Genomic DNA, 144,179 nt, shown 5'->3' with positions numbered 1-144,179 from the left:
TATTGATTCTTCAGCATTATTAACATTGCTGATAAGCAAACATGCAATTCATCCTTAAGCCTGTGATGGATTTCCCTTAGATAATGGAGTGTCTCTGGGGATGTTAAAAGCAAAATGCTGGCTGTCAGTAAGGCATGGGTTCTGACAGTGGAACCTGACCACAAAGGTCTGCTTTCTTGAGTGGACGATAGGCAGCAGCAGCTGCTCTGCTGGCAAGTTGGGCTCTGTGAACCTGAGCCTCTGTCCCCGTTTGTTTGGCATAGGGTCAGAGGCTGTCTCTGCATATCTTCTCATGCCTGCAAGCAGGGATCTCCACAGCAGAGAGCGAGCACTAATGGAGTGCACAGCCATTTGTTAGCTAAGGGCTTGGGTTTGCAGGGCTGCATACATTCCTGCTGACGAGTGCATAGACAGAGGAGTAAACAACAGCCACCAGATTTACTGCTGCAACAAAAATAAACCATTTGTCAAAGAGAGGATAACACAGGGATGCCAACAGCTTGAGGCTATGCCACCCTGGGATGTGGTCTGGTTAGAGCTCACAAAGCAAGCAGGATGGGACAGAAGTTCCACAGGGGTCTGACTTGGAGTCTGCTCAGAAATGCTGCCTCTAGGGCTGCTGGGGAAAGTGCTGGGGTGTCAACAGGGGGTGTACAGGATATTTCTTAGTACTGTGTTAAGAGGTCCTGGCGAATACCAGACTAAGTAAAAACCAGTACTAGTCTTAAGCTCTGTGCTTTAAAGTCCCATAAATCAGCTGCTCCCAATTATAATGCCAAGAGAAGTCTCTCTTCAGTATACACAAAAGACGGTCTCAAGGCTTTGCTGGACATTCTACGCTATTTTAAGAGTACGGTACAGCAGCACTGATCAGAGCATTTGTGGTAATTAAAAACCCCATAGCAAGTTTCATCAGGGACAGGTGACAGGTCAGTTAATTATTTTTAGGAAGCAAAATTCCCTCTTCAGTTGTGAACACATTTGATATCTCTTCCTCTCTGCAGAAAGAGAAAAGTAGCAGCAAAATTGTCTTTTCCCAGGGGTGATATGGTATTGCCATTAATATTAATAGAATATATTTCCCTTTATATTTATCCAAGTATCAGTGAATGACAATATATGGAATACATTAATTACATCTTTGGCAAAAATTATCAAGAATTAGTGAAGAGTTTTTTAACCTGGAAAAACTAAAGGTGATTTACAACAAAGTGGGTGTGAATTTAACCTGAAGCTGGGTTTTTTAATTGCAGGAATATGTCTGGAAAGTAGAAGCATTGGTAGAGATTTGCATAGTGCCAGTGTGTACCAAGATGTATTCTGAGCTGAGGAAGACAATGTACCCATTGTCCTCCCTTTACACATTTGTAATATTTTATATATAGTTAAAGTGGCACAATACTGAAGAAGATAGATTTGTCCACTTAATTTTCATTGGAGTTACTGACTCCCACATTGACAAATTAAAGGCTTGGTGAAGGACCAGGCTGTGCCTAGAGAATCATCATGCCACAGAGCACTGACACAATGATCTCCCATTGTGTGGGTCTTTGGACACCCAGCTTCAAATACTTCACTTTTATGAAATCATGCCTAGGCTGTATTGCCCTGTAGCTGGGGGGGATGATTTCTGCTTGCACACTGAATTGTGACTGGATATAGGATAAGTTACTTTGGTACCAGAGGACTTGGACCAAGAGAAGCACACTTAGAGAAAAGCAGAAAATAGTCTCATGTGGGCTGCCACTTGAAAGAATAACAGAATAGAAAGATACACACTTAGATCTGAGAGAGCCTTCCAGCTCCTGACAGAGGGGAAGCAACAAAGAGCAAACATCCAAATCCTGAGTGTTAAGTAAAAGTCGATTAAGGGATGGAGTGTATGGCTCTAAAGATCCATGTCTGCCTGTTTTCCATTTCTAAAAATTAAAAGGAACTGAGTTTCTAATGTGAAGCTGCTGGGGTTTTGTTATATCAAAAATTTAACAAATTATTCCCAGAGCTAAAAATTGAAAGTACTGTAGCTGATGCTGTTACAAATGGTTTCAGCCTTGAATAGCCTTCATGGGCTGGGCACAGGGTAAACCTCAAAGCTAGTGACAAGAGCGTTACCCTGAGAGCTGCAGAGCAAACACCATGGCACGTTCTGCTCTATATAACAGAACTTACTTGTGTTTAGCCCTTCAAGAGACTCCCCAGTTGTCTGTCATGACCAAGGAAGCTATGTTTATCACTAGAGCATCCCCCTTCTTATACGGACAACCTACCACCTCTACCAAAAACAAGAAGGAAAGAAAGCCTAAAAGGATGAAGAAGGATTTTCATTATGAAGTTAATTAGCTTCTGAGCCAAGCTGCACCTTTTCAAGAGGAGGAATTAGAGGGATTTAATTGCTTTATCAGCCTTCTCTTTGATTTTCAGCAATCAGGCCGATTCCATTTAATTTAACTGCCACAGATGAGAAGAAAATTGATGCACTCACCTGCCTTGGAGCAGAAAGAGAGAGTGAGAAAGAAAAGTTGGAGAAATTGGCAAATATAGTGTCTGCAGATTAATGAAAACCAACAGCATTTGCTCACAATTGGAAATGATATGCCTGCCCTGAGGTGTTTGGAGCTGTGTGTGTGTCGCTGCGCATGGTGATGTGAGACCCATCTTAATGGCACAAAATAGGGAAAAGAGGGTGGACCTGCCCTGGGGAAAGAGGGAAATATATTCGTGAGATGATCAGGGATCAATTAATGAATGGATGTGCAGAGAGGGTAGAGAAGAAAGGGAGGGGAAGCGGTCAAAGGCTTGTGCTAACATATAAGCAGGCAGAGGTCAATGTGCTGAGTGAGCTTGGTGTGGAATCTGTTGTTATTCCCTGCACTTGCTAGGTGGATTGGTTCATGTTATTGGTAACTGATGGCAAGTGTGATTTGCTGAGGTACAGGGGACAGATCAGGAACTGCAGTGTAGGCTTTTGGTATATAGTGTGCTTTTGCCAAAATGCTTTTTTTTTTTTTTGTCAGAATGACATTGGCTGTTGCTCCCATCCATGTTCTTAGAGATATTTAATGCAGAGGTGAATGAGACACAAAAAACGTGTTGAAGAGGAGGGAGGGAATTAGAAGTGACAGGAATAGCAGAGGATGGTCCATAAGGATGTGACAAAGCAAAAGTGGTGGTGGAAGGGACCTGAGATCTGTAGACTTGGGATCCATAGGATGAGAACTGACTTCCTCCAGCTAAGGTGTGCCTTTGCAGCAGGCCTGCTGGGTTCCAGTCTGTTTAACACAACAGTCACCTGCAGCCATCTGTAGCCGCAATGGAAGTCTGGGAAAGCTGCATGATTCTCAGCTCCTCAGTTCTCAAAAAAAGTGTCTAGAGACAGTCTTTCAAAGTGGATCCAAGTCACTTTAGAAAATTGTGACCCAAAATTACAGTGTGACTATATTGGAAATCCTAATTCTCTAGAAGATGGTAATTGGATTCCATGTCACGTTGCTTTAGGAATATATGGCAAATTTCTTCACCCCTGCAGGCCTCTAGTTCTCCAGGCTGTTCCCTCACTTGAACAATGTTGGACAAATGCCTTGGCTGGGGACCTTTCTGTCCATTCAGTCTGTGCAGCAAAGATGAGTCTTCCTCCTGGGTCACCAGCCAAGTCTTCATTTGAGGGAAGATGGTATGAGTGGGTGAATAACAAGCATTCAGGAAGATGGCATTTTATTTTGGTCGTGTCTTCTCAAAATAGAGATAATCAGGGGAATAGTTTGGTTTTAAGAGAGTGTTTTCCACAAGAGAACACAATTTAACTGAAAACAGAAACGTTTCTGAAATGTTAGTTTCACTGAGATTGTGTTTTACACAAGACTAACATCTTCCATTTCACTCCTTTGGGAGCAAAAGGCTTTTTTCACCTCAAGATGACTTTTTAAAAAAAACATTTTAATTCATCCAGAGTTATTTCTTTCAGGAAGTTTATTTTATGACCGATTCCTTTTTGTGTGGACTATTTCCAGCCCTAAGTTAAACAAATTTCAAAACGGAAAGTTTTCAAAAATATGAGAATTTCCCCATAGATACCATAACTGGGGCTCTGTCCTGCCCCCCTTGGGGTTCCGAGCCTTATTCCTGTTTCAGGTCTACATACTGGAGTTAGCAAATCTCTTATCAAATGATACTTTCCCCACTGTTTAGATTTCAACCTGACTATGAAAATGATTTAAAATTATTTATAGAAGACTGCAGTGAGGTTTGGCCAGTATGGCTTCATTATTTTAGATACTACTGGAGTTGCATGTTAAGTAATGGATTTTCCACAGGGAAAAGGGAGAGGATGGGCAGAAGCAATGAGAGGGAAGAAAAGGCACAGAGGACTGAATGACCTGGCCAGGGATCAGGGATCAGACTCAGGGAACCTGTGTCTGTGGACCTGCAAGGAAGTGCTAAAACTGGTGGCCTGTGCTGCCATTCATAGACTCAAAGAATGCACTGGGTTGCAATGGACTTCTAGAGGTCACCTAGTCTAAGCCCCTTGCAGTAAGCAGGGGCATCCCCAACTAGACCAGGTTACTCATAACCCTGTCAAGTCTGACCTTTGTGTCAACTCATCTCTGAGCTCCATTCCAGTGGTCATTCTGGAGTTAGAAGCAGGAGCATTTAAGAGCTGTTTTCACCCTTCCAAGTCAGTCTATAGATCTTGTGAACTGGAGATGGTTCTTTGCTGGAACCTAACACCTTTAGTGATAGACCTAAAGGAGCAGCTTTGTGGGCTGTAATTAAGACTGGAAGAGACTTTTTCTGGTGATTTTCTGTGCTCACCCACAGCAGGTTAGATGAAGGGGTTAATAAGGTATTATTTCCCCGCAAAAGCCCTGACGGTGCATTTCCTCAGAGCTTGCCTGCCAGGTTTGGCCTAGCTCTGTGGATCAAAGGCTGGTTATCGCTAATATTGAGCTGTTGTAACCTCTGTCCCCTTTGATTAAAGTGGCGCTGCTGTGAATTTCTCAGTTAATCACACCTTGGCTCGCAGGGTCAGCTTGCAACTTGGCAAGTTCAGAAAACTACAGTGGAGCAGAGAAAGGTAAAATGTATTATGCAAATGCAATTATGATTGAGTCCAACTCTATCCGCCTCAGGCCTTGTGCTGCAGGAGAAGGTGGAGGGAGAGGAATCAATAGCCCATCCTTCGACAAGAGGTTCTTGGCTGCAAAAGGGGAATGTAAAAGGAGACTCTTCTTTCTTTTCCCCTGAACTTTCCATACCACTGAGAAAGGCTGGGGTTTGTGGGCTCTTAACCCTTTGGCAAGGTGTAATGCGTCCAGAGGAGAATGTCACCTCCTAGACATTTTCCTTCCCTGGGAGCTATGATTTACAGTTTTCCCTTGGACTGCTTTTAAATGGGAGCTGCACCAATGAGTTCAGGACCACTAACTCCGCTTTCCACTCCACATCACTTCCCTGAGCCTCAGGATGAGAGGAATCAGCAGGCATCATGGCAATGTGGATCCAATTTCAAAGCACACAGTAAGACAGATAGGTGTGTAAGTCACAATGTGTATGGTAAGGCCTAGAGATGAAGGTTTGAGCCCCAGGAAGGCTGTAGTATGAGATGTGAAAGTCAGCACAGTTGGCAGTGAATTAGGTTAGTGAACACAGCAACCTAATCCTGTTTTGAGAATATTGACGGATAGGACTGCTGAGTAGAAAGATGAGAGAATTGAGTTCCGTTCTGAAAATCACTCTTTCCTGTTCTGTGTTTTGTTTTCCCTGCCTGACTAGAGTGCGATGCCCTGCCTTATGGAGGTGGCTGTAAGAGTTCCTTAGCACTCAGGATATGGTATTACTTAGGAACGTCCCCTATTCTTAGTAGCATTTCAGTAGCCTGTAGAATGGGGTCTGCAAGCATATGGTAAAACCATATGTACATGCAGAGATTTTAATGGGGTAGAAATGCTAGTATAACATACCAGTGAAGCATTTCTACAGTGGTTGCAAGACTGAGCTGTGTACTTTTCCTTCTGAATCTAGTTAAGCTATAGCTATAACTCCATTTTGCCAGTATTACTGCATCTTCAGGTGTGGTTCTGTCAACCATCTATCGACCAAGGTTTAAATCCTAGCTGTTGGAATTACTCCACAAGAGGCACACAGCATGGGGAAGAGACTTAGACCAACAGTAGGTGTGGCAGACTGACAGAGCCATGCTTACAAACAGTTCCATAGTGCACCCAGGAGATGAGCCCTGTGTCAAAATTACTGCTTCTCCTAGCCCTGGTTGACTTAAGTAGTGATTCTCAGATATGGGAGGTTGCGTGCGGACAAAGTGAATTTGCTTTTTCCACAGGCCTGTCAGAATCTTTCCTTATGAGTTCATGTTCAGTTTGAATCACAAACTAATTTGCCAAGTCATCATGTTCCTTCCTTCCCACTTTTAAGGGAAAAGGCGGTTTTCCTGACACTGCTGAAACCTGTTGTGCTTCCTGGCTGTGATGGCAAGAGGATGGAGGGAAAAGGATGAGGTGTTTCTAGGGAGACTGGTATTCAGGAGTGTGGGTTAAGGTGGCACAGAGGGATGTTTTGGCTCCAGCTGTGCTGCAAAGCAGATCTGAACTGGTGAGCAGAGGTGAGGGGAGAAGGCAGCACGGGGGCCTGCCTCTGCTGCAGCAGTGCGGGTCTGAGCACAGAGGGGGAGTGGGGAATGCTGGGGGAAGAATGAGCACGGCAGGGCATTCTTGATCAGACCCACTAATTAACTGCTTCTCTTTTTTTATTTACTCCAGTCTTTCTATTTTTGCATCACTTGTTTCTCTGTTCAAGTGAAACAGCAAGGAACTTTTTAAAATTTAAATTCAGAAGTGCTGGAACTGAGCTCCTGCTGGGGAGAAAGTCCTGGAGCTCTGCTCGTGATGGCTTTTGGGAATGGATGGCAATGTTTCATTGTCTCTCATTCCCTTCCAAAGGCAGGTACCATTCTGCTCTGCTGGTGCACGTGGCTCTCATTATGTTATCAAACTCACAAGCATGAGAATAGAACCAACTGCTGCTGTTTGAAAGGACCCCTAAGCTTGAATTTTAGTAGGTAACACATCTTTAGTAGGCAACATCTTACCACTGTGGGCTTTTCCTCAGTTTACATCTGTTTTCCCCTTGTATGCTTCTTAAACCCTTTGCACCATTTTGTTGTTTCAAATTTCTAACATATAATTTTTCTTTATTTTTAGGAGATATTAAGGATATTATCTGGATGGCTCAAATGACATTTTCCTGAGTGGGCTTCAGTCAATGACAGTTACAAGGCTACAGTCTCCTCTTTATAAAAAACCAAACAAACAAGCTAATTACAGCTCCTTTTTCAAAGTGCTTTGGGAAGATAGTGCAGCACTGCTGTGCCCATTGTTTGGATAAGTCATGGCTGGGAAGAAATGGTACATTTGGTACATTTTCCTATAGAAACTGGATTTTCCTCCAGCTTCTATTTTCCCATGTTCTGAATCTTTCTCTGATTTCTTGGTCAGTCTTTCAAGAGAAGAAACTGGTATGGTGCTGTGACCTCAGGTTTAACAGGGCTTGCTCAGTCCAGAGTGAGTGCCTTCTGTGGTTTAGTTTAGGGACTAGTGGCTTCACTGTCGTAATCATGACACATCACAGTTGGTGAGACTTCTCTGTCAGGACTTAGCAGGGATCTGTAGAACAGGACCTGCATCTTCTTGAGCTAATGTAACTGTGAACTAATGTGAAAGAAAGGATGTGATGGGCCAGAACCAAAATTCTTAAGTTTCATTATCTTAGCACACCACACATTTTGTTTGCCCTGGCAAGAGTGAGGAACTCAAGCCCAGCTGAACCTTGCAGCTATCCTTTCTGTGATTTCCTTTGTAGATCTGGATCACTTGATCTGTAGAGGAGCTAAATGCAATTAGACTCTTAAGACTTTCTGAAATCCAGTGGAGACTGGGCATCTCTCACCCTTCACTTAGTTTTAAAATCTCTAGCAGTGACATACAATGGGTTCATCAGGGCAGGCTTCTTTAAAATTCTTAGTTCCATATTTCTTCAGATTTTAATATCTGATTTGTGCACTACTGGATTCCTCAGTAGTTTTAATGTAATTGATTCAGCTGCAGGTACAGTGGAATTTCCGTTCAGCACGCTGGATGACTTGGTAGGGTTTTTAGGCATGCCATATTTTTATGTGCTACAGAATGTATTGGAAGAGTTATGCCTGGGCAGACAGAAGTGATAGTGTGATGTGTGTGCAATTTGGGGGCACATACTCCTGTGGACAGTCCTCACCATAAAATATAGCACTCTTGATTTATATATTTTCCCCACAACTGCCAAAGTTAGAGGTAAATACTGATCCCCTTTAACTCAGAGATCCAACAAAAGCTTATTTCTCATTTATCACAGTTAATTCTTTCAGTGGTGTTCATCACTGTAATATTCTACTTTCTCTCCTGGCATCTTCTATTCTTCTTTTATTCCACTTTTCTTCCTTCTTCCTCTTGCCTTTCTTTTCCCTCCTTTCTTCTTCTCAGCTGTGTGCAAGTTTGCTGCCTCTTGATTAAAATGTTGACTTTAACTTGGAATTAACCTGATTAATGTAATTGAAAGTAAAAGTCCACTGCTCAGCACTTTGGGTGATGAGTGGAGATGGATTGAGAAAGAAAGCTTTCAGATTGAATACACTTCTCTCCTCTGGCTGTTAATTGCACCGTTTACTGGTACCTGACTCACTAACCGTCAGTGTTTAGTCCAGTTAATGATGATACACAGTCCATACTTTCCAGAGATAATTAAAAAACATTCCACCAGACGCTCTGCTGCAGAGAGCTTTCCTATCTGTCGCAGTCAGCAGGCCCCAGGGGTTAGAGGTTGTAGGAGCAGGGTTAGAAAAGGATATTCTCTGGGTGCAGAGTTGGGCTGGCCTTGGTTATGCAGATGTTGAAGAGAAGAGGCACAGTAACTACTTCATATGGCTGGCCTTAGTGTGTCTTCTCTCAGTTGTACAATATTGTGTGTGGATGAGCAAGAAAGTTCTCAGGGGTTGGGGACCTATTTTTCTGCTTCCAAAGTGCTTTGGCTAAGAGTAGAGCTTCCTCCCTGCAAAGTCATTTGAGCTCTTGTGGGTAAGGGTATCTCAGCACTGATATCAGTGAGACTTAGGCTTTGTGCATCTGGATATTGATCTCTTGTAGCATACTTTTACATCTGCAAAACAGGAATATTCAGACTTCCTTACGGTTGAGGAACTCTCAAATAACTTTGGACAGAGATTTAGAGAAAATGCCTGAACTGCCATATGCCATAGGCTCTGATACACTGAAGTGGTTGTAGAAACAGGCTGGATGTTAGAAAAAAGTTCTATACCGAAAGAGTGATTGCACATTGGAATGGGCTGCCTGGGGAGGTGGTGGAGTCGCCATCACTGGAGGTTTTTAGGAGAAGACTTGACAGGGTGCTTGGTGCCGTGGGTTAGTTGCTTGGGCGGTGTTGGATTGGTTGATGGGTTGGACGCGATGATCTTGAAGGTCTCTTCCAACCTGGTTTATTCTATGTATTCTATGTAAATATTCTCCAAATAAAAGAATTGGCAGGGGATGTGGTAGGAACTCATATTGCTGAATATTCAGGCAAAATAGGCAATCTGTACCAGTATTGGTTAATATATTTGCTAATGATCTGACAAAGGAGTAAACAGAGGGAAGAGGTGTGACAAAGGTAGGTATGCTGCTCAAGATCAGGACAGATGACAAAGAACTTGTAAGAGACCTGATAGCAGTGGGGGGAGTAGGTAAGAGAAATACTAGATGTACATGTATGAGGAATCCTGAAATAATTTACTTTGCCCTCCTGAATAAGGCCCATGTGCAGATAACATTAAGAAAATTATATCTCACCATTTCCACGGGCACTTTGTTCCAGCAGCTAATCACTGTAAGTTAAAACTGGGGGCTATATTTTTCATCTGAGTTTTGTTTTCTAAATTCCAAGCCACTGGTTCTCTGCTGGATTAAAAAAGCCCTTTTATATTTTCTTCCTGTTTAGATTCTTCTGTTTTACATTCTGTAAGATAATGCACACCGAAAGCTATGATTTACATGTCTTACATGCCCTATGCTGTCAAGTCAGGGAAAAAAAAGCTAGATGTCACTGTGACCAGCTCAACAAACATAAGTACTCAGCATGTTCTCATCCACCCTCTCTGTCCTGCTGCCATTTTCCTTTACACATGGGCTATGTGCAGTGACCTGACTATGAGCAGTGTTGGAACTCTGGGGAAGGGAATGAGATTTTAATGAGAGGAGTGGGGTTAGTGTTTATATTACAGTAGTGATGAAAAGCTCTCATGAGATCAGAGCCCTTGTCATGATAGTTCCTGGGTTTTTGTTTTGGTTTGGGGTTGGTTTCTTTGTTTTTTGGTGTCCTGTTGTTTGGGGGGTTTTTTTGGAGGGAGGTGTTTTTCTTTGTGTGTGTTTTGCTTGTTTGCCTAAAAAAAAAAAAGAGAGGAAAAAACATTGTATCCCGGAGGCTTTATAAACCAAGTGGGAATACTGTATCATCTCACACAGGGAGAATCAAGATCTGAATTTTGAGACCACAGAGGGGAGCAAAATGAGAACTGCAACCCTTACCTCTTGATCCATAGTCCAGCACTAGGAGTGTAAGAGCCCTCTGCATTTTGGGCAGAAAAGGAGTGAAAAAGTTATAGTTTTGTTTTGTTTTGTTTTTTAATAGCCTTTTCTTCCCAAGTCTGACTGGAGCAGTGGTGTATTTATATATATATCAAAATGCAATTTAGTGATAAGATCAAATGTTAGTTAGAAGCTACAAGGCCCCTTCCCTCTGAGAAGATAACTTCTGTAGGGGATTTTCAAGCACATAAACCTGGCCCATTACAGACACAGTATCTGGTCAGGCATTTGGTCAGAATGCCTAGCCAAAGCATCCTAAAATACAGAATTCAAGAGAGTGGTTTCATATCCTACTTTTCTGTCTAAACACATGGGCTTTTGGTTTTGTTTTGGTGGTTCTTTAGGCTAGTAGGAATTTTGAAGCTATCTGATAACTCTCAAAAAAAAAAAAAAAAAAAGTGGGGGTGTGGGGAACTGGAGTATGAATGAAGAGCTGTGTCCTGGTTCTGTTTCACAATGTTCCTTCCATGGCTATCCCACCTTCACTGAATTTTCGCTCTCTATCACATCTGCTTGTACCCCTCCACAATAGCCGTTAGGTCCTTTAGCTTTGTCCATAGCCCTAGTCTGTCATTATCTGATTTACCCTCATGGCTGTTCCATGGAGTATATGACCACTTTCATCTCTATTCATCAGCAAAAATAATCAAGCCTCAGAAGAGCAAAGGGTCGGGGCCAGATAGGAAGTCTTTGTTACAGCTTGGGTTGACCTGCCTCTAAAACCAGGAGTACTTAAGTCACGTAAGAGGTGGGTAACCTTCCTCTAGCTTTTCAGTTGATTTTTTTTTTTTTATTTTGAAAATTTTTCTCGTCATAATACAGGGTTAAGATGAGATGAGGGACTGTTTCTTTGTGGTCTCTGCCCTTGGCTGACTTGCAGCTCTGGAATTGGGACATCAGTACACCCTGGGGGCATAACTAGGATCTTTGAGACCTGGCCTGCAAGTTGCTGGGTGAGTTCCCAAGGGACACTGACCCACCACAATAGAGAATGGCCCTGCTATGGGTTGCCTTGGGCTCGACCTTGATGCTGCAGTGATTCCCTTGACAGTGCCTGAATGAATTGGTGGGTGAGGCTCACCGAAGGCAGATCACGGCAGGAGGATGCTGTCATGGGAGCAATTGTGCTAGCACCTGCAATGAGGCCAGGCTGGCTCTTGTTTGCTATTCCCTGCACACACAGAGGGAGCCTTGTGCACTAAGTGACATCAAGGCTCATTATTTTCATCAGATGCCACATTTGTAACCTGTTACTGAGTAAATTGTGATAAAATAGACTGGAGCAGCCCAGACACCGACTCTGTTCTGGGATGGCTGCTGTAAGAATAGCAGGCAGGTACAACACCTTAAAGGAGCAGGGAGCTATCATGGATAGTAGAGGGCCTGGGCCAGAAGATGCTTATGACACATCTGTTTGGCAAACGTTGTGCATGGGATGAGAGTGAGCTGCATCTTTCCAATGGCCCCAGGAGGTAGGTAATTGACCTCTTTCCCTCTCTGTTTTGCTTTTGGGGAAACTGAGATACAGGGAAAGAGAAGTGACTCATTCAGTGTCACATCTGTTTCTACAGCTTCATCTCCTAGTTCTGTACCCTGTGCTTGGAGCCATGAACAGGTCCCTCACAAGTTACAATCAAATGGCAGAGTGAACAGCATTGGACCTGCAGTTTCCACATTTTCTTTCTCCCATGTTACAGTGCAGATGACATGTGTGACTTGCAGTGGCAGTTGAGAGGAAAAACCAAGCATATTGCTGGGGATTAAGGTTTTGTTTTTAAAGGTTCTCACAGTCTGACTTGGTGCTATGGTTTAGTAGTCATGAGGTCTTGGGTGACAGGTTGGACTTGATGATCTTTGAGGTCTTTTCCAACCCTATTGATTCTATGATTCCAATATTTATATTTATAACTGCATATAACTGCATTTTATAACTGCATTTGGTTTTGCACTAGGAGGCATCAATTCTGTTTTAGTTGCTTTGTGCTTCTCTCCCAAGCCTCTCTCTGCCCCACAGATACAAATATGTTTGCCCTACAACATCCTGTGAAATGCAAATGACACCTTTAATGGAGATCAGATCTTCCAGTGCTGTGCATATACGTAACTGAACTGCACCCCATAGCACACTTTATTTGGCAGACAAGTAGGTTTTTACAGGATTTATAGATGTGAACAGCAAATACAAAGATATTTCACATGTGAACAGTGTATGTTACCTGTGGTTCTGTAGTGGAGGTGAGTATAATGATGGTTGTAGATACAAAGTTTATTAGAAATTTTAATACATAAAAAAACATGCTGTGATCCAGAATAAGAAGAGTGTTTTAGAAGTTCTAGAAGTTTGACCAAACGCAATTAAGCTGTTTTAGGAGCAGTGTAACTATTTCACATGGGGGGGAGGGTGAAGTGCAAGCACTTTTGTGATGTTTAAACCTTTGTTGTGTTCTGATAGTTTACAAATAGGAGAAAATGTTGAAGTGGAAACATTCATAATAAAAGTACAAACATTTACCAGAAAATAAGCTGGTAATAGTAACTTCAGATTTTTAGTTTAAAAATTCCTCTGACAGTGAAATTGCAAAATACTTTAGTGATATGAAAGGTCTATTGTGGGGAGGAGGGAGTGCATGAGCATTTTTAAGAACTTCTGCTACATGCATCTGAGCTCTGGTTACCAGGTGGCTAACTCTTCACTGCAGCCTTTCTGCAACATTTACTGCTCCTTTATAAATATAATAATAGGAGGTGTGCTCTACTCTCTGCCCCAAAGGTCTTGCAATTTAAATTGGCAGTTCAGAAGAAATATCTGCCTGTTTCAGGAACTGGAGCATAGCAAGATCAGTGATTTGCTCAAGGTGACATGGAAAACATATAAAAAAAGCACCAACTCTTTCCACTGTCTGGATAAAATCCATCCTCCAAGTTACCCCTCATTTTGGGAGCACTCCATGACTTCCAAGCTGGCCTACTTTACTGCCCCAATGACTTGAGGTGGGTAAGATGGCAAATGGCTGGGGACAGGAGTGGCTGGGCAGCTCTGCTTCAGCTGTCACTGTTCTTTGCTGACAGTTGCTGTAATCCATGGTGCCTGTTTTATGGTGCTAATTAATCTCTTTTAATTAGTTAAATCCTTCTACCTCATATTCCTCCCCTTCCTTTCCTCTTTGCCTTTCTTCACCTTCTACGGCTGAAACCTGCAGTCCTCCTTGAGCAGGGGCTGATAAAATCTCCAGCCTTTAAACATCTCTGCGTACTCGTCTGTGGCAGTGCTGGTGGCTCCATCTGCTTTTCTCCTTTGGTGCAGTGGCAGCTTAATCTTCATGGCCTGTTATCTTCAAAGCACACTTGATTTCTCAAAAGAAAAACAGCTAAGCATTTTAGCACCCGCTGCTTTCCTTCATAGGCTGCTACATGTCATTGCTGTTTAATCATGGCCTGAGTTTGCAAACACTGTGTATGTAATGGTACTCCTTAGAATAGACTTATGGGCTCGACTGGGACAACACATTCAGATAATATTGCTTGCCAGCATCTTTTTCACTCCAGGACTGTTTATCTTCTTTAATTCCATCCCTTAACTCCTACTCATAACCTTCTCCCTCTTCTCAGGGCACAGAGTCTAATTCTTGACCTTGTGCTATGAAACTTGTCATTCCATGATGGGTAAATTGAGGAGCAGAAAAGAGGCTTGGGAATTACAAGACCAAATGTATCCAATCTGTCCATCCCCACTCCAAGTTATCGCTTCTGGTATTCCTAAAAAAGCAAGAACCTGCTGCACAAGCAGTGTGCACACAACAAAAATACTGTCCTGGTCCCGAAGGGCATTCAGTTCTTGGGACAAAGAGCTCATTTCTGGATTTGCAGACACTTGTCACTGCTTGGCTGAAAGGTGACAGAAAATTATAGGGAGCAAAGCCTTCAGCATTACAAGGGGAATTTTCTGTGGCTTCAACTACTGATAACAGCACATTTTTTTCCATTTGAAAACTCTGCTAGATATGTTGTTCTCTTTGTTATGGTTTTTCTCTGCAGTTTCTTGCCTTCTCTACATATCTAAGTTTACAGTGCCTTTCCTCCAGCTCTAGTGGCTGATTTACATACAAAAGGTTGATGAGCTGTGGGAAGAACAGTCTAGTGGATCAAATACTAAGTGACATTAAGTGGCATCTAAATGACATTACTTCGATTCTGTGCTGAGCTATGTGTTTCAGTGTGACCATGCACACAGTAATTAATTCCTGTGCTTCCCAGCTGTAAAATGGGCAATAGAGTTCCTGGGAAGTTCTGTGTTAGTCTGAAGCCAAAGTGAGCAGGTCAGAGCTGAGAAACTGCAGTAGTGAGATCCATTCAAACATGTCCTTAGAATGCTGCTAGAAATGTAATTACTGTGAGTGGGAGGAACTGTATTGTGTCTTGTTTATATGACAGAGTTATACTTTTACATGACACAAGAACTGCATAGAGACCCTCCAGTTATTTTAATTTATGCTTTTGTATGTTCAGCCCTATCTCTTTGGGTCAGAACATACACACAGTCTGGTGGAAAGTACAACTGCAGGCTGGCTCCTTAGCACAGTGAAGGTCCAGGCATTTAAATCAGTATAGGGAGATATGCTGACATCAGAAAACCTTTCATGGCTTATATAGTAGTTTATAGTTTAGTCAGAGAGAGAGAAACAAAAGCATGCTTTAAAGAATAGTCATAGGAAAGTGACTGTTACCAAAAAAAACAGAAGGCAAAAACCTCATAACCCTCTGTCTTCCTGAATTCTTCTGCTCACATTAGCTCCAATTATCACTTTCCTCATGATTAGGTAAATAAATAATTCATCTGTTAAAATCAACATTAATAAACTAATTTTTAATGGATGTTCTTGAACAGAGTCAGGTCATTGGTACGATATCAAGTCATTGTTAGAGCAGAAACTATAAATCTGTTATCAAAAGGCCTTGTAGCCTTAAAGGAACTCAGATTCTTTTTCTGGTTGGGCTGATAATGATCCTGGTCAGGTCAGCCCTGACAGGCTGAATAAAGTCTAACACAAGATGCGGAATTACCTGAAAAATGAAGGGAGCAACAAGGAGTCCACAGAGGCTCAGTAAAAGCTTTTGTTGTCATCTTCTTTCATGGCTGCATACAAAAGGTCTATCCCAGCTTTGATTCTCTCCCAACTCAAAAACGGAGTCCAAATGTCCCTTGCAGAGACCTTTGCCTCTGGGTTGGAGACAATTTCATCCAAGCAGTGGTGTGGGTGTACTGACCTTTTCTCCCCAAAGGGCAATCTCATACATCCTTGAAAGGAGACCTGTGGAGCAGTGTGTGCTCTCATGTCCCACTGTGCTTCTCAAGTGGGGACTGAGAGCACTGTGGGGTCTTCACTGACACCAAACACATCACTAAGCTGCTAACACAATTAGAACTAGAAAAGCTGCTGGCCTAGGATCAGATGTCGAGGGGAAGTGGCGGAAGGTGAGAAGTGCCAGGAACACTGCTTCCCAGCTGGCTCTAGAAACAGTTTAAGCCTGTATCCGTCTGCACTCGGATCAAAGTCTCCCTGAATTATTCAGATACTCTTTGAAAACTCTCATGATGCAGAAAGTGAAGGCAGCTTGGCTTTACCTGCTGGAAAATAAGCATGCATGAGGTTCCTCTGGACATACTGACAGTGGCTCCTGCCACTTTTATTGCAGGAATTCTCTCTTCTTGATATGGAACTTCAGTCCTTACGGACTTCAGTAGGTACTTTGCATCTATTTGGGCCCATCTTTGCACTGATGTATTGATACTTCCTTCCTCAGTGTTTTGGCCATGTGGAAACAGGTGCATTTAAGAACTGGCAAACCCACCTGGATGGTGCTATGTGGCTCCAGCTGTGTCAGTGAGAAGAACACTCAGTTCAGCTCCAAGGAATCAAAGAAGATAGCACAAACTTGAGATTGTGTGCTCTCTTGTGCTATGATGCTGCAGCCACTCTGTTGAAGTGATGGGGCTCCATCACTGACACAGCTCACAGCAGACAGTGCCACACAGCAGCTTAAAAGAAAAAAATTGGCCTGGAAAGGGTAAATGAGGCAGGGTCTGAGCTCTCTGCTGTCTTTTAATCTACCATTAGATTTCTCTTTGGGTGAGTGAGTCCAGCAATCCCTATGTTAGAAGACCAGTTTTAGTATCGTGGGCAGATGCAGCTGTCTTCCAAGAAACAATTTCCTGAAGACTTTGTACCACTTTCTGCATATTAAGCCCTCTGCATATCCAAGGCTGGGATGACTCAGTACAGTATTATCAACTGTAATGTCTTTGTAATGCTTTAGTTGTGTGTTTTCTTTAAAGTCCTAGTCCTAGGAGACAAAATATTATGTTAAAAAGTAACTTTAATTTTTAGAGCAGCCATTTACTAGCCATGTGGCCGAGAAGGTGAGAGGATTAAAAAGAAGGAAACTCTCAATCGTCCCAAACATTTTTTTTCGCTTCTGAGATTTTAAGGCAGTTTTCTGAGTTGTTGAACACTTGCAGCTAGCAGCCCCCATTACTAGAAAGTTCATCAATGAAATCCTACTTTTCATTCTCGGCTGTTAACAGCCTACACCTTTACAGTTAGGCAGTTCTTCCAAGAAAAAAGTACCAGCAACTGTAGTGCTTTTGGTAGTCCACACTGATCTCCTAGAATCACATGACTTTTTCCCTGCTTGTCAGTACCAGTTGTGTTGCAAGGCCTGTGACCTTGACATGTGTAACTCTGGGTGATGGTGGTCTGAGCCCCCTCCCAGGCCTCATAAATAATTATCAACTGCATCAGAAAGTATGTCCCCAGTAGACAGTGGTTTGACAGTTTCACACTAGGAACTGATGACCTGTTGCATTCTAGCTTAGGCCAGTGAGTTGCCACACACTGCCAGGAGAGGAGGCTTTGAGAAAAACACATGCTTCAGAGAGGAGGTGATTATATGGAATGATGTCCACAGCAGAGCTGCCGTGCAGGGAACTGCTAACTGAGGTCTTCAGCCTGCAGAATGATCTGCTTGAGGACAGAGTATTGAACAAACTTGTAACAGCAGACTACAGGGTTATGCTATAATGGGGATAAGCAAATGGAAGCCCAAAATATCCTTTCATTCCACTTCTTTCCATTTCTCTTTATTGCCTATCTTTTTGGACAGTAAAGGAAATCTGACCAAAGACAGAAGTAAATTTTCTGATCTGATTGCTGTTAGGTCCCCCACTATTGAAATTTTATATCTGATTTCTCCTGTCATGCTTGCTCTGTGATGGGGTAGTTTATTTCTGGCACTGAGTAGGAACAGTTGAAACTATGTCTTTATCTGTTGTTTTGGTTACTTGTAGTATCACCACAACATCTGAGTGAGCTCAGCATTGCTTGTAGTTTTAATGTATTCATGGTTCCTCTTACAAAGAAGTTATAATCTAGTGAAAATGGTGTTAATTGGATGTTCCATTCTGAATATCAGTTGTAACTTGACAGAATTAGCTTGTTATATGATTCCCATTCTGAATATCTTAAGTAGGAGGGTTTTAAAGGCCAGCAAATGGTCCATGGTAGGCTGAACATGAGCCTGCAGTGTGCCCAGGTGGCCAAGAGGGCCAATGGCATCCTGGCCTATATCAGGAACAGAGTGGCCAGCAGGAGCAGGGAGGTCATTCTGCCTCTCTACACTGCGCTGGTTAGGCCACACCTTGAGTACTGTGTCTAGTTCTGGGCCACTCAGTTTAGGAAGGATGTTGAGTTGCTGGAACATGTCCAGAGAAGGGCAACAAAGTTGGTTAGGGGTTTGGAACACAAGCCCTGTGAGGAGAGGCTGAGGGAGCTGGGGTTGCTTAGCCTGGAGAAGAGGAGGCTCAGGGGAGACCTTATTGCTCTTTGCAACTACCTTAAAGGTTGTAGACAGACAGAGGTTGTCTCTTCTCCCAGGCAACCATCACCTGAACAAGAGGACACAGTCTCAAGCTGTGCCAGGGGAGGTTCAGACTGGATGTTAGGAAGAAATTCTTCACAGAGAGAGTGATTTGCCATTGGAATGGGCTGCCCAGGGAGGTGGTGGAGTCATCATCACTGGAGGTGTTCAGGAGGAGACTTGATGGGGTGCTTGGCTGCATGGTTTAGTTGATTAGGTGGTGTTGGATGATAGGTTGGACACGATGATCTTGAAGGTCTCTTCCAATCTGGTTTATTCTATTCAAATTACAATTATGTACCTAAGCTTCACTTCTTAAATTCATTGTTTTCCCCATCACTTTTCAGAGGACACTCAGGAATGAAATAAATGTAACTAGCAGGCATCTCTGGAGTTATTTCATCTTTTTTTTCCCCATCATTTTTGTAATGATTGCAAAAAGTGAAGTGGTTAGTATTTCTGCTTGTGTGCTAATACTCACATTGCAGGCAGTTACCTAAGTCACTGGTAAAAAGATAACTGCAGCCTGTACATACTGCAGCCTGTACATCCTGCAGATCAGCTAAAAGCATCTTTGCCCCTGTACATTACTCATTAGCTGAAATAAAAGATGCTCTTCCTCTCCTCATTTGAAACAAAGGAACAGAAAACATTTTTCATCTAAATTTCCCTGTGAAATATTGGTTGCTAGCAAGAAATGACTGATCAGGAAACAGTACTGAAGTTGATATTGGAAGGGATTTGCAAGTATCCCATGTGACTTAAATAGTCCTTTGTCAACTGAGTTTCTTGATCAGGCTATATCTTCTGTAACACACTAAGATTTATCCACTACTGGGTAAGTACTGAGAGAGTGGAGCCATAAGGAGAGATATAGATATATGGATAAGGACATAAGTACAGATTGTCATTGGGTCAGATATTCACTTCCTGGCTTTTGCTGCTCCAGATACGCTCTTTGAGATACTGTTTGGTTTTGAGAACAGAATGGATAGCTCCCTCTGTCTTCTGGAAAACATCTTATATTTTTTTAAGGAAACTGGTACAGTTATTCCAGTTTGTCACTTGGCTTGTGGTGTTATAAGGTGGTTGTAGAGCTGTGATCTTGGAAGGTTGCTTCTGGGATAGGGAAGGAAATAAGGCATCAGTCTAGGACATCTCTCCAAGGTGTCTTCCAAGCTTTGGAAGGATCTGACTGGTAGCTCCAAGTCAGGAGGATATGTTTTGTAGTTTATGGTGTTAAATTAAATCTAATGTGCCATCTGATGTACTAGTTTTGTTACCTCTGTATATCACGATAGGCATAGGATTTCTTGCCTCTTTGAAATGGCCCATGGTGGTGTCAGAAGAGGTAAAGGCAACAGCTTTTTACCAAGATAAAACTTCAGTGATACACCAGCTCAGACTTCTGCTGTAGTTTGTGTGCATCTATTGTGGTTATAAGCATGATGAGACGGGTGTATATTTAGAGAGACATCTGCAGAAGGAATGCGCTTAAGCCCCATATATGAACACTTCCAAATGTTGAGAAAATCCAGAGAAGGAACCCAAAACTTTGAAGGGTAGGTCTGGATCTCCAAACATCAGTGTAAACAACGTATGGACTGGAAGTGTTCCAACACTTCAGTTCTTTGCTAGACTCCAGTAATCACGTGCAGATGAGAAAATGTTTATTTTCCAATCAGCAGAGGTGCTAGTGGGAGACCTAAGCTCTGCAGCACCAGTGTGCTCTCTCAGGAGCACTCTCAGGATTTCTTTCTGGTTTTCAGCTTTCATATGGAAGATGGGGTTTCACAGAATCACAGAAACATTCAGGTTGCAAGAGACCCTCAGGATCACCAAGTCCAACCAATAACCCTACTCTACAAGGTTCACCCCTAAACCATATCTCCAAGCACCACATCCAAATGACCCTTAAACACATCCAGAGTTGGTGACTCAACCACTTCTCTGGGCAGCCAATTCCAGTGCCTGACCACTCTTCCCATGAAAAAAATATTCCTAATGTCCAGTCTAAATCTACCCAGTTGCAGCTTGAGGCCCTTCCTTCTTGTTCTATTGCTAATTAACTGAGAGACCAGCACCAGCCTCTACACAGCATCCTTTCAGGTAGTTGTAGACAGCAATGAGGTCTCCCCTCAGCTTCCTCTTTTCCAAACTGAACAGCCCCAGCTCCTTTAGTTGCTCCTCATAAGATTTATTCTCCAGGCCCTTCACCAGCTTTGTTGCCCTCCTCTGCACTCACTCCAGCACCTCACTTCCACATCCCTCTTGTACTGAGGTGCCCAAAACCAGACATAATACTCCAGGTGTGGCCTCACCAGAGCTGAGTACAAGGGGACAATCACCTCCCTACTCCTGCTGGACACAGCATTTCTAAAGCAGGCCAGGATGCTATTTGCTTTCTTGGCCACCTGTGCACACCACTTGGTCATATTCAGTTGCTTGTCAATTAGAACCCCCAGGTCCTTTTCTGCCAGACAGCTTTGCAGCCACACTGCCCCGTGCTCCTAGCATTGCTTGGGGTTGTTGTGACCCAAGTGCAGGTCCTGGTATTTGGCCTTGTTAAAGCTCACCCCCATTAACACTGGCCCATTGATCCAATCTATCCAAGTCCCTCTGTAGAGCCTAACTAACCTCATGCAGATCAACACTCCCACCTAACTTGGTGTCATTTGCAAACTTAGTGATGACACACTATGTCATCATCAAGGTCATCAATAAAGATGTTAAACAGAAGTGGTCCCAACACTGAGCCCTGAGGAATACCACTTGTGACCAGCTGCCAGCTGAATTTAACTCCATTGACCACCACTCTTTGGGCCCTTTCACCCAGCCAGTGCTCATCCAAGCCACAAGCAGCCAGTTTGTCCATGAGAATTCTGTGGGAAATGGTGTCAAAGGCTTTTTGAATGTCTAGGTAGACAATATCCACAGCCTTTCCCTCATTCAATAGTCAGGTCATCCTGTCATAGAAGGAGATCAGGTTGGTCAGGCAGGACCTGCCTCTTGTAAACCCACACTGATGCCATGGTATCACTCATGCTGGCCTTACTCCTGATTCTTACCCATAAGGACTCAACCCTATCATCACCTTCATTAATTTGTGTGGTTTCATATGTCTCCTTAACACAGAGGGCCACTCCACCACCTCTTTTTCCTTGCCTATCCCTTCTGAAAAGTTTGATTCTGTTGAACCAGATGGAGAATACATCCCATACACAGGATGCATCCTGTCATTTTCCTACAAGGCAAGAGAATGTGAAGCAGCCTATGCATCACTTGTAAATCTCTGTCACATGGTAGAGGCATATTTCTGTCTCTTTTTTAAAGGTGGAGATACCTCTCAGGGTCTGGCTTGACATTTCCTGTGAGGGAAGCAATTGTTTTCAAATCTTAAAGTCACAGCAGGGTGGAGAGGGGAACGAGGGTAGTGGAGCACTAGAGTGGGTTGCTTTAGGGAGGTTGTGTAACCATTTGTGTTGTTCTTAAAAAGAGTCTGGACAAAAAAGTTTAGAAATACTTTTATGGTGGTTGGTCCAGCCTTAGCAGAGGCATGGTCTTGACAATCCCCTAATGTCACCTCCAGTGTTATCTTCTGTGATTCTGTAAGAGGATAGATTGTTGTTAATAATGATAATTCTTGTTGCAACTGTTTGAGGACCACTTCTTGGAGATCAGAATCTGGCATTGCCTGGTGCTGTACTTGCATGCTAGAGAAAGATGGCCCTGCCCTCAGAGAGCTTACATGAGTCAAGAAGCACCAGCTAGTATGGACAGCTGAGGGAATACAGTGAGGAGCAATGAGATGCTATTGATCAGCAGGATGGGCAGTACTCATAATACATCAGCAGCCTAACTGCTGTCAGATTTTTGCAGGCATCATGGCTAAAGAGAATCTGAAGGAGGATAATGAGGAAGCTTTGTAAATGAAATCTCCAGGCTCCCACCACCTCTGCTCAGGAGCTGGGCAGCAGTGGGATAATAGTTTACCTTCTGCTTCTGACTGTTCTTGTGTCCCTGCCCACCACTGCCCACTCTCACTGAGGGCACAGGTGGTGTTCCTGCAAACTTGCTTCTAGTCTGTATTGTGGCAGGATGGCAGGAGACAGAGTCAGGATAGGGCCTGGCCCTCTATCCCACATGCTGTGGGATCTCTTTCAGTGACAAGAAGTAAAGTTGATGAGTCTGTATCAAGACAGTGAAGTGACCCCTGTTGATGCTCCACATAATTAATAAATAAAGCACTGGGGGAGTTTTTGCCATGCTGGCTGCTATGACAGGGCTGTCTACGGTGCACTTAAGCATTAAATGACCAATTTCTGTCAGACTAACTTCCCAAGCCTCTCTCTCTCTCTCTCTCACTCACAAAGCTAGCTTCCTCGCTCCCTGCACTTGGAGTTTTTCAGCAACTGATGGCTCCTGGTTCATTTCTGTGGAATTAATTGGTCCCTGAATGAATTCTGTTGACAGGGCAATTTATCATGTGTTTGGGTTGACAGTGTTGGATACCGGTAAAGGGGGGGAGTGGTGTGTGAGCAGGATGAGGGGAGATGGACAGGGTGGGGGTGGGTGGGAGGATGAAGAAGAGGAGGAGTAGGAGAAAGGCGAGGTGGAGGAGGAGACTGCTTTAAAAAATAAAATGAGAGGAAAAATTCTCTTCCTCTTTGGCTCCCTCCAGTCCAACTCAGTGTGATGGATGATGCAGAAGAGTAATAGGGAGAAGCAGCAAGGAGGAGTGGACTGCCATTTACCTCATGACAGAAGTCAGGATGCTGCTTTTCCAGTTTGCACCATGGCTTGCGAAAAAAACCCCAACCAAAGAAAACCACACACACACACAAACCCCAAAAACCCAAGCCAACAAACCCACCCAAGAATAAAATCTAATAGTTGTGCAGTGTCTCTGGGGTTCAGCCAGAAGCTACCATATTCAATGCCTTCATCTCTACTTCTCCCTCATATCAAAGTGAGTGGGAAGCTAGGGAAAATCTGATTAAATCTTAAAATGCTGATACATACCCAAATACCATTTCAGTAGGTACTGAGTGGGGTCCAGCATCTTGCAATGCATTGGTATCTGCCATCGTGTCGACTAGTCAAGGACATCCAAGAATGAATCACATCTTGCAAACCAGTATCACTGATTTGGATTCCCAGTTTCCCTTTGGTATGGGTCAGAAAGAAAGCCTTCTCCCATATTGCCTCTGACAACTTCAAATTCCATCATTTCACATTGTCCAAGATAGAGACAATGAGAAACTTCCCAATGTAATTAAAATTGCATTACAATTGTATTTTCATTACAATGTTGTGACTCAGACTTATGGATTCACTTTCTAGTCAGCACAATCTAGATGACCATTTTTGTCCCTCTGACTCCACAGCTTCTGAGTGTAGATGTGTGCATATGCGTATGCTATGACATGGAAAATGTTAAAACCAACCAAAGCCAGAAGGAAATTCAATGTGGATGAAACAAAGTATTTTTAATAGTTAAAATTATGTCTTTCCTAGGAGCGACCTAAAGTGGTGTACTTAAGACTTGATCAGAGGGAGATATGTCTGTGAAATGTTGGCTGCATGCAAGTGCAGAGGATAACGCTCCATTAGTGTCATCTTCACCTCTGTCTCCTGCCCCCCTACCTTTCACTGAGAGTGGGATGTTCCAAAATAATCAGTGCTGAGATCAGTGAGTTCCCAGTAGCTTTCCTGCTGATCTCACTGAGACCAGCCTTAAATCAGAGCTCAGCACGTCTGAAATTGACATCTTGAGCCTTTAGTTGCAGGTTAGTGGGACCTGCCTTTGTTTCTTGGGGCACTGTGGCTGAGTTTACTAACATTCAGTCATCATCTTTGTCTTGGCACCAAAGGTTTCATCAATCCATCTGACAAAACAAGTATCTGTCTGGAGACGGAGCTGAATTTGAGTGGCAAGCCCCAAACTGGAGTTCATAAAACACAAGTCATGTAGTGGTAGATGGTCTTTCTCTTATTTTGTTCAGTCAGATACAGCACAGATGCAAATGTAACTCTCATCTGCATTCGTGGTGCTAAGGGAATGGATGTGATTCAGTTGTAGTAGCTTAGCAGTAGTGGTGGGATTGTGAGTTCTAAGTGAGCGGTTGGACTTGATGGTCTCAAAGGTCTCTTCCAACCTTAACAGTTCTATAATTCTATATGATAAGAATGCTGCAACTGAGCTTTAAGGAAAATGACTGTTTATGGTTGCCTTTATGTTGCTTTTACCTTGGATTGGGTCAAACCTGCATCCTACCTGCGAACATCTTCTCTAAAGTGCTAAAATGGAGCAGGTAGGTGGGGAAATATAAGAAGCAGGGATCTGCATGGTTGAACTGCAGAAGATTTAAGAGAGACTTTTTGTAGGGCTTCCAAGTTTCCTGCCACTTAGAAAGCCAGTTAAAATTGCTGCACTAAGAGCACTTGTACTGGGGAAGACAGCCATGCCAAGACTTACTGTGTAGAGGGAGGGTTTATTTTTGAACACTTTTCTTTTCCTTCTCTTGGTATGATCACTCCAAGGAAGAGCTGCTGTTTAAGAACTACTGTTGTTGTAGTTTAAGAACTGACATGCACAAACTGACAATGGTGACAATGGTAACTGAGCAATGATTTTTCTGCAGAGGTCATGCAAAAACAAGCAAAGCTTTATCAGAAAACTTTGAATTTGTATACAGTGCTTGGGAAGGACCGTGGGAATTGGGGGTATCTATGAAGGAAGAAACTGGTTGGTTGCAATCCCACAAAACAGAAATATTGTTGATTGCTAATCAGAAGGTCCTCCTATAGGAGTTGACTCTCTTTCTATAACGAGTGCCTCCACACAGAGATATGAAGCCTAAATGCACATTATTTATGAAGTTGGTTGGGGTTTTTTTTCTTGTTGTTGTTTGGTTGTGGGGTTTTTTTTGTTGTTCTTGTTTTTAACAAGATCACTAGCGTTGCAGTTTATAAATATGAACCAAAATGAAGAACATATAGATCGGTAGCAAAGGCAATCATGATCTGACAAGTCCCAGCAGCTGTAAGTTGGTAGTAGGTAAATTCAACCAGAAATAGTGTGTGTATTTCCAACAGTGCAGGTAATCACCTGTCAAAATATTTTAGCTTGGGTTCACTGTGTTTTCCAGCAGTAGAACCTTTATACTTGGTAGCAAATGTTCCTCAGAAGCAGATTTCGCCTAGCTTAACCCCAGCTATTGGACCTGCAGCTGCAATTAATTCAAAGCAGCCCTATGGGTATTTTGTATCAGAGGGCAGACAAGATGATCACAGTGCAGGAGTCTCCTCTGGGGTAGCTCTGGCAATGAACTTGAAAACAGCTATCCAAAAAGTCAGTGTTTGATTCCAGTTTCACTTGCACACTGTTTACATGAGTGTAGCTCTTTAGACTTCAGACTTATGATTGACAGTAGTGGGTACAGAAGGCAAATCAAGCTTCTGAGAAGAATGTTTATGAAAGGGCAGTACTGAGCCGGTCAGTGAACACGATATAGGACACATCAATGGAGTAAAGGGGTGTATTTTCACTGATGTCATTGACCCTTTGGGACAGAAACATAAATATTTTTATTTTTAAAAAAATCCCTAAAATTCCCTAAAAATTGGAAGGAGGGAGTAAACTCTGAAACAGTATGAATCTTTCTGTATTGTGAGATGGGAATGTAAAACCTCCTGTGGTTGAAAAGGCAATGATTAAAAACTGAGGTCTGCATAAAATAATGGAGACAAAATGGACCAAAATAAGCTCCAGGAAGATTGCATTGAGAACTAACCAGGATACAACAGCTAGCTACCTAAGATGGCAAGATAGACTGCTTAAAAATTATTCAATATGCAGCTCTTGCAGCAGTGGCTATGATGAGAAATGCAAAATCTGTGGATTTAGGATTTGTTAGACAGGACAAGGTTCATGTTTTGTCTGGTCTACCATCTCTAGCAAGAGTCTGAACAGATTCTTAAGAGGAAGGTAGAAGAACAGTGCAATGGGCAGACAGAGGAAGCATCTGCAGTTTGTTGGAAGCTCAAGTAATCTGTGGATTGGCTTCATTTCAGAAATGTTCATGTCATTCCAGAATGCTTGTTGAATGCTCATAACTTTTTTTTTATATCTATAAACCTGCCCAAGTCTTTTCTGGAATCTTAGTAACTTCCTGTGATTACAAATACAGTTGGTCAGAATACAAACTGTTGGGGGAAAATTTTGATCAGCTTTTAGTTTGCTGCTTTGTGATCTAATCATATGTCACCTTTTCCTTATGTTCTTGTGACTTGCAGGGTCTGATTCTGCTGAAGAAGCCTCTGGCTTGCCTTTCGGTTTGGGAACCATTTGATGAATTCCAATTAAGACTCTTCCTGACACCAGGGGATGCAGAGGTCAAAGAGTGCCCCGAGCAGCACAGCAACAGTCCACATGGAGCACATATAAAGGTAAGAAAATGGCACAATGGTAAAACAGAATAGAAAATTCCAGAGATATGGAGAGGGGTTGATTTTGGAAGGATATTTGAGGGAACCTTTCAGATGACATTTCTGCCTGGAGCCCAGAAGAACTTGATAAAGATTCTTGTATACTTGGTGGAGAAAATAACAGTGATGATAATGCTTTGCCTCCTTATGTAGTGATTAATTTGGAATGGAAGTTTACAGAAAATTGTAGATGAGTTTTTGCAGTCATGTGAGACCTGTAAGGAAGAATTATTGCAGTCAGTTGAAGATAAGAGATCCCTGAGTGCTTTCTGTGTGCTCATTTTTCCAGCTGAAGCTGTGGGGAATCTGTTGCTGTTAAAGATTCTAGCAGTGGTGTTTTAGAACACAACACAACTCCAATGCCTGATTTTAGGAGAGAAGCAGGAGACTTCCATATATTGCTAGGGATGGCACTCATCTGTGTAACAATTTGTCTTTAAAAAAAGGAAATTCAGGGGACTGTCCTCCCAGCCAGCTGGATAGTCGGTCACAAGCAGAACTGACAGATTCTCCCTGACGTTTGTAGAGTCAAATTCTATCTTTAGGACAGCACACGTAACTTGTCATACCACTATTGTAGCATTAACTGAGCTACATAGGAGCTCTCCAATGAGTCTGAGGGACTTACTCAGTGTAGAAAAAGGTCCATCTGGCTTTAGGACTCAGAAAAGGTGATGATCAAGGTAAAATCCCACAGCTCGAGTTGAGGACCATAACTGATTGCCTAAACAAGTTTGTGGCTACCAGTATTGCATGCTTTCAAACACCGGAGTTGTGCTGAGATTCACAGCAGAAACTACTGTGAGTAGTAGCCCAATCTGGAGCTCAAAGGAGCTCTCTCACACCATGTCTGTTTCAGGGATATGAGAGCCTCTGTGTATGAGGTATGGGTCATAGTCACAAAAAGGTGATGTCTCCTGGTTTTGTTTTCATTTTCAGAGTCTTTCCGTGTCTTTTTCTAATGTCTACTTTCTTCTTTCTCTGACCTCATCAGTATAGGCTGTATCTTAGGTGACTTGTTCTATGTTTAACTGAGAGATGGCTAAGAAAAGCTCATGGGGGGCAGGGGATATAATATAATAGAGATAGATGGCAGAAACAATAGTTGTTATTGTTTTAGCCCTGCTAACAGAAACTAGAATGCTGCTATTTTCTTCCAGGTTTGATCTGTTTAGGAGCAAGACAACTGGCTAGTTTTGGGTGCCTAAGGAAAAATGGTGTTAGGAAAAACATTCCTCTATCTTTGCTTAGCAAACCAGATGATCAGTGGCTTTGCCATTTTGAAATTGAGTTAATGGGACAAAGTGAGAGGACTTGTAATTGCAACACTTATGTCTAAAGAGAAGGAGCATAAGGTGGTTTGCAGCTGTATGATTTTTGTCAGTGTGTGTCTCCTCTGTTAGCAGCATGGGGAATTTCAAACTGAGAAGTGACTGTTGTGGCAAATTAAGAGCATGAGAACCCTTCTGCTGCTCTGGAGCATAAATCTAAGTCAGTAGTAAGACTCCAGCTGCCTTTTGAGGCTTTTGATTGGCCATTTAATGTGGGCTGTGGGGTTCAGAGAGTGCACAGATACATATTGCACAAAACCCACATGTGCACTTCTGTGTGTATAGAACCAAATAATTCAGGTTCTGCTTCTTTGTATTCTGAATGGCTGTGCAAGTGAAGAGATGCATCAAAGCTATTGTTTTGCCTGTATTCAAGCCCTCGTAGATCAGAGATTACATAAATCTAGACCTTTGTTGATGTATGACTCACGCAGAAGGAAGGGCTCCCAAAAGACTTGCCTTCTTTTCCTCTTAGTCACTTCTGAAAGGAACACAAAAATTATGAAACCCAGCACTCTGATATAATCACATCAGCATTTGTCTTCCCCTGCCACATCCTTCACCATGGGTCCAAAATGGTCTCTCACTCTCTTCTGAGAGAATAGCTGGGGTGGGTGTGGGTGTGTGGTGTGTTCAGTCTCAGTTTGTGAAGGCAAACAGGTCTGAGAGGAGAGAAAAATGTTATTGATTTTTTTCCTTTTCTGTATCAGCCAAGCAAAATACATATGAAGAGGTAAACCACATGAATAAACAAACAATAATGGGTCAAAATAGACAATACTCAAAACCAGAAAGAGACACAGGACAATATTGGAGATATTGACAGAGACTGTGCCAGGTTTCCAGAATCAAAGACTGTTCTGAGTTGCCTTCAGTTTTATTTCTACTCTCTCCCATCCTTTTGGTGGGAACTTCTCACATGGCATCTGACCTGGAGCATGACTTCCTGGCAAGTCAGCAGTGGCAAAGAAGTTGCCTCCAAGGAGAAGAAATGTTCAATATCGCCCAGGTGTTTCCCAGGAATGGTATCTTGTGGCCTTGTGGGGTATCTTTCCCCCCAAAATAAACAAACAACTACTTTGCCATTTATGGCTTATTTTGAGGTAGCACTCTCAGCCCTCTGGTGTGGGCCAGGAGCGCACTGTCTGAACTGCTTTGCAAACAAAGCAGTAAGAGAATGCTACTACAGACAGTAGTGTCTTCAATCTGGAAAGGGTGATCACCTGATATAGACAGGAGGGGGAGCACAATCAAATGGTTGGAGCAGAAGAGTATCGTATAAGTCCCTTCTGATTTGTAGTAAAAGTTAAAAATAAGATGGATGGTGAATATGTGTCCTGGCTGGTGGAACAATAGGGAAAGATTTTCCTAATGACTTAGAGAAAAGAATTTTCAAAGAAGAGTAAATAAAAAATCTAATTAAAGCCCTGGCCTGACTAAACACACAAAAAATGATGGATAGTTTTTCAGGGGATCTTTTGTTACAAAAATGTAAAAAAAAATCTCAGTGTGCAATATACAACAGAATGTTCTGAACACTCCTCAGTCTCCTAGTCAAAATACGGATCCGTGCATATTTGCGTGCCTAGCTCACGTTTGATCCCTTTTGAGGAGTAAAAGCTGAATCTTTGGAATATTCTGACAAAGATGAAACTAGACAACAAAATATTATGTAGTTCAGAATACTAGCAACTTCCTTATGGTTACTGGCTACTGAATCCTCAGATTGAATACTGGAATGGAAAGAAAATCTCCCTCCACTCCTGAGCGCATCTGCAACAAGTGCAGATGACTCATGAACTGGGAAAGGGTTGGGCTATTGGTGATTTAGCAAAGTTGTGGTGTTTGGTAAGGGCTGCTTTTGGGAACCTTATCCAAGGGTCTCCTTCTATTAATAGCTTTATGGCTGGTTTTGGATTACCAGTGTACTTTTGTGAGCTATCTGTTAGTGCCTTTTAGGATGTTTGTGTAACATCCTAATATTTCTATTTTGTCACAGAATTTTCCAACTGAAAACAGTGAGTACGTCAGTGAGGTGGTTCTGAGCAGCCACCTCTTGTTTCATCTCAGAATGTGATTGTTTCCCAGCATCTTTCTGCTAGGACTAATTAATGGTGGCCCCCTTTGGCTTTATTCATACCTATGTAAAGGTCAAGAGGATCCAGCTTGCTGGTGTGGCTGGTGAGATTTGTGTGTCATTCCTTCGTCACTGATCAGGTCAGCAGCACTGAATGATTCACTTCCTCTCTCTGTTAATGATAAGCATGTTGGTCAGGACAGGAATGATGTCTTACTTTGTACAGTACATAATGCACAGAGTCATTGCCTTGGTATCTCTAGGTGATATTTTAATATGGTTTGTAATCACAGTACATAGGGACTGTAATGTGTCTTTGCCTGACTGTAGGCTGTGGCTATGCTACTTTGTGTATTCATTTGCTACTTCTTAAACTGGCTGCTATAAGCAGTATTTTAGCAGTTTTTTAAGAGCCTAAACAGTGACACACAGATTGTATTTTGACCTTCTATATGTAGCCCAACAAATGTGTATATGAATGCCAACTAGCGTCATCTGGTCAATGTTTTACCAGATGTATTTCTCAGATGAAAACCAGCACTTTGTAGGCCTACTCTGGCAATTCTCAAACACTTGGTAAGCAAAGATTGCTTTCCTGCACCTGCAAGAATAATGACCTAGGCTTAAATGCTGTAAAGAGCTTTTTTTGCTGTTTGTTTTCAAGCTTTTTGTCTCGTGTTTTTGAGCCTGTAATAGAAGCAGGACCCACATGGACTGATAACTGTTTTAGGAAGGCTGAGACTTTTATCTTGTATCATCTATCCTGTAACTGCCACAAAAGCACAAAGCTTTCCTAAGACTAGTGAGGCAACCCTGAGAATTAGTAATGTACCACATTCAGGTTTTGAGAGAACTGGCTGACTGCTGCACTGCCAAGACAATTGTACTGATACCTTAAAACAATGCAAGTGACATGTGAAGGCAGAGCTGCTCCGATCAAAACAAAGTAGAAGAGAAGACACAGGTGCCCGAGTTGAGGTTTGTGATGGAGTGCTTGAGAGGCAACATAAATCCATCACCAAGCAGTAGCCCTGTGAAAGCAGAAGTTTCTTGAATGGTTCAGTGGCAACCCAATGCAAATAAGCAAATAATTACACTTTGAAAAATCAGGTGAAATTCTGAATGCAAAAGAAACTATTAATGAAAAGGAGTCATGCTTTTGTGGGGCATACAGCATAGTCCAGAGCTCTCCAGTTAAAATGGGTAAGTTGAGGTGTCCTCTGAATAGTGGTCTTTCTGGGGATCATTCCCACAGGTATCATCATCTCTTAAGTGCCCCAGCTCCTCTCAAGCACCTCTTAGTTTGCATATAGTGAGTGATTGCTCTTTGCTGCCATTTTTCTTCCTCTTTTATGCATTTATAAAAAATGCTTTCCTTGACATGCAAGGCCTCATTCAATCAGTGTGTGATGCCTTCCTTTCCTAGCAGAGAGGTAGAAATGCTCTCTCTGCTCCTCCTCAGTGGGTGACCAGATAGAGTGCACACAGCTGCTTTGGAAAGGGGTTTAGAATATGTCCTCTCTCTGTGGTATTATGGCTCAGTTCCCAGAACCCAAGAGATGCAGCATGTTACATTTACCACTCCTGCTACATCCTTTTAGCCACCAGAAAACCTGCATAGTTGAAGAAATCAAAGCCTTCATTTAAGATGTAGAAAAAAACATGTCCAGAACAAAAGGTGATGTTGAGTTCCTTGCCTCTCACCAGAGCCATGAGTGAAGCGCCAAGCTGCAGACTGTTGAAAGTGAGGAGGGTAAACTCCCCCTTCCTCCTTTCCCATCCCAGTCCCAACCCAGCCCCCAATAAGGCTTCATCTCTCCATGAATGGAGTCCCTCTGAGCACGATGCTGAGCCAGAGGAGTGACAGGTGCCTCCTGATATGCCTAAATGAGAAGAACCAATCAGAGAAGCTTGCCCAGCTTTTGTTGTCATCTGGCTTTGCTCACGAAAGATGAGTTTGATTGACAGATGCATCAAGGTTCACAGTTTATTGGTTTTTGCAAAAGAGCCAGATCTGCCAATTTAGACAGGGGAGTGACACAAAACTTTCCATCTAAATGGACTAATTTTACCACAGGGAATTCCCAGGCAGAGCGCGCCAAGGCAGGCGCAGTCCTGTTTTATTTTTTAACAAGGACTGAATGACAAATATAAACGACAGTTCTAGGCTGACGGAACATCAGCATCTGACACTTCACAGGGGAGCGGTGAAATAAACAATAGGCAGAGAAATTGAATTAGAATCAGATGAGAGTCAGCTAGAGCGGGAGAGGTGGGCCTGATTCTCTACCAAATCATTTATAAAACTGAATACTAAGTAGGTATAACATGCTCACATTCTGGTTTATTAGCAGGTTTAACCTTCTAGCCTATTACACTGGCACAATGTAAACTGATTACTGGACAAAGGTGGATGATAGGAGATGCACATGGAGTGGGAGTGTACAAAGTGCTTCTGTTCATGGTGGTGTGAACCTCTTGTGATGATGTTGCCCTGTGTTACTAGTAGACTCTACAAAGTTGGAGAGCAAAAAGTAAGACAAGTTCACTTAATTTCTCTCCTGTTCCCTCTGGCATATTGCCATCAGAGTTCTGTCCATTATTCCTTTCTTATGACACTTGCTAACTTTTGGGTACCTATCTTTGCAGTCTGGGGTTAATTCTTTTACTGATATTTTTTCCTCTAGGACTTCTAAATTTAAAGCAGGTGATCCATGACATTTAAGGAGAATTGTTCAATGCAGAGTCTGGGACTCCTGAGTGTGGACCTCTGCTCGAGATAAAAGGTTGCCTCAGCTGATGGCATTAGCAAGCTATTATCCTATTTCTACTCATCTTTAAAAAGTGGATAGGATTATATAAACTTTCCTGATAGGTTAGACAACTGTTAGCTAGACATTGCTTGCTAGAAATTTCAATTCCTGGATTTTTATATCATGCTCTGAGATACGAAGTGTGTCTAGAGAAGTGATTTTTCAATCTTTTTGCAATTTGCAAACAATAAGAACAAAAACCAATCAGTACAAGAATTACTGCATGTAGCTCCATAAGCTCAGTTACATTAAAAGCAGTTTGCTTAAAAATAAACTAGAGATTTAAAAAGCATAACTTAAAAACTACTGGTATTGATGATAGAGAAAGCGGCATGAAACTGAGGGACTTTGGATTGATTTGCTTGTTAATGATGATTTAACTTCCATATACAAATCTGAGAAGTGCATATGTGGAAGCTGCCTCATTAGCTAGGTGCTAGAACTAACCCTTGCTGGCATATTGAAGAGATGTCAAATGCAGGTCTGTAGTTAAAACTTTATTCTGATGGAGGCTAACATGGAGGAAAATGCTTCTTTCTTATGTACACTGAGGTCCTATATCTATGTGAAATTTCACACTACTCAGCCTTATAACCCTTTGGGTTTTCTGTGTAGATTTTCTTTGTCTTCCTTTTGTAAGTGTTCAACAGGGTGTGTTTGAAATAAATCTCAGGCTGAAAGTCATTATGTTTGTAATACTTCACTGCTGGTGCGTCTCTTTAAAACAGAACAATTTGTGTCCTTTTAAAAGGCAAAGCCAGAGTAATTCTGATACAAATAATGTATTTTGAATGGAGACAGTTTAGAATTGGAGCCATATTTTTTTTGGTTGCATTTCAAAATGGAAAGCCTATTGTTTGGCAAAGACTAGAGCATAGTTCATGGTGTGGCCATGTGTTGCTTTGCATTATGATGGCCCCTTCCAGTTTTTTCCCAGGGACAGAAGCCACAGGTGACTTCAGTTTCAGCTGGCAGGTATTTGCTTACAGACTCTGACAGCAGAAAGTTAGGCTGCCTGTAGTAAAGATAGATGTTGTTTCTGTCTTCAAACCTATCAATGTAGTAAAGAGGACTCTGGAGAACAGTGGGAAACAGTGAGAATAGAGAAGCTCCTCTGAATGTATGTGGACAGGTCTCATGTGGAGAAGCCAATAGTGCCTGAGCAGAGAATGAGGGAAGCAGAATGGTCTTCCCAGTGCGTACAAGAAGGAACATGGGCAAGTTTATACATGGGAGGGCAGGGGACAGAGAAGGAGGAAGGGGCACTACAGAGAATCTGTTTTCCACAAGGGGTGGGGTCCAGGGGCAATATGGCTGGGGCAGGAGAACTGGCAAGGTGCTGAAAGGGATCTTCGAGGAAAGGGCAGAAGGGTGCAGGAGGCAGGGGCTGCAAGAAGCACTCAGTGGAAAAAGGTCCTCTCTGAGCAGCCACTGTGGAATGAATTTGCAGGTAGAGTTTTTGAACCTGAAATGATCAAACATACATACTTTGGATGAGCAGCTTCCACCAAAATGTCACACAGCAGAAGGCAGGAAAAACACCAAGCCTTTGACAAGCTTTGGTATCAAACCAGCTCCGTCAGACTTGCCAGGGCTACCGGGGCATTTCTAGGTCTTGTGACATTTGAGCTGCTTCTGAAAGCACCAGACCACAAGGCGCTGCCAATGCAGCAAGACACTCACTTTTCACTAAAAGCAGTGAAATTCACAGTGACTCTCACAGTAGAAGAAACATGATTAATAATGTAGCTATAGGCATCTTGAGAGCACTAAAATTAGAAGTCAAATAAAGGTTCTTTCATTTTTATTTTATATGCATGTATATAAATATACACATATACAAAATGGTATCTGGTGTTATGTACAAATTTGATGGCTTCCAGTCAGTCTTGTGATTTTTGTGTGTATTTGGTTATGATTTTCAGGTATGAGGGTCCAGCATTACAGGCTCCTGCAAACTTGCTTTGCTTCACTGCAGACAGCTCCTGAATCACATGAGTTAATTGTCCTGGGGAAATTCCCAGCTTTTTTCCTAAAGCAGACAAGAATTTATGGACAGACTGTTTGCTGTGCATGTCTTCATGAACTGCTGCTTATTTAATGAGCTGATCCTTCCCTTAATATTTCCAAATCTATTCCTTTAGGTACAAGCATCATTGTGTATGTAGGTTTACTAGCTGATAGTTTTCAGGATCAGTTTTTTCTTTTAAAGCGTCAATGCCATGTTTGCTCTTCTTCCATTTGTGCCATTCCCCCAGGTCCTTTCAGTACTGACTGTGCCCAGTAAGTTCACCTGCTGCCTTGATGAATACCTTCAGATATGTATGATCTGTACCTCCTTAAGCGATGTATTTAAAGAAGGTTGTCATCATCTCAGAATGTGCAAATTTTTCTTTATTTTTCATGTCAGAGTAATTATAAAGAGGAATTTTTTTTTACTTAGTATTGCATAATCTCTTACAATATCATTTTCCTGATTAGGAGACAGACTGTGTTGCTCTTAGTTTCATCACACAATGTTTTAACACTGAGAACTCTCATTGACTATGCAAGATTATTAAAGGAACATACTATTTGGAATGGTTGGAGTAGCTCTTTCATGCAAATATTTCCTCTTGCAAGATATAGGAGTTCTTGAAAGTTGCAAAGTTTTGCTATAGTTTTATCAGTTATGGAGATTTATGCAGGAATGTCAGAGTGCAGTTTTCTGGGCTGTATTAAGTGTGATGCAAGTGAGATGATCATGCTAGCTTTTATATCTTTCTACTAAGATTTTGTTTTCTTCTGGCACATCTGTCTGCTGATTCTCAGCCTGTCTTTCACATCTGACAGCAAATGCATGTTACTAATTTGCTTTGATTCCAGTCAGTGTAGCATCCAGGATCTCATCTAGTAATCCAATATTTGATTCTTATCACCTGAACTTTGGGTAGAGAAAGGTAATTCTCATGTAGAAAAGATTTCAGAATCTTGTAATCCAGTTTTGTTATGATTTCAAGCACAAGCCAGTCCCTGCATCACATCCCAGGCCTGTCTGTCTTGAGGTCTCAAACTGTTGCCAGGCAGTTTTGGTGCTGTGTTACAAAAACTGAATTGCTTTTACAGACTGCTTGGATTTTAATTAATTGACTTTCACTTATGGAAAATGTCCTGTTGGAGAATTTTCAGCCTATTCAATTAATACTGCAAAGGGAAAATATAAACTGAAACAAAAAGAAATATTTTAACTCACTGATGAGCAAAAGCTTCATGAAGCATTTGATTTCATGATAACACTTCTGCACAGGCTTTCCTTAAGATACACATGCACCAAGAGAAAATGTGGCCCACTGGTTTTCATGAGCTGTTGTGAAAATATTTTTAAATGACTAACCACTGAAGAAGCAAAACTTATTTAGCCTAGCCTGACTCCTTGCTACATTTTTACTCTGCCTCTGTGACCTTAAACTGCATTTGACTTCCTGGAGAATTAATGTTTGACTGAGAAAAAATTGAGTGACTACTCAGTATTTGGTATGTTTATAGCATACCTTAATGTAATACCTAGCTCTTTGTTAGGCAGACAATGAATAGCTTGGAGAATGGGTTATTCATGACTTTGCATTTGGTTTTGCCACCTGCTTTACCAAGACAGAGATGAAGAGAGAGCAAGCTATAATAAAACATCAAGCATCTTGTGAAACTACAATCAGGTCAGCACACAACTGGGGTAAGACCTGAGAGCTCTCAGCGACCCTTCTTTTATTGAAACCTTGCATACACCCCCCCCAATGATCTGATGGTGCATCAGAGCTGGTTCTGGATGACTTAAAATCCTCCTAGAGGCATGTCGAGCAGGTGTTTGTTGCTCATTGTCTGTTTGGGCCGGGCATAGAGAGGAAGGGGAATCTCAGTTATCCCACATCTTTCTGATGTCGCAGTTTTGATTTTCTGAACTATCTGGGGACACTTCATGCATTACAGTCAGTTGAATGAGATCAATAAAACAGGGACTTCTCTTAGCAATTAATAGGACTGGGGTGGTTGTTGATGGGGGCTCAGAGGCTGTATTGCACTGTAGGGTGAAGCAAGCGTGTGTGGTGCCTTCCATCATGCAGTATGGTGGTTGGTAGCAATCATAGTATTGTTTATATGGTGCCTGACATGTGCTAGGTGCAACAAGCGAAACATCTTGGAGACCTCAAGGGGAGTCCAACTGAGAGGGAAGCATTGAGGGGGAGAGAAAGAGAGAAGGGAGTGAAGGAGAAACAAGCCAGAAGCCACAAAAATGACATACAAAAAAAAAATTGTTTTTATTTCTCATGTGCACAAAAAGGGAAAAGAAAAGAGTCAAACTGAACTGAAGCAATGAGAAAAAGCCAAGAGTGGCTGCAGCAGCCTAGAATGGACATGACCCTGCACCTGGCACTGACCCCCTCCCCTCCACAGTCTCATGTCTAGCTTAGCCTGGAGAGCATCAGCAGAGCTGCTTACAGTTGGATTTGTCATCAGTTCTGTAACTGTCATTTTTTTGGTCCCTCCTTCCTGCATTGCAAGTTTGCCACCGTCCTGGGCCCAGCCAAGGAGCACACTGTGGTGTTTGTGGAGTTCCTCAGAAGCCCTCATTCTGGTCAGTGCCAAATGGGGCAGCTATGATTCTTACTTCTTTACCCAGAGGGGTTGTTGTCCTTAAGGATAAAAGGATAGGGGTTTTCCAACAGTTCAGTAAGCAAAAATTCATTTAGGAATGCTGTTTATGTGCATATATAATTGTATGCTCAAGGGGAGAAAGGGGTGCAGGGTTCTTTGTTTTCCTTTTGTTTGTTGAATATCCTCACATTTGTGTTGTGATTAATTATGAAGTCTTACCCTGAATTTGAATCATCGCTCCCAATGGGGCAGAAGGCATGCAGACTTCTCCCAGTTTCCACTGCAGGGCTCATGGCCACCAACCCTCCCCAAGAGATTTATAGGTCACAGGGGCATCACCTTTACTGCTTCCACCCTGTGCAACCCTCCCCTCATCTTATCCCACATCCATTGGGCCAAAAGGATGTGGGAGCTTCAGAGGACTCAGAAGTGCTGCCCAATTTTAAATGCCATGGTCCCTGTTGCTTCCAGTGAAACATGGCATTTAAGAACTCAAGATTTTCTTCCCCTGTGAAAAGTTGGTGACAGAAGAAGATCCAGTCACACAATATTTCTGCTTGGTCCATTAAATGAAGCAAATGTAACAGCAAAGCTAAGAATGGCGGGAGAAGAAAGGAGTGAAGGGAGAGCTAAGGAAGAACAACAAAGAAACAAAGAATGATTTGAGAGAAAAAGGAAAAGAGAAATGTAATGGAAACATTAATTATTATTCAGAATAATACTGAACACTTTGATAGAATTTTCTTTCCAGGATCCCAAAGCACTGAGCCGCTGCTAATTAATTCAGCTGTGCAATCCCCCTGTGAACTAGGAACTATTGTTATTCCCATTTTACAGAAGATTGGAATTGAGGCATAGGGAGGAAATTGGACTTGACAAAGGTTCTCTAGAGCCATGAGGAGAACTGGGGAATTTGAGGTCCCAGATACCTGCTCTCAGATCAGTAATGCTGTTCCCCCTCTGGATAGAAAAGTGCATTGGGAGTGAAGAATAATAAAAGGGAGAGATAGAAATGGAGTGGAAAGTGGGTGTGAGAAGGAAATGGAAGAAACAGAAGAGACAGAATGGGGGAGAGAGATGCGAGTCATGGATTTCACTCGATTTTGCATAGTGATTTCTTCCTCCAATTATTTTTCATTCTTTTCCTGTGAAGCCTTTTTAAAGAACAATGAAAAAAACAAAACAAAAAACCAACCCAAAAGCTATTTTCCTATAAAGAAGCAACTGTTGGCCTGTTGGGGAAGGGATCCTTCCAAGGTTTGGCTGTTCCCTCAGGTTCTGGATTTGTGCTGTGCTTTATTGAACACATTGTTTTGTTTTCAGTGAGCACAACAAGACTTGCACAGTACAGACAGCGTGTTCCTTATCTACAGGATGAGACGAGGCTGTTTTAATAACTACCATGATGAAGATGGAGATGAATTTATATACAAGAGGAATTGCCTTCACATCACACACATTATCTTCCTACAAAGCAGCAATTGTTTTTGCAAATAACATAATATTAAATAATTGGTAGAATTTTTCGTCTCCTGCATAGTCCAGTCTAATGGAATCTATGTGAATATTGATGGTTTTCTTCTGCGTATCACCACATAAATCCCCGTGTCAGCTACTAGACTTCAGCTATAATACTGCTTTACAATGCATCCACCGACTGTAAATCAAAACAACCAACACAAGAAACTCTTTGGCAAATGTAATTCAGTACATTCGCATGGGGGTCTGCAGATGATGGTGTAGAGGATTAGGCTGCCCAGTTCTTTGCATAATTCTGCTTTCCTTATGATTTTCCTGGTCAAACTACGTGCCATGCTTATGAACTTTCTAGACCAATCCAGTGCCTGGTGGAAATCCTCTTTATCAGTGGAGTTACACCAACAGTGGATTTGACCCTCTGAGGGTCAAATCAAGACAGCTGTGAGTAAACCAACCAAATCCTGTTTTTTTTACCCTAGCTTGTGTCTCAAGTTTAGTGAAACACCATTTTTAAAATAAGCTTTTCTGAGCTGATAGCTTCTCTTGAGGGGCCCTGGACTGCAAGCTGCCAAGCAGGAGGTGTAACAGTCTCCTTTCCTCTAGCCTCCTCAAGAGGTTCCCCTTGGTGGTCCTAGGATTTACTGCCTCTGCCTTGACCACCTGCTGAGCAAAACTGGGTGGTGCACAAGCAGAGCGAAGGCTGTATTGAGAGACTAGAAGGTAGAGTTTGCTGACAGGGTTCCAGCATCTATCTGGTGTCTGTGGAGGAAAACAGAAAGTGTGGTGAAAGTAAGGGGTTTTTTAATTACTCTGAATGTTCTTCTCATATAGAATAAGATGCGATAACAGGCCAAATTCTGGTCTTGGTGACAGTATAGTAACTGCTATTTGCAGCAGGTTACTCAGAGGTAAGATGTGCAGAATGACACAGATCAGGAGTAACCTCTTTGATTTTATTCTGTACAGGAAAAGATTTTAGTTCTATATCTTCTATGTAAACATCCCCCCCAAATACCCTTATCATTTGGGCACCCCGTTAAAGAAGACAGACCTATAATCAGCTAGAGCCATGCAAGGGCTATAAGTGTTACGTGAAAGGGGCCTTTGGGATCAACACAGCTGTTTACTGGTGATGGATTTAATACATACAAGTTAAACTTGGAGACAGAATACCGAGTCCACAACCACATCTCCTCTGAGGCTTGGAAATCTGGATTTTATACATAATGTTGGCTGTACAGATTGTTCACTTATATGCCCTGTTGGGGGTTTGATTCTCAATCCTGTCTTTGTCCATTGACAGTAGCCCACACATTTTATTTGAAACCTCTCTGAAACAACAAGGGTCTACTTTGGCAGACTTGATGCCCCAGGGACAGGCTATAGCTGCCTTCATGTTTTCTTTTGAGTATTTTTAGGAGGTGTCAGTGCAAGGAACAGTTTATGAGTTTACTGATGATACAGGAGTAATAAGCATTTCTTAAGCAGTTAACCTTTTGCAGAACAGTGTTTGCCAGTCATGTGGGAACAAAAAAGAGTAGGGTATCCCTAGAGAATCATCAGGTGAGCATTTGGGATAAGAAGTAAATATTAGGGTGCACAATACAGGATTGAAGATGAAAAGATGGGGCTGTATGTTTGAGCTGTCTTTTAGGATGCAGGCATATGGATTTCAGTGGAGGCCTATAAATTAGTTAAGTGTATGAGCAGATGGACTGGGAATCAAAGGGGGCCCATATAGCAAGGCTATAGTGGTAGGAAATTAGGTGTTGGACACAGATAATGAAACTGTTGTCACCAGCAGTGGGAATCTGGAGAATGCTTAAAATTGCCAAAGCTGGGATGTGGGTGAACTGAAGTGATCACAGGTACAGGGTTTAAAAACAGAGGCTAAAGGTTAGGGAACCGAGCAATAATCCCAGCCAATCCTGAATTTGTCCATCTCAGTCTTAGCTGTCCAGAGGGCAATCAAATGGGCCCATGTGAAGCCCTGCACTTTCCACCACACAGCGCTGTAAGAGCGCAGCTGGGCTTGTTTTCTTTGTTTGCCAACCAGTGACATGGAAAAAATTTGTTGACTCAGAGTGCTTTTTTGTCAACTGATGTGTTTGGTAACTTTGTCAGATGTGCCTTGTCCACACTGGTCCCCAGAGACAGGATTTGGGAAAGGGGGAGGAGGTGACTGGGGGTGGAGCTGGCATCCAATCCTCTCCAATGCCACCATCCCATTGTAGTGCAAAACAGAAAGGAAACAAAACCCTAGAGTGAAAGAGGAGCATCAAACGTCAGAGGAACTCGTCTGCCATTCAGATGGTGGGGAGGGACTTGGAGATTTATTTTTGTAGGTTTTTTTAATTATTATTTTGGGGTTTTTTTGTTGTTTTTTGTTTGCTTGGGTTTTTTAGAAAATTGGGGATTTGTTCTTTTTTTTGTTTTTCCTTTTTACAGACCTTCATGACAAAGCATAAAAACACAGTTATATTTATATATCTATTTATATATTTCTTCATTTCGTCGGTTGGTGTGTATATGGTGCTCCATCCTCCTGTCTGAGCTGATTGTGTGTCACAGAAATTGTGGATGTATGTGTGAGGTTCCTCCCGACTCTGGCCTGCAATGTCACCATGTGTGAGGTGCAGCCAACTATGGGGGAAGCCATGCTGGAGAGTGGGGATGAGGTGCACAGAGAACCCCTCATGGGGTGCAGATAGTTTCTTGGTCCTTTTCTTCATTGCCGGGTGGGTCAGGTTTCTACTGCCATCTCTGCTCTAGCCAGACTGTTCTCTCTGTCCTGGGAAATAGGGTGAGCATCACAGGTTACACGTGTTGAAGAGTCCACCACAGAAGAGCATATCTTTGGGGAACAGTGTTTCACAAGCAGTGTCCTTCTCTGCTTCCCTCAGCCCTTACCGCTCCCAAAAGAAGGGGGTCCTGTAAGGCAAAGGTCACCAGCTGTGTTGCTTCCCGATCCCCCCTAAAGTCCTGGAAGCCAAGGGGGCTTCGTGTGGCTGAGCTTTGCCCAGGTGAGGTGAACTCCCTCAGGAGAAGCCACTTGGCTGCAGGCTCTTCCTGGCTTGGAGGGAATGGTCTGGACGAAGGGCAGGGGGTGGGCGGAGGGGGGTGTCTCAGTCTCAGGTGGTGAGAGCTTGGTCCGGAGCCTTCATAGTGAGGAGGAAGGAACTGGACTGTGGGGAAGAACGGAGAAGGTCTCTTCACCCTTCCCAGGGATGGAGGAAGGTGATCAGACAGGTACAATGTGGAGGCCTAAGCTGTCGCCCTGCAGTTTCATGTGGTTTCCATGGTAACTAGTGGCGGTCATAGGCAGCGGCAGCAGTGGGAGGTGCGGAGCCCCGGGATGTGGCACTATAATAATAAGGGGAACCTGAAAGTTAACACAGGAGAAGAATGGACTGGTTGAAAGGACAAACAGTAAAAAAAAAAAAAAAAACAAACAAAAAAACACCAAACAAAGAAAAGAAACAAAAGACAAAAGGGGAACTGAAAAGGAAAGGAAGAAAGAAAAGGAAAAGAACCAAAAGAATGAACTTGGGGAATCAACTCTCAATGGGATTAGGGAAGTGGAAACCAGCCAAGGGGTGTGTTTCAGGAAAGAGATGCTACTGTGGTCTCTGGCTCTGAAGCCCCTCTACAGGAAGGAGATCCTTTTGTTTCTTCTGACCATCAATAAGCTTCTGAGAGAGAAACCCTTGAGCACTGTGATACAAATACACCGCACCTGATCTACAGCTGCAAGGAAAGTGTAAGGGCCAGATGTTCTGAGCATACCTGACAAAGTGCAATGGGTCAGTTTTAAAACCAGTAGGGAAGAAATGAACAAATTTTCAATGCTTTATTACCTAAGATTTTGGTCATATTTGGTATGAAAGCTCTCTAGATAGTTACTGAATGTGTGCTAAATAGTGATTGATTATTAAGATCACATTTACTGAAGTTTAACAACACTGGAATAAAACATTCATCTATTATCCAGTTGTTAAACCTCACAGTAATAATCACAGCTGATTTATTTTACATATAATAAATCTTCTTATACTCTTGCAAAGCAATGTTGTGTTAGAAGGTATGTTCATATGGTAAGTTTTTTTCCCCTCTGAAAAAATATGACAGCTTCTAGGCATATTAGTCACTGGAGGTTACTGGCTATTATAAACATAATGATGCAGCCTGTCTCCCACTCTGGACACTGTTCCAACTAGTCCAATAGGAAGAAATTATATGAGATTTCCATGTCCCCAGGAGCTGATTCCAGCTTTAGCTTGGGAGAGCAGTGAAACCTCATCTGGATTTTTAAGCAGACCTTGCATGGATGCTGAGTGTAGCCTCAGAGAGTAGCAGAACCTGAATTTAACTTCTGATCTTATCTGGAATAAACTGGATGCAGCCCAGGGAGAAGCCCAAGCTGAAATGGAATTCTGAACTATCTCATGAAATGGGAATCAGCTTCAGAACAGATACAAAACATTTGTGAGATATATACCCATCTAGGCATTGGACTGGACACTGAGGAATAAGGCCTCTCCTGCCCAAATACTTGAAATAAATAATTTATAAAAAAAAATAATTCCAAACAACAACAACACAACCGAAAGAACCAACCAAAAACCCCAAACAAAAACAACAAACAAAACAAAACGAAAACCAAAGAGACAAACAGAAGGAGCGCGAGTCTGGGGGTGTGCTGCGGGAAAGAGGTACTCACTTAGTAGTGCAGGGTTGCTGAACCGCCAGGCCTCGTTGTAGGTTGTATACTGAGGGTGGCTGTAGGGGTTCCCTGAGAACTCGCTCCCTGCAAGAAACCAAGAAAAGTGTGAGACACACTTGGGAATGAAGATTTATGCCTGCTATTCCACCAAGCCAGTGTTCATGTCTTTATGCCATCAGGAAAACTAGTGTATGTAGCTTCCCTTCCCAACTGGGACTGCCCTTCAGGACACTGTAGTGTTCGTTCAGCACAGTATGGCTTTCCCATACAATTAAAAGTCAAAAGACTGACCTCTTCAGAATCAAGAAATTAGTTTAAAATAATGAAATTAAATAATACAAATAAAAAAGTTAACTGGTTTGGGGTTTGTTGCCTTTTAACCTCTGATTCTCAGGTTGCAGTAGGATTGCATGTGCAAGCTTTTTCTGCAAATAACTATCAGCTTTCCTTCAAATAAAATCTAAGTTTTCCAGTAATGTCAAGAGAGCAGGTACAGGAGATTGATGGAACAAGCTTGCAATTAACTCCTTGGAGTTAGCACTGCTGTTGATCACAGTATGTATTGCTAGGTTTTGTTTGTAGGGTACTATGGATGTTGATGACATATTTGTGGAGAGGTGTATCATTTCTTTTTGGAAATGTTCTCAGGGTAGGGTGGGCTTAAGTATAAAACAAAATGGAAAACATGAATTACTTTTTCTTTCTTATTCTATGTGATGGTGCTAGCCAGAAAAGTAATTCAGATGTGATTAACCCCACCTTTTGCTTAGTTGGTGAGTTACAGAGGAAATTTGCTGTATGGCAGTTCAGGAAAATAATTTTCTAATGATTAGGACTTCAGGTACTATTCTGAATCTGAAAGACAAGCTAGGCTACAGCTTCCTTAAGATATTCAGTAAAATGGTCCCAGATCAAAATACCTTGTGATCTGATAAGGACTCTGAGCTGAGTTTTGAATATTACAGAATCTACTTAGATACTCGTTTTCATTGTGCATAAGGAGCTGAGTCTCCTTGTTTTATAGAAGGCTGTGCATGGGTAAGAGAATTATATTTGATAACTGAGGAGGTATGGTGCTGCATTCAAAATAAATATATCTCCTGGAACTTAAAAATGTGTAATTCTGTTAGGTAAAAACATTGCATTATCTGATCATAACCTCCATTTAATGCAGTACTAACAGACTGGGGACAATTAGTGCCATCTGAAAGGCATTATGTGCTTAAAAGAGAGTGAAAGAACAGCCTGATTATTAGTTTCTGGTCTGTGGTGGCAAGGGTGGAGCAGTTAACAGCAGAAGTGTTTGGAAAGCACCTGGGGTTCCTGTTAGATACTGTGGAATAGGGGAAGAAGGCAATGCAAGACACGCTTACCAAAGAAATGTCAATTAATTATACTGCAATCTCTGCAAATCTCCCCTCAATGGAGAGTTAAAGCCCAAACCATGGATTCTTAGATGGTGGAAATGAAGTCTGTCAAAGCCAAGGGATTTGCACTGGTTTAAACCTGAGGACAATCTGTCCAGACAGGTTTTTTTAAGGACAGTCAGGGTAACAAGCAAAGTAGTCAGTACATAAGTATGTATATATCAAAACCAGTCCCTATCCAAAGGTATTTTAGTTACAGTAGCTTTTAGTTTCAACGTAAGCCCCAATTCACTGTGACAGACCTTGCTAAATGATGTTTTAATGATAATAACTCAGCATATTTCCATATCCAGAAACATTCTGCACTCAAAATCCTTACAGCTAGGAATCCTTACAGCTAGGGAATAGGTGAAACTTGCTAAAGGCAAAAAAGCAATGCATAGTCCAGGTGTATCTCTACTGAAGTGACATATCTGTGGGGAATGAGTTTGCCTCCCAAAGAAGTAAGTAAACTATCCAGATGAGAATTTATGCTTTGGAATGCCTCATATAAACATCACTTCTCTGCACAGAGAGAGAAGTTCTGATATTTCAAGGCTTCTCTCTTGCCCTTTTCTGAGTTGTCACCCTAAACTGTTCCTGAAGCACAGGTTAAGTAGAGGAGAAAGAGCCCCAGCTACGGAGAGATGGGGAGGAGGGAGAGCAGCCACTGGAAACAGTGTTTATTGACGAGGAGTGAAAGCATGCATGCAGCAGGATAATGAGCTTTTGAGCTCAACTGTGACCAAGAGGAACTGAGCTATCGCCTTCCCCAATCACTAATGAAACAAGTGTAATTTCCTCATCAACATTGGATTCTGTTTAACGACTCCCTGCCGCTGCCATCACCAGCCCTCTGCGGGCTCTGCACTGCTCGGTGTAAACTGCTGCTCCCTTCAGCGAATGTTCACTTCAAAACAGCCTGCGGAAACTCGATGGCCTTTCTGGGAAAGAGGAGGAAAGGAGGCAGGGATCAAAGGAGGCAGGAAACATCTCTCAGATGCATAGGTTAACTGTAGCACAATACCTGATTCATCCTTCTGAGACTGACTAACCCCTGGTTTTTCACGTGTGTGAGGGACTACTGGATATCATCCATGCCTGCAGCCTGGAACCTGAAGTTACAGGTGAGGGCAAATACAGGATATGTACCTTATCACATCATCTGCATAAGCCTCAAAGATATTTGCATGCATGGATGACCATGTTGCATGGATGTACTGCCACTGGAGACAAGCTCTTCTCTAGACTATACAAGTAGAAGTCTAGTGAAAGGTTGTCACACATAGGGCAGCTTTGGTTAGCACTGGTCAAGCAATCTTCTCAGAAAGAGTTTTCCACTGGAAAATGCTGTCTCACTGAAGTGGAAATGTTTTGCATGAGCTTGTCAGGTTCGATGGAGTTTTGGAAAGAAAAGTTCTGAAATCATTGGAAATTGAAACAAAGTACTGTGTTCCGACTTTCTTGGTTTGTTTCATTTGAGCTTTCTTATCTAATTTAATTTCCTTTCAATTCTTTTATTAGTTGAATACATTTTGACATCTAGAACATGTTGATGTTATTGAAATGTTTCATCCTGATGTTTGCAAATTGAACCATTTCAAGATTTTGCCTCTTCCTACCAATGCAACAAATGTCAAAAAATCAGAGCTCTGTACAAGTTGGCAATTCTGATTTCTGAACAGTTCTATTTTTAGGTCTGCACCTTTCTTTAGAGAAGGCAGAGCCTCTTTCTCCTATGCACTTACATTGGGACAACAAGGTCTGCTTGCGTGTCGGTGTGTTTCTTAAAGATACTCCCTGAGCTTCTTGTTTCCAGTGTAGTTAAAGCACTGACCCCTGATCTTTCTTGGCCTGGGGGCATGTAACAAACCATTGACAGTATCATATTTGCTTTCTCTGTTCAACCTGGGACTTTTAACAGAGGTTGCAAGCAAGCACAGATGATCGATCTCATGAGGCCTATATTCTGTGCAATCTGTGCTCTGGGAACCTTTACTAACAGTATTTCTTGGTATCTGTATTTAAATCTTGGCATGTTTAGACTTCTAATACAGAAACCATGAGGCATGAAGCAAGCCTAGCAGGTGGCAGGTTCACAACAAATAACAACACAATATGTAGTTAAGCTACAGAACTTCTTGACATAGGTTGCTACAGATATTAAAAGATTATAAGGGTTCAAGATTGTTGAAGTTTGTGGATGGAAAATATTTCAAGTGTATTTAAGAAATACTAAGTCTGGTTTAGGAAGTCTTTGAGCTGCAACTTGCTGGAGGCTGGGAGATTTTTTTGAGAAAGTACCTGTGCATTCTTGTTCTATTCTTACAGCCTTCCCCAGGCATTCACTTTTGGCCCCTCACAGAGAGTAGTGACTGCAGAAATCTGCAGTGTGACCCATTAAAGCCAAGTCTTATGTTACTTCCCAGGAAGCCACTTCATCTCCAGCTTGTTGGCTTCAGTCACATTAAAAGACAGGAATAGAAGGGCTGTCAGGCTGGGTCTGACCAGTGGGGTATGACTGAAACAGCCAGAGCTCGATGCTCTGTGGAAAGATGCAGTAACTACTGCAGGATGCCCAAGTAGGCCACCAGAAAAACTTCCTCTAATTGAACACTGACATCAGATTTAATGTAAAGATATTTATTGGACTGGAATAATATTTTTTTTTCTTTGAAGTATCTAAAATTTTTTCTTCATCATCCCACTTCTTTTCTTTTGTGGGGGTATTTGTGTGTTTTGGTGGACACTGCTGTCTTATGGATAAGTAACCTCCACATCACGGAGCTAAAATATCCTATTCTTGGATAAATGACCCCTGTGATTAGTGGTCTTAAATTTTGTGTCCCAATTTAGGCATCAGTATCATCCTAGTGATGAGAATGTTAAACTTAGATAGCAATAACAGTTGAGAGGTTGAAAACAGTTAGAACTTGAGAAACCCCTGGTTTTCAAAAGTGCCTGTTCAAAGAGCCAGCTATTTTGATGTTATTAATCATTTCTGTATGCCATGACCTTCTATAATTTCTGACATATAACTGACTTAAATATTGACTGAGTCTACTTACTGTTACTGTGTGCCAGTTTTTAATTAATTTATATTGTCTTAGTGCTTCTCTGATTCTGGAGACAAACCATCTCCCTAAAAAATTTAGAAGGAGATGCCCTAAAATTGTCCAACTCTGCATCAGCCCAAAAGTTCAGCAAGTTGGTCAACTATACCAAAGGACAAAAGTGAGGCTGAGGTGGGACCAATCCATTATCTTTTCCTGATCTGGAGGACAATCACTTCATTTTCACAGCACAGGCTGAGATTTTGTGGTGTCTTAGGATCATGCGTGGTATACAGCTTGGCATACAGCTCTGGAATGTGATCACAGGCATTAGCCAGTACTTCATGGTATAGAAGCAGTGATTTGTCATTTAAAGATGTTAAAAGTTTAACCTGCAAACATTTCCTATCAGCGATATTTTCACTATCCTCACTGCGGTGCATGTTCATTTAGCTGGCTGATGAGGGTTAAGTTAGGCTTTTCACTTATAAGCCCTGGCAAATGGTATTGTAGTTGTCTAAGAGATTTCTGTTCTCAGCTTTATGCTGCCTCACTTCTGGAGTCAACTGACATCATTTACCTGGACCTGAGCAAAGCCTTTGACACTGTCCCGCACCACATCCTGGTCTCCAAGCTGGTGCAGAATGGGTTTGATGGATGGACCATTCAGTGGATAAAGAACTGGTCTGACGGCTGCACCCAAAGGGTGGCTGTCAATGGGTCCATGTCCAAGTGGAGGCCAGCGATGAGTGGAGTCCCTCAGGGATCAGTACTGGGACCAGTCTTGTTTAATATCTTTGTTGGTGACATGGACAGTGGCATTGAGTGCACACTCAGCAAGTTTGCTGATGACACCAAGCTGTGTGGTGCTGCAGACACGCTGGAGGGAAGGGATGCCATCCAGAGGGGCCTTGACAGGCTGGAGTGGTGAGCCCATGACAACCTCATGAGGTTCAACAAGACCAAGTGCAAGGTCCTGCATCTGGGATGGGGAAATCCCAGGCACCAATATAGGTTGGGCTTGAGAGCATCCCTGAAGAAAAGGACCTGGGGGTGCTGGTGGATGAGAAGCTCAACATGAGCCACCAGTGTGCGCTTGCAGCCCAGAAAGCCAATCACATCCTGGGCTGCATCAAGAGAAGCATAGCCAGCAGGTTGAGGGAGGTGATTCTCCCCCTCTAGTCTGGAGCCCTTATTACAGGAAGGATCTGGAGGTGCTGGAGCATGTCCAGAGGAGGACCACAAGGATGATTAGAGGGCTGGAGCACCTCTCCTATGAGGACAGACTGAGGCAGTTGTGGCTGTTCAGTCTGGAGAAGAAAAGGCCCCGAGGAGACCTAATTGTGCCTTCCACAAGAAGGCTGGTGAGGGACTTTTTAGGGTGTCAGGCAATGATAGGACTAGGGGGAATGGGAAAAAAATAGAAATGGTTAGATTCAGATTGGATGTTAGGAAGAAATTTTTCACCATGAGGGTGGTGAGGCACTGGAAGAAGTTGCCCAGGGAGATGGTGGAGGCCCCATCCCTGGAGGATTTTGAGGCCAGGCTGGATCTGGTTCTGGGCAACCTGATCTAGTGTGAAGTGTCTCTGCCCATGGCAGTGGGGTTGGAATTAGATGATCCTTGAGGTGCCTTCCAACCCTAATGATTCTATGATTCTTCAGGTAACAGGTTGCCATCATGACTTACAACCCAGGGCAGGAACAAAACCAGAAGTGGCAGATGAAGTTCTGAGCTACTGTGGCTGAGAAATTAAAATCCTCCCTCTTCATTTATCTTCTGGGGATAACTGTTATCAGAGAAGTGGGAAATAAAACCAAGGGTAATAAACTCTTTGGTTAACCTAGGGTAAATTGTTCTCTCTTCTCCCTAAATAGAGGAGGTATTTCTCCAAAGGCACTGGGTATCAAAGAAAGCTTGCCTTTGGATGTAGGTGGATGGTTTCTCAGATGGGAGGCACTGACTTAGAAACAAGAGATGGATAAGTAGTTGGTTGTTGAGTGTGAATAGTTAGTTTCTCCTGAAATGCTGTTAATCATTGCTGAGTCTTTAGCTAGTTTAGGCTATGGTCAGTAAGTCTCCAAAACCTGCAGGTATTAAATTACCTTTGATGCTTTTCAGTTTGATGCCCTGGCTTTAGAGAGAAGGTAAGTTGTTACTCTACGTTAGTGGATAGCTGAATATCTTAAGCCACAAGCAATACATAATAATCTGCATGGGTCATTGGGAAATAATTACATTAGTTAATGAATACTAAGGTTAATTAATTACCAATTAATTGCTACAGGTTATAGATAGCTAGTTGCCCATAGCAGCAGTGAATCAGTTACTAGACAGAAACAGGTAAGTCACAAAAAGGGTTGTAAGCACCTTCTTTTTGAAAAGAATGGTCCTTAATATCATCAAAGCTACAGCAAAGCCAGCTGTGCAAGCTCTTGCAATGCGAGGTATACCATTCAAATGCCTGTACCATTACTGAACTCTACAGGCTGACTTACCAGGAACCATTCCTGCAAGAGTTGAGGTTGGGTAGCTGCCTTGTCCAGTTGGGGGAACATGGGGTGGGTAGCCAGGCAAGGTGGTACTTGCCATATCACGACCTGGAAAGGAAAAGAACCAGGGCAGGTGATCAATATGGATAAGATCTTTCAATATTGATTTGATATCAGCTTTTGTCCTACTGTCACATGACTAGCAGCTTGATAAGCAAGTGCTGTGCAGCCTTCTCTTAAATAAGTGCTGTCCATCCACTGAAAATTTTGAGTGAAGCTTGTGGCACTTTTGATGTCACACTGTAAGAATGAGGCTCAAAAGGATTTGTTTTGTTTCACTGTAGATTTTGTATCTATTTTAACTAAATCAAAATGGCCCCGAGCTGCACAGAGAATGCAGCTTATTCATTGGCAGAGTAGCTGAAGGCCTATCTATATGCAGTGGATACAGTTCCAAAACTGTGGTGGTAATGTTGCTTTAGGGCATGATCAATGTACAAGGCATTGGAAAAGGATCCAAGAGTTTTCTGTGCCTGCCTCTCTTCCCACCTCTGCCATTCACCTACTGATGATTTTAGGCAAGTCACTTCACCTCACTGTGCTTCTTTTTACACTGCAATCTCTTTGGTGCAAGGGTACACTTTTAGTACATTTGCACAATACTTAGCATGAGATCAATAATGGTTAGATTCCTTCCAGGTGCTGGTGCAGTACATACAGTAACAGGATCATGCAGATGAGTTTGAGTCCCATTTCATTTTTATCACAGGTACACAAGTTTTGTTATTAATGCTTGAAATTGTGATATCTTTTGTCCACCAAAGAAGTAGAGAGGGATGTGGGATGGGTGGATGATTACAGTTTGTTTTTCATCTCTCAGGAAGTGCAGCTGGAGGCTTCTTGGTTCATGCCAGAGGCATTTCCTCATTTGGACTGGTTAGGCTGAAAGTGGGCCAGCCAGAAGGGCATTTGCTGTTAGTGCTTATTGCATTTAAATGAACTAAAATCATCTCAGAAACTGCTGGGAGTTGCAAGCCAAAACCCAAAAATGGAAAAAAAAAAAGGCTAAATAAATTAAGATAATCTTTTCCCCACAGCTGCTGGGAGATTTACAGCTCAGCCTCCACTGCTGCCTACTCTCAGCCTGTTCCAGGCATCCAAAATCTTTCACATTCCCTAGGTGAGCTGTGGCTCACCAAGAAGTTTGTGCTTTTTGTTATTCCTCTGTGAAATTTTGTCTCTCCCGTCTGTTCTAACTAGAGGGCTAGAGTCTTATTTACATTAAGAAATAACAGGTTAAGTATGGCAAATTAGCACTGCTATAGTCACTAGAACTGTGTTGGCATGTGCCAGTGAAAGAAGAGTAAGTGTTGGTTTAGCTCTGCTAGTGGTGAATGGTAACTGGTAAAGCAGCCCCTGGAACAAGCATGCACTTTGGTTGAGGAATCAGAAATAACAGTTACACAGCAAAGCAAAAACTCATGAACATGGAGCATTAACCTGAAGGGAGGAAGTTCCTCTGGGATAAAGTAGGATAAATTAATGTCATTGCTTTTGTAGGTCTTGGCTAAAGATACTGAGGTGATTTGCTCAAGAAAAAAGAAATGCAAGCTCACTTGTTCTCCCTGAAAAGGTTCCTGACCAGTGGCTGATGTTCCTCGCTCACCTCCTCTTAGAGCACAGAGCTACCAGACAAAGGCTGAGCCATTTTTCAGCCACTCCCCAATATTGGTAAAAATAAACAGAATGCCTCAGGGATTTATATTGTACACTCTTCTGCTCTTTTATTACTGTCATTCTTTAGTGATTTGTAGTTGCATGCTAAGCAATATGTTCTTTTTTTTTGCCTCATAGTCTTTTAAGGCAAGAAAGTTTTATGCTTAAAATTCATGTTCTTTTGGTTTCATTTATTGACTAGCCTGAGAAATAACAACAGGTGATGAGTGAGAAAACAGTGTCACTGAAAAGTTAGAGAGAACATTATGTAGCAGCAGGCAAAATTAATTCATTTTGACACTTCCATTCAAGTGGGAACACATACACACTCACGCTGCTACTCGATCTATGCACATATGCCCCTGTGTTTTTATTCAGACATGAGTGCACAGAGGCTGATGTTCAAAACCCAGTGTGGAAAATTCACTGGGACGTGATCATCTGTCAAAATCCCAATCTTGAAAAAGAAGATAACAAACAAGTACGGTATCAGCAACATGAATAAGAGTCCCACAGAGAGACTTAAAATGCTGTTACTTATAAGCAGGCCCCTTCCATTACCTCCTTTCATTACCAACAGGTAGACAGGATTATTAAATTCTTGCACTCCAGAGCTATGGCAAAGCTAGCACCTATCCTGCTCATGACATACTTCTAACTCCAACAATTCTCCCTTCCCCAAGCAGCCTTCTGAATCAGGAACAGCACCTTCATCACTGTGACATTGTTTGAGTTTTTGAACACTTTCTCCAATAAGGGTCCTGAGGCCGATGCCTCTCCTGAATCACAGTGCCTTCTGGGCTAGAAGATGGTGAGATATGACTGCATCTCCAAAGAACTATATTGTTGGAGTGAGTCTGTCAGGAGACTCTTTGTCTTTGAAAGTGCTCTGAGTTCAGAGGTTCTTATTGGCTGCAGTTATGTTTGACTAAGACAGTGTTAGGATCACAAAAGTCTTCTCAGTCTTACTTGCTGCCTTCCTACAGGGATGATTGGAAATGTGAATCTCACCTGACAACACAAAGGAAGCATGTTAGGTCAAAAGAGAAAAATAATTTAAGAACATGAAGGAGGCAGAGGTAAGATGTGTTTCTGGAGCATTAGGAATTGTAGTCTGCACTAAGATTTTGTTCTAAAAAACCCAAACTACATTCTTTGACAGTGCATTGACAAGAGCCACAGTGGTCACCTAAAATGTTACCCACTATTTCATCAAGCCACCCCGAGCTTCTGCAGCAATGTTGCTTCAGTCACCTTGCACAGGAATTTCCCCTAGTATCTGCCTGAAACTTGTCCTTCCTCCCCATACTCCCCTCCAGCATGCTCTTCCAAAGTGCTGCCATCTTTTGCAACCTATTTCTTCACTTCTCTCCTTTCTTTAAAAGCTACCGACCTCAGGTCTGCATTCCTTTGGCTGGAAGATATTAGGGTCTCTCACCCCACCATTCCTTGTCTTGACATTCAGATGTGATGCCTTATTCCTTAACTATTTGGTCTGTACCAGCTCATACTGACACTCACAAACCAAGTGACTCAAATATTGCTCACAACATAGCTTTAGCAGTGCTCACCAACCTCCTATGTGTTTATTTGATTTAGTAGTTTGTACGACCTATGCTGAATGACCTTGCCAGTCCCAGACATGGCTAGGTTATTCAAGCTGCCATTGCTTACCCTCACTAGCACACAGTACCCTTGATGGGCCCACAGTACTCAGGAGCATTATGACTATTGAGGCTACACAGGATTTTGCTGAACAAGTGTTTCTGTACTAAGTCTCAGACTCATCCAGCTGAGACACCCAGTCACTTCTAGGTAGTTAGAGCTTCTTTTCCCATTTTATTCTAAAATGATGAAGGACTGGCATGAAATCTTTATGTGATTCTCCATGGAGCAGAGAACACATGCTCATACACAGAACTAAACCATGGTTGCTCTCATTCCCACTTGCACTCAAAGAACTTACAGCATTTACTGGTCTCCCCATCAGACGAAACTCAACCCCTTGCCTGCAGCATCCCCACTGAGTTTGTGGCCAAGGTCGGTTACCTGCTATCAGAGGCTGGCTGCTGGACTGCCCAAAGTGGGCACCATGATGAAGGAAGGCACTGTAGCAAGGCGTGGACGCATCGTCTGAAAGGGCCATGTGGAAGGGCTGAAGATCAGCCTGCCCAGAGCCGACCGGCGTGGTGGGGGTGAAAGGGGTGAGAGAGGCTCCATGAGGCTCTTGCTTTATACTGAGGGGAGAGGAGAGGTTTTCTGTGGTAGGGTAAGGGATGGACACAGACAGACAAAGGGAACAGGGGGAGGAAGAGGAGGGTAGGGAAGGGAGGAGAGGAAGAACAAAATGGGTAAATGAAAATGGAGTGGTTAAAATCTACAGGGAAATTAATTTTAAAACAAAAACAAAAATAAAAAGGTTAGGAGTAGATCAGAGGAGCCAGTGCTGAGAAAACAGCAGTAAATGTACCCAGGGGCTAGGCTCTGACTGCAGGGATACCTCTGCAGGGGCAGCAGGAGGTGAGGAGAATGGAGTGCAGTGGCAGGTGGGAGGAATGGGATGCTGGAAAAGGAGAGGTGAGGGAGGGAACATGCAGGAGAAGAGAGGACAGGAAGAAGCATAGGTTTGGGAAGGAGAAGAATGCTCTGAAGCTTCTGTGCTGGCTTTCCTGCTGCTTTCTCTTGCTGGCTGACGGTGTATGGAGATGCTACACTTACATGGTGTGGCCCAGGGAATGATACCACTTTGTCTCTTCAAACCCAAGGTAAAACTTCCCCAGGAGAGCAGCATCATTGTGAGAATCTATTAAACAGGATGCTCAGTGTACTGGTCAAAGCTTCTTAAGGCAAGCTCCATAAAAGCTTTGACAAAAAAAGCTGAAGTTTGAACTGGTTAAAACAAAAAAAGAGGCTGTGCAATTAATAGGTGGGTAGACAGAGAGATCAGTCAGTTGATCTTGTTCATGGCAGCACACTTTGGAGTTTTAACTATAAAAGCAGTCAGTATTGATTGTGGTTGTTTCTCAGAGTACGGTGTTGCCACACAGGTACCTTGACAGAAAGATATAATGGAGGAGTGGAAGTATGAGGGATTTATAAAAGGTCTCATGTTCATTGCTGTTTGCTTTAGACGGTCATTTCTGTTGTGCAGATTTGCATAGGCACAATAGATACAGCTTTGCAATTGTTCCTGACTTGGCTGTCAAGTAAGGGAATTGGAGAGCTCTGTGACCTAAAGTGTGAGTACCCCGAAACACCCACTGTGTTTGGGTCAGCAGTAACAGAGTTGTGTATTCAAACACCTGAAAGCAAAGTATGGATGATGCGATCAGATCTGATCCAAATCATCTAGCAAACCATCCACCCTCAGGTAAACAAAGCCAATAAATTAAAGCCATCTCTCTACTGGGATGGCAAGGGTTGCCAATGGCCTATGAAATAAGTTAGTTCTGGGGGGTTTGATTTACACGGAGAAATATAAATGTGACATATAATTAGTCCATAAATCTGACTTCATTAATGTAGAACTAGTTTAATTAACTCTAGCCACCTTATTGTGAGGCTGCAGTGCTCACCTAGACAATAAAGGGCTGGGCAGTTTCTATCTGTGAATGCTATTTATCCTGAGGCATTTGTTTTCTAAAGGTTTGCTACCTGGCAGAAATGATAGCTTGCCATCTGTATTCTTCCCCAAGTACCTCTACCCTGGATGGCCAGCAAAGTCCTTTGATCACTGACGCTCCTTCACAGCAAAGGCCTATTGTCATGGTCCAGTTGATTGGGAAGGATCAGTGCTAGCCAAAAGTTATACAGCTCCTCCTTATTTAGTTTACTTTCATGAAGTCTCTGGTAAGCAAAGTGAGGATTGTATATTTTTTTCCCTATTTTGATATAGGGAGCTGTTTGGCAAAGATCTTCTGTGGAGGATATGGGGAATAGAAGATGGATTATCTGGTTATTGTTGTGCAGTTAATGAAAGTCCACAGAGTAGGCACTATTTCAGCACCCAGCTTCTGCTTTTTACAACTGTATGCTCTGCTACAATCCCATCAGTGAGCATTCACATGCCAGTGCCAATCTCTGCAAATGAAGAACCACCAAAGCTATTTTTTCCCTGCATCCTCTGTCATCAGATGGCAAGGAGCGCACAGATTTACGTTCAGGCAGACAGTAGTCTGGGAGTGCTGAAACCTTTATCTGAATAATGTTGCTACTAGGTAATTTGGATGAATAGATCTATGCACAGGCAGAGGCCCAAAAGTTCCCTGGCTTTCAGGGCCTTCAAGTGAAGTGATATTTTTCAAGGAAGCCATTAGAGACTCATACCTAAATAAATTAGGACACTTTGGTCCTGGTCATATCCCAGGCTCTTTTTCCAGTTCTCTGTATCGTGCAAGAGAGAGCAGGTGTGGGGAGCCACTGAGGAGGAAAGGGCTGGGAAGAAAGTGGACACAGGAAGCGTGGGTGGGCAGAAGCAAGAAGTGCTGTGGGCAGAGGTTAATCCTGTTTGCACAGCCCCCAGGCATGCTGGGTTTCCTAGTCCCTCCCCTGCTTTATTTCTCTTTTAAAGCGTGGAATTTTCAGCTATAATCCTTCCTAAACCACAGCATTTTTCAGGCTCTGTGTGTAAGTGAAACCATAATCTCTGGTAAAACAGACCGCTTAAGCTGCTGTAGCATTAGGCCAATCTGATCCAGCCCCTGGATTTCCGCTCTGCCCAGCCACCACAGAGAGGATTTCAGCCTGAAAGACTATCTAAAGCCCTTGCAATGGGAACAACAGTGCTAGGCCTTGCCTTGCAAAGCTGAGAAAGGTTAAGGGACCAGGAGCTATTTGTCCCGATGTTGTGAGGCTGTTAAAGCCCCTGTCAGACTCACAGCAGAGATGAGCCCAGCCCTCTCTTGAACACATCGGGCTTATGAAGAAAAATTCCTCACACCTTCCAGAGGCTGCACCACTTACTCAGTGCAGGGACAAAGAAGTCAGCAGTAACATGGCAAAGAGACTGGGACACAATAATTCTAAACACTCTTCTCTGTCTTACAGTGGAGAGCATGCAAGGATAAGGTCAGACAGCAAATGACTGCACAACCAAAATTCAGAATCTTATGTGTCTGTTTATCTGCCTATCTGCCTATGTTTCCCTCTACTCTCTGCAACTGCACAGGCATAACTTACATTGCATTTATATTTACTGATGGATGGCATTACTTCTTTATTGTTCAACTTTCCACTAAAGAAAACCACCTGAATTCTGTCTCCAATATAACTCCTGCCACTGCTATGCTGGAATAATTGCCCCATCAGTGAATTATATCTCCCAAAGTGTGTCAGTGCAGATGAGAGCAGCTGATTGATCTATCTATGCACCTGTGAATGGCACAGTCCCATTTTTCATTTTAACCACCTCAAACTTCAGCTGCACCTCCTCCCCACCCCCCTTCTGATTTTTCCATTCTCTAATTCTTCCATTTTTGTGATGGCTAACTTGCCTCTTCCTATCCCATGTCCTGCTAGTGTCAGCAAGCTGTGGAACAGTGCCATACTGGCTTGTCTGGGTCTTGGTAGGTGTCTCTCAGTAAGGCTACATCAGGGTACCCCAAAGTATCTGTCAGTATCTTACTCTGAAGGCTGGAATACTGACCTGTAATCAAATGGGGGATGGAATGAGTTTGCAGCATCTTTCCAAAGCAAGAGAAATTTATTTCTGTCTCAGACTCCTTTCTTCTACTAAATGGCAAATGATGTCCTTGTTTGTAAGTAGGAAAAAAGGTACCGCACAACATCATGGTGAGGGAAATCTGAAAGGCTCAGCAGGGTGGGGATGCAGAGCAGAGGACTACAAATTCTGTGCATCTCCTGTTCCTCTCTTTCTGACTATTTGCTGAGTTATGGCTGATTTTCTTCCTTTCTAACCCTCTCTTCTGTTATTCTGGCGGAGAGCTAGACCTGGTGATCTCTGGCTTAAATTCCTTCTGCAAATGAAGGGATTTTGGCCAGACAGTGTGAGAGAAAGATTCACAGCTTTGGGTTCCTGTAGAGACTCATCTCAGTTTTTATTGTGCTCTCTGCTGCTGAAGGGAAGCAGAGGGGTTGGCAGAACTAGAGAAGCTGCTTGGTTTGCCTTGCTGGCTTCCTGGAGGATAAGCTCCTTTTCAGGGATGGTTTGTACACACTCACTTAACAGTACTGCTCACCATCTTGACAATGGATAGTGTTCTTCATCTTTTCCTGGGTTTCTATCAAATATTTGTATGACATCATTGCCTTGCTCTTTAGAACACATATCCTTACAGCATCCCTTAGGCATCACTGTTTTACCTGTGAGGAGCTGAATCTAGAGAAGACAAACCCAAGTTCATGTTGGAACCCTGTGCCAAAGCTGAATCTTATCTCAGGTGTTTTAAGCCCTATGCTTGTACCCGTAATCGAAACATCATTTTCCATAGTTGTATTCTCCATCGTGGCAAACGGACTGGGGCTGGATCCTGAGCATTCATAAGCTGGTGAATTTGCACTACAACCAGTGGAATCACATCACTTCACCCCATGTGTAAGAATCTTGTCTCAAATTCTGGAAGTCATGCAAAAGACAAAACTGGACTGACAAAGCAGATCTTTCACTTTTGTTTCTGTCATGTCAGAAGAACCACTTTCATTTCTTAGTTTTCTAGCTTTTCTTTTGCAAGACCATTATGCAGGTTGCACTGAAGATAAAGATCATCCTGGTTTTGATCCCTGCTCTGTGATTGTACCAGTACTTTGCTAGAACAACTGAAAAGTCTGCAAAGACTTATCTGCTTCTTATTGTACCTTTCTTGTCTTCTCTTTGTATTTCTGCTGACTGAAAAATAAGCCTTGCATGTTCACATTATTTTCTGTCTCTGTCAGATCCATCCATGTTCTTAGCCCTATACTTTACATGCGGGTTGTTGAAATGTATGTTTCAAGAAACAGCCTTTGTGACCTTTCAGTTTTGAAATCTGTTTGTCCCATTTTTTATAAAACTGAATATTATAAATCCAGGTTTTGTATTTGATCTCATTAACTGCTGCTCTCCAAGTAAACTGACCTGCTAACTCTTTATGTGACTGTGGAAAGACAAAGCTTTATAGTCTTTGCACAGAGTGAAACATTGAGTTTCCAGATCTGTGATCTGGACTCACTCTTTGAAGTATTATTAGTGTTAATCACTTGAGAACTGCACTGACATCAATTTCATGTGGCTGATGAAGGAGGATGTACTTTAATATCTTGGAGAGGAAAAGAGATGTGCAACTTGTGCAGTTGGCATAAGAGAAGTTCAATGGAGTTCATATTGTTGCTCCCTTTCTTGAGTCCCAGCCCATCAGGTTGGGCAATTATTTCCTGCCTCAAAGAGTAGATATATTTATTCCTTGGGGGGTTGGTACTTGAATGTGCCCTCTTAAACAAGGTGTTTTTGAAATATATGATGGGAAATGTAATTAGAACATGTTCATTTTCCACACAGTCCTCATTATAAGTATCTCCAAGGTTTCATCACAGTGATATTCTACTGATCATAGGACAGACTTCCTGGTTATCCCACAGCAATCCTACATCTACAAAGAAGGGCCAAAGATTGTCATAAACTCTCCAGTTCTCTGAAGGACTGTAGTGGGTAAATTCCCACTGGGTTAAATCCAGTACAGGTAATGGAGATCAAAAGTTATTAGCACCTACTGACAGCACTGGTTCCCTCAGATATAAGGCACTGTCTTTGCTGTCAGTGGGCAAATATCTACATCACAAAAAAAATTCACCACAGCAATACCTATTTGATCCTTCATTTAGCCTTAAGAGAAAAGGCAAAACCCAAATTGTTTGGAAGGCAATATATTTATTTTCTCTAAAGGAGTCCCTTTTTGTGCAGCGGCATGAGTGTGGCAGCATGGAGTGTGGCAGCCTGCAATGCTGTCCCCTTGCTGAAGGAAATCGGACTAGGAATGCCAATCCACTGCTGTTGTCGTTACATGACATTATTGTAATTCACTGCTATTGTTCATTTAAATGCTAATTTAAGGAAGCTGGAGACATTACTTCTTTCCAGCCCATCCATTTCTGGGTTCCTCACTTCAATATGCCTTTTGAGTCCACAAGCCGCCTTCTTCAGCACCATAAAGTTATTATCCGTGAAAATCCCATTGGATGCATGGAGATGGTTTATGTGATTCCCTTTTGCCTCACTATTCCTTCCTGTTCCAGGGATCATCCATCTGACTATCACCCTCAGCCATTTGATCCTGGAAAAAAGTTGCAACACCTTTCGCCTTTCCAAATTCCTTGACTCAATAAGAAGATATTATCTCTCCTTAGGGATGTGAAACAGTTGATGAAATTTGGAGGTACTGCAGACTTCCACTTTTGCTCTTTCCTCATCTTAAATTGAGGAGAGGCTTGGCCACAGAAAATACCTCCTTCATTTTGATGAGGCAGGATAGCAATAGCTTTGTAGCAGCCATGTGAATGATTATCATATTCCATCTTCAGGGCATTGGGACATCCAGGGCTGTGCCCACCAGAGGTGTTTGACTACTGGTGGCTGCAGCCATGATGCCGGGTTGCAGCACATGGGTCTGCATCCGTAGGATCTGCCATCACCAAAATCAAATTTGGGCCAATACTAGCTTCTTAAGTCAGCTCAGTCAAGCCCTGACCAGGGCCATTTCTCACTGGTGTCAGAGGCTAATGTAGATGGGAGCAAGACAGGAAATTTTCACCATTACAAACAAGGAAAATGAGAAAGGAAATGCTCCCCCTCCCAGCATAATGATCTAAGTACAACTGAAGGTAATGGTCACTTTTAATCATGATTTAAAACAGCAAGCTGGATCAGCTTGGTTTACATTTGCACTATGACACTGTCTTCTAAAAGGCTGAGTTTTATGGGTAGGAACAAATATTTTGACAAATACCGAATGTACATTAAACATGGGTACTTCGATTTTTGCTAAGTAGATGAACTGCATCTGTACACATTTATTTAAGCAATTATGTTGTTTAATATAATTTGTCTTTACATATTATTGTATGAGAAAATAGTGAACGATGAGCCCATATTATTATTTTATTAGATTATTAACTTTTTACTTGTGATCTGTGTCAAGTTATATTTGGATGGAAATTAGAATTAAATTAAAAGCAGTATTTGTAATTATTCATGCTAATTAAATAAAATGACCACAAGCTCCCTGACTTCCTAAATATACCAGAACAGAAAAAGCAAGCTTTTCTAAGCAGGTTTTGCATTTAAAATTACTAGTAAATGAAGGAAAGGAGATATATATATATATATATACACACATACACAAGGAGGAATTTGAAGTGATTTCAGAACCTGATTTTGGAACTAATAGATCTCATACCTTCACACCAAACTTAATTCACTCACTGGCAGAGGAAAACAAATGCTCCTGCTTTTTCAAATCCTAGTTTGTTTCTTAGTTTTGAATGACCTGGTTATTGAACTGAACAGAATTCTCTTCAGTTCACTCACGAAGTTGAAATGAAGGAAATAATATCTTTTCACCTTGCAGGAGACTGAAGTTCTCAAAAGGTTGTTTATCATTTCAGAAAAACTTTGGATCCAGCTTTCTGGCCAGTGGTTCTTCCATGCTTAGCATTACAATTTTCTTGAAAATATTCACAGAAATCAGATGCTATTTAAATCTTTCAGGTAGAGCGAGGCTGTGCTGTAGGGAACTGTGGTGCTAAGCTGTGTCTCTGCATAGATGCCCAGGACCTTGGGGGAGGCCTTCCTACATGCTGGGGAGGTGGCTGCACGTTTTGCAGCATTTCTAGCTCTTCAGTTCTAGGAAGCTCACAGACAGAAAGTGGGACTTTCTTGTAGACTGAAGCGAAATCTTACGACCTGAAGTGACTGCACACTGAGTTTGTACCCTGTATATGTGGATTTGTTTCACATTTGTTTCAGCTATCACCTGGATTCATAAACTAGGACAAGAGCAAAGAGGCATTTCCAAGATGATGCTATAGCAACAAAATAGGTAGCCAGCAATTCAATACTTGCTATTATTCCACTGTTTCTTCCTGGGAGAGGGATCTGGGTGATACCAAAGAAATCTGCTTGCTCCCAACCCCTTCCTTAGTTTCACAGAAGGGATATGTCAGGAGGCAGCACTGAGTTCCTCACCTCTCTGGTCCTTCTTGAAAGCATTGCCCAGCCACACAGCAAACGTATCATGAATCATTCATCTTTAATAGATTATGCAAATTGAGGACATCAGATCAATGAAGATCAATAACTGCAACCATTTAATTGCCAGCAAAAACATTTTAAGAATGAGCATTATCTGAAGTCCTTTCTTGGGTAATGGCACCATTAATCCAAACATTGGATCCTAGCCTAAGTGTAGAGGAAAAATTCTCCACCCCTCTTTCCCTGCTGCTTTTCAGGGTGTTGAGGGCTTTTTTCCTCTTTCCATTTCCAGTTTCTGAGTTTCCCCATCATTACCACCAGTGAACAGCTCCCAACACTAATGGTTCAGCTTTTGTTACTCTGCACTGATTGAAGTGTCGCATACAGATTGAGATGTTAGTGCTAAGTTGCCACCTGGGAATGTCAAGCTGGGTCTGAAATGAACTTTTCTCACTCTTGGATCCAGATGGATCAGATGGGGATGTTCCTGAGTTGTGCTGGGAGTGTTGCAGGGAACAGAGTGAGGATGGCACAGGGTATAAGGGACATGAAGATTTTCTGCCTCGGCCAATAGCCTCCTTCTGTATGGCCAAATCTGTGTCCTGCTGTCCACTTTTGAGAGTCATGTCCAAAGCTTATGCAGTGTTCCCATCCATAGGGAATTGTGCTGTCAAGTCAGGCTCAAATTCACCATCTTTACTTAGGCAAAAAGACTATGGAGAATTATTTTAATGACTCCTTTGAGTCTTAAACTCTGATTTTAGGAGCCTCACCTTTACATCCAGCTGTGGGGATCTGTCTTCCATGAAGGAAGGACAGTACTGCTCTCCTACTGCCTTTGATCCCCAATGACAGGAAAGTATTTCCTGTAAGAGATGACAAAACCAGCTGAGTTTTGCCTTGAATATGCAAATAATGAAATAAGGCAGAACAATTTTGCCACACCTGTGCCATTTTTTTCTGGCTGGCTCAGAAATTGCATGGCTATAAGGATCCTGGATCAAGCCTGGTGCCAGTAAAAGCCATGAAAAAAGTCTGGGGATGTGTATGCTTTCTAGACACTGCCTAGATGGACAGTTCACCTCTCCATGGTTCTCCATGACATTTTGCAGACCTCACATTGGATCTCCTCTCTCTCTGGGGTGACTTCTATCAAATGTGTCCAAAGTTCCTGGTAGTGAAAAGTTGCATGCAACAATATAGCTTTGCTCAGTGTGGGCTGAACAAGCAATGACTGCCTGCCTCAGCAATGAGCTGCTTTGACCTCAGGGAGTACTAGCTGGGACTTCTGCAAGAAAAAGCTGAGATACAGATTCCAATACTCTTGATTCTGTGCCATCAGAGGACAGCTTTGTGGACAACACCAACAGCTTTAGAGGACTTACACCTCTTTATCATGAGTTATTTTTCTAGAGGGGCCACAGCAGTTGCAGGGAAAGGAGGATATACCAAACAGGGGAGAATCACTCGGGCCTTGCCAGCTGCTTTAGCTACCCAAGAGTGGATGTGTAAGTCTATGATAGCTGTGTGAGCAGGGACTAATGGCAACTAAAGTCTGAGAAGAAGGGCTGTGGAACCAGAATATCTCCTTATGGCTCTAGATGTACACAAGGCAAGCAGTCTAACACTACCATCAGGCAGCACATGCCACAGCCTCAGGAAAGCCCGGTGCTGCTCAGATCCTGCACAAGCCACCAGCAAAGAGGAATCTTTTCTGCAGCAGCTGTTGCAGAAATTGCCTCCTACTTCTCTGCATCCCAGTTCCTCTGCTGTTGTGCACTTGCTCTCATTTCCTACTCTCCCAGACACACCTGAGTTTAATGTGCCCACATGTGAGGGAAAGGGGAAGGCCATGAGTGAGTGTCTTTTCCAGCTGCTGTTCAAGACTTGTGGGCTTAAGGAAGAGGGAGTTTAACTGTTGCAGTTCAGCAGGTCTCAGTATTTAGTTTTAAAATGCCCCTTCCAAATGCTGGGACTGAGTAAAACTTAAGTTATTATTTCTCCTCAAGAAAACCAAGTGCAGATCATGGATAAGCCATGATCCTCTTGTTGTCAGGCACAAAACAAAAACTCACAGTGCGTGTTTGGACATATCTGGCCTCCACCAACACCATCCTTAAGCCCCATCAGTGCACACAAGTTTCCGATTTAGAGCTGGGTTTGCCTGTCTGAGTCACACCTGGGCACATCTAGGAGTACCCATAGCTGCCAATACTCTGAAGCTTTCAAGCTTCACTTGAACCCTTATGTTCTCCACAGTCTTTCTATCTTTTTCCATGTTGCTGCAGAGGGATATCTTGCGTTAGCAGAAAAAGCAGAAGCTAATGGTGATGAGGGAAATAAATAAAAAGCTTGGTTCTGCTGTTTGGTCAAGCAGCTTACCGGTCACCACAGGGTACGTCTGGGGTCCTGACACATTTGTCCCCAGGTCTGGATTAGCAGAGGTGGATAGACTTGATTTGACTTCATCGAGACCAGGGGTCAGAGCTGGGAGGGAGTACTCATTACCCTGGGGAAGAGAGGAGAAAGACAGCTTGCTATTGATGCGCTGGGAGAAAGGGAAGGGTGTACAGATGGGGGGGAGGAAGAGGAAAGATGCAAACCCCTGCACAGATGGAAGAGGAGGAGGAGGAGAGAACAGAGAAGTTGAGCACTGAGGGGGGGTTCCTAGGATGAACTATCTCACCCATTTGTGTGCCACTGTGAAGGGGAAGAGGGATGAGGGATTTGACCCATTATCTATGGTGTAACTGATATTCATTGAGGTTCAGTGCTATGGGGATGGTTGCCTGTGGCAGCCTGGGAAGAAGAAAGCCTCAGTAGAGGGGAGGTGTTTGCCTTAGCAGCAAGAAATCCAGGGCAGAGGACTGCCATGACTTTACTGAGACAGGTGGGCTGTAGGAAGCAGCTAGTGTTGGCCCACTGTAGCCAAGCTTTCTGCTGAGCTGTCTGCTTCCCCTCTGCTGTTACCTCTGTCCTAGCTCTTTAAAAACAAACAAAGGAGCCTCATCCTTTGCCACTGTCACTCTGTGCATTGGGGTATGAAATTGGGGAGGGGGGGAGCCACATGGTTAACAGAAGGGTGGGAGGGGGAGAGCCATTGAATCTGAAAGGGTGTCCTGTCCGAAAGGCTCTGGTAATTGCCTTTTTATTGTGGCAGCCTCCGGACCAGACGCGGGAGCTGGTGAAACTGGGAAGGCTACAAAACAGCAGGAAAAGTTGCTCTGATTAATATTACGTTAAATTAAAACTGATTTTCTGCTCTTTCTGCTCTTTTTTTTTTTTTTCCATGCACTTTCCCAACCGCCTCCCCACATCTCCCCCTCCTCCAGTGGGCTCCCTGCATGCTGCCCCTTCCCCGCCCCTGTCCCTGCTTGACTAGGACTGCCTAGTCATTTCCAATTCCTTCTCGTATTGATCTTCCTGTAGAAATCAGTTTTGTAATTAGCTGCAAATTAGGCCTTCTACTGGGGGTGAGCCTGCCCCCTGATTTATCACCAGAGTAATTCGCTGTGATCGGAGAGAAATTAAAATGAACTCAATTAGGCTTCGGATTTGCTTTATGGGCCCTGCTCAGAGTTTCAGGGGGAAAAATGACTGTGCTGGTGCTTAATAGTCTAATGAAAGTAAATAAAGGTTATTCATTGTAATAAACCCAGGGACTCTGGGATGAAGGGAGTCCACAGCCAGCCTCTTCTTCTCTTCCTTTGTTGGTTTATGGCTTGGGGCGGTTTAAAAAGACTTTTGATTTTCATTTTATTAAGACAAACAGCTTTTGGGATAAAAGACCGGGGGAGTAAGGGAAAGGGGGGCAGAACTGCAGAAGTACAGAAAACTAGGTTGGAGATGGAAGTCAAGTCTCAGCTTTGGGCCACAAAGGAAAATGCTCCGTTAAAGCTCAACTCTGTGACACACTGGTCACTGGCAAGATCTAAGAGTGCAGGAGTATCCATGCAGAGCTGTGTGCCAGTGAACATGCATGGTGACATTTGTGTGTCCGTGGCAAGAACATGCCCACATACCTGCAGGTGTGCATGCAGAGGGAAAGGCAGACAAGGGGCTCTGCAGAGAGCACAGTGTGCATGTATATGACAAGTTCAGGAGAGGAAGCAGAGCTCAGGTAAATATGGGCACAGTGATGTATTAACAACTAGGAAGTGCTGTGAAATGTAAATGTGGTATATGTGCAATAACAGGTCAGTGTGAGAGCAAGGGGTAAGGGAATCTCTCTTCCATCATCCTATGGGTGCCTGTGGGTCCCCATTACCAGGCCAGGCCCTCACCTGCTCAGATTTGATGTGCTCTGATGTTTGAAAGACGTCAGGGTAAGAAGGACGCTCAAAAACTCGATCTAAAGCTTCCAGCTGCTGCTGGGTGAAAGTGTCGCCACGAAGGTGCTTCCGCAAACTGTCCACGCTGTTCTGGGAATCTCCATTGGGAACTGAGCCCTCGGATACATCTGCAGGGCACAGACAGAGAAAAAAGGGAGTTAGCACCACCCTGGCTTGGATCAGCAAGGGATGCAGGACAAGGACAGAGTGGGAAAGAGCCGGGCCCTCTGCCTCCACTCAGGCAACTGTGCCACTTGTGCAGGAAGGGGAGGCTGCACGGACCCAAGGGAAGGCCCCTCCTGTCTGCTGGAGCAGCTGAGTTGCTGCTGTGGGCTCTGTGGGATTCTCCTGCTCAGGATGAGTTGGGCTGTGGAGAATGGTGCTCGTCACAGAGACACGTTTTGGTTCCACTGATTTTCAGTGTTAAAAATTGCCAAATCTCCATTGCTGAGCAGAAAATGGGAGCAAAGCACAGCGATTAGCATTGCTGAAAGGCTACAGCAGAGGCAGCTCACAGAGTGCTGAGGATAGGCCTGTACTGAAAAGGGCTGAGGAAGCCTGGAATGGAGAAAAGGCTCTCCTATGGCATTGAAGGGAATCAGTTTCTATTGCAGCTGTCTGGGTCCAATAGAAGTTATATCTCTGTTATGACTTCCTTCTCATCTGATCTTGTCCTGTTGTACCTCGGTTTTTCATCCCCCTCAGATAAAGGGAATGATCCTGTTTCTGACTCACTGTTTCACCAGAGACATGTCTCTCCCCGTGGAACATGTGCCCCCCACACTGGTTTCTGTTACGAGATCTGTCCCATTCTCCTACTCATGATTTATCACAACCTATATCTATGTTATAAAACTCCTTCCAAAATGTGGTGAATAATTTTCTTTATTAGTCCCCATTCCTATCCAAAATTAATTATTATATTACAAAGCTGAGTCCTACTCAGTGAGAATTGGCTTTCCTGGTATTAGTTTGTTCTAACTAGGAAGAAAAAAGAGCCTTTTTCTGGTATGACTATCACCAGAAGTGTACCTCTGTCCTTGCAAAAGCCCTCTGACACAATCCAACCTCACTGTGATGCCTCTTGCCATGTTCCAGGCATCTCTACCTCTGTTGTGTCATCCCAAATCTCATCCCAAGCCCACTTACATCCCCTCTGAGGTGAGTCCATTATAAATGTCCTGCCCTGTCCAAAGTGAATGTTTCCCTGTGATAAGCCATCTTATCACCCACCTGTTTTTCCTTTGTGTGTGTGGGGGGGGGGGGGTTCCTGTTATGCCCCAATGCAAACGAGGTGCATTTATCTCAGTTATAACCCCTTTTAATCTGAAGTGAGCGAGTCTCCTGCTATTAGCATCTGTCACATCCAAGGTGAGTCTGTCTGTTATAACCTCCTGTCCCAGCTGAAGTGAATCTTTCTTTGTCATAATCTCTCATCTCATCTGAGGCATGTCTGCTCATTATAATCTTCTCCAACTGTGCTGAGTATCTTTCTGCTGTCACCTATCAGCCTAATTTTGGTGAGACTGGTTAAATCCCCTGCCTCACCCATGCTGAGATATACCTCCATACCAGATCTCTACCTACTGTGCTTCAGACACAAGTCTGACTATGTCATCACTCTGTCTAACCTAAGAGCAGGTTCTGCTCTTGCTCTGCAATTACCGTCCTGCTTTTTCACTGCTATTCCTCATACTTGAGCCTTTCCTGGTGGCTTCCAGTCTGTGATTCTCAGAAATTTCCTGTCTGTTAAGAAAGTGGTTGAGGGATCTGTATAGACCTTTTTCCACCTCCGTATGATTGCAAGGTGCTCATGGACAGACAATGCTCCCAGGAACCTGGAGTGGCATTCACTGTGCAGTGGCCAGAACCATGCCAATCCACTGCTTCATCTTTTAGCTTGTGGATGGTGCCAAAATCTGGGTATTTTCCTGGCACAATTGATGCCCAGCTGGTGGCCCAGAGTTATAACTGAGCCTGCTGCCTTCTGGCTATGAGATATATCCGTTTATAGGTGATTATACGATATGATATAATCAATAGTACATTATATACAGTAACGTAGTACAGTAGCACTTGCAAGACCATAGAAAATATTACATATTGATTTGTCCCAGCCAGCGGCCTTCCCTTGAGCAGCCCCTTCTCTCTTTTCCACCCCTGCCCAGAGCAGGACTGTTTACTGGCACTGATCCCTGGCATTTTCTCCTTTCCTCAGGGAAAAATCTCAAGTTTTTGAAAGCTGGAGTTCATGACAGATTTGACTAAAAGAAAACAAAGCAAAGATCAGGACTGCACACCGTGTGTGTCAGTGCAGTTTTCATGGTTTAGATGGACTGGGCTGTTACTGCAGGGAGTGTCTTTCAGAAGGGATAGGATAGGATAGGATAGGATAGGATAGGATGGGATAGGATAGGATAGAATAGAATAGACCAGACCAGGTTGGAAGAGACCTTCAAGATCTATATTAGCTCAAGGCTTGTGCTTCCAGTTCCAGTAGGCACTTCTCTATGGTTACCCCTGCAGAAAGCTGGCACAGAACTCCTGGGTACAGGCTCAGAAAAAAAACCCACGTGTCTGTTATCAGTGCTTGTCTCAACCTGTCTGCAGCCTGTGAAGCTGTTTGCCTTTAAGGGTTTTTCCACACATCAGTCAGTGTGCATGACTGTGCACACCATGATGCTAATTCACGTGGGTATTTTTGCAGCAGATCATTATTCTGGGTATTCTTCAGATTCTGCATCTCCATACGTGCCTGAGAAGCCGTTTGTCTGCAGTGGCTGGCTTAGGCTATATTTGAGTTTCAAGGATGGCAGCCCTACCCTGTGCATGGTGTTTGGTGTGACTGAACCGTTCAGGTAGTCCTGATTTTGGCTGAGACAGGGTTCATTTTCTTCCTAGTAGCTGGTAGTTAGTTGCTGGTTGGGGTTAAACCACAACAAAAGTAAAACTTCCATTGATTGTCATTAAACCAGTGGATTTTACCCTTAGTGAGTTGCCCTGAGCAGCTGCACAGATTAGTACACACACACTCGTGTTTGTGGCTCCTGTCTGCCTGCAGAGCTCTGTGTATGTGTGTCTCCCATGTGTGCACAAGCCATGCCTTTGTGTGAAGAAGCTGAAACCACAGCTTTCCCAAGTCGCTGTAGAGTCTCTTTTCCTTCATTTATTCAGGGGCCCTTCAGATCTTGACAAATCTGTCACTCTAAATTTGCGAGAGATTATGGTGCTCTCTCCCTAGCACGGAGAGAGGTGATATATGATATCTGCTGCCCCTATTGATTGCCTGATCTGGTGGCAGAGGGCTGGCGAAATGAACTTGAAATGAACATCATGCCTCAACTCATTGTGCGTATAATACACTGCTTAATCCCACATTTTTCAGCCGCTATGGAATTCAATTGATCAATCATGTCCCTCTGATAGTACTGTTTTAGGGGTTATTGCTGCTCTGCTCACTGACCTATTTATTTATTTATTTGTTTGTGTCAGCGTATGTGTGCGTGTGCATGCACGTAAGCGCTTGTGTGGATTTGGGAAACTCAGGACCAGCTGATAAGAAAGGACATGTATAGTCAGTGGGAAATGAAAGAAAAAGATGAGGGGAGGAGAAAGGGAAGGAACAGGGTTAGATAAGAAATTGGAATGCTGAAAGCAGTAAGATGGGAAGAGGTGGAAAAGTAAGGAGAAAGGCAATGCTGTAGTTTAGGTGAGAGCTCTGGATGGCAATGGGGGAGGCACTCTGCTGTGGCCTAGACTTTAAATATTACACAAGAAAAGAAACTTTTAACAGAGGCCTGTAGGCTGCTTCAAGTCAGACCTTGTCTAAACAACTTGCAATAGTTCTGGACATAATAATGGTAGGGCACAGAAATCCCAGACTTCATAGAGCAATAACATGAACCGTGCATATGCATTTTACTTATGAAGAAAGTTTCACAGAGATGATCCTGAAAGACAGATTTATATGTCTTGTGTTCCTAACACTGAGACACTCACAGTCATGTTTCATTATATTTGCTTTAAAACCAAAGGACTGTAAATCCTCTGTGTTTGTTTTCTGGTGTCAGAACCCATAGAGGATGCATTTTCATTTTTCCCCCTGAAACTGCAAGGAACATACACTTACATCTGGGTTTAGATCAAAGTTGAAATTATCATCTAAGCCTATGACTCTGTGAGACAGACTATGAGGAGAAGCCTCAAATATCATAATATACAAAGTAAGGGAGAAGACAACTGCATGGATATGAGCAAAAGTGGCAATAAGAGAGGGCTTTGGGCAAGAAATGGGGTTCATCAAAGGCCTGTGGGTCAAAGTTAAGGGAGGGTTCATGGTGATATCCCATGAGATTTCCACTGATGAAGAACAGTGCTATAAGTAAAAGATTAAGGGATGGGGCTTTGCCAGAAAATCAGGGCTTACAAGGGGTGCTGTGGTGAAGCAAGGCTTCAGCTGCAGGACGAATCTGGGAATGCCACCTGGGCAACTGCACAAGCTGTACTACTAGGAAGCACCATCACCTTTCCCAGTTCCATTTTTACTGGTGAGGAAATTCTGTGGTTCTGTAACACTGGAACCTCTCTCTCTTAAATCAGAAGGATCTTAACAAACAGCTTGAGAGGGGAACCATGGCCTTCGTCACTGTGTCCCTCAAAAAAGCACACAGTTGCTGTCAGTGTGATCAGAATTGGCCTTGCACATGTGACAGGAAACATCTCTTCTCCCAAAGGGCTGCTGAGGGAGCACACACAGCCCATGTTCAGTGTAAACCTTTGACACAAGACACAGAAATGTTCCACAGAAGTATCCTGACAGATAACAAGGAAATACTAGGCCAGTGGACACAAGAACAACATTAACTACATCTGACACTAGGAATATGCCCATTAAATAGCTCCAAACCGAAGAGGTGTTCCCAGGTCTGGAAGCCACAAACATACCATTGTGTACAAGTAGCACAAAGCAGCATAATACAGTTACTTCCCTGGCTACAAGTGACAGCACCCTTGTTCAGGGTAGGATGGGGCCATCTCAACAAATAATTCAGTATTGCTGACATAGGAAGACCTTTGTAGCACAGAAACATCTAGAAGGGTCATGAGAAGCTGTGCAACTGCCGCACAAAGATGGAATTACCTCTTTTGGGGCAGGGGCCATTACTGCCCCTGTGACATGTCTGCCTGCTGCCTTGTGGGGCCACAGTCTCAGCTGGGGCCTCCAAGCATCACCAGTGAAAATCACAGTCATACTAAAAGTGAATGTGACTGGCATGAGAACTGCCAGCCAAGTGACACAGCAGAACCCATCTAATTGTCAAAGCCTCCAAGGGAAATGCATGTGTCTAACACTGCAGTGCTGAGCCAGCTGCTGAAATACTATCCCTCTGCACCAGCGAGGAGACCCTGTCCTTTCCTGCAGCCTGCTTTTGTCACTGTTTCCTCTGGGGTGCTTCACCCAGAGCAGCTCTGCCCGCTCTCCGAGCATTCACAGTTACATGTGCCACTCTTTCCCAAGTCACCCTTTGTGTACAGACTGCTCTTTCCCTTTATCTGATTTCCCTTCTCTTTTTCCCCCCTCTGATGTGTTCCTGTGTCCCTGCACAGCCTGGGCCTGTCAGACAGCTTTCCTGGGCGTCCCGAGGGGCCTTTCCCCACACTGCCAGTTGTTGCAGTTTCAAACTCAATTGTTCTCCTCGGTACTGAGGCAAATGGAGTCATTAATTACCTTCTATCGGCTGGGCCGAGTTCAGAACGCGATCGATAGCCAGTGCTTGTCATTCACAGCAGCCAGCTTTGCACAGACCCTCACTCTGCATTCGGCATGGGTCCAGGAAGGAGCCCAGTGCTATCAGACCTGGGCTTCAAACTCTCGCATCAAGCTCCTGCTGGAAATAGCAGACCTCCTGCATCTGTGTCTGAGCTGACCCTTAACCAAGGGAGAGATTAAGGACAAAGATCTTGGCTGAAGGAGTGAATTGCACATTTGCACACGGTCAGAAGTGTCTCATACTGGTGTCCTGGTCTGCACAAGCTGATCACAATGTTCCTAAAGATTCCGTTAGCATCCTCAGTGATTATTAAACTAATACAGTACTCCTCACAGCAGGGCTAAACCCTGACAATTTTCTCACTTGTGCATTTTCTTGCCTATTCAGTAGGGTTTGGAAAAGAAAAGCTGTACATTTTGGTTTAAACATCCTTACAAAAGAATTTTTGCAGCCTTTTGGGCAGCATCAAGAAGGTAAGTTCTGTATTTCAGCACATAGCAGTGCTGCGGGAATTGTCAAGGCTTTGACTGTCATAATTGACCTGGTGGGGAGACCTCAAATTCAGATGAAAAGGATCCTAAATGAGTGCAGGCTAGAGATGACAGAGTATCAGCTGGTTCAGCAGCACAGAGAAGAAATGTTATCAGGGATCTACACTGTGATGACGAAAGAAGCTATGGTACAAGTTCAGGTTATGTACAGCATCCTGCAGAAATAAGGATAGTGGGAGATGATTGCTGGAGGAATACCACCCCAGGGAAGTCATCCTTTGTGAACTCTGTAGTTGTTCAAATTCCTGTTTGCCTGCTGGGAACAAAACTTGTGTTTTCCACAATCCTGAATCCAAGTATGCAAATTGTCTCTGTAATTTAAGCATGTCGGTGACACATAAACTGTGTGTATTTGTTACTTACATGCCCAGGCTCAGAGCAGAAGGACTCAGAAACAAAGAGATTCTGTTTTGAAATGAGAGTATATCTTAGATGAGGAATCAGTGAACAAGGAAGGCTGCTCGTGCAGGGAAGTGAGAGAGCCTGACCAAGGAAGAGTGAGATGTGTTCTGGTGCCTGACAGGTGGGGGGCTGCAGTGCTTTTATCACAGGGGTTGCGTATGACAGAGTACCTCAGATGGAGCAGGGACAGGCAGTGCAGCTTTAATGCAGGGCTTACATGAACAAAACGACAATGCTCAATGAGAAGGTAAATTAAATGAATTGTGTGTGCAAATGTGTAATGAAGTGTACTCATATCTGTCTTAGATTATCATGGGAGCATGCCAATGTGCATTTAAGGAAGTGAGTGTGTCTATATGTGTATGAAAATCATATGTATATATGTATGATTGAAAATTGGGCCCAGAGCACCTGGGAAACAAAGTCTATACAGGCTTAGATTTGTGTGTTAGATGGTAATCAGTACATCCAACCTTGCTGAATACACCAGTAAAGGCCTTCCCAGGTGTTAGGCTGCAAGCAGCTGCCTCAAATGTGTGTACAACATGTTTGGGTGTGCAGATGAGACATGTTAGCCTGGCTAATCAAAGCTGGTAGCTTCTGTGCAAGCAGTCACTGCAGCTTTGTGACCTTTGGGTATGCTGGAGGTGAGCGGGCACTCAGGTTGCTGCAAATCCACAGCAATTCCCTTACCTCAGAAGAGTCAGTGGGGATTTATACCATTGTAATGAGGGACAAAGTGTGAGTCCAGTATCTCTTACTAGCATTATTAGGCTTGACTACTAGCCAGATAGAAATGCAGCTGCCTCCAGGATCAGTACACTAGCTTTGTTTACGTTGGCAGAGTAGCAAGCAGCACTATCACACAGCAGGCCAGATCCTCTAGACAGTGTAAATCACTAAGTCTTGTATTCAGTGGTTATACTGATTTACACATCCTGAAAGTTATCAGAAGGGTTATCCTGATTTATGCTTTTGTGGTGTCCATAACATTGCCTTTAGCACAGAGTCTTCAGGGAGAGCTGCTGCTGCAGAAAAGTGGGGCACCAGGAGCTATGCTGTCCCCTCTGCCAGGGTAGAAGATATTCTTCGTACGATGGGCATGAATTTAGCTCCCTTCTTTCGTCTTCCTAAGCCCATTTGTTGGGGAGCTACTTCTTTGCAGGATCCCCCTTGGTGAGCACATAAAAAAGGGTGGCTTTTGTTAGCTCCAAAGGATGGAAGCAACGCAAAAAAATTACATCGCATGCAGCCCTAACTATGCTTGTTTAGAGAAACTGCTTGCATTTATGAAGTCTTTGGTGCGGAAAGCAGGGTTGCAAATGACTGCATCAGAGCGACAGTAAAGGCCATTAATTTCCTGTTATGTTTTCCTGTGTTGGGGGCTTTATTAATTTAATTTTACACTGTCGAACAACAGCGAGCACTGACACTGCCACACTCAGAGGGTTTTTTTTCCTCAAGCAGTGCTTTGCCTGACATGCAAATCAACACTGCTATCAGGACTGCTAGAGACAAGGAAAAGAACACAGAGATAGGCTGTCCCCATCCAGCCCTATCTAGTTTCTGGGAGATCCCTGAGATTCCAGTGAAGCACACTGGTGCCTGAGAGGCCACCAGTGCTAAAGCTCAGCAAATCAGAATCAGGCTGTGGACACCTCTAATGTGCAGTTTAGAAAGCAGGAAATGCTCTTTAGCCTGCTGATTTCCGTTGACTTGATCCCTCACTAACATGCTTCTTAATACTTCTTCTTTTCCCATTTCCCTTGCTCTAGAGTTTCCTTTTATTTCATTCCACCTTATTTTCCCCTCATACACACTTTTACCTTTACCTCACAAGTCCAAGAAGGCTGTGCCTGCCTGTGAGCCAGATACTAGTGAATCATGTTACTGGATGCTCTTCTGAGTCAGCACTAAACCAGCGCTCAAGTGTTTTTAGAGCTGCCATTTTTGACATGCCATAAAACAAAGGCTCAAGTCACTCAGAGTCATTAAAATTCCCATGGCATTTTTTTGCAAGAGTGCAGACATTAACCTGACTGTCCTGAGCAAAATCCAGCCTGAGTGATTACCCACAGCATACCTTAATCTCCTGTGGTTTCATTTGGACATGGCACAGCAAAATTTCACTGTTGATGCTCTCTATTGTTTGACATCTGCCATGGTCCACCTGAGAGTCAGCCACAGTTCAGTGATAGATGAGATCTTAGGAACGAGCAGGTTAATAAACAACGTATGATGCAGGATGGGTAACTGCAAAATGCCATGCATTGAAAGAGCTACAGGCTTGCAATAGGCAGCAATCTTGGACTGTTACCATGCAAACTCTTCTTTTTCTGGACTGTTCATTCCTATAATAACTGTAAATCATTAGTAATTTGAAATCTTTCTGAATAAGCTTATGTAAAGGCCTTTACTAATAAATGAAGGAACATATACTGATACTACCTCTGTAGTAGTATGTCAGAGATTTGTTCCAAACTGTAAGAGGCAGCCCTCAACCGAGAGGAAGCCCAGTCACGGGAAGCTGTCAGTTTCATAAATAGGAGAGGGCTGTGCAGAGAAGAGCCATTCTTATTGCTAAGATAGTGAAGTATTTTTTTAGTTTAGTAAAATTTTCCCAAACTCTAGGATAGTTCAGATCTGCTGGCAAGGTCAGCACTTCTGGTCAAGACTTCTCTCTTCCCAAACTAGACGCCAAAAGCCAAAGCAATAAACCAAGCACGGAAATGTACCTATCCTTTAGGACAGCCTTTTCTAAAGCATCTGAGAGAGGACTAGAAGGTACTGAACACTTGAATGGCATTTCATACCCAATATAGAAGGCACTGAAAACTTGATGGACATTCCATACACAATAACCACCTCATTAAGATTTTATCAGTTATCTACAAACCTGTTCTGATGCATATCCCCTAGCTTAAAAGCAGAATGACACCTCTGATCTTCCAGAAAAGGCACAGCAAAGAGAGAAAGCAATCCTGACCTACTCCACATCTGAATGGAAATTGTGATACCCATGACCTAGCTTCTGTTTCTGGCGCTGTGCTCCTGCCTGTTTCCCTATAGCTGTTGACCTGTGTGGGAAGAGGACTTTGTACCTTGTATCTAACGGGATGTAAGCAGTACGATGCTTGGATGGATGAAGGAAAAGCGAAGGAGAAATGTGGACCTAAGCATTATTTTAAGGCTTCTTGACAAAGCTCTGACATTTTAAAGGGCCTTAAAATGGGCATGAATTACATTTGACACTCCTTTTAAGTGTCTTTTGTTTTATCTGATTGATATATGGAAAAACCACTTTCAAGGAGTTATGGATGGAGACAAACACAAGACTGAAAGACATGTCTAAAACATCTCAAAAGATACATATCTGTAACTGCTTCATTCAGGCCATCTACTGTTAACAGATTTGTCTTCCATATGCAACATCTCACATCTTAGATCTTAGACTAGCCTCTGCAGGCCAACACAAAATGCTGTTTGTTTCAAGCCTTGCTTGGCAGTCACAGAGGCAGCTGGATGAAAACCAGTACTCCTTGAAAGGGTCTTAAAATGTGCACAAACTGCATTTTTCTTTAATGCAAGTTCCTGCGGCAAAATTAAGCACAGTTGTCCTTCTCTCTCCCTTCCTTCCACTAGAGTCATCTCCCTGCCCCTCATCTATTGAGCCAGGATTCTCATGGCCTAATCACTTGGTGAGATCTTGTTGCTTCCCCCTGGGATCCAGTGAAACATCTGGAAGAAGTGATGCTATCACTTAGGGAAGCTAAGAGCTCCCGCTTTCCTTCCAAACAGTAGCATCCCCCATTTGGGAGGGATGAGGGGTTTCTCTTTGGCCCTAACTGAGAGCAAGGTGCTTAGTGTTTTCCTTTAGCACAAGAAGACACCCCTCTATAGGAATGATTTACATCTATGAACGGCAAGCAAAGCTTCACATTGCATTGATGCAGACTTAGGAGTGCAGAGATAGCCAAATTAGGAGCTAATTGGTGCACTGGGGATTGACTGCTGGGCCCCTTGGCTGCTGGGATGTGATAGGAAAGAGATACAGAGAAAGAAAGGCAGAGAGCAGAAGCTGTCCTCTACTGACACCTCTCTAAAGGTTGGGATTCCTGAGGCTGCTGCTGTCTAGTGCTGTCAAGGTCAGCAGGTTCGGGTTCACTGAACGGTCAGGATGGTTTGAATTACTGGCACTGCCTGCCGATTCCTCCGCTGATCGTGATCCGTCTTCCAGCGCCAGCTACGGGATGTTGCTCCCCAGACGTGCTGTGTGTGGTGTGGGGTACAGGGAATGTCAGAGAGGTGGATGAGCTTGTTAAGAGGATAAGATTTTAGAAAGATTTGAGGAGCCAAGGCAATGCCACATTGAGGCACATAGTCCATGCACTGAGCACGTGGAGACCAGGCTTCCAGAAAGAGTAGTTCTGATCTGCTTTCCTTCTACCTGGAGAATTATCCCCTGCAAGCTTCTGCCTTTCATGAAAGTCAGGAGAATAGCTTTAACAGGGCCTATCAAACCCATATGGGGTGAAAAACCTGTTGGTGATGATTCTGTACAGTTCTGTAGAGTGCTTAGTGAGCAAAGACTGATGTGAAAATCTTTATGAAACCCACACTGCTAGGACATTTTCTTGCCAAACACACATAGCTGTGTGACCAGGCTAAAGGGCAGAAGTAGCCAGGTGCCCTCCTACAAGGTTGTCTGCAAAAAACACCAGAAGATACTCAGAAAGTTACCTGCCAGTGTGCAGCCCAGCAGGAAGGCTTGGAGCTACTGAAAGGGGCCTCACCAGAGCAGGTGGGGAGAGGCTGTGTCTGCAGGAGCATGAGTATGCACAGGCAGGCTGCTAGTGTCATGGATGTGTGCTTGGGATGGTATCAGCATGCAGCTGAATGATGATGTGTGTTTGCATATACTGTACATATTTGCTGTCCAAGCATCCATAGCAGCAGTGATAGCAGAAGTAAGCATGTGAGAAAGAGCATGGCAGGAGAGAGCAACAAAAAGGCAATCAGAAGAGGTCTTGGGGCTGTGTGGAAGCAGTGCCCAGTGTTTCTCTTTGACAAGGATATCTCTGCAGACATCACTGACTGGCTTTCAGTGGAGTTACACTACAAAAAAAATCTGGCCATCTAAGGCCATGAGCAAAAGTGCTTATTTTTGTTTCTTATTCTGATGTCTGTCATGAAGCTATGTCAGTTAGCTACGTCTGCCTATAGCTATGTGTATGCAGCTTTTGTACTCACACCTCTGAATCTGCTTACCACACGCATTTCTACTTAGAATGAGGCTTCAAGGGGCTGCCCATAGCGGGTGCCCATATATAAGGCCTCTTGGGCAGCACTCTCTGTGCTCACCAAGGCAAGGAAGATATCAGGGTTAATATCATGCAATCTCCTCTGTAAAAGGGAAGCCCCTGTCTCTTCTAAGCTCAGCACAGGTATTCTAAGCAGGTTCTCTGTGTGGCCTGGTCCCTATGCTTTAGGAAGCATGTTGTGTCTACCACCACCTCTGCTCTCGACTCCTCTCCCACTCCTCTTTCATTGCAAGGCAATGGGCTCTGGCAAGAAGGGTCAGGGACAGTGCCCAGTATTGTGCTGGTTTACATTAATGAGATACACACAGTGTAATCCAGCAATGGAGTCAGCTCTACAAAAGGAGGTAATAGCAGGCTGCCATGAACAGAGCAGCTCAGGTAATTGGTTTATCTATCTAGAAAGCAGTAGTAGCAATCTCTGCACAGACAGAGTAGCAGTAAAGTCTCTTCCTTAAGGCTATTTCCTTTGTCTTTTCAATTGCTTGCACATCCATGTGAGAGAGAGAGAGAGAGGAAGAGAGAGAGAGCTAGAGAGAGAGGGAGAAATGTTAATTTGTGAATTAATGGCTTTTCTCAGCGGAATTGTAAATTCAAATGTCACCTCACAGGGTGACACTACGCTGGGCTGCTGAAGAAGCAATGATAAGATCCCCCCCCATGCCCATGCCGACATATACTCATGCCCCTCCCCTGCCTGAAAGATAGCTACGGAGTGGAACATGCTACTTTTAATTTGCAATAACACCACAGCAGAGGGATGCAAGAACGACTGCTTTCTGACCCTCCCTTCCACAACAAGCCAGGCCACATCTTTTTCTTTCCACCTCTGTCTCCTTCCACCTCCTCTTCAACCCCTCCCATTTTAAACGGAGTCCAAGACAACACATTATCTCAACTCCCCCCACCCCAAACTAATCAAAGGATGAGCTAAGGGAGGGCTCTTTAGAACGGATGCCTCTGCAGCCCTCTCCTCTCCTGCAATAATCAGGTGAATTAATGACCCTGAAGTTAAAGTGAGCGCTGATACTCAGGCGCTGTGCAGTGTAGGGGAGAAAGCCTTCATTGTTTTCGAGCAGGAGGCGGGCAGCAGCAAGGGAGATTCATGGATGGAGATTGAATATGCAATTTTCTTTCACCTTGCCAAGAGCTGCCCCTGGGCTGTGCCTGGCCTAAATTTTTTTTTCCTCTTGCCATCTCTGCCTTATCCGGCCCTCCCACCTCCCTTCCATTCTTTCCAGAAAATTACCTTCAAAATTGATTTCCACTTTTACAAACAAATATAATGGGAACATGAGGGGGAAAAAAAATCTTGGGCTGTGATGAATTAGGGCTGTCAGGTTCTTCCAAGTCTCCTTTGTTTTTGTTTTACTGCCCGTTAGGTTCTTTGTTTTTCCAGCAACTGGGGATAGTGCCCCTGCCCACATAGTCCCTATAGTCCATGGCTACCATCACAGGTTACGTCCATCATTTGATGTCATCACTGTGTTATCCCTGCTCTTCATCACTGTGATGTGTACAACACTGCCGTTCACACCATCGTGCAACTGATCTCCTTGTGGAGATACTGCACATCCCACACTGCTGGTGAACTAGCTGCTGCAGCTAGGTCCTACAGTATAGGTCCATTGTTTTGCTTCTAGTCTTCCACACCCTGCTCCTCCTGTTCTCCATTGCTTTATTCAGCTGATTCTTGATGGAGGTTTCCCAGCCCTCCTGGTTCTAATAGATCAGCCTGGGTCATTGGCATATTACCTTGATCTCTGTTGTGCCTTAGTGCTATCTCAACCTTGATTCCATAGTAGTATTGCACTTCTCTCATTGTCATGAACTTGACCCTAATACAGTGTCATCATTATCTCCCACTGCCATAGCACTTTAATCCACTTATACCAATCACCCACAACCCTCTAAAATACCACTTGCCCACAATTTGCTAGCTATTCCTGATCCCTTTTGCATGTTATTTTGTCATCCATTGTGCTTTAACATGTGATCCTCATGGATCCAAGCACCGTGGGCCCTCTGACTCACATAATCTTTATAACCATGGAAAATTGAATTAATCTCCCTGAACGTGGGAAGACCCCTCTAGAACACACAAGATCCAGAGAGACAGACACCGGTAAAACTAGGGAGCAGCCTCTGTGCAACTGTGCACGAGGAACAGTCAGAGATATGGGGAGGAGTTGTAACTGCCTGGCTCCTCCTGACACATTAGCTGCAAAAACCCCTTCCAGGAAGGGGTCCAAAAGTGGAAGAAAAAGATCTAACCACAAACTAAATACCCATAAACAGTCAGACAGGTACACTTTCTTGGCACTCACACACATAAACTTGAAAAAAAACCCCACCTCCATGCATAAGTAAGTCTCACAAAACATAGCCAAGAACATTTAAAAACACAAGAATGCAAACTGGGACACAAGGAGGTACTGATACAGGTGCATATCAAATGTAATTTCTGAATAAACAAGTAACTTACAACAATATAGAGACACTAACTAAATGAAAACCTGGAACTCTACAAAGTAATTTGCTTAAGTTCACATATACAAAATTAAATAATGTAAACAAATACAAACTATTTACACAAATAAACAACCCTCACACAGACAAGATATATCTATATACAACATGCACACAAATATATAACCCAAATGCAATTACACATCTGTACAAACTATATACAGAAGTGCACAGCACTAACAGGCTACATATTTATCTCCAGCAACCAGGAAGATACAGTGGTAACTCCAAGTAGGTAACATCACATACACACAGAATATACATACAAATATACAACACTCACATATATGCTCAAAATGTGAATACAGATACCTGGCATTCATAGAAATACATAGCACTGACACTGAGCCATACACGCCCAGACATCCATATCATCCACAATATGAATTCTCCTACTAGGCAATATTATACACAGCTTAACATACGCATTTTCCAGGTCTCCATAGGCATGCACAAAAATACGGGTCCAACCTGCCACTCACCCCAGTACATAAGCAAAGGCAAGTAGAAAGCAGTGATCCTAACACAGAAATACAAAACCCAAACAGGAGTGCATTCCTAGAGACACAAATACACCAGCAGAGATGCACACAAATACAGCTGAAGGCAGAGCAGCTTGTCTTCAGATAGTTCCAAACCCTGCCAAAGTAAGCAGCACTATAAGGTTTAGAAGCAGAGCATTCTGTCCAAACTGCTTTCTGTGATGTAAGCTGTTAACTCTCCCTTACCTGGAGACTTCCTGAGCAATGTGTACCCCCAAAACTCCCAGGGTGCGTGCACACACACATACACTGTTTCTCTTGCTTACAGACTGACCTCCAAATTCGTGGTGCAACAGCTTTCATTTCTGACAGTGCTGTGCTGCTTTTTCGTTGTCCTCTCCTTTATCCAGTTTCCCCCTCCTCTCTTTTTCCACACGTACTCTCCCTTTTCTGACCTTCCTCCTGCAGTTTATTTAGAGAGCTGCAGGATGAGTATCAGATGCCTTTCTTATGCCTTCCTAGGAATCTCACCAGCCAAAGGCCCTCAGGAGGGAGAAGTGGGTGGCTGCTGAGAATAAACTCCCTCTTCAATTTACATTTTCATCTCAAATGGAAGGGTGTGTTATCTACACTTACATAGAGAGACACAATGAGCCTGGGCATCCCCTGTGACCACTGCTGTTTTCAGTGACACATCATCACTGCAAGCTGACAGCCACTGGAAACTCAGCCACACTTTATGAAATGACACAGTCCCAGGAAAAGTAAGAGGAAGGCACCGTGAATGTGTGAAACAGTTTAGAAACTGATCCCTCCATGTGCACAGCCATAGACTGCTGGGTGCACACCTCACAACTCTGTATGATGGTTGGAACATGGGGTTAGCACCCAAGGCAATGTAACTGTGTGTATCTCTGCTGTCATTTAGACTAATGCTGACCTGCAATAAAGTAATAATGTAGAATAACACAGACACATCAGCTGTGGTGACAAGAAACCACAGCATGAAACAATGCAGCTACACCAGAAACAGTAGTGCTGTTGTGTCACCTGCAGGGGTCCAAACACACCTTGTTGTCTTCAACAACACAGCTGTTCTGTGAGAACAGAAATGCTCTTGGTATGCCCAGGGATTAACATACATCAGGTGCTGTGATACAGCCATGATAAAGTCCCTCTCACTCTTTGCAAACATATGCAGGCAGCATAGGAAAATGAAGGTATTTCCCTACAGGACACTTAAGGGCTAGGTTTCTCTGCAGTAGTACAGTTACAGCACTGGTAAAGCATCATCATACTACAGATGACAGCGTAAGTATGCTGTATGTCCTAAAACAACTCCAGTATGCTCTGGAATAATGTGGCCATACTGATGAAAACAGTTCTCAACGCAGTGCTGTAGAGACATAGCTGTATTAACTTCACTCTCATGGCCCAGTGATGGTCTGTTGTCAGTCAGCACATCACATTGGCTCCAGTAACAACCATGTGAATTGCAATGACGGCAGAGTACTGCCTGCACCAGTTGGTACGCATTGAAACAACCTTACTGCATGCAATGATGCAGGCATATGATCAGGAACAATTCGCAGACCCTCTGTGAAGAGTGTAATGGCCTTGCCTGTAATGGTGCAGCATGGCAAGCAGTGATACAGTTAATCTCATCATTAGTGTCACAAACCCACAATTGATACAGTTACAACACCACCATGGCCACAGACACCCAGCCTACAAGCACATACTGATGCCTCTGAAAATGACACAAAGTCACCTGCAATGTCACAATTAAGTCTCCCAAATTATATTGTCATCCCCACTCTGAACAACACAAATGGGATTATATTTGTAGTGTCTTACTCAGCTGCTGTGTATCTGCTCAAATACTCAGACTTTCTTAAACACATTACACATCTCTCTGTGCTCCTTTCCCCTTTGACAATTGAGTTTAAGATGTTCTTTAAGACAGTCTATGTCTTGGGGCAGTATCTAAAAAAACAACTTTCAGGACTGGGACTGTTGCAGATCTCTCTGCCTCGCACTCTACCTGAAGGAAGCATTTCTACTTCCCCAGTAGGAAAATGAGATTATGGACAGGTAGGGAAATTCCCAATCTGAATACCGTCAAAACCCTGCCTTGTAGTCAGAGGCCTCCCATTTGGGGTGCTGGAAGAGAAAACCACCACAATGCTTCTCACTAGAGGTTGTCATTGTAATAACAGTCAGAAAAGCATGTGTGTGGCACCAAAACGAAATGTAGTGACACTGCCCACCCTGCAGCAGAAAGGCTAACAGTGCAAATGCTCCTGCTTCTAGTAGGCAGCTCACTGTTCCACACAGCTCAACCCCATTTTGAAGAGAACAGTGAACCACCTGCACTGATGCAGTTAATGCTTTTTGGAAGACACCACCAGACCTGCCAAAATGTTGGTGACCCTTTACTGTCTGTCCCCCTGCACTGGCCTAGGCCTGCATGAATTACTTCAATGTAAATCATTCTAATCGTCAAAATGACAGGTGAAGAAAGGAAAAGAGAAACTTCTGCCTTCTCAGGTTTGCTCCCTCATCTCCACTGGGGATTCCTTTACTGCAAACAGTCCTAGTATTATTGCAGTAGCAATCACTCTGTCCCCTCCTCTCTCACAAACCTACTGCTGATATTAGCACTGGTCATACTAACAAGCCTGTAGGTTTTATTACTACTGATACTAATAATACTGGACACATTACATCTGCTCCCACCCGTAACAGGCTACAGATATGATTCCTGCTCATGCTGATAATACTGGGGGATATTATCTCTGCCATTGTCAGCACCGCAGATATTATTGCCAGTAATGCCATCAAATACTAAGATATTGTCAGGGACCAAGATTAATAATGCCTCACTGGAAGACAAAGCCCAAATGAGAAACCATGTCTATATAGGAAGTCTGTTTGTGACCTGCTGTTAGAGCTATCTCTAATAAGAGTGGGTTTGTAAAGATCCCAAAAGTTGGGAATCCTGTAGCTGGAGATGCGATGGTAAGCAGGGAATGGTTTGAAATATTGTATTCATATTATCTAATGATCTGTCCATCCATCCATCTATCCATCTATCTATCCTTCTATCCATCCTTCCCTTCCTCCTCATCTCTCCCTTTTTCTCCTTATACAGTGCTTAAGACTACAGTGTGAGTGAATAGGTTTTTGTTGATGCCTCTGCAACACCCCAATTCAGCTATCAATCAGGAATGTTATAGAACAACAGAAAAATTTACCTAGTTTTTTTCACCTTTTATCCTTCTGGACTTCTGGCTGCTTCTCCTTAGTGTGACAATTATCCTACTGAGCTTGGCCTGCCATCACAGCATAGCACAGCACTAGGATTGTGAAGAGTCATAAATTCCTGTTTCCATCTGTAGATCGATACTTTAAGCCCCTCAGTGGTCTTAGCAAAGTCACTACACACTGCAGGGCCACTTCTGTCTCTGGACAGTGGTGGGTATAAGGAGAAGGTCTGAGAGAAATCACAGCACATTGGTAGTGTCTTCAGATTGCAAGAAATGTCACACACTGTGCTACACAAGTGTTGGTGGACTGTGTTAGCCAAATGATTTTTTAAATCCTAGAAGACCAAATCTCTGCTTTGTCTAATCTGTCATGACAGTCAGAGGGTTTGCAATCCCTGGTCAACAACTGACAAAAGGAATGTGTGGTGTTTACAGGACAAACCCTGGGTATCCTTCCTAGGCACTCATCTCAGGAAGACAGACTCAGTTTTAAGGAAGGACACGTGATCTGATAGTTCCTTGTTGTGGCTAGTAGATAACCAGAGCTACTTTCCTGCTAGCGCTCTCTCAATGCATAGTCCTCCCAGGCCACCCTTGCAGTTGATAGGTTGAGATTTCCTCTCTTCCCTCTAACTCCCTGTGAGGGACACACCTGGCTGTCACTGTCCATCGCTGAGCCCACCTCATGCATCCGTCTGGCTCCTTCTGTCCAACTCGGGAGTTCTGCTACATCATCTTGACACATAATTATCTCTCCTCTTCTTAATCATCTGTGCTACTGCCTAATGTAGGCACCAGCTGCAGCCAGGAGGACCTGGGGGAGGGGGTGTGTGCAGATAGAGGCTCCTCTGTCTTTCTCCCACTGTGTTTCCCCCAGTCATCACAGAGGTTGCTAACAAGGTTTTCATAACTCAGGATTCAGAAGCAGCTTGGTACTTCCTTCTTCCTCCTGAACTGCATTCCTCACAGAGGAATCCTTGCAGCTGAGATGGTCCAACAGAGCAGAAAGAAAGAGAGAGCAGTGCTGCTGCTTCTGCCTCCTTTAGGGAAGAGCCACTCCCAAAATGCTGGGAAAGTAGATGTGCTCTGGGAGCCCATGAGGGCTTTTCAACGCAAGAATAAACCCTGCAATTAAGAAGCTGCAACAAAACAGTGCTTAGAAGCTCTGGGAAATACTGACTGAGAGGGTGTATGCATCCAGCATGAGCACGAAAGAAATACCTGCACTGAATTTCTTGCCAGACTTTCCCTATCTCAGCTAGGAACAATCAAAGCCCTTAGAGCTATGGGGGAGACAGCCCAGGAATCAGTGCAAGTCACTGGCAGTGCAAAACCTCCCCTTGGACTCTTCTAGTCTTAGGACACAGCCCTGAAAAGTGGTGATGTCTTCCAGCATTTCTTAAGGCCAGTGTGAGCCCAGATAACTCTTGGCCTCAGATAACTCACCAGCTGGCAGGTGGTGCCATGGAAGTTTTTTCTGGGACAGGAGCATGGCATCTCCTGTAGTGGATATCTGGGATGGTAAAATTAAAGTTGTTCTCCAAGGCAGTTGTGGCTGTCATGCAACTGCCACCTAAAACTCTGAGAGCTAAAAACAAGCAACTTCAGCAACTTCTCCCAGACAGTCTGGTACCTTTTGTATTCCTAGTGGAGTATGTGGGCTCTTGGCCAACACCAGGGATGTTCCAAGTGTTGCTTGCCCTTCATAAATCAAATCTGGGATGAATTAAGGATGGACACAGAGAGTTGTTCTTACTGTCAATACATCATTGTGAAGTATCACAATCTTAGATGACTGCTTCATTGTTTCTGTGTTCAACGGTACTGCTCAAAAAAAGCTCAGGTTCTGAGGCTGGAAGTGACTGCGTGGCTGCATCTAAAGTGGGATGATCTTTTCAGGTATTTGAAAGAATAGCTGCTAAAGCCAGACTGAACCATGTCATTTCAAAATGAGATATGGAGGCACCATATTGAGAGCTGGTGATCGCCATGCTGGACTGTATGAGAAAGGGGTTCACAAAACACCCAGGTAATTTCCAAGAACATTAGAGAAACCATCATAACCACTAGAGAAACTAGTCACTTCATTTAAAATATTACTATTTCCAGAATATGTAACGATGGGAAATGCTGGAGGAGTTTGCAGTGTTTGCAGTCTCTCATTCCTGACATTTTTTGACTTTGAGGCATTGGCTCAGCCCTTCCATTGCTACACTTTTCTCTTAGCTGGGCCCTACTGCCATCTAGCTGGGAAATGGATCTTCCTCTGGGGTCTGATCCAATTTCCAGTGGCATGAGTTAGGAGCTGGATTGGGTCCTTGCCTCTCGTTTTGTTTTTGTATTAGGGAGAAAGGGATCATAATGACTGCCTTTTTTCCTTGGGATTATTCTGTGTATTTGGATGCGAAACTTACAGATGTGAACCTCACCAGAACCGATGCTGACAAAATCACTAGCAAACCCCCAAAATGCAGCATCTCTTTCAGGATAGCTTTCTCTTCTCACCATGTATCACAGAGAAACCTCATGTTCTCTTGCACCACACAGCCTTACAGTTACAGTACACACTAAGCCACCTATACCGCTATGAAGTCCCCTCATGCAACAGGCAACAGTAGAAAACAACATACTGAAGGCAGGACTGCACCAAACAAACTGGTCAGGCACTACTTTTAGAATAAAAATTCACCTCCTGGCCCTCAATTTTTTAATGCATCACATTTAAAAAGCAAGATTGAAGAAAAAAAAATTAAAAGCCACTGTTAATAGCAACAAGACCTTACCTATCCATCTTGACACAGTCTGTCTAGACCTGAGACTCCAGCTTTTGCTCATTTCAGGATTCACTTTGCCCCAAGTCCTTCCCATCAGATAGGAAGGAAAAGGTGATAGCTTAATCCTAATCTCTTTGAACCTGAGCGAAAGGCTTAGATAACAACCACAAGGCTACAGTACTCAGACCTCCTTTTCATCTTTCAGACTGTTATAAGTGTGGCATTTCTGCTGTAGAATTCTACCCATTGAAAACTGGGCCTTATGATCACCAAGTAATGTAGCTCATGGCACATCACAGGGCAGGAACTTGTTTGCAAGGGGAATGAAAGGTAAGTCCCACATTGCTGGTGCTTCTCTGAGATGCCATTTTGTTTGAAAATGAATGAGTTGGGGAAACCACGTTTACCCACAGTTCAAAGTCTGGGCACCTGCTGGCACCTGGGGAGTTCAGTTCCAGCCATTTCCAGCAGTGAATGAACTTGGGATCAGCTCCAGCAATGGAGACGGCTCTCTGCCTGCTGAGCAGATGTCTGGAGATGCAGCCTGTCATGAAAGGGCCTTGGAAGAAGAGCATTCCAAGCCAGCAGGGCAGTGGCAGGGAACTGGTCTCTGTTGCTAAAACTGATCTAGCCCCTGGAGCAGCTGCAAACCTTGGCCTGAAATTGGAGCCTGTACGTGGGGACAAAGAATATAAAAGGGAGGATGAGCTTCTCCCCTCCCCCTACCTTCATCACGTTTCCTCTTCTCGCCATTCGACCGAGGAATCCCCAGGATCCCGTTAATGGAGTAAGAGCCCACTGGATCATTGGAGGCACTGGAGACGGGAGGGGATGCTGTGCTGGGCACTGGACAAAAGGAAAAGGGAAAAAGGGCCATGAGGAGAGCAGCACAGCACTCAGGGTGCCCCCAGCTGAAAGCTACATATGCCACTTTTCTCATAGGAAAGCCTGGGCATTAAGCAGACTCCCAGTCCCTCACACTGAAGGACTCCTATTTGCTCTACAGCTAGGGTTGTTGCATCCCAACTTTGCCAGTGTGTTCCTACCGTAGCTCCATAGCCTTCCAGTAAGGGCCATCAATACAAGCAAGTGTATTCTATCAGGAAGCTAAGCCTTATTGTTATATCCTAGCTCTGAGCAGGCTTCCTAACACATGCTATGGTAACTGAGTGCAGCCCTGCACATGCCATATTCTTGAGTGACTTCCCAGTCCATCCATATTTTGCCAGATCATTTCCTGTCAGCACTTTTTGACCAGGAGTGCACATGTTCTGTCTTAGCCAGATCAGCCTCTTACATGCCCACTCAAAACACTCATTGAAAAACTGCCTTCTTACCATAGGTTACAACCACTTCAACACTGGGCCAATACATTCAGTTCCCTAGTAGAACAAATAGTGAGTTGGGGATACATCCTCCAACCTAAATTAGTAAGACTCTAGTGTCTCCCTTTTACCCTGACCAGTGTCAACAGGCAGATGCCTTCTGTGTCTGTATGATTTCCCAATATATCAGAAATGAGAAGTCATCCACATTAGAAATCATCGCTTCATGGTAATTTGGGGTTTATGGTATAAAACAAGCAGAACTATGCATCTAGTAGGCAGGCCCATTATGTCCCAGTGTGTCCCAATAATGGAGAGAATATCCCAATTCTCTTATAGACCACTACCTATCATTCAGCTCATGAAGCACTGAACTGAAGCAATCAATACCTCCAATATGAGCCTTCGAGGATGGAGCGGAACCTGTCAACACCATCTAATGTAGATCCACACTTTTCAGTACATCGCAGAGCAATGAGAGACTCCAGTAGCAACACTCACAACCACTGTCCCAGTTCAGACAATGCATTCCCTAGATGTTGCACTACTTTTCCACAAAGGAATAATATCTGCCAACTCCATCTGTTGTGGTCAGTGATTCCCAGTTCAGTGAGCAAGTTCAGATTTAAAAAGCATCCAGAAATGCTCTTCCATTCTGGCCCATTAATTCCATTGTTCTCCTGAACACAATTCATATGCAGGATTATATCTGCCAGCTCTGTCCCATGTAGACCAGCACTTTCCAGTAAATCTTTGTACAGCAGTTGATTTTCAGTAAGCAACAGTATCAAAGAGCCACAAATATATTTCACAGTATCCCAGAGTACTGTATGGTTTCTCCTGTTCTTGATAAAGCTATGCTAGCAGCAACAGACATATGCACCACAGAGCCCACAAAGTGAAAAGTATCTCATCACACATCTAGCACAGTACCTTTAGACACAACAGACTAAGAGACATTTGGTCACTTTATTACAGACTCCACCTTCTGCTCACCTCGATGAACCCATCTCCCCCATCAGATAATGCATTTTCTCAGTGAAATACACCCTTAAGATACCTGACTGCAGAGCCAGGATAATGACAAACTTGATTGCGAAGCATCAGGAATATCTTACCCAGGTCTGTGTATCACTAACTCTAAGAAATGCACCAGTTCCAGCAAAGGGAGAGAAAATAAAGTGGGAGAGAGAGGGGAAAATGGAGTCAAAGTAAGGAGACAAAAGGTGAAGGTGGTGCTTAGACAAGATAGTGGTAAATACTTCTCTCTAGGGAGACAAAGCAGAGAGCATGAACGTGAAATGGATGTTAAGGCAAAATCACTTCAGGCAAGCCCCTGTCTTGGGCTGGTTTCTCTGCCACGATTCCCTTCTCTTCAGTAGTAAGAGAAACAAAGAACAGAAACCACTGAGGTTTCTTTTCCCCTACTCCCTCCTCCTTTTTGCTCTGCTTGGCGTCTACTTGTCAGAATTTGTTCCTTCAACTAGGCTTCATTTTAATTTCTACTTGTTGTGTCATGCCAGTCTTCTTACCAATAGTATGTCCTGGTGCAGTCACACCTGTCCCACTCCCATCTGGTGTTGGGTGAAAAGGTTGCTGAACTTTGGTTCTGATGATCCTGGAAAAGAACAAAACATGTACAGAACTTAGTGCACCTTCTCTGTGCATTTACATACCCACAGTCCTAGGTATCAGAACCTGAAGGCCTGATCTGAGCTCTAGATGCAGCGGAGTGGCTTCATTTGCCTTCTTGTAGTCCTATTTCTGCTGCTTTAATGGTCCAGTTCCCAGAGAACTGTCCTTGCTCTGCTCTGTCATTTTTTCCCCAAATTTGGGTATTTGCTGCATAACTGTGATGCTCAATGAACAAGCTAGGATCTCCTGTCTGTTAGCAACTGCATTAGTATTTATGATCTGGTCTACCAGCACGATCACGAGGCAGTCTTTGCAGCTAAAAGAGCTGTACAAATAGTGTAGATTTAATTTTGTTGTGTACCTAAAAAATACCTTTCTGGCATAGCACTTAATGCTTTGAACTGATGGATGTTTTCCCAAAGCTCTTGATCTTCATAAATGAGAAGATGGGAGCAGAAATCCAGCTGAGGTCAGTGGTGATAAGAAATCACTGGCACCTAGTAGTACATGACTGGCAAGGTCCCTTGCCAGTCCTGGCAAAGGCTGGGTGTTTGTGGCTTGGGTACATCTGTTTCACCAAAGAACTCAGAGGAACTGTGGGAGGGCAAATTCTTTTCTGAGGCTAAGACAAGCCTCTCTAATTAGGATGAAGGCTGCAAATGCTCTTCAACCTGAGTTTCTAGAACTCTCAGCCCTGCATTGTATTAGCTTTAACTTCTCTCCAGAAAGTGAACGCAAATAATGCATTTTCCCTACCCACACGAGAGCTTCCCTTAAAGATTTGTTCAAAAAGTAAGCAGGCAAAACTTCAAAGAGCAAATGAGTGGCATGGATTGAGATAGGCAGAGATATTGAGAGAGTCTTTGTGAAAAAGCACAAGTCCTGAGAGTGAAAGCTTCTTAGGAAAAGAAAGGTATTTCAGAGCATATTGCCTCAGCACATTGGGAAATTTCTGTACACACATTATGAAGTCTGGGCAGTAGCTGGAGTGAGTAGTGGAGAGGCTGACTGGGATTTAGCTGGAGACAGGGACTGTCAAGGTTCTAGCTGGGGACAGAGATCCAGATCCTCACCCCATATATGTCAGTGGTACTGGGGGCCCAAATCTATATCTGCTGAGGATCTATTCAGGTGTCTGAGGACCTCAGGGCCAGAATCTGAGGTCATGCTGATTCACACTGGCTGAAGAACTGATCTCAGAAGTTTGTGCTAGGGCAAATAATACAACTTTTTTCTTCTTTTCTGGTCATTTGGCTTTGTTTTTTTTCTTTTTCTTTTCTCTTCTCTCACATTCCCCCTAAAACCCCCTGAAGTGCCACTCTGGTTGTGTGAGTTTATTGATTTCCCCCAACCTAGAGAAACAGAAAGAGGGGATGGGGTGCAGGCAAAGGGATGGAAATAGAAAGCTATAAATTATTTGTGACAGGAAAGCAATAGTGCTAGAGTGCTGAGCACAAGTCCCGTGTCACTATTAGATTCCTTTTAGCCTGATGACACTGTAAAAGAGGTTAAGTGTCTGATGGAATCGTACACCTTGGGGGCAGGGGCAGTCCAGGAGCAGAACAAGCCACAGAGAGCAGGTATATCAATTCTCCAGGCCAATAATATTCCCCTCATTGATCGCAACACGAAGTTCAAAAATCTCATTATAGCCAGGCAGACCTGGAACTTTTTAAAAATCAATAGAGTGATATAATGTATGTATACTTTGTATAAATGTATCTATCCATCCATCCATCTGTCTACCCAAAATCTGCCTGAAGGTGTCAAAGATAACCTACACATTATACTGTGTTATATTCTATTGTAGTGTAGCATAGTGAATGGATTAGAAGATTTCCCCTGAAGCCTTAGATGCCATATTATAAAATATCCTGTTAGCACTGAGATGACATCAGACAGTTCCATTCATGCTGAGATATGACATCAGATTTGACATTCATACTGGGACATAGCATCAGACGGCTCAGCTTCTACTGAGGGGAACCATAAGATGATCTTAATTACATTGATATGGCTGATCAGGCTGTGCTGAATCATGCTGCATGAAAATTGCAAAGTTTCAAAAAGCCATTTAGAGTAAAAACAGCCTGGAAATGATGGTGGTATAAAATGCCTGTCCATAACGCTTCAAAAATTCAGGCAAGGGGCTGAAGAGGAAGGTTCAGTTTTCTTCGCCATTCAGTACATGGTCCATGGGTTGAGAATGCCAGTTAGTGCCAGTTGTAGCTATGTTTCCTGAGACGTGTCCATTAGGAACTGGAATGAGACTTACCAGCTCATTCCACCAAGTAGCTGTCAGCTGATAATGATTTTCGGTCACTACCAACCAGGGCCAGATTTCATCTAGTGACCCTGAGGTGAAAGGCTCTGTCCAAAAACGTTCCCCCTCTTAAGAATGAAACTGGGTTTATGACAAGAGAAAATTCCTGCAAATGGCGAGCAAAAGGGAGCAGTTTCAGTTGTGCAACCTCCCGGTGGCTTGGGTCAAATAATTCTCAGCAAATATAGAAGTTATTTTCAATGGCTTAAAGAAGTGGTAAGTCATGAAGAGGCTTTCCCCAGCAGTGCTCCTTTGCCATACAGTCACAAATGAATTCTAGTGTTGTAAGAGGAGAAACTTCAGCACCCTAACGCTCAGTACAGAATATGGCAAGCATCCCCCTGGGTCGATTCCTTTAGGGACAGTGATAAACAGCAGGATAGCCAAGCATCACGGCTGCTGCTTTCAGAGGCTTTGAGTGAGTCTGTCCTACATGAGACCACTTAATGAAATAGCAGATGAAAGATGAACAGAGCTGACCTAGTACTGTAGCAACAGATGCAGAATGATAATACTGTCTTTAAACTTTGGGACTGCTGAAAGCTTCTCACTCCTACCAGAGACTGAAATACGCAATAAACCAGCTCTGCTGCCTCAGAGCTAGGATTTCTGGATTACTGCTTTGTGAGAAGGGACAAAACCTTGCTCACCTCTTGCGGCCTTTGATGGCTTGTTCTTGCCTCTAGACACTGGAGAAAGACAAGCCTTTTTGCAGAAAATTCCCGAGCCCTTCCCAAATGCAGAAGGGACGCAGATCCAGACACACCAGTCAAGCAGTGCTGATTTCTTGAAGTGAATGTTGATATTTTCGGATAGCTTTCTTTCCTCCAAAAAAAACTGTCACTTTGGACTAAACTCATCCTTGCTCTAATTCCATCATAGTCACCGATTCCAATAACAGCATTTGTCTTTAATTAGGGACATAAACTGCTTCTTACTCTGAATTCCCAATTTTCATTTTCCAGCGGAAAGATTTTTTTGTACAAGTTGTCTACTTTGAGTTTTGGAGAATATACAAAGATTTAATACGTAACCTTCTGAAGTTTCAGCAACAGGACATTTATAGATCTTTGATTGCAGTAAAGCAACTGAACCTCATTTCACAATCTGAATTTAATATGCGATATTATCTTAAGTGATGGCATATAATGTCATTACAGTGCATAGTATCACACTGTGAATTATACATCCATTTCTGGAATTCATGAGTTGCCATAGTTGGCTTATAGTAACTCTTTTAGAGTTAATACTGCATATAGCTCCAGCTGAAACCAACTGTCTGTTTCCAAATGCCTTTGATTTTCTTAAACGTTCAGCATTAGATCATGATTCCCCAATGTTTGAGTTCTGTTTTGTTAGTTTCAGCAGTTTTAATGCAACTCCATTCGCTGATTCTGAATACAGATGGACAGACAAAAATCCCTTCTCCTAGTTTACAGTTGTAACAAGCTCTAATCAAATTTGGCTAAGGTCGTAGAAAGAAATATTAGGAGTTAAAATTAGCTGAGCCATAGTTCTTTCCGAGGAGCAGAACTTGCTTTCAGTCCTTGTAAACATACAAGTAAAAAATCACTTCTAAACTTGTCCAGAAATTATTTGCTAAAAGAATGACAGACCACAAGAAACATCCCTCACTCCTCTGACATTTCTATTCAAACTCTCTTACTGCCTGAGATATTGCGTGGTTTCTCCTTTCTTATTATTGCTGGCAAAGTCTTTAGACAGTATCTCAAATTTTAAGGGGGAAAAAAAAAATCATACTAGAGCTGATCAGAGGGAGATGAGGAAGGTCTGAATCATCTTTGGTCCCAGTCTAGCAATTCTTTTCATCCTGAAGAACAGTGTGAAGTTGCACTAAGTGGAAAAGTGATGTGTCCTGCTGCCCCAAAGACACCCTGACAGATTTCAGAAAGCCCTGATATCCTCACTATGATAATATTCCTTTGTCGTGGATTATTTTTCAGAGTGGAAGGATACACTCAGCAGAGCACCAAAGTCCTTGTAATTGTTTTGGAGCATTCATATTTTAAATGCTCCATATTAGAAGCACATTACAAGACCCCAGGGTGTGCATTACTGGGCAATTAAAGCGGTTCTTGGAAGGCTAACATTGTGAAACTTCAGCCTTTTCTCTGCAGTGTGTCCAAGGGAGGCTGTGATGGCCAAGGAACACACACCCTGCTGTGCCGCGCTGCTTAATTAGTGCTGGGCTGCAATGCTGAGCCATAGGCTGTGCCGGCGGTAGGGACAAGCCAGCCTGCAGGGGACTTGGTGCAGAGCTAAGCGAGACAGTGATGCCTTCTCTGCATCAGACTGCTTCCCACAAGCGGGCTCATGACCATCTCAGCAACACTTCTATCAAAGAATGCCAGAGCAAAACAGGGAGAACATGAGGTGGGAAGAGGTTCCTTGGTGACAGGCCCCATGGAGCCAACAATATCCCACCGGCAGATCGGTGCTGCACAGGCACAGTGAGCTCTGCACATGGCTTTGGTTCAAATAGGAGAGAGTGTTATGTTTCTGTGCATGGGTCAAGATACAGTTCAATTCACAGCTGAGCACAGGAAAAACGGAAAAAACCCAAGTCTCGTTTGCACAAAGTTCAAAATAGAAAGCAAGTTTCATAGCATGGTGAGGAAGAATAACCAAGGGACTTGGAGAGTGAAGGTAAGGAAATAGAAAGTCTGCTACTTAGTGCCTAATCCGACTTAGGGAAAGGGCTTCAGTTCCTTGCTCTGTCATGGACCTCTCATCAAGACTTTGGACAAATGGCACTTCTCTCTGTGCTCTGTTTCCTGCCTGAAGTGTGAAGATAGGAGCATTGCCGTGCCACCTGGGGCACAGTGAGGACAGCTGAAAGGAGGAGTGAAGGGCTCAGACTCTCTAATAACAGGGGCCAAGTAAGTGCTTCAGCGAGCTGTAGCACAGTATTGGCTTTGTTCCCCTGCTTGAAGCAGAAATGACATGTACCCTGCTGACAGTGGCTGTACGTGAAGAGAAGGGAGGTAGGAAAGGCAACAGGAGCTGTATTTCAGCAGTACTGGCTTTGGTGAATGGGTTTGAATTTGAAGCAGATGCAGTTAGGAAGATCAGAGCTGCAGTTGCCCCCTCCTCAAAAGCCACAAGATAATTTCCATTAGGATGGGGGGGGAGGGGGAAGGCAGTAGTATCTCCTACTGTTCTCAATCTAATTCAACACTTGCAACTCTCAGAACAACAGCTGACATTGGCAGGAGCAGCAGACTCAGCTTCCTTGCTAGCTGGCCTGAGGCTCTGGCACTCCCTGCCAAGACAGCAGAATGCCTCCAAACTCTGCCATATTCAGGGGCCACCAGAAATATTCACACATTCAGACCCTCTTCTGACACAAAAATTGCATTTCCTTCTCCTTAACTTTTGGAAAGGGAGAGAGAAAGATGACTATGTACTACTGCATTAGTATATAAGCACAAATACAACAGATTAATTAGACTGACTAGATCAATTGCTAGTCATGTAAGGTGAATGAAGAATTATTACCTATTTTCCAGAAGCTTCCAAATGAGAGGTCACAAATGGGGAGCTCACAAATATTTCAAAACAATCTGAGCCCTCCCTGAGAAGATTTCAGTCCTTATCTGCTGTTAATCTGTGTAGGTCCATCAACTTCACTGGAGCTACACTGACATCGTGCCTGAAGATACAGGGGAAAAAAGTTCCACTTTGTTGCAAGGTAGCCTGCTCACTCCAAACACAAGAGAAAGCCCAATCCTGCTCTGTTCTCGCATTGCATTTCTTGGCTGCACTCTGAGGAGAGGCAAAATTCACAGCAGCAGTTTTACTATGTGAAGAGCTTAGAGAGGAGCTAGGATTTTTTTGTTGTTTTAAATCAGTGACCCATGATGACACCATATGGTTTTATTTCATTTAATTTGAGCAGAGCATTAGCGTTCAGCTTCTAGCAGATCTGTACCCATTCCAGTTCTGCTGTGCTACACGGTACAAGTCCCGGCATAAGGAAGAGGGGTGGAAGGAAAGAAAGATGATGCTACCTGCCTTTTGAAGAGGGGGAGATTTGCCAGGCAGGGGGCTGGCCTGGCAGCTCATTTTGCTGAGCAGTTACACACAACTTCATGCCACTGGTACTGATGGGGTTGACAGTGGTCAGCTCCATACATATAGGCTGCCTAGTCTGGCCTTCCAGAATAAATTGCTGGTTTAGACTTTAAGAAACATTTTCGCATTAATGCAAGTGGATTTATGTTAAGATGCAAAATTCACCTGGAAAACAGAAAGTGTGCTTGAAGAGCTCCTGTGTTATGCAACGCTGTGGCTAGTAGAGCCACTAGGACCTGGGCCTACTGGCTTACAGCTGGCTAAAGTATATCTACATGAGCTGCAGTCGAGCAGTCACTGCAGCATAGAAATGTCCTCAGGCAGGTGTTTCTACTTTTATTACACTCAGTTCTCATTTGGAAGGCTTTCTTCACAGTCAGGAAAGCAGAAATTCATTAAAATCCAAACATCTAGAAGATGTCATACAGTTTACAAAATATTGGAAGCAAACTTGATCCTGGGCATAGATGTTTGACAGCCTAGGTTTAAGGTGAATTCAGGAAATCTTAATGGACAGAAAGAGTTCTACTGATCTTGGACAAACACAGGCCTGCAAGGAACCACCTGCATCAAGTCAAAATTCTGTTATCGTAGGAAAGCATGGAGCAGATGTTGAGCCCACAGCACCCATGAAAGCATCCATCCCAGCAGCTGCAGACCCATCATTCGCCCCCAATGAACTCATAATCTGCCACAAAAGACCAAAATCTTCAAAACTGACAAGGCACAGGAAGACAGCAGCAGAGAAGCATTGCTGGGAGCTAGGACCCTTCACTAGCACAAGATTCCTGCCATGCAAATGCTTGTAGGAATTAATCATCTTCTAAGAGTACATCTACACTGCAATAACTGCAGTTCAAAGCCACATCTTCTGTTATCTACAGGCTGGCTGGCTTGGGTCCTGCTAGCAGCACTGCTGCAGCAGAATGGAGCTGGAGGAGGGCACAGCTCCATGAGCTGCCAACACACTGCTGACTGCTACACAGCACGGGCTGAAGCTGACAGAACAGCGGCTGTGCCAGCAGGTGAGTTAAGAAGACCTACAGAAACACATAGGCTTGCCAAGGTTAAATATCTTAATCTGAAGCATGGGAACTTTTAATTGAAAGCTTTGCTTTGAGCCCATTTCCAGTTATTAAAATTCAGGAGTCTGTGCTGAATTCCTTGTGGACATACAGTTTGATTAACTGAATACATGTGTGTGCAAGGAAAGGAGTCTTGAACTGGGAAGAACTGGCTAAATGTAGATAACATTCTCAACTCTCTTGCAAACTATGCCATATCTGGTATTTGTGTAAAACCTCAGATCTTGAAGATAAGCAGTTATTTCAGCTTTCATTTAATACCAAGGTATTTCTGGCTTTCATGGCTGCAAAAACCAGGTGGAAGTGGGACCTGGCTGCCTCCCAAAGGGCCAGAACTGGAGGCAAAGGGAACGAAAACCAATACATTCTTATTTACATCCTTGTGAATTTTCTGCCAGTCTTGTGTTGGAGGGTATTGACTCAGAGCTTTTTAACTTCTGGACTTGGCAGCACTGTACTCTGTAGAGTGCTCAATGGCAGTGCATGCTTGCATGTGTTGGGTAAGTGTACAGAGGTGTCTGTGTGTGTGTGTATATCCCTTAATATTTGTCAGAACTAGTGAAAATTTCATTGTGGACCCCTTACTAGTAGAAGGTGTTTGCCCTGAATCAAAATCAAAACCAGACCAGTGCTGGAAATATGTCAGTTTGGATTCAATGTTATTTTCACCTTGAGTTTTAAGTATATAAATGAAATTGTGAGAAGAATTTAAACCATAACTGAATAGGGAAAAGAAGAAAGAAAAAACCCCAAACCAACAAACTTTAAAATAACCTTTTTAGGGTGAATGAGAGACAATACATTAATAAAATAAATAGAATATTATATTTTGATATTATGGAAAGAGCAGATTCTAACTACTGATATGTAGCTGTAGAACCTTATTAAAGTTCTGATTCAAGACCACATTGAAAAGCTGAAAATTTCCACAGAGAACCAGAATCTTTTCCTTCCTGTTCTAGTCCTCACTTCTCATGGTATTATTTATTTCTTGCTTTATCGTGCCACCCAAAGCAGTCAGGCATGGGCGAGCACTTCAGTATGCAGGTGCTAGATAGGCTCCCAGCATAAAGTTGGTGTCCATCTGCACAGAAGATAGTTTAGTTTTCATATTTATAGAACAAAGCCATCTTTTGGTAATTAACAGACACATTTGTAGCCTGTCTGCTTGTCTCATGTAAGTCACTATCAGCACTAGTGTTTAGAAAATAGGTGTATGTTTATGTATTTGTGCTGTGTTCTCAGATGCAATAGTATTTGTCTCTTGTATGTTTTAATTTACCACACAATGTGCATACTCTTTTTTATTTGCCCTATAGGTCTGCATTTGTAACTGTAGCTATGTAGAGTTAGACATTTGGGTCACATATTATATATTCAGACCCATGAAAGAATTAAAAACATTTATTCAACCATTACAGTTTTTAACAGAGTTTAATGGGCAAATAGGCTGTTCAGATCTGTGCTTGTAACCATCACCAGCTAGCTATATGGGTGTTTTTGTGTAATAATGCACAGTTATTACAAATAGTAAGTCACTAACCAGCTATAACTCATCCGTAACAAGGCTATAATATTCATGATGTAATAGCTAACATATCTGAATACTGATACATAATTGATGTGGAACCTTGCTGTATTATAAGGCCCATACCTGTGTGTACAGTTGCATAGCTGTGCAAGTTTGTGAGTGCAGATCTGCTCTGTTTCTAAACTGTGTATCTGGTATCCACCCGATTAACTGCAGAGCTATGGCTTGCTGTGAGCATTCAGCTACCTATTAATTCTAACCTTTTTTGTTGCAATTGTGATGGCTGATAGAGTACACTGGACTTTTGGCCCCCCTTTTCCTGGCCCTTGTGTGAATCCAGTCTCTGTCTATAGGCATTTACAGTCTTTGAGTTTTACCTGCTATGGATGTGCAAGATAACTAATTTTCACTTAGCTGAATGTGTGAAATTGAAGTAGTCCAGTTAAACTACGTTACACCTCTGACTCCCTAGTTTGGAATTATAGCACCTTTAATTCAGTTTAGTTTGATTCACTTTGGAAATGAAGTAAACCAAACTCAATTTAGGACACTCAGATTTTGAATGAGCATCTGAAGAATATTTTAATGCTTTTAACCTATGCATTTGAAAGTTAATTCAGATTTATTTTATTGCTTGCCCCTGTGTAAACAAGCCTGTTGCCTAACCCCTTCCAATGAAACCATCTCAGCTGAGACTCCTTCAACAACTCCAACTGACAAACAGCCTCCCAGGAGCAGGAGTTTACATGATCCTCCCACACGCACAAGTGTTTCATCATCCCTACATCCCCATGCTGGCAACTTTTCTCCCTGTGAGCTTTAGTAATAGCTCTAAGACTGATTTGTCCAGAACTTGACACATGGAGCCAGGCACTAACAAGGGTAAACATGTAAGTGCAACACTGTCTAAAGACCTGAGTTGCAAATATGTAATTATTCAAATTTTACAGTTTAAGCTTCTGCAGTGGAATACTCTATTGCAAATTACAAGATATTCTTCCTGAAAATCACAATATTCCAGAGACCTTTAGTGATTTTGTCAAGTTCCATTATTCCAAAATGGTTCCCTTAAGTACCTATTCACCTAATGGATCAGAGTACCTTCAGCTGTAAATTAGCATCTATTTAATTTTTTGATCTAATTTCAACAGAACAAGATCAGATGAAATCAGGATTCATAGGCAGAGGACTACAGAGGAACACAGGGAGTGGTATTTGAAAAAATATAGTACCATTACATTTTTTCCTTTAATATATTGTAGTCTAAGATGACAGGAGGTAGCATAAGATGGCCCAAAGATTCTCTCTTGCCAGATTTAAAGAGCAGGTGCAAAATCAATTGTAAACAAAACAATCCTAGAAATTACACAGGAGTGTATTTTTAATGCAAAAAAAAAGATTAATTTTTTGTAAGCTTCACCATGGAAATTTAAAACTGTTCATTGCTTTGCTTAATTTTAAACTGACACTGTATATTTGTCTTCCTAGGAAGAAAATGCTGTCAGACAGTAATTTTATCATAATGTAAAAACACCCTTGAAAATCTGCATTTTGGAACATCTCAACTCAGAGAAAGTGCCTGCCCTAAGTCTTTCCTAACAAGTCAACCAGACAAACAAACAAAACCAAACAAAGAATGCCTACTTAAATATCCCAAGCCACGAAGTACTATCTGATTAGATGGTTAAGCTATATATATGTGGTTGATTTTATTAAGTTAGTGCTAATGAATAAATGTTGTCTGATGACTACTACAGTCTCAGATCCTTGGTAGAAAACTGGCATAGTTTCACTGAACCAGTTACGAGTGTAATATAATAAAGACATGGTCCTGTATATTAATATGCTTGTGCAGAATGCATTTGAGCATTTGTGGACATCCATTTATGTGCAGCTAGCTAAAAAGATATCACTGTAAGTAAAACCTAGGTTGCAGCAACACATGAGTTTGCATAACTTTTTGGTTATACAGCAGTACAAGGCTACCCTGCTGTGTCAGTATGTGCTGGTGCATTTGCATGATCATTGCACGTGTGTCACTCTGCAGGTATGTTTCTACTTCTGGGTGTAATCTGGCAGTGGTGCTTTGTGAATAGCAATGAGTTCAGTAAAAGCATGTACATATTTGTATCCATGTGTGCATCTATCTGCATATGGACGGGCTCATGTGGTGTCTGTGGAAGTATTTCTTCTTGTATGGTTTGTGCGTCTCTCCTGTGAGATGAATGCCTTCTCACAGTCCAATCTTAGTCACTGTGTGTGCTTTCCCTACCCTAGAAGACTGCATCCTTAAGCTCTGAAAATGCTAACTGGGCAAAGGAAACCTGGATCCTGACCCACCCACCCTGATGATGGGCTCTGCACCTGATCAGGCTCCTTTTTTCACATTTTTGGTTTGGTTTGGTTTGTTTTCACAGAGACTGTGGACGTAGATTATATGGTACTACATGGGCATATGTAATGCTGTATGTGATGGACTCTGTCTTGCTTAATCAAGATCCCAAGTCCTAATAGTACTTCTAAAGCTATGACACTGCCTTATAGTAATGTTTGCCTATGCTCCAGCAGTCTTCATGTATCGGTGTTTAGGAGGCCATCTGTGTACTTTGTGGCTTTCTATTTGTAGTTTTGTTGAAAGGTTTATCTCCCCTGTGCACATACAGAGCAGAGGGAGGTGGAAAGGAAGGAGTTATTAAATGCCAAGTGGATATGCAATAAATCCCATTGATTTTACAAATTCCAACTTGTCTTCAATCTCTTTCCATTCTTTATCCTGGGGGCACTGCAACAAAACCATATTTTAAATACCTTTTCTTTCCCTTCCCCCTTCCCCCTCCTTCCACTACCCAAAAAAGTGTCAATATTTTATTTGGATTTTTAACTTCACTCCATAACAGTTGTTTGACCTCCTGACTCATGTGAGTCACATAAATTCTGGGACTTTATTCAGGAGCCATGTTCCTGCTATTGAATAAGCAATTTGGGAGGGTGAATTAATGACTTGTGCTGTTGCTGGAAAGTCCCTGAAGAAATATTAAAATTGCTTGCAGACTGAATCAATACTCACTGAACACCCAGCATGAGGACCTGGGCTTTTTAATGGCTACAAAGAGTGGCACTTGGTAGAGGAAGGGGAATTCCTGTACACAAAATGTGCACAGGCACACACTGCTAACAGCAGTCTTCCCCCAGCCTTGCTGGCTTTTTCAATAATGCCACATTCTTGTGTGTGCAGCCTGGGATGAGTTGATGCCTGCTGTGCCAAGGAAAGGACTGAAAGTCCAGGTTCCCTGTCTCCCTCCCAGGAAGATCATGCAGGATTTGCAAAAGCCAGCCGTTCAGGCCGTGTGTTAAGCGCTTGGGTTAGCATGCTCTGGCACAGTCCGCAAGGCACACAGAAGGTCCCTTATTTGTGGCGTTATGGGCATGGTTTATGTGGGCACTTTGCTTTTTTCCTCTCAGAAGAGGAAGGAGACTAGTGCTGTGATAGATTTGGATGTGCTGCTGTGGTTTGGGAAAAGGACAGAGGCACGTCTGAGACAATTTTGTGGGTTTGTGGAACAGCATTTGCATCTGTCCACAGTGTGGATGTGTTGTGTTTCTGATATTCAGTAGAGTTTGCTTTCTTGTGTTGTGTTATGGTGACACTTGAATGGCATGCACCCCTGCTTGTGCTAATATTTTTGGTCATTGAGCAATGGTGCTACTTCAATGGACCACTCTATTTCAAAGGTTGTGTGTGCAACCCTGTATGACCCTGAGTGCCCTGTGGGTCTGCCAGCCTCACTAGGACATGAATGTGCTCAGAGTGCTCCTTGCTGAGGCTTTTACTATTTGTTACTCGCCAGGCTGACAACAGCCCGATTTTGCCCATGCACTCAGTTTTCCTTCAAGCCCCCTCTGGCAAGGGTGGGTTTTGTCACCAGAGTTTTCAAGTCTCCTTTGAGAATGCAGCCCCGTGTTTTGCCATTGTGGTGGTGAATGGCTGTTTTGTATTCACTTGTTGGGCAGCTGTTATTGTGTATTAACACCAGGGTGGGTGCGCTTTGTATGACCGCATGTCTGTCTCATTGATTCCATCAGTATTATTTTGTAATCGTGTGTCTCTGTGATTGAGTTAGTGTGCATTTCAGGGCTCCTGTGTATTGAATAATGATGTCAGGGATTGGGTTGTTTGACTGGGTAATGGCTTCTTTTCAGTGTTGTAAGTGAATGTGTCCTTCTCTTGTTTCCCTGTCTCGGCTGGGGCAGGATCATTTACACTAGGTGATTCCTTAAGATGCTCACATGCACTAAAAGAATATCCCTTCAGCTTCCAAGCAATCCCTGCCAGCAGGGTGTGCCGAGGGTACACTGCTTGCACGTGTGACACACAGGGTGGTACATCTGGCTGGCTCTCAGCTGCGTGCTTCAAGGTCTGTGGCCACTTACTTGTGACTAATTCTGTGTGTGTGTCAGCATATTTCTAAGGCTATGTTAATGTGTTTAAATGTGTATTCACCTTCTGGTGCACACAGGAGTTTTGCTAAGACTTCAGTTATTATTTTAGACAAGTCTCCATATCATAAACATCTTCATGAATATATGCAAGACTATATAGTCCAGTTTCAGATAGATTTGACTGAGTCTGTGAAGGTATCTATAAATGACTACATACATCTACAGTGAAGTGCACACTTGCCTTTGCAAGAGTATTCTTGTGTGACTTTCTATATTAATGCCTAGAAGGGCATTCATGTCAGAGAGCAGATGCTTCTGATCTGTGCTTGACTGCCTGGCAGTGTTCTCATGTCTGACCTGGCCTAGGTGTCTCATATGTCAGCAGCATTCAGCACTAAATATATGTGTTGATAAATTTGAAAAAGCACAATTAATCCCTGGGTTTGTGCAACGGCTTCCAACTTGTGTGCATATAGTGTGTTAATATCCTAAAAAACGTGTAGCCACATTTGGTCCCTTGGAAATGAACAAGGGAGTTCAGTAATTTGTTAGCTGATGATTATATGACATCACTGCATGGAATTATTTGCTCTGCATAGGCAATGTACCTGGCATTGGGCACGTTCTGTGCTTCCTCAGCTATCAGGATTTGGTCCACCAGCAGCATCATCAGACAAAGTCTATGAAAAAGGCTGTGAAAGATCCAGAAAGCTTCCAGGGAGAGGTTTCTGTGCCCTCTCACCAAAATACCCCACTAGGGAAAGACCTGTGACCCCTCCCAGTATGGTCATCTATGTGGCTGGGATTTAGCAAGCCAGTGAGTTTAGCTTCTATTTTTTTGGTGAGGTTGCTAGCAAGTAACTCCTTACTCCTCCTTGCATTAGCTCAAGCCTTGTTGCTTCCCCTATCTCCTGGTTTGTCCTCTCCCACTCTTTCCCCCCCTTTCTCCTCTTATATTCCTGCCTGCATTTAACCTTGAACAGACCACATCATCCTTAGCCCACCCACTGCTTTACCAGCTCCCACCCCTCACACTGGGGTAGTAGCATCAGGGTAATAGGGGGAGGGAAAAAAAATGAGGGAGAGCAGGGGAAGAGAGGGAGAGAGAGACCTGTTTGAAAATAATTGGAGGCTGTTAAACAGAGGAGCCCAGCATATCACTCTAGTAATGGAAATAAATTCCATTGTATTTGCATTTTAATTTTCCACATAAACAAAGGCCTGGAGTGTGCTGGCTTCGCCAGAATCACCGGCCAGAATTTAATTAGAAATGAAAAGTTTATAGGGTCCTCTTTAATGCGATTAATGCACAGTTAACATTTATCACATACATATGCTGGAATCGCCTTTTTTAAGCAACCACCGGCCATGAAATGAATTTCTTTTCAACTTTTTTAACGTGCATGAGGAAGGCTGTCTCTGGTGAGGCGGTCCAGTGAGCACACTCCTGACAGCTTGGTAAACTGCAGCCCACAGAGGCTTAGTAGCCCCCATCCTCACTGAGGAAAGTTCAAGGTGGCTTAGAGGGAAGCATGGTCTAGTGGTTAAAGCCTGAGGTTGGGAGTCGGGGGATCTGGGTTGTATTCCCAACTCTGCCACATGCTCACTGCATGACTGACTTGCTCTCAGCATCTGTTTCTCTGGGTGTTAAAAATAAAAGAGAAATCAGCTGGAAGAAGATATCTCAGCCCCAGACCCCTCTGTCTCAGGCTCTCCAGAAAATTGCCCATCCCTGTTCTATGGGATCTAGATTGGATCCTACGCTGTGCTAACCTCTCAGCTTGTCTTCCCATGCCCAAGTATCCCAATGCCAGCCATGGGGACAGGGGAGCACCCACGGTGTTTGCCTGATGCGAGAGGCTGGGCCTTCTGGAGGGACTTCTTTTGAACTGCTCCCGCTGCCTGTGCACACCAGGCATCATTGAGCCCAGCGCATGGGTTTGCATAGATCTCACATTGCTTGCATGAGATACACATCTTCCTGCCAAGGAGCATGAGCCAGGCCTGGAAGAAGTTCTGCCTGTCCATCATGGGAGCACTGGCAGCCCAGCTATGAAGGGAACTGTATTCACTGCTGAGCAGCTCCATGTTTCTAAGGGAGGTTGTCTGGCATTGTTTTGGTCCAAAAAACTCCTAAAAATGGCTTGTGAGATACCAGGCCATTTAGCCTGAACCTCAAATTCTAACACAAACCTAATCAGGAGCAGCTACCAGCCCTCCTTTTGGTAGGAGTAATATACCTCCCTCACCCTGAGGGGCCCTGAGAGGTCACCCTGTAAGCGCTTATAAAAATCTTTGCACTTGTCTGCAGGAAGACACTAGGAAAAGCAAGTCTAAATCTAGACAAATTATCAATATCCTTCCCTTGCAGAGCACAACACTGAGATAAAAGGTCAAAGGTGAACACCTCCCCTGTGAGACTGAGCCCCTGCCAGAGCCAGAAGGGCATCAGGCTTGTCACCTCCCTGCCTTCTCCTGGTTCCCAGAGGGAACCATATCACCAGTAGTGTCCCCATTGTCACTTACTTATGCCCCCCTCCCCTGCGCTAGCTGTGTGACAGATTGAGCCTACAGCACCCTCCCCACCCCCACTACTCCCACCCTTCCTTTCTGCTTGCAGACAAGCAGAGAAATAAACCAGGCCCATGGACACAGAGTGTTAGCGTGTTAGGGACACAGCAGGGGAAGAAGGAACATGAAACCTCTATTGATCTCTTGAGGAATGATGTCCCTTCCTTATCTTATCAGATTCTCTTCACTCTTCAATTATAGTCTGTTGAAATTGGCCTCTTAACCCAAACAAGATAACCTGGGTAATGAGGAGAAGAGTGTGAGTGGAGGGGAGGGGAGGGGAAAGGAGGGGAGAGTCTAGTGCATTAAATTATGGCTATCATTAGAAATATCTCCTTTACCGTAGCCCTTTCTGCCACCACCATCCCCAGGTATCGCCTTCTTGCATCATGTATCAGAGAAACTAGCACACATCCACTGCCCAACAAATATATCATGCCGTATATATACAACTCATTCCCTGAGATGCCTTAGGTACTCCCAACAGGCAGTGTCCCATTGGTAGGTGGCATCTCTGTGCATATACATGCCTGCCCTGCCATACACCTTCTGGTCTCACACATCACAGCAGCTGCCACTCTGTTGTACGTACACTCACACGCTTGTGTCACTGATGCTGCCAATCTCACCAGCTGCGTTCTCTTCAGCACTTAGGTGGTATGGCTGCCATAGCACCTTATTCCCAGGTCTACCCAAATGAACTGCTGACAAAGACAGGAGCACTGCTACAATCCCCCCCATGCATCTGTTCACAGACACAGTTCAGGAGTGCATTCACACCACTGCCTTGCCATTGAGAATCCTGTGGGGAGCTCCATAAAACTAGAGAGGATTCCCAAAAGGTGCGGCGCTGCACCTTTGCTTGCCCCTGTGACTCACTGCTTGTAACTGCAGAGTTATGACATTGTTTCCACGGGTAAGGCTGTTAGTTTTTACACAGGCCAGTAATACCTGTTGGCTATAAGTTTATACTCCCCACTGGACATGTTACCCCTGTGATATGCCCACACTCTTCCTTGCACACGTGTATAGGGCGTGTCTCGCCCAAATACCCATTACAGAGAAGATTGTCTGGTGGAACAATAGAGACTCAGCGGTATATCTGCACAAATGCACCCAGGTTTCCATGCTCAAATTACTTCACTGTGCCTGGAATAATCCAGGACCACATTCAAATAATGCAGAAGGTGCTTTCATTTTGGAAAGGTGGTGCTCTAAGCAGTACAAAGGCTTCGTTTACAGGGCTGGCACCCTCCTCTTGCACTCTTTTAAAGACAATATTCCCCAGGATCACTTTATCCCCTGCCTTCCAGTGTGCAAGGGGCATTTCCTTGTATGTACATCCACCTGAAATGGGCCACACTTCCTTCCATTTTATCTCTTCCTGACCACCATCAATGCCAATTTTGCCCACTGGGTACCAAAAAACACAAAGGGGGCCACCCATAGGCATGTGTTTTTCTTTCAATATTAGCAGGCAGCAAGCAATCATGTAATCCACAAAATCGAGTCACAGAAGTCATCTTTTTACAAATTTACATGTTCTCTCCCTGCCCTCCTGCTTATGCACCTCACAGGAACCTGTGCACAGCCAGGTACACTTACTCTGTCCCCATCCTGGCTGTCTCCATGTGCACAAACCCACACAAGTAGCCTGAAATTGTTGAAGCCACGTAAGAAAGTTGGATGTCAGTAGTGGATGACTCTCTGCATCTTGTTTGGCACAGTAGCCAATACTGCCTTCTGTAAGACCACAGCAGGTCTGGTTTTGACACTATCTGAGTCAAATCTGCCTTAGCCTGTCACTCCATCCTTATCCTTTTCCTCCCACAAGCCCAGTCAGCTGTGTTCTCCACTCACTCTGGAAGCATCATGTTGTGGCTCTCTGTCTGCCAGAGGCAGCACCACAAACATTATGTCTTTGAAACAATTTATATTTTTAAATACTAAGTTTGTTTGTTCCACAGGGAGAGGGAATCTGTGATACTGCACACATTTTCCACTCTGCCTTTGCTTGCCCAGTCTTGAACCATTTGAACATAGCATGTCCCAGAAATACATTTCCCTTATGCACTCAGTATGCAAACATGATCTCCCTGTCTTCCGAAATATTACTCTTTCCTTTTTGATTCTACATCTCCTCTCTTCCATACTGATTTTATAAATAAGTATGCATATAATCTTTTCTCTATATAATTTTTTATATTGATATGTCATTTTTCAAGCTCAAAAATCTAAATTTAAACAACAAAAAAAAGGGCCTAAATTTAGGGAAATAATAATTGCAGACGCTATTACATAGTTACATTGTGCTGCAGTCTTTCTTTTTGAAGGCAGATGACCAAAATATTTTCAGGAAAGGATTTTTAAAGAAACATGAGAATGTTAAAAGGCAATAGTCCCTTTAAGAAGCACCCAAATATTAGTGCCCAAAGCCTTTATCATAATTTTAAAGTGAGAGCTTGCAAATGGGCAGTGTGGTAAAAGATGTTGCCCTCATATTTCAGCTCAGCCTGAAGAAAAGAAGGTCTAGTCCCAGGAATCAAAGGGCTGTGATACTAAACCTCCCTGACCAAAGAAATGGGTGCTGTTATTGTTGCCAGAACCATCTAAACTACCCTGCTGTGCAGGGCATCCTGTCTGACAGATGTGTGTGGGTTTCTTTTGTGACTTTGTCACCTGGCCGCAGTCTCTCCTTTTCCTTATATCGATTAATGAATAGATATCAATCTACCTTACAAAACATGGGTACTACTGCCCTCAGCCGAAATATAGTGATGGGCAGTTTGAACAGGGCTGGATGACTATTCTTGATGCAATCTGCCTCCCAACCAGGCACAGACATCCAACCCTGTGCCTTGGAGCCTGCAGAGAGGGGAGGGTGCTCGTCTTGGAAATAGGAAGAACTGTCCAAAATTAAGCCAAAGGAATAAAAACTAAATTTGCCCCCAAGAGGGTATGAATAATGGTGGAAAACTCCATCATATCTATGTGTGTGTGTAAATTGGGGCAGCTGCTAGAAGCCTGGTGAACACCATGGTGGGCAGATTTTGGAAATGCTACAGGAACTGCAGAGCTGGGGGATGACAGCAGCAAGAAATGTCCTATTTCTGTTTTTCACACAGCCAGTGACAAGCCACCAGAATCTCCCTTCCAGATTTAACAGTGGAGTTTGGGTAAATGTTTCATACACAGTGTTTTCTGGGAAGCCTATCTGTGAACTCACAGTCCGTTAGCTCAGGCTTTTGGCACATCACTCTTCCTCCCTCTGTCAAAACTAGTATATACATAAATCGCAAGCCAGACAGAGGACAAAGGAATATCCTTCCTCAACCACATCAGACTCCCGCATATGCTTCCTTTAGCTTAGCAGCATTTTGTGTCACCGTCTATGTGCCTGCCCAGAAACACATCCCCTGCCCTGCACCATACACCCATACGTAGCATCCAACCTGCAGGCACGTTTTCCCAAAGGTACCTGTCTGCATTGCACTCACAGGCCCTGTACAGTCCTAGAAAAAAAACACAGTATAACTCTGATTTTTCCTTCCTCATACCCACCTCTGAACACATCAACCTTTCAAATTTGCCTATGATATATATAAAAGTACCCTCTATGCTCCTTCTATCCCCTCACTTCTCCTCCATATCTGTATGCACAGATATATTCTGTCCATATGTCACAAACACTTTGTGCATACGTCCTGTCATTCTTCACACCCCACCACAGCTATTCCTCTGCTATGGCTCCAGGATTGAACTATTGTGCTGTCCATTTCCCAGCTACAAAGAGTCTAGTTACAAGGTTATTGATTGGTTTTCATGCAGACAGATGGATCTGCCTTTGGTCTCCCCACCAAAATCCACCTCTGTATGGGCTGATTGTCACTGCTCCAGGGATAGGATTTCACCAGGAGACCACCCTCCATGCAAACATCCTTCACCCAGGCCACGGATGGTAATAAATGGAGTCAGGCTGAGCCATAATAAAAGCAATTGAGTGGGTTACCTGTGCAGACACGAGATTTATACCTCCTCATATTTGATGTGATTGTTTTATTGAGTTCTCAGTGCAGTTAGGATGCCATTTATTTATTTATTTATATGCCTACTTATTGGGGAAGAGGGGGGAGGCTGTCACAGTCTAGCAAGTGTTTGGCCTCTGTCTTGTCAGATGTGGACCTGAAGAAGAGGGCTCCCCAGTTTTGCTCTGCCTTTTACCTACACTTGGGCTTGGTGGCTGAGCCCTGGCCAGATATCTCATTTCCAGCAACAGACAAAGATGTTTATTTCAGGCTCCCTGAAACCTTGAGGACTGTCTGAATTATGATCCTAGCAAAAGTTAAGGGAATGGTGTAAAGAAATATGTGTGTATACTGATTTTATAAAATAACCTCTTGAAAGAAATTCTTATTTATGCTGTGCCTGTTTTGGACAATGGGCTGTGATCTATGCACAGAGCCTCTTTATGCTACCGAAATAGAAACAGTAAGCACCGGCATTGCTTCTGACTCTCTCATCACTTGTGAGCATTGAGAAATATTAGCAGGTGCAAATTGATTGGAAATGAATATTTGTAAGTGCACTCTGAGGAGTTTGGAAACCAAGTGATTAGATTTGCGATTTTCAGCTGGGTAGATAGCCATATAAGTGCTACAAAATCAGCTCTCAGTTACTGGCACTAGAGAAAATTGGAGGCTAGTGCTGAATATCATAGTCTACTATTTCATCACAAACCTAACGGTGTTTGTCATGGGTTTTCCAGCTCCTCTAGTCAAGTGATATCATGAGAATTTCAGTTCTCATTTAATAAAGCACGTTTCCCAAGCTTGAAAAAGGGGCCTGTCGACTCTCTGAAGACTCAAAGGACTGTATTGTTAATGTGTTTTTAAAGTTGCTTAATGGGAGTCAGATATCTAAATCCCTTTAAAAATTTAGGATAGAAAAGAGAAAACAAGTGAAAACAAACCCATGTTGTATTACAAATACTCATTATTTTTATGCCAATTGCATGATTTAGGCTCTACCTTGGCATTGTTAAACAGTTGGGACTGGTAAATATGGCCATGCATGTATAGGCTCCAGTAGATTAACTGGGATTACAGTGGAAAAATCCTCCTTCACATTAGCTTTCTGTGTAAAGAATTATTATTTTGGAGCAAAACTCAAACCTTTATGATGCTTTCATGAGTAGTGAGCCATCTACACACAGATGGGATTTCCTAAAGCCATAGTTAGCTGCATGGGTGTCAGGCCAATGACAAATCATTTTGGAAGTCTCTACCTTTACATTTAGAGACACCCTCCTTAAAAGTAGGTTCCATAAATGTTTTGCTGATTCTAAGTAGAGAACCTAAACTCCATTTGAATTTCAGCATGCCTTAATTAAAGGCCATGGAATCTAAGTGAAGCTCAGCCTTGTTCAACTGTTTTGAAGTCATATCTTTTTGTTCAAGTAATACAGAAATTGTGGTTTTGAAAGGCCTTTAGGGTCAGAGGCAGATTTTTGGGATATATTTGATATATAGCTGAAAATGTGACTTTGTTTTGTATGCATCATGTCATCATATCATAAAGGGCCCAGCTGGTCTCCTAGAGCATTATCTATCTCTTTAGCAAACACAAGATTATTTCTTATTATATGTTTGTCTGTTATTAATGCCATCTAGTTATGTGTATTCCAAGAAATCAGGAATTCCTATGGGATGCAATTCCACAACTTAATGGACCTCCCTATCAGGGGATACCTTCTGCTACCATTTAAATGTTTCTTTTCTTATTTCTCTCCCTTCATTCCCAGCTATATTGCTTTGTTTAAACATGAATAATTCCTTTCCAGTTGGAAGGACTGTGCCCTTCTGATCACTATATTGTCCTCAACACTTTGTCATTGCTTGGCCAAGACACTTATATTTTGTCCTCTTTTCTCCCAAAGTCAAATGAGTTTTTTCACATAATAGTGATTCTGGTAAATGAGGTTTAGCTCAGTAAGACTCACTCACCCAGCACTGAAATGCAGCTACTTCTATGGCAGAATGTAGTAATCATTCCTGAGATGCAAAAGCTTGAAAATGTTTAACTTCCAACAAAACCAAGATTTCTGTATATCTATACAACAAGAAAGGGATGGAATTTTAAGGTAATAAAGAGATCAATGTGGTTCTGTACTTGGAGTTTCACAGAACGGGGAGCTCAGAACTTCCCAAGCACAACCAATTTTACTTGCTAAACTGCCTCCATTGAGCTAATATCTCTGCAATATGAAAACTAGAAAAAAATGCAGCTAGCTTATTGTAGTTCTCACCATACAACCTTCCAGTGGCCAGATATGAGGAATAAGACAAAGAGAAATGCTATGAGCATTCATTTACTCTTTCAGCAGCAGTAACATTGTCTGTAACCTCTGCTTTATGATCCTGTCCTTTATTTGCAATGATAAAAAGAAGATAATACCAGATTTGTGTCTGATGGAAAAGAATCTGAATTTAAAGGAGCATATCCCCCATAATGAAATCCTGTGTGACCCAACCGCTTTCTTTACTCAGCTGAAAGCAACTGTCAGTAGAAGTCTTCTACCTTGAGAGCACAGCCTGATGCAGGAAAATGCATAGGAACAGCAGACTCAGCATCAGCTAAGGGAAGGGGTCCCTGATAGGATCCAAAGTTTCTTCACTGAGCGCTAAGAAGTGACAGGTTACGAGACCTGGTAAACTCTGTTGGATGCTGCCGGACAAAACTTGTCCCACGCTGGCACTTCACTCCTGCATTGCACCAACAAGGGAGATGCTAGGTTGTGCTTGGACTCACTGATCTTAAGGTATTTTCCAAACAGGTGCTTCTATGAATGCATTGTCAGTCAGAGGCTAATCCGGTCTACACAGCCAGTCTGACTTTGGACAGGTTGTCCTTTGGGGAAATTCTCAAGAATGGCCAGTGAGAGTGACTCAGAAAGCTCTGTTTGCATAACACTGATTTCTTCCGCGTATGACACAGCCCCTGCCCTAATACGCCTGCCTTTTGTCATTCTCAATTGTTTGTCTACAGACATCATATTTACCTCAGTCAAGATTCTCTTCAGTTCTATCTCTCCTGCATGGGCTAAAGCCTTAGCTGATGTAAAACAACCTAAGTCTAGTTTTGAACCTTTTCTTGTATGTTGAACTCCATGAGCATTTTTAGTGACAGGTCACACTGAGTTTTACAAAGGTAGCTAAATACTGTTATTTTCATTTTACAGATAGCAAGGCACCCTCCATGTGACTTGCCCAAGATTAACTAGAAAGTTAATGGTAGAACTTGTAAGAAAAATAAGATCTTCTAATATGCCACTCATTGCTCTAAACTACAGGCCTGTCCATGCACACTGAAATTGACAACATGCTCAGTAATATTTCAGTGTACAAGATATTTTGCTGGTCATTTTAGCATGAATCAAAGTCTATGTCTTTCTATATGTGCTTTTTAAAAAAGCACATCATTATCAGTCACTTTAAGTAGGAATCATTAGCCAATTGTTATATAATTAATTGGGAAACATCTCCCCAAACCGAGTGCTTAACACTAGAAATTAACATTAAGAGAAGACTCAAAAAACATCTAATATTTTGACTGAGATAATATATCTGAACTCTGTTCCCTGCCATGGGGTATCAACTAATCTACTCTCATGAACTCAGGGTCCAAAGTGTATCTGGAAGGCTGATTAAACTTTGTCACACTTTGGCTTCATCTTTCCTTGGGTAAAGACTAACTGGGAGTCCCTAGTACTGAACGCAGCCAGAGGAGCGCTGTGATAGACAAATCTGGAAGGTAGGGTGTGTTTTGCCATTTTGGACCTGTAAGGAACTGATTAATTTAAAAGAAGCAGGAAATAATGCTTAAGCTGCAATGTCCATTGCATCACTTGCTGCATAATCATGAACATATTTCCATGATGTGAACTATCCTGTTCCTACTAAAGTACACTGTCTAATTCAAAAGATTTTTCTGGAGTGATTATTATCTCATGAAACCGGTGTTCCTAGGCTAACTGTATATGCCACGAAACAAAGAAGAAATTCTCAGCAGCATCTGCTTCCACGCTTATACTTAGGAGACCACCATAAGGCTTAAAGCAGTGCCTAAATCCAGATGAAATACTTTGACCCAAAGTGGCCAAAGATAACTCGTTTATAGACATACAATAGATGGAAAAGTTTGGGCTGGCAGGGTAATCAAGAAGCAAGGTGTTTGAGTGATTTAAAGTAAGAATTAATTGCTTACCAAAGAATTAAGAGCTTCCATCACTTGTGCAGTGTATATGTGTGATTTCATATACGCATGTGTGTATATACATGTATGTATATATGTGTGTGTGTACCTATACATACACAATAGGTTCATACTAATGTATGAAGTGGGAACAGGAAAGCTGCTGGTGCAGAGATAACTGCTCTGTCTTGATCCTGTCACTTCTGGCGCACTTTGCTTATTAACTAGCATACTCTCTAGACTTTTTTTGCTGTAATTAAAGGAAAAGTACCTCAGAGCAGAAGATTTTCATTTTTTTCCTGAATCTTGACAGAGTAGTTAAGTCACTTTTTTAACCAGAGTTTGTATCTAGCCTTTATCTGCCCTAGTTTCTGATAAATCTCAGTATTGAAATGCATCCCAATATAATCCCAAATACATCCTGATAGTCCTTCTGGAATACTGACAGATCAGTGCAGCGTAGGCATATAGAATTTGTGTATCTCAAAAAACAATTAATGAAAAATAGATTTTAAAAGTATTTTAGGGAGACTTTGAAAATGGAATTGAAACAGTTGATTTATAGTCTGTCACAACAAAAGCCTTCATTAATGTTAGACTGATCCCCAGAAAGAAAGAAAAGAAAATGTAATTAACACATTTTCAGAAAATCTTATAATAACCAAAAGGAGGTTTTTTTCTGTATACAAGGAGATCTCCATTTTGAAGTGCAGTATTCACAATCTATTTAGGGACATATATAAGTTCTGCTTCTATAAATGCATTGCTTGTAGTCTCAAAATGTTAAACCGCCCATGGATGTAGCTCTAACAGTTCTGGACACTGGGCCAGTGCAGATTTTGCTTTTCAAAGTTCATATTTTGTGAAACTAAGAGGATAGATATTTCTAGAAGGTTGGGTTTTTAAGTTGCCATTGATCTGAAACTGCTCAGAAACTCCAATTTGTGATCATACCGCCAGTAAGGGATGTGCTTTTACAAAGGACTGATCCAATTCTGTATGTGTATTTCAACTATGAGAGAGACAAAAATATATATTTCAATTGTGAACTTACTGCCTTTGTGTGTGTGTGTGAGTTTTGTGAGCTGCAGTCACTACAGTCCCGGAGTCATGAAGCTCACAATACTCTCCATGGCACCAGGATCAGGCCCTTACATTCTTGCTATTTCGCTGCCATTTTTTCCCAGTTCACTGTGCTGTTCTTGCCTAGCGCAGACTTGCAAATTTTATGACCTATGCTATGATGGGCACATTTCCTCACAGATTTGAATCTTGGGAAGCCTCATACAAAGGTGAACAGTGGGAAGTTGGGACTGAATTTTTAGATGGATTAGGGAAAGACTTAATCATATGAAGTCAAAATGCTCTTGTGCCTTGGTGACTACACACTCCAAGGCCATCACAGTATAAGCCAAACATGGCGGGTCACAGATGAACCTCTTTAATGTAACAGTACATTGCAGCTACCAAGTACTTGTCCTTCTCAAAGCATTTCTATAAGCACAATCTAACTGGCATCTGTTCCCACTTCCTTCTGAGATGGATCAGTTTCCATTTCCAAGGTGAGGAAACCAAGGTACAAAACCCCCAAATCCCTGCCACAAACTAGTAGCAAAGGTAGAAGCACAACCTGGCTCTAGGAACTTCTGCCTGGGACATTGCAACCCATGGACAAGGCACCGGGTCCCACAGGCGCAAGGATGAGACTTCAGTGACATCTGGAAAACAACGTCCCTTTCACTAGCCGAAGCATACATATGTATATATCGGGCCCATATATGCTATTCCTCTGAAGAGCCCAGAGCCGTTCCTCTAGATTTCTGTGCCACCAGCTAAATTCCTCCCAGGAATTGCTGGCTGTCCTTCCACAACTGCCTTTGTAAGGTGTCTGAATGTCAAACTGTTATTATTTCAATACCTGACTGAGAGAGTAACAGAGACCTGGAGGTTTTTTAGGAGGGTGTATAATTAGCCGATCAGTATTATGTTACCCTGTTCATAACTTAATAACCATTTTAATACAGATGGCACACACAGGGATAATTTCCTAGGGTAGCCTAGCAGTATATTACAGAGACAGTGTGTCTGAGGGAATCTTTCTTAGCCAAGGTACATTCCACTAGCTAATTCTACCTGCTGTTTTCAAGATGATTTGGGATAATTCCATATCATTTGCAAAATATTAAAACCCATTTATATAGGATGCCAGATTTAGAAATACACACTCTGAGTTATTAGACATATTTTGATAAATCTGCCATGAAAAGTGCAAGACAAAAAAACACCAACGTGTTTTCCCTGATATTTATTTTGTGCTTCCCTTGCTATAAATACACCAGGTTTAAAATAAAACCAGACTAAACTTGTAATACATCAAAAGGGCCAATATACTGACCTGTGTGTTTGCTACCTAGGCAGACACTACAGAAGCCTGCACGTATATTTATACCTATTCTAAATGCATTTAGTTGAGTGGGAAGCCCTGTGTTTGGGATTGTGTGAGAAATGTACCATATTCTTAATCCATCAGTGAGGTATTTCATGCCTATGTATGTACCCTTTGCAAAACACCCCTGTGTTACTGTTTCTGGGGGTTGTGTTCCTGTGGGCATTGTCACGGTATCTGTACATATCTTACATTGCATAATTACTTTTACTGTGCACTAAGAGTGTTGTGTGCTGCTCTGATGTATGTTGCGTTTGAACGTGCAGGCATGGGAACAAGCTGAGTGCTCTGCAGTGTTGCTACTTGATTACATCTACCGCTGGCTTTTTTCTCCTGCATCGATCCTTTTTTTTTTTTTTTCCTCGTCATACGATTATTTTTGTTACTTCAATCCTGAAACCAAATCTGAATCCCTCTACCAATAAAAGTCGCACCCTGAGCAGGCGGGGGGCGGAAATGGGGGATATTCGTTCACTGGTGTGAACCGGTCCCGGTGTTCCACAGCCTCCTGCCGGAGCAGGATCAGCGCAGGGGCCGCAGCGAGCAGTGCTGCCCAGCCAGGGAAGGCATCGCCTTGCAAGTCCAGCCGTTCCCTCGGGCTAGCGATGAGGAGTGAACCGGGAGAGTGGGTGCAAGGGAAACCTTCCTCCAGCACTCAGCTGCTCGGGGCTGCGAGCCTGTCTTGGCGAAGGGAGCGGTAGCTTTTAGGCTCAGACCCTCATAGCCTGGCAAGGTTGGCAGTCACTTACACCGCGGGAGGGAGAGGTCTTGGAGGGTCTGGGGAAAACCTGACTTCTCCGCCCGCAACGCCGCTGGCCCGAACAGCCAGCAAACCTTGCTGCTCATCTGCCCCCGCAGCAGTGCTGCCCGCCCCGAGCCAGGTGACCGGCACAGGGTGCAGCCCCGCTGTGTACGCCGGTCCTGCCGATCTACTCCTCGCCCCGGGGTGAGTGGGCAGCCGGTTCCGGCCCCACTGCCAGGGACTGGGCTCGGAGGTCACAGTGGGTCCAGGGAGCGCCGGCTGGCCTAGGGCCGAGGGCTGGCGGTCCATGCCCAGGGGTCCGGCTGCGGGTGGGTGGCTGGAGCGCGCTGGATCTAACCTGACCGAGGAAGGATCGGGACGTTCGCGCTGTAGAGAAGGTTTTATGGGGCCGTAAAGAGGCAACTGGGCCGCGAGCAGTGCTGCGGGGCTGCTCTTACCTGTTTATGGAGGAGACGCTGGGGACTGTGTCATTGTCGCAGATGCCCTCGGCCAGTAGCCTGTCGCGGATCTCCCAGGCGAACATTGTCGGGTTTTGTCTTTTGTACTCGGCGATTTTATCCACCACTTTGGGGGTCGCCACTTTGGGTTTGGAGCCGCCGATCACGCCAGGCTTGATGCTCCCAGTCTCGTAATACCTGCACAAAGGACGGTCAGTGACCTGCCATGCCCAGAGTAGCCCCGCTGTAACCCTACCGCCCGGTGCCCGGCTGCTTCTCGGAGGGTTTCTCGGCCCCCGGCCCCTTGCCCCACCTCGACTGCGGCCTGCCGATGCGCGGGCTCGGGCCGCAGCAGTTCGGGCCCTGCATGGCGCAGCTGCATGGAGCGCCGACCCGGCTGTGGCTGGAGTAGCCCCTTCTCTCCAGGGCTCGGTCCCGTTCTCCTTTCTCCCCCGCAACCTTTTTTTTTTCTTTTTTCTTTTTTTTTTTCTTTCCGCTGGTGTGTGAGAAGAGAGGGGCACTGCGCTGCTGCCCCCTTCCCCCCCTTTACACTAACACACTCGGTTCAGCCCCGGTGATCGGGAAACAAAACAGAAACCCTCGCGCCGATGCGGCCGGCCGGAAACGAAGGCAGCTGACCGCGGGCCCGGGCCAGGCGGCTGGGGAGAGGGTGCGCGGAACGGACAGTGCCAGACTCACCCCCCACGACCCCGTCTCTCCCGGCCGGCTACTCCCGTGGTGGCAGGGATGGGGGTGCGGGAGCGCGGCTTATTCACTCTGGGTCACTCGGTAGCGGGTGCTCATTGTGGGCAGCTCCAGCCCCTTTCCCCACTGGCCATCAGACCCGTCCCTCCCAGAGGGAACAGCAGCGGGCATACCGCACGCACAGGCGCTGGGCTCTGCCTTCACTGGCACCATGCGCTCCGGGCCTGAATGCCCCGGGCCCCCCCGGCTTGCCTCTGGGGTTGTTTGACATCACATTTCGCGGCGATCGGTTACCGCGGCCATGTGTTTATTTATTTATTTATCTGCCCTGTTGTTTGTTTATTTACTAAAGCCGCTCACGGATTGTTGCGAGTTCGGGAATTTGTGGTGTTTTGTTTCTCTCGTTCTTTCGGGTTTTCTCCTCCTGTCCCTTCTCTTACCCGCCCGCCTGCCCACCCCTCGCAAATTGTTTGTCTTCCCAGGAGTTTCCAAACACCACGGGGAGGGGGGCTTAAGGGGGTGGCAGCAGGTCCTTGTCGGCTAGAGGCGGGGGCCCTGCTCAGCCGCGAGCTCCCGCAGCGCGGAGGTGCCGGGGCCGTTCGAGGAGGTGGCAGGGAAAGCCCGGAGCCGCGGGAAGGGCGAGAGGTCACGCCGGCGCGGGGAAGTGATGCTCCGTTGCTATCTCAGAGAAGGGGAAGGAGCTGCCTCTTTCCTTACCTGCCCAGGATCTTGCTGACACAACCGTGGCTGACCCGCAGCTGCCTGGAAATGTCACAGGGTCGCACCCCCTGGTGAGCCAACTCCACTATCCTTTGTCTCACCACGTCAGGTAGGGGCCTGCCGTTCACAAACACCCCCCCGAGCTGGTTCACACCCCCGTGCCCTGCTGGGGAAAGAGAAATAAAAAAAAAAAAAAACCAAACACACAACAAAACAACAACCCACGCACACAAGAAACACACCGTTAGTCGTGGATTCTTTGCCATTCATACTGCAAAATCTCCAGTGATTACAGATGGATGGAGATGATGTCAGGAGGTCGAGAGGGGGGAACAAAACGGGGGGGGGGGGGGGGGGGGGGTGGAGGGGAGGGAGAGAAGAGTAAAGGGGAGAGAAAAGAATATTATAAAACAGCGAAAAAGAAGGAAAAACAAAGAAGCAAGGAACGAAGAGGAAAAAAAGAAAGAAAAACAGAGAAAGAGAGAAAGAAAGAAAGAAAGATGAAAGAATGAGAAGAAAGAAAGAAAAAAAATAAAAAGAAAGGAAAGAATGAGAAGAAAGAAAGAGAAAAAGAAAGAAAGAAAAAGAAAGAAAGAAAGAAAGAAAGAGAAAGAAAGAAAGAAAAAGAAAGAAAGAAAGAAAGAAAGAAAGAAAGAAAGAAAGAAAGAAAGAAAGAAAGAAAGAAAGAAAGACAGAAAGAAACAAAGAAAGAAAGACAGAAAGAAAGAAAGAAAGAAAGAAAGAAAGAAAGAAAGAAAGAAAAGAAAGAGAGGAGGGAAGGAAGAGAAAGAAAAGCACGAGAAAGAACGGTTAAAAGAAGAAAGAGAGAGAAGGCAGACAGGAGGAAAGATGGGAAGGAAAAAGAAGACAGAAGGAATTTTCCCGACGGGGCTAGCCGGCTCTGTCCCCCCCTTATGCCGCGTCCCGTCCCGAGGTTCTTAGCACCTCTCTCCCCACGGCCCCCGCCCGGGACGCCGAAACGGCGACTCCTCAGGGCCAGGATGGAGACAAGTGCCCGCGCCGTCTCTTCTCCCAGGAGTTGGGGAGAGATGCTTTTTCAAACTCCGGGGCTCAGCGGCTGTGGGTGAACCCTGCCGCAGTGCCCTTTCTGCTCTTGGGCTTTCCCCCTCGCCTTTCATTTTCTTTCCACGATTTTCTGTCTCATTGTCAATTACAGTTACTCGCGAACCCCGCCCTCCTTCACCCGTGGCATATGCCCCATGCAACGCATTCTCTCCCGTTATTTTCGTGTGGGAGTTGAAAGGATTCAGAGAGAAATAGAAAAGGAGAAAGAAATGGGAGAGGAAAGAGAAAGGCGGGGGGGGTGGGTGGGTGGGAAATAAGTGTGTTCTGCAGCCAGTGTTCGTTTACAGAAAGATCCTCTCTCTCCTCAGCTTTTAATCTTAAAAGCAAAAATTCTCTAGCTAAAAATAATAATAATATTTTTTTTAAAAATCTGACAGACTGGCATGGTTACATCTATTTTTTCCCCTATAAATCTAACTTAGGAAGAATTTAGAATGCTGTTTTCCTCTGTTCCCCTCTTTCCAGACAAAACCCCGTGCTCTCTCAGGACTGCTACGATTGTCTTTTTCCGATATCTCTTTCTGCATTTTGAGAAATAACTGGGGGGAGAAAAATCACTGTGCACCTGCTAAGCGTGGGCAGGAGGAACGGAGTGACGGGAATAAAGGATAATCTCTGATTTTGGGACTGAGTAAGACAGGCAGTGGCAAGCCCCTGGCACCTGGGGTGTCCGTGATGGAGCAGTTGGGCTGCGCCCGGCCGTGCGGAGAGATGCGCGCTGCCGGACAGTGGTGCCTGCGTGTCTCTATCTCCAGAACATCCAGCTGATATAGCTGTGGAGTATATTCTGTATTAAAGCTTTCCTTTCACACAGCCCTAACCTTCTGTATCTTTCTCGCCAGGAGATCTTAGTTCGTTTTGCAGTTTGCTGAAAAATGATCTGTTTGTATTTTCGCTGAGTTTTTTTTCCCCTCCCCTGCTTCTGACACTGACTTATTGGCTCTGAACTTAGTGGAAACTCTCATTGCCCTGCGATCGATCCAAGTCCTTTCGCACAAATAGAGTTTTTTCCATCTCCCCCACCCCTTCAGTAATACCTCCACACGTACCCTCCCAGCCACCTTGGCCAGGGCGCCGGCTGGCTTCCCCGTCCCTTCCCCGATGAGCCAGGTTCATTTGTGACATTCTTTTTGTTAATCTTTCTTGAAACATATTTAGGGGTTCAGAGGAGAATGGTAATACTTATCTTCCTCCACTAAAACCTGCAGGTATATATTGCTATGTGTTTTCATTTGCTCAGAACCCCTTCTGCACATGTTGCCTCTAAAGTTACAGGACACCAATTTCTGCGGCAACTCCATGATAAATAATTCAAAGCACCTTTTATAACTCGCATTACAAAGTATTAAAAGGCAGCAGATGCAAAAAAGATTAAAAATTAATAATTAAAATTATTGCAGCCCGGATATTTTTCGCACGAGTTTGTTTTGCTCTGGCCCGTGGTTTTCTGAGGTTATTTCTATCAGAACGGTAAGACTTTTGCATGTGTTTTTCTGCATACAAGTGCCGGCGTCTGTTTATACACCCATCAGTCGTTCCGCTTTGCTAGCGACCGTGCTTGGCTGTCCGTGCATCAGGAGCCCGCGTCCCTTCCCGTTTTAATTGTTTACTAGTATCTAGGTCTGAAACTACGGAAATACATTTTATGGGACATATCAAATGTTGGATGTGGGGGGTGGTTTTGTTTGTTTGTTTGTGTGTGGATTGAGGGGGGAGGGAGGTGTGAGGGTGTGTTTGGTTTGTTTTGCTTTTCAATTTTGAATTGGAAGCCTAAATTGTTTCCGAATCTCACTGGCGTTTTTAAAACAACGCGATGCCTCACTCGGCTGCAACGTGTTCCGGATCGTACCGGAGGCAGAACTGCTGCAGCTGCCTCTTGAAGCAGGTCGCACCGCCGGAAAGTAAAAATGTCCAATGCGCGGACTGTTGTCTGCTAAAGGTCTTCCAAAATTAAATCCTAAATTTTAAGCAATGTATCCTGGAAATCATTAATTTGGAAACAGGAAGACAGTTGCCTACATCTGCGCTTGGGGGTCTGATTATGGGTTTCTGTCTCTGTGCCTTTCTTCTCACGGCAAAATCGGGGTGTTTAAACTTCAAGCATTTCAATTTTGTATCTTTTCGGTTTGGTTTTATGCAGCGGACAGGGCGTGTCTTCAAAAGTTTCGGTGTCAAAAGTTACAAATTGCTCTTAATTATTCATTTCCTGACTCAAGATGCTCTCAATCTCGGCTTTCTATTTGTATTTTATTTCCTTTGATTTAAATCACTGAATTCTGTTTCCTCCGTGCGGTGAAATTAAAAGCCCTGAATATTCCTTCTTACAGTCCCTGATAAAGGGGTCTTTTCGCTTTCCTTCGTCTCTCTCTTATAGAAACGTTCTTTTAAATGAAAATACACGAAGAATGCACTTTCCTCTGTGCTGGGAATGCATTTAAAATTCACACTGGGGATCTAGTAAATAAACCAGGAGATTTCTGGGAGCCTCCGAAGCCGCCAAATCTCCCAGCCATATAATTGTCCTATTTTTCCCACAGTCCAGCCTTTCGCCAAACCAAACCGAAGCACGGAAGAGCCACCGACCAACCCGCCATTAATTTTAAACTGGCGTCTCCCCTTTCTGCCACTGAAATCCGAAATCAAAGCAGACAGCATCAGATCGGGACGAGAGGGGAAATGGGGGCTCAGAGTTATGCAAGGTGGTGAGAAGCCCTGGCCCGGTGGGGCAGAGAAGGTAACAGGGTCCAGCTCCGGGGCTGACACGAGTCGGGATAAACTCGTGTTGTCTGAGGGGCGATAAGGAAATGCCTTTGAGGAAGAGAGATCTGCTTCGGGCGGTGTTTTCTTTCGCACACAGCAAGCAGCACAGACACAGCCGCACATACCCCCCTGCCCTCCGGCTGTGGGTCCTGGCCCCTGCCCCACTGACGGCACAGAGCTGTGCTCCCCCCGGACCCGGGGCTGCCCGGGACCCTCACTGTGCCGATGGGGCCGGCCGTGTCCCCATCCTGCCTCTTCGGAGCCCTGTTTTGGCTAGGGGAGGAGAGGCTGGCGATGAAAGGATGGACTTGAAGGTGGATCAGGTGAGGAAGAACGATTTGAGAAGGAGGAATGGAGGAATGAGAAAGAGGGAGAGAAGCGGAAGGAGCCGGGCTCCAGTACTCACGGTGCATTGCTGAGAAGGGATCTGCCTTGCAGTGCATATCCATGGGGAGGCAAAGGAAGGGGAAGAAATCGGCTGAAGCCGCCGTGTCGCCTCTAAAACTCAACTTCAAGACTTAGGGGAGAAAAAAAAATAACAAAAACCCCAACCCAAACAAACAAAAAAATCAAACAAGATTAAAAAAAAAAAAAAAAAAGAAAAGAAAAGAAACCCCCCCACCAACACTAACCAAAAAAGCCACAACCAAAACCAATAATAACAACAACAAAAAAAACCCCAAACCAACAACCAAAAAAAAAAACCACCAAAAAACAAAACCAAAAAAACAATGAGAACCCAACAACAACAAAAAAAAACCCAAACACACTAGGAGAGGAAAGGAGGAGAGCGGCGGGGTGCGCTGGCCCTCCTGCCCGGCGGAGCGGGGAGCGAAGTACTTTCCGGGGGGCGGGAGGGTTGCACCGGGTCTGGGGGCCGAAATGGCGGGGCCGATGGAGTCAGCAGAGTCCGTGGTAGCGAGGGGCTGGCGACGCCGGGGGGCAGATGGGTGTCATGGCTGGGAGGGCTCAGAGCATCCCCGGCGGCGGGGAGGGGGGTGCCGGAGCAAGGTGCGGCCGGCGGCCCGGCGACGGAAGGCGCGGGAGGACTCGGCTCTCCCTCCTCCTCCTCCTCCCGCGGTCCGGGGCTAGTTCATTTAAGTTCAAAGCGGAGTAGCAATCCCCGGGAAAGCTGCGAGCGGCGGACGCGCCCCCTCGTCTCGGCCGGGCGGAGGATCCGGCGCCCGGCGGACTTTCGCCCGAGGTGGGAAGTGCTTGCAAGCAGCCGGGGCCGGAGACTGGAGCCTCCGCTCCCGGTGTGTGTCTCTCTAAAAGCCGCAGCGCCCTCAGCCCCCCGCCCGCCTCCCCGGAGATGGATGACTTGTCAGACAAAGGCAATAGATTCCGACACTCTCTGATTCGCCAGCGCGCCGAGCCGAGCGCGGCCAGGAGAGGAGAGGGGAGAGGAGAGGAGAGCAGAGGAGAGGAGAAGAGAGGAGGGCCGGGCCGGCTGCGCTCGGTGCGGGGGGGCCGCCGTGTGCGGGACCCGGCAGCGGGGGAGCCCCGGGGCGCCCCGGGCCTCGCGTGTGCAGGGCGGCGGCCCCTGCCCGGCCCGCGGGGAGGGACGCGAGCCCCGCTTTGTTGTCACTCGCGGCTCTGGGTCTTTAACTCCCTTATTTAACACACACACGCACACACGGCTTGGTAGTTTCATCTCCCTTCTCACGCCCCGCTCTTTTTTACGGGAGGCTTTGCTCGAGGTGAAACGTGAAGGGGGGATTCGATACACATCAGGAATTCAGTGGTGTGCGGATGGGAATAGGAGAGAGATGGGGAAAGAAAAGGAGAAAGGAGGTGAGAGAGAAAGGAAAGGGAAAAGGGGAACGATCCAGAGAGGGGGGAAAATCAAGACATAAAAACATAAAGAAGAGAAAGAAATAAAATTAAATAGAAGCTAGAGGGACAAAGGGAGAGAAAGGAAACACAGAGAGAAAGCGAGAACGAAAGCAAGGAAGAGCTCGCTTCTTGCACCCCTTTGATCCAAGAGGTTGGGCCCATCTCAGTCACTGCAAAGTTTCCCTTCACATGCATTTGGGGAAATAACAGCAAATTTAGTCTTCCAATTTCTCTGATGCTTTTTTCTTTTCTTAATACTAGAGTGTGATGTAAAAAATGTTTCACAAATAAGTCTAAGGCTAAAATAAATGTAGTTTTGGAAAGCAAGGAAGAATCACCTTTTTCGGGTAATACCCAGGGGTAAAAAGACAAGATAGAAATTGCTGTGAGCTCAGTTTTGATTTTCAGACTGCAAATTCATCATCACCTGTAATATACTTTCTTCTTCTCTTTTCCTCCTTCATTCTTCCCCATCCTTCTGCTTCTCTGTCATGGAACAGCCCCTTTGTTTTCTAACACGTTTAAGTAAAGAATCTCTGAGAGATCTTTATGAAATATTTTTCACTGTCTCATAAATCATTTTGGCACTTCAGCTGATGTTTTATCTTTCTCTTACCCCCACTCCTCTCTCTCTTTCCCTCGTGTGCAAAAAGGATGACTTGAAAAAAATCAACAAACCAAACCTATTTTGTTTTACACCACTGAGGGTTACACGTGAGATTGGACAGCGAACGGCTCCCGGCTCTGTGCCCCGGGGTGACAAAGCGGGCGCAACTGAAAGGCGAGTGGCAGCCCCTGGCAGCCCCTAGGCGCAAGTGAATGTCCTACTAGAAGAGGGGCGCAGCTGCCCGGTCAGGGCTTCTCACTGCTGCCCGGATGGAGCAGGAGCCCCTCCGCCCCGCTCGGGGAACTCCCCGTGGACAAATTGGCGAAAGCCCTGAGCCCCACGGGCAGCCCCGCCACCGGGCCGGGAGTGCACCCTTCACCGTCGCCCAGTCGCAGCATCACCCAGCCGTGCCCAGTCACCAGCTCCCTCATCGGCTGCTCCCTGCCCGGGCAGCGGCGCCCGTAGGCAGTGGCAGGGCCACTCCGCGCTCAGGGGCGGAGGGGGCGCACGGGTGCAGGTGCGGGGCGGCGGCTCTCCCCGTAGCAGCCCCTAGATGGCGCCCTCTGGTCGGCTTGTCACCGGGGCGGTGCCGGTGGGCGCCGGACGACAGCGGTCCCGCCACTATCCCTGGACCCACGCACCCACCTGCTGGCGGGGGCCCTGAGGTTATTCAGTCTTGCCGAACAGCAGCAGCTCACGCTGGTGGCAGAACTGGGAGCGCACCGATCGCTGTTGCTGTTAGTTCCTTCTGCTACCCTCGCTGCAACTTGACCAAGAGGGCTAGGGTACTTCTCGGCTCAAGCAGTTTCCCCTCCCTTACTCCCCTCCGCCCCAAGCAGCCCCCATTGCCCCGCGGCCCTCAGGCCGGGCTCAGGCATACAGCCAAGCCCGACGGTAGAGGCTGGGAGGGGAGGGCAAGAGCCCCAGCAAAGGCCGGAAGAAGTGTACATACTATGGCATTGTACATGCCCTACCTAATTGCTGTATCTCCAGGCCTCTCTTTTCAGAGAACCTCGTGGCCATCTCCAGCTCTATGCCATCATTAAGACTTGGGGAGTTCATTTTGTCTCTCACAGAGGGCTCTGGGCCTTTGTAACTGTTGATTGTATGGTGAGGAGGTAACAGCTTGGTGGTAGGCTGGGGGAAGCCAGCAGACCCCAAATCTCCTCCCGAACACGTGTTTTGCTGTAATTTCCTCACTCCCTATTACTGTTTCCCCATCTCAGTGGGGAGAAGGCAGGAATATGACACTTGAGAAATACCTGAACTGAGTACTCTGTGAGGTGAAGCTTCGGTCCAATGGCACAGAGGTAATGTGTGCAAATGAGGGAGGCTTGAGACTGGTACTGCAAGGGAACGAAAAAGAGAGGAGCGGAGGGGAGGGGAGGGGAGGGGAGAGGAGAAGAGGGGAGAGGAGAGGAGAGGAGAGGAGAGGAGAGGAGAGGAGAGGAGAGGAGAGGAGAGGAGAGGAGAGGAGAGGAGAGGAGAGGAGAGGAGAGGAGAGGAGAGGAGAGGAGAGGAGAGGAGAGGAGAGGAGAGGAGAGGAGAGGAGAGGAGAGGGGAGGGGAGGGGAGGGGAGGGGAGGGGAGGGGAGGGGAGGGGAGGGGAGGGGAGGGGAGGGGAGGGGAGGGGAGGGGAGGGGAGGGGAGAGGAGAGGAGAGGAGAGGAGAGGAGAGGAGAGGAGAGGAGAGGAGAGGAGAGGAGAGGAGAGGAGAGGAGAGGAGAGGAGAGGAGAGGAGAGGAGAGGAGAGGAGAGGAGAGGAGAGGGGAGGGGAGGGGAGGGGAGGGGAGGGGAGGGGAGGGGAGGGGAGGGGAGGGGAGGGGAGGGGAGGGGAGGGGAGGGGAGGGGAGGGGAGGGGAGGGGAGGGGAGGGGAGGGGAGGGGAGGGGAGGGGAGGGGAGGGGAGGGGAGGGGAGGGGAGGGGAGGGAAAAAAGAAGGTCTTTGCTCACTGTCCCCTTCCCCTACCACGCATACCACAATATCAGCTGGTGCCCCTTCCCACATCATATTTCCTGGAAGAATTGCTTTGTCAACATCTAAATCCACTGAACGATTTCTATCTGCCCAGATTACAGATACTGGCTTGTCCCCATGGTTCCAGGCACAACCAGATCATGGGCCTCTTCCCAATCCCAGGGCTCCACAAGCATCTCCCCAGTTTATTCCCACTTCATCAGCCCTGAGTAATTCCCTTTCCTTTCCTTTCCTTTCCTTTCCTTTCCTTTCCTTTCCTTTCCTTTCCTTTCCTTTCCTTTCCTTTCCTTTCCTTTCCTTTCCTTTCCTTTCCTTTCCTTTCCTTTCCTTTCCTTTCCTTTCCTTTCCTTTCCTTTCCTTTCCTTTCCTTTCCTTTCCTTTCCTTTCCTTTCCTTTCCTTTCCTTTCCTTTCCTTTCCTTTCCTTTCCTTTCCTTTCCTTTCCTTTCCTTTCCTTTCCTTCTTTCCTTTCCTCTTTCCTTTCCTCTTTCCTTTCCTTTTTCTCAAAGAGGATCTGAGGATCTCCCCTTCCTTCGCGAGCCCACACCCCCAAGCTAGAAACATTAACACTTCAAAAGAGGCGCCCGCCTCTCTGCGGAAATTTCAAGAAAAATAAACTTTTGGGGGGAGTTGCTGCGATAGTTATCTTTCGACCTGCTTCATTAACCGGCTTTCTCCAGCTGATCAAGCCGAAATCTTCTCAACTGATCTTATTTCCCACTCCCGGCCCCAATACACATAACAGCGAGGTCCCTGTCAGCTCCCCTCCAGAGACGTTTTTGTTCCCCCGCTCCGCCTCAGCTTCGCAACTCGCCGAGTTAGCCGTGTCCTCGGGAAGCGGGTTCCTAGCAGTTGCCTTTTCTTCTCCGCGGCCATCGGGGACGGGCGCTCCGCCCGGGAACAACAGGGGTGGGCGGCGGGAGAGCCCCTGGAGAAGCCAGGCCTGGAGCAAATTTTGGTATGTCGTCTTCAGAGCCAGCGCTTGCACCAACTTTAGCTCCTAGTTCTTTACGGGTTGTCTGTCTCAGATTACTGTGGAAACGAGTTAAATGCGACGTAAGGCTAGCGGGGCAGAAGTTTTGTATTTATGCCACAACGAGGTGAGGCTAACTCCTCGGCTCTACATATAGCCTGCCTTCCTCCCCTGGCCAAGTGTGCGAGTGTTCATAGCCTAAATGTTGGTAGTTTGGAAGTGCTTTAGCTCTGCCCTCAATACTCCTCAGCACGAGATTTACTCAGGATAAATTTGTGCTGACCGTCTGTACGTATTTTTCATATCTGCTACAACTGATCTAACCTCTTGTGAGAAAGTCGGGGATGAAATCCCTGGGTGGGGGCTGGAGGGGGAAGCTCAAGGACTGAGCATTTAAGGAAAGGAGTCGAGGAGTTGGTGTGTGTGTGAGAGGGGTCTTCAAGGCTTTGATAAAACCTGCCCGAGCGATTTTTAGGGTCTAAGAACAAGGTAATTTCTGGCCTGAGGAGACACCCCCACAGCCTCTCCCCAGCTAGTACCTAGAGAAAAGTGGTATCTAGACCAGGGATCACTACTTCTCTGTAGATGGGCTGGAGTCTGATCTTCCAGGGGGGAAAGGGCGATGGGACAGGGCCAGAGTGCCGAGGAGCAGCGTGGAGATATAGGAGTGGGATCAAATCTGCCTGGGAGGTTTTCCCCCGAGCCGGGCAGGGTGAAGAAGAGGCAGACAGGGCCCTGCTGCCTCTCCCCGCCCTTCCCCCCACACACCCCAGCTGCTCTGCTCAGGAGACCCAAGATTGCTCTTGGTGGCCGAGGTTAACAAATAAACACAAAGTTATGTTTTAAACGAACGATTAATAAGAAAGAGAGTGCGAAAAGAATAACAGACCCCCATTCTTCCCCTCCCCCTGTGTCTCCGAGCCCCTCTCCCCCTCTCCCTCTCTCTCCCCCTCTAAGCACCTCTGGTCACGTTGGAGGATGAGTTTTTGGAGAGCTTCTGGTACAATATGGAGCACCACGGGCTGCAATTTCACACTCCACAGCACATTCCCCCTAAAGCTACTTTCTTTTTTTCCCATCTAAGACCCCCTCATGTCTCCCCCTCTCTCTTTCTCTCGCTCTTTTGTGAGCCATGGGTGGGTTGTATGTCTGGGGGACGCCGAGGCCGCGCCGGGGCCGGCGGACGGGCCCTGCCAGTGGGGCGGGTGCGTGTGTGCGCCGGGGGGGCCTCACTCCCCCCTCGCCCAGCCTGCTGCTAGCTTTTCCCTTCTCTGCATTTGTTTGCCCTGAATGGTAATAGCCCACGTGTGCTGCTCTTTATTCAGTCACCGACACTTTAACCTCTTCTCTTTACAAGAGAGCGTTTGCCACAAAAACGAGACAAGCCGGAGACCTTTTGCAGCCTCATTGAGGGGAGGAAAAAAAAAAAAAAAGAAAAAAAAAAAAAAAAAAAAAGAAAGAAAGGGGGAAAAAAAGCCAACAATGTGAAGAGACACTTCTGCAACAAAGCCGCCTCTTAGCGCACCGGGCTGGCCGGAGCTGGGGCGAATCTCCAAGCCTCCCGGGCCACAGACATATGGGGATAAGGACAGCCTTGGCGTGTACCGGCCGGGTTTGTCTCCTTCCTCCACTGGCAGGTAGGCAGGTAGTGGGCACATGGCTACCGGCGCCTGGCCGAGGCCTCGATCCATCCCCCTGTCTCTGGGCCTTGCACCGGGCCCTAGGCTGGGGGAACCTCTCTGCAGATGGGGTCTCCGGACCTGATTCCCAGCGAGGAGGCTTCCACGGGCCACCATTGGCCGCTCGCCACACAGCCCCCGCTATCACTCTCTGGTTTTGCCTTGTCCCCCGGTCCCCAAGCCCCTCTCCTCCTCTGCCTGTTTCTTTCGTTGCCCCGTAGCGGCGAAGTGGAGGCGAGGGGCGAGGACAGGGAGGTGTATGCTGTTTTTCCGAGTGAAAAGAGCTGGTCCAGATGTGAACCCTCCTGTCCCTCTCATGATGGAAGGCGGTGGCACTGGCGAGGCCCAGCTGCCTTTTCCCTTTGCCCTGGGCTGCCTCTAGGGTAGAGGCGTGAGAGCCCCCCTCTGCTGCCTCCTCCCCCTACACTATAGATGTCTTTTTGTTTGTCCTCCTCTAATTTCTCCATAAAACTCCCGATGAGTGAATTAGACGCTTATTAAAGTCTCCTTTTAATCAGCAGTAGTGGGAGACCCTCCCTCTCTCTGCCCGTCCAAGGTTAGTTTGCCTCCGGGCCATTTGCAAATGTTAGGATTTACAGTTATCACACGCAAAAACATTTATATAACCCCTAACTATAATACACCCATAAAAACGGGGAGGGAAAGAAAACTGCTGCGGATCAGCGAAAAACCCTATGGCTTGCCCATTAAAGTCACCTGAAAGGGTAATTCCAGCAGTCAGAGGGGCCAAAGTGTGGTAATGACTGCCTGGGATTCACATCTCCAAAAATGATCGCACAAAGAGACCTGCCAGGGAGAGGGGCGGCCGTTCCCTCCGCGGGAAGGACCGGCGGGGAAGTTGGGAGCAGACTTTGCCGCACAGGCGTGACAAAGTGATGGATATGCCTAGAGACTATATGTCTTCTTTCCTTCTCTCTTTTTTCCCTCTCCTCTTTTTTCTTTCCCTTTCTCTTTTTCTTTCTTTTTCTTTCTTTCTTTCTTTCTTTCTTTCTTTCTTTCTTTCTTTCTTTCTTTCTTTCTTTCTTTCTTTCTTTCTTTCTTTCTTTCTTTCTTTCTTTCTTTCTTTCTTTCTTTCTTTCTTTCTTTCTTTCTTTCTTTCTTTCTTTCTTTCTTTCTTTCTTTCTTTCTTCATTTCTCCCTCTTTCTCGCTCTCTCTTTCTTTCTTCTCATCTTCTTTCCTTCTCCCTCACCTCTTCCTACCCCCTTTCCTTTCTTTCTTTCCTTTCCCACCCCCTCTCCATTTCTCTTCCCCCTTCTTCCTCCTTTCTGCTCTCCTTCTTTATCTTTCTTCCCCCCTTCTTTCTGTTTGTTTATGGTGGGGTGGGGGGTTTTTTGTTTGTTTATTTGGGTTTTTTTCCTACCCTTTTCTGCATCTCTTACTTTCTTCCTCCCTTCCTCCTTCCTTCCTTCTTTAATTTCTTTCTAGCCAAGATGAACCCGGACAATTTCTATAAACACACGAATCCAGCTCCTCAGAAAAAGTTGCCCCGGTCGTGTTTCTGGCAGTGCTTCCCAAGCCCCGTTGCTAGCCCTGCCTCTGCCCCCGCTTCCCTGTGCCACGGATGGCTTTCCGATCCGGGGGGATGCAACGGGAGCTGGGTTGGGGAAGGCAGGCTGGTTTCCAGCGCTAAACAAAGGCTGGAAACGCACCAACAAAGGATCTGGCGCGGCACCTCCGCCCGGTGCGAGAGCCGCAGGTGAGGGCTGGGGCTTGCCCAGCCGGGTTCGGGGGTCCTGCTTGGGAAGTGATGCTTGAGGCGGCGCGGGGGAGGCGGGGGTCTTCAGGGCCTCAAGAGAAACTGCTCGTAAATTGGTGAGGAAACTTTCTCCCTCCCTGTTCCTAGGAAAGCAGGGAAACCGGGTGATTTCAGTTCTCCCTCCGCCTGTCCTCGTAGCACAGAGGGGCTCGCTCCTTCCCTTTTCTGTCTGGGGGCTGCAAAAGCCCAAGTTCGGCGCCTAATTAAAAAGAGTGGCAGGAAGAGTCATTCCTCTTTAACATCAGCTGTTAATGGCCTCGGAGTTTAGTGCATCTGAGGAGGAAGACACAGAGCGAGAGGCAGGGTGATGGAGTATGCTGGAAACGGAGGGGCTGAGAGAAGGGGTATCTCTAAGCGTGGTGGAAGAAGAGAAGGACAGATTAAAGGAAGGATGGAAAGGGAGAAATTTAACTTTAAAAAAGAGGAACTGAAAGGTGGAGGGGGCAGGGAAGGACTGAACTGTAAGCTGACAGCGCGTCTCCCCCTCCAGCTGCCCTGACTGTCTCAGCTCGGCAGGCTCGGGAGAGAAACGGAGTCGGGGAGTAACTGCGCGGGCGAGGGGCAGCAGCGCGCAGCCGAGAGAGGACGAGCGGATCCGGGATGGAGGGATGGAAAAAGAGAGCTGTTCTGAGCAGCGAAGCGCTTTCCTGGCTGCCTGTCTTGCCTTCTCCTTTCTTGCACCCTGATCCTTTCCCTCCTTCCTCTCCTCTCTGAGGTTTGCAAACCAAACGTCACCAATCAATACGAACCCCGGCTCTGTGGGTGTGTGTGTGCGTGTGTGTGAGCGTGTTTGTTGATCCTGACCCGATGGACTTCAAAAATCTGCCGCTTCCGACTCACTCCCAGCCTGTAAGTTCAGAATTACAACCTTCTACATCTATGCAAACTTTTTATTTATCTCTAGAAGAAAGAGGAATTGTCACCATGAGATCGGCTAATTTCTGACACGCGGGGCTTTACCCTTTCCCTAGCGTGGGAAAAAAATAATCTTCCGTGGATCTGTTTGAACTGTGCACAATCCATAACTTTGACAATGTATGTACAATGTTGTTTCTACAAGGCAGTTTTCCAGGGTTAGGGGAGGTGGTTGCATTCTGCTAAATGGATCCTTTGTGGTGAGTGCAGATTTATGCCCAGTTTTGATTTATAATTAAATTAGCTTCTAATTTGCAATATGTGTGTCTGTGTTCAAAATGTATCTAATCTATGCAATTGAGGACGGGGGCACTTTAAATGAAAATCTACCTTTTGCCTCAAGGCTTTCTTTATGAAGGAATAGCCGCGAGGGCAGCGTGCAGCAGGAAAGCGGGGCTGTAATTTCCATTAGGAGATGTCAATCAATCCTTCTTTTCAATACATCAATTAATAAATCCGATTGGTGCTGCGGGCTGCTCCCCTCGGGCACTCTTTCTGCCCGGATGGGGGAGTGTGAGGCAAAGACGAACTTTGGCGGCAGGGACGTCCCCACAGGCAGCGCCCGGCCCGGCCCCCACCCCCACCCCCTTCCGTTGCTCCGGCCCTGCGCTGGGCTTCGGGGGCGGCTTCAGTCCCGGGGCCCGGCCTTGGCCCGGCCCGGTGCTGCGCGGTGGGACTCTCCCCAACGTCTCTCGAGCTCTGGCAGAGCTAAGCTAATACAACCTGGTGGGATACGGTCTATTTTTAAGCCCCACATGCTTGCCAGAGACACGGGGAGGCAGTGGAGGTGTGCACACGCCGTCAGAGCCGGGCCTGGGACCCCCTATCTTAATTGATTTATATTTAGGCTTCACTTATTTAAATCACACACACTCCGTCCCGCCCCACGCAGCTCTAGCCCGGACAATAAACATCATCGTTTTGTTCGGTTATTTTCCAACGGAACCGTAGCACCTTGTTTTCATTTTTCACAATTAAAAGAGGCCAGTATGATGGGGAACTCCTTCAACCTGACAGCTCGTCCTGACTCTCCCTGCGGCCGGCGTGCGCTTCGCACCTACTAATCAACGGGAACAGGATGGGGAAAGGGTGTTTCTGTATTGCTGTTTGGGTTTTTCTAACGGGCAAACGTAGGGACTCCGTGGTGTCTCTCTGATTTAGCAATGACAGCAGTTCTCCTTCTCTTTTAAACGGCGCTTAATGGCAGTCGGGAAGCACACGGATGCTGTGGGCAGGCGGGTGGCCGTAGGGAGCCCGAGGATAGCCCGGCACAGGGTTGCCCAGTGCTAGTCTGGGCAAGGCTGACCCAGCGGGGACGGAGAGGTGGCACCAGGGTCCTCCCCTTGGGTCTCTGCCCTTGGAGTTTCCCAGAGTAATAAAAAAAAAAAAAACCACAAACCAAACTAATTCAGTGTCTCTCCTCTCCCTGCCATCACCCAGATGGTGTTTTGCAGAAATCCGGCTGCAGAACGGCTGGTTTTTCTGACACCCCGACCGATGTAACAAGACGCTTAGAGGGAGGGAGAGCATCCTCCAACTACTTCGTACCATCACCATCATCATCAAGCCTGTCCGTTTCATTTAAAAACAGCACGATAGCGAACACGCTGTCATTGAACGCTTTCTCCTCAGCTTCCCCTTTTGAACCCCCCGCCCCCAACCACACGGCTTTTTACCCTCAGATTTGCGGGCTGCTGCTGTCGGTTTGAGTTGCTCGGCACAAGCGTCTTTTACATGTCTCCAGCGAGCGGAATAACGCTGGGTAGACACAGGGCTGCGAGTGGGAGCGGGGGCAGCCTGGGTGTGCAGGACTGAACTTCGGAAAGGAAAGAAGTAAAAAGAAGAGAGAGAGAGAGTGAGAGAGAATCTCCCAGGCAGCTTGATCCCATTAGCTCCGTCCTTGGGTTGCATATTTATACGGTCTAGGAGGTGAACAGATGGACTATCAATTTAATTCCATCTTCAACACCATCAGAGATTGATTTTCTACTCGCTTTTAATTTTGCCATAATTAATTAGATCATTACAACTGTTTTCTATTGATCTCCCTATTTAAACCTCAGATGCAAAGGGACTTCGGCAGATCCTTTAAAAACACAGAAGGGAAAAGGAACAGAGGGGTTTGCAAACTTTCTGAGTCTTGGTATTTGTTTTGGGGATGTTGTTTTGTTTCCAGTTTCGATTTAGAATATTTTCGGTGCAGAACAGCGGAAAAAAAAAAAAAAAGCGCCACTATGTCCTTTTATTTCAGGAGGCCTTTTTCGTTGCTTTTATATTTTTGGTTTACGTTTTAATTATTCTTCATCACATTCCTATATAATATACATCGTATAAATAGATTTAATTGTTTTGATTATGAAAATAGACGATCGTACGCACATGTGTGTGTATGCGCTCATATATATGCACATACAAGGTATTTAATATTAAGATTTACTGAGGTGGCGCACATACATTTATTTCTGGGAGTCTATCGACAGAAAAGAAATGTGGGTTTCTGAAGGGCGGTTGTTCTTATTTGCCTTCCGCACACATTTCTGTTTGAGTATCTGAATCACTCTCTAGACGGGGGATATTTCACCCTGTGACTCCACCAGAAATGACAAAAAAACCCCGGGAGCTGCCAGCCCCAGCTCTCAACGCCCGCCGAGCCTTTCTTTCCTACCCTTCCCTCCAGCAAGCGCCTGGTAGCCGGGGCAGCAGAGCGGCTCTGTGCTGACAGCTGGCAAGGTTTGCATTTTCAACCTCTATGTCCTCTTTTCCCCAAAAATTCCTACATTAAAATCTCCGTTATGTAAACGTAATCTGAGGGAACCAAACCGCGTAACTGTGCTTTTACCGCGAACGTCAGCGCCGAAGAAAACCTCTCCTCCCCGGCGGGGTTTGTTTGAAGCTTTGTTTGCAAATCATAAAACTGACGACGGGGAGAGGGGGGCGATCCGGAGACCTTACCGCCGGCGGGGCAGGTTTCAGAAGGCGCAGAGCTAGCGGCCCCCGCCCCAGCCCCCACGGGGGAGATGCTGCCCCGGCCCCCGCCCGCCGCAGCCCCGCTACCGGGGCGGAGCTGCTCTGCGCCCCGGCCGCGCGGAGACTGGCCAGGCGCTGGGCTGCGAAGAGCCCCGAGGTGGGGACAGTGCAGGTCTAGACGCCAAAGAGCCACCACAGCTAGCAAAGTTTCACGTAGTGAAGAGACAGTCGGTAGCGGAAGAGTTTAGGAGAGGCCCTGAACTTTCTACGGGCGAGAGGGAACTCCAGGACTGGCGCAAATCGCCAAAACCAGAGTGCAAAAACAAGCTGGGGGCTGAGGGCGGGCGGCGGGGGTTTGTATGGCAGGCACCGCGGGGGCAGAGAGGCTGGGGCCGCCAGACCGGGGAGGGAGGCGACAGGGCCCGTCTCCCGCTCGCGTCTTCAGGGTCCGCTGAAACGGAAAGCTTGCGATGCTCTCGCGGTAAACACGCTGCGAATCCAGCCTTTCCAGGAGGACTGGAACGGGCACCCCTTAGGAGAGGAGGACATTTAGCAGGTGAGGTGGCAAGTGTTAGATGGAATCTGGCGAGGCAAGGAGGATGTGTGTGGAGGAGAGCAGAGGCAGGCTGTCTTTTGCCAAAGGAAGGAGTTGGGGGTGACGGTCTCATCCCTCCCTGCTGAATATTCAGCGCCCCCCTCCCCCCCTTACCTGCTCTCGCTGAGCTCTGAGCCATGGCTCCTCTGCCTAATGGCCCGTCTCCCCGGGACGGCTGCAAACCAGTAGATCCGCCGCGGCCTTTTCTTCGCTTCTCTCCTCCCCGCTTGGGTGTCTTGCTTTCCCCCGCTGACTTTCGAGATCTAGGCGCAACCACCCAAAACTAAACGGTTTAGATAACAACACACACACACACCAGAGCACCACCAGCACCACCAAAAAAAAAAAAAAAAAAAAGGCAAGCAAAGCCACAGAGAAAGAAACACCGCTCTACTGAGCCGGGACAGGCTAAAAGGAGGGGAAAATAAATAACAATCAAAACAAATGCAGCGCTGGTGCTTATAAAAGTAGAGAGAGACTCACCTGCTCCAGTGTAGCAGGTCTGTGCAACCGGGGACGAAAGGGGCTGGGGGGTCCTGCGGGGGGGGGGGGGGGGAGGGGGGGCAGCGCCTGGACTTTGAATCGGCTTCTGCTTGCCCCCCTCCCGCAAAGTGGCTACCTGTAGGGAAGCCTTGTTGCAACAGCAGATTAATTTGTTGTCTTATTACCATAAAAATGTGCTCGGAGAGGGGCTGGCGGGGAGAGGGGGAAGTGGGACAGAGAAGGAACTTCCTCCAAGTTGAAAAGGGAGGCGGTGGGCTCGGGGAACGGAGGGGGCGCGCCGGGGCTGGGATCGGGGCCGGAGAAGGGAGCGGTGGGGGGGCGCGGCCCACCCGGGAGCGGGCAGTGCTCAACTCGTGGGCCCGGCAGCCCCCAGGTGGGGTGGCAAGGCGCAGGGACAGAGGCTTCGCCGTTTACTTTAGAGACAGTGGAAAGCAGTCCTGTGAAGTTTGCCCCTGTGAGCTCCTGGCTTTGTGCTGCTGAGAGATTCTCTGTCTGCCCATCCACCCATCCGTCCATCCATTTATCTGTCCACTTGTCTCTTCTTTTCTTCTGAGTTCGCGTTTTGGTAAAGACTTCGCGACTGAAAATAAATAATAAATTAAACAAAGCTCCAAAGAAAAGAAGAAAAATTCTCAGTGCTAAAGACATCACCGAGCGAATATTTTTCTTTCTCTTTCTAGCCCCCCTCTTTCATCTCCTCATTGATTGAAAGTCTCTCTCAGCTCCAACAAGGAGTCCCAGGAAAAATGAACCATCCTACTATCGATTCTTCATTAAAATTACATTTCTGCATTTGCTAAATTGGTTTTAAAAAGCTTCCCCTGTTATTACTGTCTTGTCAGAGCCGGCGGTGCTGGGCAAACAGTATTTAAAAGCTTGGGACCTCTCCAAGAGAAGGTATTGGGGATTTTGTCTGTGCCTATGTTTCTTTTTCTAAAGTGTTTAGGAAAATGTTAACAACATGGACTGGCGAAAAGCATGCCCCAGACAAGTAGATCATTGTAAAAATAAAGAAGGTGGAGAGAGCGCTTTTCTTCATAACACTTAAAAATCATCGATTGTCGCTTCAAGCAAGGAAAAAAAGTTTAATTTTAAATATTAAAATAGGACGCCAAAAGTCAATAATGGCAGCAGCGAGTATTTTTCTCAGACGTCGTCTCCAGCTCGATCTGAAGCAGCCTCCAGATCGGTCTGGAGCGGTTCCTCACCTCGCTGCAGCCGGAGCCCCGCTCGCAGCTGCACACCCCTGCCGCTCTGAAATGTGTTTCCACGGAGAGCTGTGTAAATAAGTCCAGCTAACCCTCACACAGGCACCGGATTCCTCCGACCTAGCCCCAGCAAACCCCACAGAATCCCCCTCCTCCCTCACCAAACTGGTGTGGGAAAAACCCAGGAGGGACTCCGGGAGATTTACTTTGAATTCTGCAAATCTCTCTCGAAAGAGCAGGGAAGCAGAAATGTCTTCCTGATGTGTTTATCCCCTAATCAGTTCATTAGTTATAAACAACATGACATTAGAAGTTAGGAGGCAGTTGATATTAATTTTTATTTAACTAGTTGATGTTTAATCCGTCACGCCAGGCTGCTTAGAGAGAGCTGCCTGACACAAACCAGTTAGAACTTCATACACCGCGATGATCGTCCGGGCACCGGGACAAACAAACTGCGGCGGGGGGGGGTGTGGGGTGTGTGGGGAAACGATGGGCAAGGAGACGGGGGAGGGGGAAAGGGGGCAAAGAGAAGAGGGACAAACCCTGGAAAGAGGGAAAAGCAGCAAAGAAGGACGGAAAAGGTCCCCCTCCCCGAAATAAAGGGGGGGGGGAGAAGATGGAAGTCGGCAGAGGGAGAAGGGGAAAGGAGCATGAAAAATACCGGCGGGAGGCTGAGCAGAGAGAGCAGGGAGAAGCAAGGTGCCTGTGCTAGGCATCTCTGCAGGGCGAGGGGGCGACCAAGAGGTCCGGGCAACTGGGCCAGGGCCACCCGGGGTTCCCTCCAGGTCGGGGAAGTCCTGGGGCTGAGCGCCACCGGGCAGAGCAGGGGTCGCTGCCGGGAACGTCCTTCTCTTCATTGAAAGAGCTGCAAGCTAATTAGAACAGGGCTTCTCCTGGCTTTCGGGGATGTAACATTTCTCGCTGGTGTCAAACTGCGACCCTTAACCAAAGAGCACAAGTGCTACTGTAAATAAAAAGTGTGAACGATGGAGGATGGAAGACTCGTGGGTACATTTACGGACACAGGTCTCTTCCTACTTCAAAGCCGTGATGAAGTATTATCTAACTCTAGTCTAGAACTACAGACTTCCCTGCTGTAATTTCTGGTTTTCCCATTGCAGCAGACTGGTACTCTACAAATGGGCATAATGCACCTGTTTGGCTATGCATCATCTTCATATATGTGAATCTCTGCTCTCCACTCACTGGTCCTGTCAACTTGTGAGACCTCTGCCCCCCGCTTTTGCTCCCGAGGGGATCGCCGAGCATTATCCCAGCACCTCCGAGCTCTGCGGCGGGATTCTGGCTCTTCTCTCTTGTGAACGCTGCTGTGCCCTCTCAGTGTGCCCTTTCACTCGGTACGGCTCGGCACTCATTCACGCGAACTGTTACAGCTACATCCGCATGTCTTTCACAACGCAGGCATTTCTTGGCGAACCCGGAAAACTCTCGGCAGTATCTCGGTGCCTTGCTGGCCCTGGACGCCTGTTCAGCCGTGCAGCTGTGAATTCAGGGAAAGTGTTCCTGCCTGCGACCCATATTTTAATATCAATTTCCATATTAATCAATCACCCCATCTATCTGCTGGATAAAGGAAATAGTTCACATTCCTAAGAAAATTGCCTTCTTTCCTACAGTTAATAGTTAACTCCGCAATAGAAAGTTCCCAGGGAAATGCGGAGGCAGAGGGAGAACGGCTCTTCCCGCTCCCAGTGAGCACCCGCCGCCGCTCCCCCCGGCCGCGGGAGCGTGGTGCTTCGTAACACCCCCGGGGCTCCATCTGCCCTACCTTTTGGGAGGGAACCCAGTACTGAATGTTTTAAAGAGTAAGGTCCAGCTGAGGGTGTGGGATGCGGGAGGGAGGCAGGCTCTTTCCCATAGACCGAGACAAAGTGGCCGCAACAGGTAATAGGGCGGACACCGGCGACACGGGGAGCTTATCAGTGGCGGGGGAAATGCTCCCCACTTGGCCCTTTAGCTTGAGAGCATCATAAAGGAACAGGGGTCTTTCCCTTTGTCTGGAACTCCTCTCCCTCCGTCTGAGACAGGGTAGGCTCTGAAGGACAGGGAGGATATTAAGGAGGGGACCTGTTGAGGAATCTGCTAGGGAGACGCAAGGGCGGAGGCGAGACTCGACTCCGGGGACTCCAGCGCTCGGCGGCCGCTCCCTGCGGTCCGTCTGGCCGTCAGCCGTGCCCGGGCAGACCCGGCTCTTTGCCGAGAGTTTCGGAATGACTTTCAGAGGTGCGGAGATGTCGCTGTCGCTCTGTCCCACCCAGTCGCGTTAGTCCTGGGCTGGACACATAGTGCCTTTTGGCGGTGATAGTGGTGCTGGGGAGGACACAGGGCAAGGGGAGAGGAGCAGGGAAAGGAGCGGGCCTTCTCTCCAGTTTGGGGTTGTTTGCAGAGGCTGTGGGATGAGTGGAAACTCTTGGACCCACCAAAGTTGGAGGGACGCTGCTGGCACAGGGAGAGACTGCCCTTCCAGGGGCTGGGCTGGTGGCAGAACACTGGCGTGGAAAGGGAGTTGAGGGAGGTGCGGGGTGTGCGAGTGTGCCTGAGGAGGCAGTGCGTTTGGGCTGCCGTGGGCTGGAACACGGCCGACTACCCCCTCAAGACGCACCCGCAGAGGCTCCCAACTGCCTTCGGGTCTCTCCGGCGCGGAACAGGCGTGCTGGCTCGAGGCACGGGCGGATGGGAGCTGCGACAGGCAGCACTAGTGTCGCGGTCTTGGCGCGGAATTGCTGGCCGGGACCAGCATCGCGCCGTGGCGCGAGGGGAAAATGGCTGGGACGGCGGGTGTCCCGGTGCTGCCTCGGCATACAAGTCCGGCCAGCTGCGGCAAGCCGAATCCTCGGCCAGGGTCAGGCCGGGAGTTTCGGCCCCGGCTCCGGGAGAGCCGGCGCCCCGCAGCGGGGCGGCCCTGGCCCTGTTCCTGATGCCCGTCGAGGAGGGCGGCTGCGCGTCCCGCCAGAGGGGGCAGTGCAGATCGGCGGCGCTGGGCCCCTTTCTGGGCGCGCCTGGCACCGCGCTCCGGCCTCGTCGCGGTCTGGGCTTCTGGTGTGGCCTTGGGGTGGGACGGGGAGTTTTAACCCCTTGCTGCACTGTAATGAGGCTCAGACTGGAGAGCGCTTCCCAAATTGTTTCCGCTTTCCAATCTCTCCAGCCGGAGGCGGCGGCTGGCAGAACCTGTCGAAGCTTCCCGCAGTCCGGGCAGGCTCACCCTCTGCACCGGGCCACCTTGTAGCTGGGAGCGCAATTCCGGGTGTTTGGGAGACGTCGGTGTGACTGATTCTCCCTTTCCCAGGAAGTTCAGCGCAGGTTTCTACTCTGAGGACCAGAACGGGCAGCTGGGAGGCCTGGTCTGTCAGGGCCCGGAGAGCTGCCCCGGCGACTCGGGAAGTAGGGGAGGGGGGTGGGGAATTTCGTGGACTAGGAATGAGAAGAGGGACACACAGATGGGGGACCGTTGCCAAAACTGAAGAAAGGGAAAAGTGGAAGATCATTAGAAAAACCCAAACAAACAAACCCCAAAACAACAAAAAAACCCCACCCACCCCCAAAAAACCCCACTGCCAAAAATACCCCCACAACCCCGAGAGGCTGAGGACACACAGAGTGTGCCCTATATTAGTCTGCAAAAGAAGGGAGAAATAAAGGAGGGATGGAACCAAATGAGAGGATAAAAATCAGGATGGATTGATGGACAGAGAGACAGACATTGATTTTTACTAATATTAGAGAAAAAGGGGCAGAAGAGGATGGTTAATTTGAGGATGACAGGGGGTGTATGGATAAATAGGCGGACTAGAGATAAAATTGTTATGTGGAAAATAGAAAATATGAGAAAAGGGAAACAGTGTGAAAAAAAACCCCATCTACCGTTTCTGGACAGAGACAGTGGAGAAAGAAAGGAAGGGAAGGGAAGGGAAAGGAAGGGAAAGGAAGGGAAAGGAGGGGAAGGGAAGGGAAGGGAAGGGAAGGGAAGGGAAGGGAAGGGAAGGGAAGGGAAGGGAAGGGAAGGGAAGGGAAGGGAAGGGAAGGGAAGGGAAGGGAAGGGAAGGGAAGGGAAAATGAGAGAAGAAAAAAAGCAGTAAAGAGAAGAGGCTTTTAAGAGGCTTCAGACGGTAGACATCAGAATTAGAACAGGAAACCAGAAACATTTATGGCAGCTCGCGCCAAGGCAATTTCTCCATTGGCATTTTATGGAGCTCTTAAATCTGAACTTAACGCTATTTTGAGCTGCAAGAATTATTTCCCCCTCACTTTTCTGTTTTAGGTTCACTTCCAGTTTCCATGGCGGGTCCCTGGGAGCAGAGAGTGTCGGGGAAAAGCAGGGGAATCAGTGGGGAGCAGGCGCGTCCTGCCGCCCCGCAGCCCCCACGCCCAGGAGGACACGGCAGCTCCCCAGCCTTCTGCCTCGGCGTCCCTCGGTAGCCTGGGGATCCTGTGGGGTGCTAGCGGGAGCCATGCGGGCCGGCGGGTAAAAACAACAGTTCCCGGCACAGCGAGGAAGGGGAAGAAGCTGCTCTTCCCCCGGACACGGCTTCCCCA

The 144,179-nt window shown here is 44.9% G+C and overlaps 1 protein-coding gene across 3 annotated transcripts; it reads right to left on the bottom strand.

Annotated features, from left to right (window-relative positions):
• Positions 1-42,535: 42,535 nt before the first annotated feature.
• On the bottom strand, positions 42,536-125,096 carry PAX2 (paired box 2). 3 transcript variants are annotated; one of them, XM_054163292.1, is made up of 11 exons: positions 124,994-125,096; positions 120,739-120,904; positions 119,317-119,514; positions 91,273-91,358; positions 89,142-89,261; positions 67,272-67,447; positions 65,371-65,497; positions 54,858-55,067; positions 51,099-51,200; positions 44,139-44,225; positions 42,536-42,781 (listed from the first exon to the last, which is right to left on the bottom strand). In XM_054163292.1, exons 1-11 carry the CDS (start codon positions 125,034-125,036, stop codon positions 42,660-42,662), a joined length of 1,437 nt encoding a protein of 478 aa, XP_054019267.1. In that variant the 5' UTR covers positions 125,037-125,096; the 3' UTR covers positions 42,536-42,659. The 3 variants fall into 3 exon arrangements, with proteins under 3 accessions (XP_054019267.1, XP_054019264.1, XP_054019266.1); XM_054163289.1 differs by having other exon boundaries at positions 42,536-42,800; positions 124,994-125,081; XM_054163291.1 differs by lacking the exon at positions 54,858-55,067 and having other exon boundaries at positions 124,994-125,081.
• Positions 125,097-144,179: the final 19,083 nt, after the last annotated feature.

This window comes from Dryobates pubescens, chromosome 8 (genome assembly GCF_014839835.1).
Source record: "Dryobates pubescens isolate bDryPub1 chromosome 8, bDryPub1.pri, whole genome shotgun sequence".
In the NCBI taxonomy this organism is placed as follows: domain Eukaryota; kingdom Metazoa; phylum Chordata; class Aves; order Piciformes; family Picidae; genus Dryobates; species Dryobates pubescens.
Note: the sequence above shows the minus strand (reverse complement) of the source record. Positions and strands in the feature narration are given on the sequence as shown.

Bases quoted from the DNA above. Each gene is read 5' to 3' on its own strand.
- PAX2 (XM_054163292.1), bottom strand. From the start codon at position 125,036: ATGGATATGCACTGCAAGGCAGATCCCTTCTCAGCAATGCACC. The intron at 67,448-89,141 runs GTAGGGGGAGGG...TGTGCCCTGCAG, and splicing joins GAAGAGGAAACGTGATGAAG to ATGTATCCGAGGGCTCAGTT. The intron at 51,201-54,857 runs GTAACCGACCTT...TTTCCTTTCCAG, and splicing joins CAGCCAGCCTCTGATAGCAG to GTCGTGATATGGCAAGTACC.